At 45.8% G+C, this 144,179-nt stretch overlaps 3 protein-coding genes across 8 annotated transcripts; 1 reads left to right on the plus strand and 2 right to left on the minus strand.

Moving 5' to 3' along the window:
* Nucleotides 1-5,090: 5,090 nt before the first annotated feature.
* Sptlc1 (serine palmitoyltransferase long chain base subunit 1) lies at nucleotides 5,091-44,114 on the minus strand. Its single transcript, XM_005066297.4, has 15 exons — nucleotides 44,007-44,114; nucleotides 41,843-41,950; nucleotides 41,109-41,203; nucleotides 35,721-35,814; nucleotides 35,063-35,135; nucleotides 26,842-26,974; nucleotides 22,007-22,136; nucleotides 19,284-19,373; nucleotides 18,748-18,855; nucleotides 17,706-17,801; nucleotides 17,317-17,413; nucleotides 15,923-15,977; nucleotides 11,381-11,498; nucleotides 7,875-7,948; nucleotides 5,091-6,334 (listed from the first exon to the last, which is right to left on the minus strand). Exons 1-15 carry the CDS (start codon nucleotides 44,061-44,063, stop codon nucleotides 6,241-6,243), a joined length of 1,422 nt encoding a protein of 473 aa, XP_005066354.1. The 5' UTR covers nucleotides 44,064-44,114; the 3' UTR covers nucleotides 5,091-6,240.
* A 51-nt stretch (nucleotides 44,115-44,165) lies between these two features.
* LOC110340203 (spermatogenesis-associated protein 31A1) lies at nucleotides 44,166-71,776 on the plus strand. 6 transcript variants are annotated; one of them, XM_040755986.1, is made up of 5 exons: nucleotides 44,166-44,281; nucleotides 48,162-48,325; nucleotides 55,779-56,000; nucleotides 67,380-67,440; nucleotides 67,714-71,776. In XM_040755986.1, exons 3-5 carry the CDS (start codon nucleotides 55,991-55,993, stop codon nucleotides 71,756-71,758), a joined length of 4,116 nt encoding a protein of 1,371 aa, XP_040611920.1. In that variant the 5' UTR covers nucleotides 44,166-44,281; nucleotides 48,162-48,325; nucleotides 55,779-55,990; the 3' UTR covers nucleotides 71,759-71,776. The 6 variants fall into 6 exon arrangements, 4 of the variants coding, with proteins under 4 accessions (XP_040611920.1, XP_040611918.1, XP_040611917.1 ...); XM_040755984.1 differs by lacking the exon at nucleotides 48,162-48,325; XM_040755983.1 differs by lacking the exons at nucleotides 44,166-44,281; nucleotides 48,162-48,325 and adding an exon at nucleotides 55,190-55,281.
* Nucleotides 71,777-113,322: 41,546 nt separating this feature from the next.
* On the minus strand, nucleotides 113,323-118,986 carry LOC121143446 (spermatogenesis-associated protein 31A1-like). Its single transcript, XM_040755234.1, has 4 exons — nucleotides 118,801-118,986; nucleotides 118,196-118,247; nucleotides 117,603-117,663; nucleotides 113,323-117,330 (listed from the first exon to the last, which is right to left on the minus strand). The coding sequence occupies exons 1-4, from the start codon at nucleotides 118,984-118,986 to the stop codon at nucleotides 113,337-113,339; spliced, it is 4,293 nt and encodes a 1,430-aa protein (XP_040611168.1). The 3' UTR covers nucleotides 113,323-113,336.
* Nucleotides 118,987-144,179: the final 25,193 nt, after the last annotated feature.

Consider the following 144,179-nt stretch of genomic DNA (forward strand, 5'->3'; position numbering starts at 1 on the left):
AAGAAAACTAGTCAAAGAAATTGTACTGCAGGAAAACTACGGAAGGCTCTGCCAGGGGTCAGAGACTCTGTCTTACTGGTGAGATCAAATCCCTGTGTTAAGTCAGAAGAATGAAGTTACTCTTGGATGGTATTCCCAGCACCCTTGGAATGTGGGAAGAGATGTACGGACACATGAAATATTCTTGCAGGATGGCCAGTCTAGCTGTTCCCTGGGAGGGAAGTGAAACTGGGGGGAAATCAAGTTTTCTATTTTTATTTTTCATGTCTCATTATTATTTGGATGTTCATTATTTATTTATTTACTTACTTATTTATTTGGTTTTTCGAGACAGGGTTTCTCTGTATTGTTTTAGAGGTTGTCCAGGAACTCACTCTGTAGACCAGGCTGGCCTCGAACTCACAGAAATCCACCTGCCTCTGCATCCCGAGTTCTAGGATTAAAAGCATGGGCCATCAACGCCCGGCTATATTTAAAAATTACATGTGTGTATGGGTGTTTGTGGAAGGCAGAGGCCAACCTCAGATGTCTGCCCTGGTTTCCGTCTACCTTTGATTTTTCGTACAGGTCACTCACTGAACCTGAAGATGGCCCATGGGGCCAGACTGTTGGATAGACAACCATTGCCTGCCTTCCTCGTGCATGGGGTGATGGGGGAAGTCCTTCTGTGTATATGTTTATCTTATTGGTTGTTGAATAAAAGCACTGTTGGCCAATAGGGAAGCAAGATAGGTGGGATTAGGAGTCAAGGAGGATTCTGGGAAACAGAGGCATGGTCAGTCACAATATAGGATGCCAGAGGAGTAAGAGGTCTGGCCCCCTTCTCCGGTAAGAGAAGACCATGTATAAATACTCAGATTAGCAGTTATGGGTTAATAATTAAGTCAGAGCTAGCCGATAAGAAACCATAGCAAATGGCCAACAGCTTTGTAACTAATATAGTGTCTCATGTGTTATTTGGGGGCTGAGATAGCGGTGGGACCCAGGCAGCAGGCGGGAGAGAATACACGTTACAACGGGGCCTGGGGTTCAACTTAGTTGGTCACGATTGTGTAGTCAACCTTTTACCTCCTGACCTACTTCTCAGATAGTTGATGACAATACACTTGTATAATTTAAACGTGTAAACAGCAACAAAGCTGGGAGGGCCACCAGGCACCAGGTGACAAAGACAGAGGTGAAGAAATGATAGCACAAGCCTCTCAGCCCAAGTCGGCCCTAGGGTAGAAGAGAGGTTCATCTCCTGGGGAACAGCGGGGCTTTGAGAAGGCAAGCGGTGGCCGCCACACAGAGGCTCTGCACCCTGGAAGCTGGACTGAGTGAGGGCTGCTGTAACTCAAGGTTACTCAGCAGCGTTCCAGGAGGGGCAGCCAGGGTGGGCTTTTCTGTGCAGGCAGTAGAGACAGGCCCCACAAGTGCACCTGGCCTCAGATCTCACTGTTCGGCCTTGGGTGGGGCAACCAATGGCAGCCTGGGTTTTGGGAAGTTGGAGCAGAGTCTGCCTCCCACTGGCCTGGGGCAGGGGGGCACCCCTACAGGAGACTTGGAAATCCGCACAGAGCTCCTTCTCAGGCTACCTCCTTTGCTTGTGCCTAGAATCCTCAGTTCTCCGTCTCCATCTTATGGCTGGTTATCACACAAAGGTGAATTGTCACCATCAGATGGACGGGGGGGGATGGAGGCATGGGGCATGCTGTGATTGTCCAAGGCTGCACAGGTGAAGAGGAGAGATGCTGGGCTCTGGTTGGGGGTTAGAGGCGAGTGTGCAGTCCTGCGTCTCCTCGCCGATGGGCAATATGGTCAGCTGCCATCCGGGGACTTGCTCTGCCTGGCCTTTCTCTAGCCTGGCACTGTTGTGTGAGGCTGGGATGCTGTGTCCCTGCTGTTGAAGTAGACAGACTGCACATGAGCCCTTGTAGGAAAGGGACTAAGTTGTTTTTCTTTAAATTATGTTTGTCATGTTTTGGTGTAGTGTTTTATTCAGCAACAGATACTCAAAGCTAGATCCACCTGCTTGGCATGGCCTACAAACCTCAAATGATTTCGGCTATACCGTACAGCACCACACCACACTTCACTTACTCACTAAGCTCCAGCCAGCCTCCCCTGGGCCCCTACACACCTTACCTTTCCTGACTCACTGACTGCTCTTCACTGTCCACTCTGCCTGGGTCGGTCTTTTCCATCACGGCAGGCTTCCATCTCAGATCCATCTTAGACATCTCATCCTCCAGAGAATCGTGGGTCACCCCTAGTAAGTTGGTCACCCACCCTAGCTTTTATTTGTGTCCACTAAGGAGTTTTAAAGGACCAAACCTGTTTTCAAAAAAGTGTTTTTCTTCCTTACCCATGCCTTGTCAGTTTAAACTCACCACTTGTCCTTTCAAAATGGAGGAACGGTCAGACCCAGGAATAGCTTTACGATCTTCTGATTTTGGCCCCAACCTCTTTGAGACATCTTCTATTAACTAGAAACGGCAGGTTGTGTGGGTAGGACATCTTAGTACCGAACGGTGATGACAGAGGAAAAATCAAATAGTCTAAAAGGACATTTGGAATTTTCCAGTCTTAAAATGTTTGTGAGATAGAAACCGAGCGTGAGTGTCTCCAAAGCTCAAAGTCTAAGTGAATTTGTCTTTCTTTTCTACTCATCCACTAACACTTCACACCAGGGATGTCAGGATGCTGCTCAGAAAGTTGACTGCGCAGTCTGGGGAGGCTGGGCAGATGGGCAGAGGACCAGAGTTCCAGTCCTAGCTTGTAGCAGTCAGTGGAGCACTTGCAGAGGACCAGAGTTCCAGTCCTAGCTTGTAGCAGTCAGTGGAGCACTTGCAGAGGACCAGAGTTCCAGTCCTAGCTTGTAGCAGTCAGTGGAGCACTTGTAGAGGACCAGAGTTCCAGTCCTAGCTTGCACCCCAGAATACTCTTTACTGGCTTCAGCAGGTATGCCCACATGAGTGTGTGTGTGTCTCTGTGTGCACATGATTATTTTAAAGAAACCTACTGCTATGCATCTCAAGAACACAGGAAACCACTCTGAACCACTCTCTCCTGTCCCTGTTGATGTCACGTTCACACGTGCGTACTGTGATCCCATACCAGTAATTATGCTTTTTATACACGAGTGATGGAAATCCTGTAGAAAACAAAAGTCCTGATGGCTTTTACTCTATGGTGTCATAGCATATCGCAGCAATTATGTTATTGGTCTTCTTGGGTTGAGACAGGGTCTCATGGATCAGTCTGGCCTAGAGCTGGCAGTGTGCTTACGGGTGTGCGTGAGCTGCCTCCGCCTCGGAAGAGCAATCGGTCTGGTAGCCGTCACCGGCTTACCTTTACTGGGGACCTTCCTGACTTCTGCTGAAGGTCCAGCTGACCCTGAAGGACTCCCCTCAGCAGGGCACATCTGGAGGAAAACTTGTGCTTCAGGCTTGAGTGTGTCTCTCCAGATCCCTGTTGAAACTTCAACCCCCATGCAGCAGCATTGCTAGGTGCGGGGCTTTAGGAGATGCCGAGGCCTTGGGGTTCAGTGATGATGGAAGGCAATGCCTTTAGAAAATAGTTCTGAGGAATGGGTTTAGTTCTTCCGTTAGCCTCTGTTGACCGGAGACTGCCATGTCAGAGAGATGGCAGGTACCGCCCTCTTGGTACCTCGGTCTTGACCGGCCAAGCTCCTGCAGTGCAAGAGGAGGTCCATTCCTGTGGTTTATAAATGATGCAAACCAAGGTGTTTTGCTGGAGAGCAAGAAGAAAGCTGTTTCCCATGCCCATACAAAGGACCCCTCCTGGTTTCCAGGCTGTGGACTGAGACTGGTGATTCTTGATCATTTTAAATACAAGTCACTGGCTTTCAGAATGCCGGGTTTCTGAGTGACTGAGCAGGAAACTGACATGAAACCTCTCCTTCTGAGGCCCCAGATGTAACTAACACGCCCTGGGGTGTGCTGGAAATAGAGCATCTTGTTACAGTATCTCAGTGTCATGAGGTACCACATCCCTTAAACCCATGAACAGAACCAAATACCCTGGGTGCAGAGACGATGAGGTCTGTGAAAGCCAAATGTAGAATTTTAGGGCCTAAGTCACAAGGCTATTGAAGCATCCTATGCTAACTTCCTAACTAGTAAATGCCAGTGTATATAATGCAGAGAGCACCAAGTTTCCTGGGTCTATCGTTGTCATAGTTACTATTGCTCCTTATTCAATGGAAAAAAGTCTTTGTCATGGACAAATGTGCAGTGTCTTGTACTGTCTCATGTGTTCGAATCCTTGGTCTACTTGGGCAATACTATTTTGAGAAGCTGGGAAACCCACGGATGTGTGTCCTGGCTGGAGTCAGTGAAACCTTTGGAGGCCTGGGAGACAGTCATTGCAGTGAAACCAGCTGCCACACATTCTGCTCGCCAGTGCCACCAGCTGAGCCTTTCTCAAGGTGCTTCCTGTCAGGGACTTAGGAACAGCCATGAGAAAAGAACGAGAAAATCTCATTATCCGTTGTGACTGTGTGTGACCTCACCAGGAGACACTTGAAGAGGTGAAGACTCTGTACATAGAGAACATTGGCTGGGGTGTGGTCTTCTCCCCGCACTGCAGAGAAATCTGGAGCATGGCGGGAGAGCAATTGCTCAGACTTCAGTTCTGACAGACAGAGAGTATGCATCTAGAAGAGGTAGCCAGGAATTAAGTTGACCCATTGTTTCTGAACCTCTTCTTCTCAGCAAATAGAACTAACTGCTGTTTCTAAACTTCTTTAAAAGCTTTGTGTCCATGCCACTCAGCCAGACTTCCTTCCCTGGCTGAGGACCAAGCCCAGGACCTTATGCTTGCTAAGCAAGCACTTTCCCACCGAACTAAGTCTCCAACCCTTGCTCCAACATTTTTATAGATCTCCACAGGCAATGTTTAAACTAATAGGAACCTAAGAGTTTTAAGATAGTATATACCCCTTGTTTGGGCAGGGAGATAGAACTAAGAAATTAAATTCTTTTCTAAAACAAAAAAACAACACAGGCCTTAGGTTTTCAGAGAGCTTAGAGAGAGGCTGCTGAACTAAGCATGTTGCTATACAAACAGATCCATTTTCAAGAATGTGGGCTCCTGGAAGTTTATTTCATTAAAAACCAAAACAAAATAGACCCATCCCCAACAGGACCATATACCCCTTACAGCAGCAGCAATCACAAGGCACATATGAAATAGAAACATTAAAAATGTCACAGATCACTTCAAAAGATGCCGGTCACTGTTGGCATGAGCACACACATCATAAAACGACCTTTAGTGACCGGTTCCCTGCCTGTGCACAAGAGAAGGAACGATGGCCTTCCTTCCATGTACACGCTCCGTGGCACACCACAAGGCTTACACCAAGGAGAAGAGCAGCCAGTGTACGGCTCGGAGGTCACTTCCAGAGCATCCTGTTTCTCTGACGCATCTGCAATTCACAGGGTGAAAAAGGGTCTCCCTTTTCTCAGCTTAGAATAAGCCCACAGTTCTAAACTCCCGAACAAAACCACCATGAAAAAGGACACCTAACAAATTCAGAAACACCCAGGGCATGATCTGTATTTGGGGACCAGAATAATAACCCTCTTCACAAAACTGACTAGACAATATATAAAAATATAAAGTCAATTACATAAAAATAAAATAATGTTTGATTCATATTATTGCTTAGGAAGCACTATGGATATTTTCTATCAAGTGAAGCTCAGATTAGAAATGATAACATCAGTAACTAGTGCATGTAAGGCTCTAGGATTCAAATGTGAGTTTCCTAACTCTCAGAAAGTGCTCTCCGCACAGCAGCCACCATCGAGCTCTACCTGACGCATTGGGAAGATGCAGGTGACTCCCTCTGCCACAGTTATCTGTGGCACACGAGAGTTTCTCTTAGCTGCTAAGTCCTTTTCTACAAGGAGTGCTTACCGGGTCATTACCACGGATGGGAGAAGGAGACCCAAAGATCCAGTTTGAAACAGAAATGAATATAGCATGACAGACAGTAAAGCATCCAAACAGACCAAATGGCACAAGGGAAATAGTGGTTATATGTTGTCATCTGTCTTCTAAAAGTCAGCTCCTGCCTTTATATAAAAAAAACAATACCCCATCCATTAGTTATGTCTGTGAACTCAAGTCACAGCCGCACTGCCGGGCAGCGATCCACTCCCTTGGCAGCTGGAGGTGTCTGGGCAGTTCTGCCTGCAGGTGACGTGGCAGGAAGCACCGGGCGGCATCCTACAGCAGCACAGCCTGAGCAGCCTCCCTGATGGTGGACACGGCCCTCTCCAGCTCTTCCTCTGTCTGCTCCACTGTGACCACAATCCTGATGCTGAGAAAGACAAAGCGCAGTGAGGCGGAGTCACACAGCAGCACTGGGGACCGCTACAGCTCCTCAGGAAGGCCGCCGTTGGTCCCTCCTCCTGCAGCAGCAGCAGCAGGGAGCAGCTGGGAGAGGCATCTGCGGCCTATGGCCATCTAGTCCCAGTGCCTTGTCTTGGGGACTAAGTCCTCTCAACAACCTACCATTCTAACCAGTCCTGGCCCATAACAGGAGCTCAACGTTTCCCACAGCAGCGACTGCGGGCTTGTTCCTCCATACTAATTCAGTTGGAAATAGGAATGCCTACATCAGAACACAAAGCAGACATTCTCAAGTTCTTTGGGAAGCAAGAGGTGGATGAGGCAGCGCTCCTGTCCTCTGCCAACACTGGCTTTAAGCACTAGGCATGGTCACCAAGGACACGTGACAGGTATGCCCCTGTCTTAATCCTGTGCTGACAAGGAAGTACAGGAGCACAGGGAAAGTGGGCACAGGACGGGACACAGGCGGAACTCTAAGGCATTCTGAGCAGACTTCAGTGAGATCGGTTCTCTTCTGGCCTTCTGTATGCAAGAACCCCTCCATCCAGCAGGGAGTCTGTGCCCTAGTCCATGGCATCTTATATCTGTGCTCCAGGGTGTGCCTAGAGATGTTAACCATTAAGCAACCCAGCCATTTAGTGTCTCATCTGCTGAAGGTCATGATGCTGCCCACCAGGGCCTCTTGAGCAGATACTGCTTGGCCCAGGGTGGGACCACACCCCAGCAAACCCTTTACAAATCTAATTCAGCTATTCCACTTAGCCAGAACACTGTAACACCTATGCGCTCAGGACATTAGCCTACGGCGTGGAAAAGTCACGTACAACAACCTGGCTTTACGTGCCATGCTATTAGACCCTACTAAAATGAGCAATCCAATTCTCTCATGGGAGTGCTTTTCCTTCATGGTAAATCTGAGGGGAAGCCATCAGAAGGTAGGGTCTGTCTGCACTCGGCTCTATGAGGTCAGGGTGTCACCTGTTCTGGGAAGCCTCAGCATCATGCCAGTCTCTTCTGTAACCTCTGACCCAGGCTGCGGTGGCCAGGGTGTGCGCTTCCTCTGATCATCGTAGGCACTTTGAGGCCAGAGCTGTGTCCCAGCAGCCTAGTTGTGAGCCCCCGTCTCCCACTCTGCTTTGCAGTCCTGCAGTGGCTTTGGTGTCCATAGGGTGATGCACAGCTAGGAAGGTGACCACATCCAGGCTGCTGCTCCTCTCAAGAGGTCTCACAGCTCAAGTTACAGCTGGACTCCAGCTGTTATAGGCAGCGGAGAGTGTCATTAGTTCACTCATGCTACCAGGTGATCTTTGAGTCACCTAGGAGGACACTCAGTCCTGAGATGCTTTTCAGTTAAAATGAAAAAAAAAAATCTGGCTGAGAAGTGAACCCAAGTATGTGCTGTACTTTAAGGACATTCTTATCCTGCAAGAGTCTTTCAAGTTTCCCAACATGACATATTCAAAGAGTGTAAAGGGGGAAGGTGTCACTGTGCTTTGACGTTAACCAACCTTGGAGGAGGAAGGCACTTCTCTTCCTTGTCCAAGTAGCGTGCCTGAGTCAGAGCGATGCCCTTGTTCATGCACTGCAGGGAGAAGGGGACAGAAACAATTCAGACGTAGACCACAGTGGAGACGCTGCCACCTTCACAAGTACCTGCCATTCATATTTCTATTCAGAGTTCTAGGAGACAAAGCGTATGTGTCCCCACCGTACTCTCAAGGTGGATGTCTGGTGACTACAGAGCCTAAGTAATGTCCAAACACTCAGGAGAAATGGCTAGGCTCCCTTGAGACTGCAAATCTGATTCTACACACTTTGACGCAGTTTTCAGTCACACAGCCATAGGCAGCTAGAGCCCACCATATCAGACAGAGCAGAGTGAGGACACAGGGAGGCCAGGAGCAAAGCCCTCTGTGCAGACAGGGTTAGCAGGACTGCATCAGAGAGCAGCTGTAGGGCACAGGCACAGTGAGACTGTGCAGAGTTCCACCTTGGCAAGGTAGCCAGGCACCAAAGAGTCAGCACTGATGGTTGTTCTGAGCCGTTCCATGCATTAAGCACCCACTGATTACCTGTATAACTGAAAAGGTCTCCCCTGTAAACAGAACGTCCAGAATCTCGAGCGAGGCAATAGTTTGTGTACTCAGGCTTCCTTTTGGAATTAGATAGTAATAGCCGCAGAACCTTGTCACTATAGCAGAGGCCACTGAACCACAAACTTCCAAGGGTTGTATGAACTGTATTTACTGTGTGTGCATGTGCACACCCAAGTGCATACATGATGCATAGGGAAAGGCATGGGACATAAAAGAAGACAATGATGACCTCAAATGCCTAGAGCAAAAGCATCAGCCCAAAGAAAGGTGGCCGCAAGCTTTGAGGGAGAATGGGAGACCATACAGATGGCAGTAAAGCCTTGTGCTCACTTCAGAGCCAGGGAGGAAACTTGGAAGCCTGCCAGCCTCCTGACATCTGGTCTGGCTCTGTGTCTAACTTGGCTGGTTAAGAGACATCACAGAGCAGAGCTGTTTGTGAAAACAATGTCCTGTGAAGCAACTCAACGTAAACTTGGCGAAAGTTCTCAGGTCTGCAAAGTGCAGTAAAATGTACTATACCCTGATCCCCTTTCTCCAAGTACAGGGAAGAAGAGGGGTGTGGGGGAGGGGGTTGGGAAGAAGTAAGAGCGGAGGTTGTGGGGAAGCTGGGAGGCTCTGTGTCCACGCTGGACTTCTCAGGGTGGTTTCCCAAGACAGCCAGTGACCTACGAGAGCCTGCACACCAGACATGAGCTTGGGAACTGTGAACTGCTCATGGGCTTGCATCTTTATTATTGTTTGGCTCCTGTGTGTGCACACGTGTATGTGTGTATGTGTGTTCGTGAAGGCCAGAGGACAACCTGACTGTTGCTCTACCTTTTTGAGACAGGTCTCTCACTGGCCTGATGCTTACCAAGTGGGCCAATCTCTCCAAGGTTGAGATCACAAGTATGTGCTGCTTTGACTGGCTTAAAGAAACAAAAGCGATTGAAATCAGATCCATATGGCTTGACGTCAGCAAGCGCTTTACTGACTTAGTGTGGTACTTCCAATGAGAGCAGCCCATATAATTGACTATTTGGCACCCAGTTGGTGGAACTGTTTGGGAGGGATTAGGAGGTGTGGTCTTCATGGAGGAGGTGTGTCACTGGGTGCTGGCTTTCACTGTGCTCTCTGCCTCCTACCTGTGGATCAAGATGTGAGTTCTCAGTTGTTGTGGTCACTACACTTTTTGTCCACCATCATGGACTCTAACTCTCTAAAACAGTAAGCCCAAATTAAACACTTTTTTTAAACATAAGTTGTCTTGGTTGTGGTTTACCACAGCAACAGAAAAGTAACACAGTGAGTCACCTATCCAGTGCCTATCTTCAGGTTTTGTTCTGAGAAGTTTGTGCATGCAGTCTGCTCATGTGCATGGCTTGCACATGAGCCCCACGCCTCTGGGAAGCAGCTTCACTGTGCTAAGACAAAAGAGTAGAGTGGGGCTAATACAGAGCAGATTCACTGCATGAGGTCACCCCAGTGCACAGACCACAGTCCAGGGGAGACTGGAAACAACAGGCGCCTTTTATGGGCTCCAGCATAGGCACACGGCTTTTATACAGTCTCTGCTCTGTGTGCCCTGGTATGGACCTAGCAACAACAGCAGACTCAACAGCAACACGGACGTGACACAATCCACTTGAGCTGGACTGGCTTGTCCATTTAGTTGGCTCTAGATGCGGGCACCTGCTTTTACCTTCGTCTAAAAACTCCAGCCATAAACTTATTTTCATGTCTGTACATGCAAATGTAAGGCAAAGCACTGAGGCAGTACAAGGGTAGAGGGATGCTCTGTGTCTTTAAGGAAGTCTGTCTTTCCTCAGGCCTGCAGAGCTGAGCCTGAGAGGACATGTGTGATGTGTCCTTTTCCAGCCAGGCCAGCACTGCTAGCCTCAACATCACACACTGACATGTGTCCTTAAACATGAACCTTAGACCTGGTGTTTTTTTTGTTTTAAACAGTGGCTCCCCCGAGCCGGTGTACCATGTGCAGCCCTCCACAGACTCACTCCAGATCACACAAGTAAAACATAGTAGGATGAAGGATAGCTCAGGAAGCTTATATCCACAAGAGATCTTGACACACCAGCTGCACGCTGAGTATTATGTGACCAGCCAGTGCTCTCCAGGCATGCCACAGGGATGGAGGGGGACAGTGGGAGGCATTTCACTTTAAGGAGCCTGGTGGTGTTGTCTCAGGGCAGTAATAGAGTAGAATGAAGCATTTATTCTTCCTCAAAGACACAGAGGGCCTGTGCCAGGTTCCATAGGAAGGCTGCATGACCCTAGCTGTGTACATCCCCAGTATAGCAGCACACTGGATTTCTGCAAGGAGAGGGCAAGAGCCTGGAAGAAAGGCAGGAAGGCCTCAGGAGAGGGAGCTACTACTGGGAGGATGGGCCAACCAGATGCGCACTGCGCACATGGAGTCTACAACTTGGCAGGAATTAGAAAAAACAAAAAGTGAAACATTAGTACAATCTGTAAAGAGATTTAGTCAGGAATAGTGGCCCACATCTGCAATTCCAGCACTCTGGACGCTGAGGCGGGTGACCTATGAGTTGGAAGTCCAGCCTGGGCTACATAGCGAGTCTCAGGCCAGCCTGGTGACAGAGTGAGACTTTATCTCAAAAAAAGAAAGAAAATGCAAATGTGAATGGAGAGTGTCCTGCAAAGCTATTCAGGAGAGAAGCCGAGCACAGACAGACAAAGGCAGCAGCAAGTTCCCCACTTCAGGAACTGAGGGACCCAAGGGCAGAGACCTGCAGCCAGCACTTCAGGCACCCCGTGAGCTCGGCTGGCTGGGAGGGTCAGGGTATTAGACAGCCACCACCATGAGCGCGGTGAGCCGCTGCATCTGGCACACCCCACCTTTTGCAGCAGGGAGGTGTTCCTGAAAGTGAGGTGAGCTCACTGCATAACTGCACACTTACGTGAATTATGATTTCCTGGAGCTGCTGCACATCCTTCTCCCGGGACCCAGTGCTCTCTTCCAGCTGGAGGTGAAGTGCCGGGGAAAGGGACTCCCCCACCACTTTTAAACCAGAAATGCTGCAGAAACAAACACGCGTGACGTCAGACAGTGCAGTTACACCCATCCATCCCTCTCTCTCTCTCTCTCTCTCTCTCACACACACACACACACACACACACGCACACACGCACACACACGCACACGCAGAAACTTAGTGCAGGGGTCGGAGCTCAGAACACTATGCTTCCCTAGCAGGTGTGAGGCCTGGGTTCAGTCCTCAGGGCCATAGATGAAATACACAAATAAATAAATAGCCCTGCCAAGGCCCACTGGACTAACAACAGCAGACTAGGGATGTGGAAACATCAGCACTGCATGGTGGGACTCCATTGAGAAGCCATATATTGGGCAGTGCCTCCCAGACCAGGAAAGGTCTGGGACAAAGGCTCCTGCTCATTGGGACATTGTCACCCTTTTTCCCATCTCCCGTGGGAGTCTGTCTGGGTATCACTGCTACTTGCCCTACATGGTCATTCTTCTCACAGGCCCTCACCCCTGGGGTTGGCCCTCCCATATCTGCGTCAGATACACACTGAACTCTTGTTCCCAAGAAAGCTGTCCATAGTGAGGTCAGGGTCACATTGCCTTTCTGGAGGGACCTCCGTGTGCCACCATTCTCTATGACTTGTCCTGTTTGCTCCCATAGGGTCTATGTACCATCATGCCACCTTGCCTATTATCTAGGCTTCAAATGTCATAGAAAGGTGGTGCCATCACATTATATTTGGACTGTTCACAACAGGTTTAGGTGGCATGGTTCTCTTATTGTGTGATTTGCTTTACATCTTATATGGACTAAGATTTTCTTCTTAGACTAACACACAGGAATCTGCTATGTCAAGGAAGAAGACAGATTCCTGTGGGTGAAATTTTGTCTCTTATATGAGATGCAGGGCAACTCTATGAGTGGAACTCAGTCAGGTTCGCTTTCGCCTATGCTATCCGTCTCCTAGGACACAGCAGTGATGCATGCGTGTTTGAAACCGAGCTACCCATTTCAGATTGACTGCCTTTGCTCAGCAACTTGTTCTCAGGCCCAGGTTTCCCCTCAGGCTGAAAGGAAGCCCTGGGCAGCACTTGGAATGATCCCAACTTTGGACTCAATAAGCTTCTAGAAACTGCTGCTATGGCCGAGAAGACTGTCTCCACTGCTCAGGTCCCAGGGAGCAGCACTGGCGGGGGTCACCCACCTGCGGGAAGTCCTGAGGTCACGTGGGTGTACTTCCTAAAAGGCAATGTGGGCCCTAACTGCCTTTTTCTGTTCTTGCACCTGTTCAGAATCCCCAAAGAATTCTGGACTGGAATCCCCCAAATCGTGAACAAAACAACCTTTCCAATTCATCAGTTAGTTGCTTCAAGCATTTTATTACAGTGATGCGAAGCTTGTAACAGGAACTGTGAGGTGCTGGCAGCTAATCTTACTCAGGTTACAAGCCACCTCAAACAGTACTAGTGTCTCCTTTACTTGAACATAATTCCACACATTAGGTTTTTTCAACAGAACAAGACACAGGTCTGAGGTTAGACCCTGAGAACCGAAGGCATCTGAGGTGTCCGTAGACCTACATTAGTTTTCACCAAAGCAGAAACTATGTAACACACTTCCCAGACCTGCCAATTACTTAGGTTATGTCCCCTTGGGAAGAACCTTAAAAATTATGCTTTTTCTATAGCATCTCAAATGACCCAGCCTTCCTTCTGTACACAAGGCATCAGGGCCCGATCCAGCCTGTGCTCTAAGCGGATGTGCCACGCATGGGAGAGCAGGCTGCAGCAGGAAGGAAAGAGACAGAATGATGCCCACGTCTGTGCTGAGACCACACGGACAGGGTTGCAGTGCAAGTTCGGAAACTGAGGCGCTTTGCTTCCCAGCGTATCACACACTTTGCAAACACATCACTTCACCCAGACCAGTAAATGCCAAGCCCTGGGTTAGGTCCTAGTTTCAGAGCCATCACCAAGGAAGCCATGGTCTCCACCTGTAGTTCAGGAGACAGTCCACTGCGCACACTGTCTCCACACACAGTGGAGGTCTTAGAGCTCTGCCGGAGGAGGCAAACAGCGGGCAGATGACTTCCCTGAACCCAACCACAGAGATAAAGGAGGAGCCTCTTGCTCACTGGCCACGCCCCCTCCTCAGCCAGTTCTACCCTCCACACTGAGAAATGCTTTCTCTGCTACCCATGTGCTCATGACTCAAAACATGTCTGCAGGCCAGGACTTCCAAACATAAACGTGGGAACCCAAGGCTGCTCTCAGCGCATGTCTGATGGCAGGTGAAGCTTGCCATACACCTTGCAATGAACCTCCCCACCACACAGTTTGCACTGCGCCTCCTTCCATGGTTCTAGCCAGTCCCCAGATTAAAGCTTCAGATCAGTCATGATTCTGCCTCACTCAGCCAGCAGTCAAACTTGTGGCATTATATCCAGAGTCTAGGCACTTTCCCTGTAATTACCGAGTTGGTCGGCCACCTATTGTCCGTATGCACAGGCCGACAGCTCTAGGCTACATCTTCATTCAGCCCATGTCCTCACCCACTAGCTTTCCTCACTCCTTGTCTCCGTTCTGTTATGCTTCTGCTCCCTTCCACATTGCGTGCTGACAATGTGTATCGAGTCCCTGCAAGGGTCTTCCTAGTGCAGCTACTGAATGCACAGCTTGACCTGGAATACGGAGCCCTACAGCGGCTACATAAACATCTGTGAGTTGCTCACGTACAAGAATCATGAAATAATTTGAGGCTACACCTAAAGAGCAGGGTGCTGAAGAAAGCCTCCAAAGGAGACTAAGATGGAGAAATTTAAAGTCTTTAAAGGAAGCCACAAGTTTGTTGCAGCAGAATGCAAAGAAGACAGGGTGGTCCTTGAGCTGAAAACCATGAGACTTGGTCAGAAGTGAGCTCTGATGTGGGTCCTGTTGATTCTGCACCAGTCATCACTGGTGCCCCACAATCTGATCAACTGTAAAAGCAACAATCAGCTCTCAGTTTCTAGTGGACGGTCAACATGACCATGTGGAAAGAGCTTGCACAACTCTCGATATAACTAGCATCACGAGCAGGAAGATATGGAGTCTGGACAGAAGGGAGGGAGTCACACGGACAGGATTATAGAGGAAGGGGTGGAGCTACTGATACCCAAGAAAGGGGGGGACTGACAACGAAGTGGAGACAACAGCCCTTAAAAACAAAAATGGGTAAAGCACTTGCCTTGCAAGCACAAGGACCTATGTAAAAAATGCTGGGTGTGGTGGTGCATGCTGGGATCCAGTGCTGGGGAGTTGGGAGGAAGGTGTTAACTCTTAAATTTGCTGGCTGGCCAGATTAGCCTGCTGGGTAAGTTCTAGGCTAATGAGAGACTGTATCTCAAAAAACAAGATGGATGCCAACTAGAGCAAAGGTCAGTCATCCTCTCTCTATATAAGCATGCATGTATACACAGACAGACAGACATACACACACATACAGACATACATACAGACACACACACACAGACAGACACACACGCGCAGCTTGTAACAGGAACACTGACAGCTGTCCATGAGCATGCAGAGACTTCCTGAGTGACAGCATGAGGAGGAGGCCAGGCTATCCACTAGAGTGGGTGAGAGAGACAGATGGGAGGAGCAACAGACAGACGATGGACAGAGATGGAGGAGGTAGGACAGGACTTGGAAAAGCTGGAGCACAGGGCACCTCAGCCTGGTGCCAGGGGATGTGCAGTCCTCCAGCGTGTTTTGTTGTCCCAGAGAATTAACAGTGTACAGCGACACCAGTGATGCTGCCACCATAAATCATGCCAGAGGCACTCCCCTTTATCCAGCAGACACAGAACACTAACCAGTCTGCCTGTCCTACCCAACAGCTGCCCACTCACTCACCTGCCCTCTCTTCCACACAGTGCCTATTCTCACATCTTACAAAGGAGACAAAACTTTCACACTGCAAGAGGCACACGTCTCCTTAGGGAGCAAAAGGAAAGATCTAGAACAATGTGAGATCATTTCCTGTGGAACCAAAAGTCAGCCTGAAGATTTTTTCTTTAGAAAAAGAACACTCATGACCAACTTCTCTCTACTAAGAGCAGCATGGACAGTGTAGGACTCGGGACTCCAGTGCACAGCTCACACAGCGCTGTCCTCTCTCTGTGGAGATGAGATTAACCACGTGCACCTGGGTCATCCCTGGGTGAGCTGTGGCTTATTTTCCTCCTCTTTAGTACAGCATCCACCACACATCCCGGAACTTCTAGAACAAGGTCTTGTCTTTATGACAGTGGCAAATGGCTGGCCCAGTTGCATTTGAAGCAGCATGGACTGAGGTTCTGCTTTTGTGGCTGCAATGTGGGCGAAGGGCCCAGGGCCCATAAAACTCAGAATTGCAGTGCTGCTAAGTGTGGTGTGGAGGCGTGTCGTGCCGGCTGAAAACCACAATGCTTACCCTTGTAGAGATTTATGGATGTGTTGGCATTTTTTCTTTAAAACTGCAAAAATGCCTGCAGAGAAAAGAAAGTTTGATGGTATATTTAGGACACTTGATGGTACCAGCTTATGAACACCCCATACGCCCAGCTCCTCAGCCTGAAATGCTGTGAGTCTCCAGGTGTGAACAGACACCCAGCAATGCACACCTTGAGGGCCTGGGCTTCTGATGTCATCAACTGGCTCCTTCCCACTGCTGCCATTGGCTAGACCAGGGATGATGGCTTCTGAACCAAACATAGGCTCTTGTCTTTATGAAGAGCTCCACAGTCCAGCTAAGACCACAGGGTGGCACTTACTACTCAGTCTCAACTCGAAACCAGTGGGTAGCAAAGTAATTTTTGGGATGATTTACTTTTATTCAGGGACAGCTCAAAAGTGAATGCTATGTGACTGGGAGTCGAGACTTGGACATCTTCCTGAGTGTGCACGAGTGCACGAGACATGACACATCTGACCCTGTGAGCTGACATCTCTGCTGGAGACTCAGGGGTGCCAGCTAGGGAAGGCCTCATCTCCTTTCCTGTTTTAAATTTATTCATTATTAGTGTGCATTGGGGGCTGGGGCTCATGCACCACTGGCCATGTACGGAGGTCAGAGGACAACTTTATGGAGCTGGTTCTCTCCCACCACCTCTGTCGGGGTCTCAGGGGTCTAATCCAGGCTGCCAGGCTTGCACCGCATGTGCCTTTGCCTGCTGAGCCATCTTGCCAGCCCCCATTTGATTTTAAAGGTTGATTATAGTCAAAGGCCACCTGCTAAATTCTCAGTTGACTTTTTATTATGCCCACTGAGTTGTTTGTGACAATACAGGCTAGCAATGATTAATGAATCATTCAAAGGATAAAGGGGAAAGCAAGGAGGAATATGATATCCACCAAACCTCAGCACATTTCAACTAACTTCCCCAAAAACTGTACGCCAAATGGTCCCAGTCACTACACTTGGGGAAGCACCTAGGATTGGCAGGGACCCAGGTTTCCATCTTTGTGGCACTGCCACCTGGAGAAGCAGCCAACCACTCGGGCTCCATGGCCCCACTCAGAGCTAAAGCTCTGCGTGCTGTCCTGAGGCAGTGGTAGCTTCTCCACTGCCATCTTCCCACAATGCCAGGCACTGGTGAGCAAGGCCATTTAAATGCTGGGCGAGGCATGGTTCCGATCTTGGTGGCATTTTCATAGACTATTGATTTTCAAACACCTGTCCTCAACAAGTTTGGATATTGGTTTTTGTATCAGGGACATATGATTTCTAAAGGAATTCAGAGTCTGATAAATAATTCACTTAAGCTAATTCTTCAAGAAAGCAATGTGGTACCACAGTTAATAGAACCAGCCCTTACGAGGCTATACCTGGCTTCTCCTCCATGATGTTGAGGGCCTCAATGGCGGCAGCAGCTAGCAGGGGGGGTAACGAAGCTGAAAAGCAGTATCCTTGGCCAGAGAGCCGCTAAGGAGAAACAAAAGAAACATTCTTTCTCTAGAGAGCCATTTGGAAGGCACCCGTTCTCCACAGGCATCTCAACAGCAGGCACGATGAGCCCACCATGAGGACAGCTGAGGGACACTGAAACAAACCCAAGATGTTTTCTTAAGAGATAGTGGCTGTATGTGTCTGTAAATACTTTGAGCTACCCTTTCAAAACAGAAATTATAAGCTAAGGCTTGTCTTGGAAACTGCATTCTGAAGTGATGGTGGGGACAACCAGCTATGACCGTGTTTCATTTCTAAGAAGCATCACCTGATGGTCAACCACGAAAGACCTGCCGCAGCAGAAGCCCCCGACAGATGCGAGCGCGTTCTCCATGTTAGCACTGATCAGGTCGATGTCGTCTATCTGCCAGGAAACACAGAAAGCAAGTCACGGTCAAGCCCTGTGAGGACCGTGGTTTCCTCACTACGTTTTCATGCCACGCCCCACTGCGCTGCATCTGAACCCACACCCATTGCCGGTGCCAGCTGTTCAGCTGACGTCGTGCAGTGTCCTCCGTACTCTTCTGACTGTGGCAGTACAGTGCCAGAGTGCAGACAACTGCGGGGACTTTGCATTTTACCCACCAACTTGGTGATACACGTAGCAAAGCTCGTCACCCACACGTGGAGAAAAAGCACCCTTTAACTCTCCCCGTGTGGTCAGCAAGGAGGCTGTGACCAGCCTGAGGCACCAGGAGCACACCCCAGGGCACTTAGGCTCTCTGGCTCCATTTCCCTTTAGGAAGGGAAACTGTTTGGGACCCTTAGTAGCTTTGCTGAACCCATTCTCACCAGTGATTGTGACCGCATGTATGTGTGTGTGTGTCAAGATTACACATTAAATATGGACACACATACTACCAGCTACACAAACATATATGGCACAATTGTACATACGTACTTCCACAGATTATATATGGACATTTTATACTCAAAGTGTCTTTTAAAGGACTAGGAATCCTTTTTGTTGTTGTTTGTGTGGGCATCTTTCTAGGTAGCTCATGAAGGCCTGTTTTCCAACTGCTGTGATTACAGGCAGGTGCCACCATGCCCAACTCCCAAGGCAATTCTTAATGACCTTAATAATATCATACAAAACTAGCTGCATCTAGAAGAGACAGGAAAAGCCAAGTTCAACACCTTACCCCCATCTGTGGTAAACAAAAGTCCCATAGGGAAGACACAGTCCTTGAGTGGGCTGACCAGATTCCCCCAGACATCAAAGCCTCAGGAGCCTCTGATTGGCTGAAGGTTCTTTCCCATGCCTCTGATGGGCTTCCTTCAGGGGCACTTCCCCAGTGAGAACTCACACTGATCCCATAGTGCTCCGTGACTCCTCGCCCGTGCTCCCCAAGGACTCCAAATGAAAGGCTTTCCTCCAGAAAGATTCTTGCTTTATATTTGTATTTTAACTTAACCTAGGTGTTAAATAAAACTGAACTTAATACCATCACCATTAGCAACATGCAGAACAATTGATGTAGAAAAAATTAAACTTGTAAAAGTACTGACAGTTGATCTCAATATCTGTGACTTCTGTATTTGCAAATGTTACCTACTTGTTAAAATCTATGATTCTAAAATCAATATCCACCCATGCATGTGTGTCTGTGTGTGTGCATGCCACAGCTTGAGTGCAGAGTTGGAACACAGCGCTCATGGGTCAATTCTCTCATTCCACCCTGTGGGTTCTGGGGACCTAACTCAGGTCAGGCAAAACGCAAGCGCCTTCATCTGCTGTCTAACCTTGTGTCCCAGGTATCATGCTTTAAATGTGATTGTAAGTGAAAGGTCTAACTGTCAGATAATCAGCACACTAAAATAAAGACTCAACAGGGCTGCTCACCAGTTCTGGAAGAGGACAGACGGTTCCAGTGTTCATATACAATCCTTCCACGACAATGAATCGCCGAGTCACACGAGCCTTTCGAGGATTCTTTAAAACAACCAGACATCTTAACTGTCATAACTCCATATATAAACTGTTACTTCCAAGAACTTGGACCTCATAAAGGATTTATTTAAAAGGAAAAAAGGCCATAATGAATTAAAACTCAACTCTTGAGACCCTATTATTCAGACAGCAACACTAGTGAGAAGCAGCAGTTCCTTCCCTCAGGCGTTTGGTTTACAGTGGCAGCTAGATGACCTCACCCACCACTGCAGGTGACCTCACAACATTAAACAGTGTCCCAGCCCACCACTGCAGGTGACCTCACCCACCACTGCAGGTGACCTAACAACATTAAACAGTGTCCCAGCCCACTGCAGGTGACCTGACAACATTAAACAGTGTCCCAGCCCACCACTGCAGGTGACCTCACAACATTAAACAGTGTCCCAGCCCCAGAAGGGTTGGGGGAAAGTCCAGGCCACTGCAGGTGACCTAACAACATTAAACAGTGTCCCAGCCCCAGAAGGGTTGGGAGAAAGTCCAGAAACCTAATGATGAAGCACACACTCCAGAGTGATGACCAGGTAAAAACATCAAAGATTACACAGCTAGGATTTACACATTTCAGTGTAAAGGAGGAAAAAATGACAACGAAGGCCAGCATAGAAGCTCCTCTGCTCTGTAGAGTACATCCCAGTGGCTGCCAGTTTCCCACAGCTCACAGCATTTCTAGATGGCAGTGTGGACCTGCCAGTCACTGCCGGAAAGAAGACACCTGCATGGCAACACATAGCATCCCGATGTCTCTCTTTTACAAAAAGTCCTGTTTCCTTAGTTTTGGCAGGGCTTCCATACACACACTAGTTAAGTGCTCTCCCAATCCCCTTTCAAGTACCTGCTTAGGATTTCAAAATATTCAATGTAAGAGATGTAGGATGAACAAAAATATATACGAAAGAATTCGAATGATTAGTCATTCAACACATTGATAGCTTTTGCCTTTCTTTTAGATATTTATATATGCATCAGTCTTTCCAAAATCAGGATTTTGCTGTAGAAATTTTAGAATCTGATTTTTTAAAAATATTACATTTTGATCATTTAAGTTTTACTAAAAAAGTTTTACTTTGTTCCCTTAGAAGATTTATATTTACTTTAAGTGTATGAATGTTTTGCCTACATATATGCATGTGCATGTGTGTGCAATGCCCACAGGTCAGAACAAGTGGCATGAGATGCCTGGAACTGGAGTCACAATGCTGAAAAATGACCCCGAATCTTCTGCAACAGCACTGAGGCATGACTGGAGACATCCCCTCTCTGGGCACGTTGTCTCCTCACTGTTCTTAGTCTGGAAGAAAGCAGCTGTCTCTGTTTTGCTTTTTACATCATACTGTAAGTGCCAATCTTTGACATAATATCCACTTAAATTCTAGAGACAGCATCTCAAGTAAGAAGAACTATCTAAAATTATATGTGAAACTATTTAATAGCATACTCCTGGCAGAAAAATGAGGTATAAATTAATTAGTAAAAAAGTGAAATTAAATTTCTAAGATACATAATTTTCTGATTGTTCCCCACAAGAAACTCCACAGATTATAAATCATATGAAAAATACACATGAAAGTTGAGTATGACCGCTCCTGAATCTAGCCATGAAATCTCCAGCAAACTGACTCCTTAGTCATACTTTCCAAAGCAGTGTTTATTCTAGTGGCTGTGATCTAGCACTTAATCAGAATAAAGGCCATCTTTTTAGTCTATTGAAAGAGTTAAATCTGTGAGACCATCTCAATTTCAGAATTTCTCTACTTTTTCTTAATTGTGTAAATATGGAACATTGGCTGATAGTATATTGAGCACAAAATGGTGAGTTTATGCATAGTCAATATGACAATGTACATATTCATGAAATATCTATCACACAAACTGACTCCTAAACAAAGATGACAGAATCCTGAATGATTAACCTAAATGTTTAGGAAAATCTAAATGAACACAAAACCAAAGAAGGCAGTGAGCACTTTCATCAGATTCTCCAGTTATGAATGAGTTGTTTGGACAAGGTCCACTTGAAATGGGTGCTTGAAATGTGACCACTGGGCTTTCAGGACAGTCCACCATCTAATCTAGGGGGGCCGGCCTTTCCTACCCACACTGCCTGGAAGACAGTCATGGTCCCCCCACAATGCTCTGGACTGCTCTATCACCATGCCAGGGAGACACTTCCTAATCACCACCACTAGGGGCGCTCAAGGCTCCCAGGCATCCCCTCTTTAGAGAAGGAGAGGCTGTTCCCCACAGCAGTAGCTGCCTGGAGCTTCAGGAAGACTCGAGATTTGATGGAATACATAAGTATATTCTGGATTTAACCCATGCACTTCCTTACAGCCTTCGTGCGTTCCAGAGCTCCTACACAGAACTCAGAGCACTGTGTCTCCTCAAGGGCAAGCTCCTGCCCTCCCCTTGGCCCCCATAGAAAGTTGCCTCGACCGACCCTCCAAATGTGACAAGGCTCTGCAACCTGAAATACATTAATGAGCAGGAACACCCTTATTTAGCATCCAAATGTCATCCGCAGGCAAGTTTTCGGTGACAAGTCACCACCTCATCTATAATTTAGCTGCTTGGGAAGTGCACAGAGCTGCACACTGGTCCTCAAAGGGCCGTACCTTTTGATCTTCAATCTCCTGTTCTTTTAGCAGTCGCTCCAGGTCAGCTACATCATTGTGCTTAAATAACTTAATGTCACTGCGTGATGCCTGTAATCCTTTCTGGATAGCAAAGCAGGCGGCACTGTCCCTGCAAGGGGGAGAGGCACCAAATTGGGGTTAATGGGCCTTGGCAGCATTCTCAGAAGAAAGCCTGCTTTTGTAAGCTGACGGCCTCCAACTGTTACCTGAAACACAGCAAGTGGGGAGTTTGAGCACTGACACTCACTGCTTGCTCTTCACTCTGCAAGCCCTTCCCATAAGACTACTTCACTTGGTCTCTCCCAAGAAGCACAGCTGGCCGCAGCGTGACCTCTCTGACGTCAGGATGCATGCTGTGGGTGGCATCTGAGCTTGCTCACATGCCCCTCTTTCTAAGGAGAGCACTGGTGACCTCACGGTCAGTGGCATCTGTTTTCCCGACTCAACACTCTGCCACGAGGAAAACACTGGCAGTCAGCTGGGGCACAGGGAACCAGGCTAAGCTCACCCACACCAGCAGAGGCCGAGTAAAGAACTTAGCCGCTGGCCTTTGAAGGACACTGCAATGGAACCCTGCATCCCTTACCGGGAACACAAACTTCTGGTTGACGTGGTAACAATGAGGTACCCCCATTTTCCACTTGGGTGAGGAAACCCAGGGGAAATCAGGACTGCCACCAGCAGCCAGCAGCGATGAAGAAACTCTGAGCTTTGTGTCCTGGCTCAAGCGGGGACTGGGACTGAACGAGCCTGGCATTCACAATGACACAGTAGTCTCCCACCTCCCATTTCCCCAGTGTCAGAGAAAGCCGACCCTAACGGATGGCTCTGCAACAATGTCATCTGCAGCCCATGCTCCAGAAACAGAACGAGTTAGAAGGGGAAACATTTCACAATGTTTTACATTCAGAGATTTGTGTTGGGCCACATTTCTTTTGTGTGTTGGGGTACATGTGACCTATGGACAGCAGGTAGGACACGCTGGTATAGACTGGAGCCACATGAAAATGCCTGGGTTCCAACTGAGTATCACTTCTATCCAGTATCACTATGAAGATGACAGAGCCCATGATGACCTAGCAGTGAACTCAAAGCATAAAAAGGCTGCAGTGACAGTCACCAACACACGGGAAACAAGGGAACTAAGACAGGGAGCTGAGCACACAGAAGCTACAGAGAGTCCCATCCTAGAGAGGAAGCACCCGGAAAACACATCAGCCAATGAGGTACACATGGACAGAGGGAGAGGACCAGTGAACAGGAAGACGCACTGAAGCGACTCAGTGCACATCAGAGAGAAACAGTCTGGAGAGGACAGAGCAGGGCTCCAAGGACTTGGGGGCGGGGGAGGGTGGGGATGGTGTGACGGTGTAAAGCAAGCAATCTCACATCGTCATCACTGGAGTCAGCAGGAGAGAAAGACATTAGAACCGCTAACTGACACAAAGAAGCTGGCTAAAAGCCCTAATACAAAAAAACGACTTAAGCTGACAGGCTAAAGACAGTGAGCAACACCCAAACAGGTAAGGCCAAATGAAGAGTCACAAGGAGTACAGTGAGAGCCCGAGGCTCTGCAGGCTCTCAAGGCTGTCAAATGCATGCGCACCCAACCTGGTGTCAGCCACTTAGTATGTGTCTCGGTAGCCAAGGGAATGCCTTCATCCACAAGACTCCATTCACGGAGGTACAACAAGAGCACAGGGACACGACTTCAAAGTGTCAAATGGGAGAGACCCAGTACAGATAGGACACTAATTCCCTCCATCCACTGCCCATCTTCTGGTCTGAGGACAGAGCTTTCCCTGGTAACAGGGAATCTAAGTGTGTGAGGGACCTCTGTAAGGGTCAGGATCACCCATGCCAGTTGCACTGCTTATGGGCCATGAGTCCATGTCACCCTTAGTCCAGAGCAGGTGTGTTCTTGTGCATCCCCAGTGATGTGCAGGTTTGGGGCCTTGTGGCATCACATAGATGGCACTGCTGATGGCCACAGGAGGTAGAGTACATCTATCCACAATGACTCTGCCATGGTGGACAGAATCCTTTAGTGTGTCACTGTATGCCAATGACTACGAAGACAAGATGTCTGGGCCTATGGCAGGGGCTTCTGAAAACTCAACATCCTTTCTAGGTTCACTTGGTTCATCCCTAGACAACCTACCAACTAAGAACTTGAGATGAACTTGGGCTTGGATCGCCCTCTAATGTTCAAAGCGTGGTGATACAACAACCCACTTCTGGTAAGCCTGGTCTTGGGGAATCACAATGCTCATTCCAGAAAGACAAGCACCAGCAAAACCAGCTTGAAAAGACTCCTTCAGTGCACAGATGTTTCATTCCCAAACCATCAAAAGCCTTCAATAAACTAAGACATAGGGGTGGGAGCACAGGCTCAGCCATTAAGAACACTGCTGCTCTGCAGAGGACCTGGGTTCAATTCCTAACAGCACATGGTGCCTAGTGACCGCCCTTAACTCCAGTTCCAAGGGATATGATGTCCTCTTCTGACCTCTGTGGACACTGCACACACGTGGTGCATATATATATGCAGACAAAACACCCACACATTAAACAGAAATCTAAAAAAACACAACAAAAACCTCCTGACCTCACTACACCACAAGGTGACAGAAACTGATCATACTGTAATCAGTATTGGAGAACTCACAGGAGAACCCACAGGAGGACTCACAGGAGGAGTCACAGGAGGACTCAGAGAACAGTCAATTTAAGGAAACTCAATGAGCTCAGAAAAAGCATGGATAAGCTTTTCAGTACTCTAACATGAAACCTGATAAGAGGAAACAAACACACAGAACTCTTTGAGAAAACAATAATAATAACAACAAAACCCCAAAACAACAAAAAGCTCATACACTAAGTGAAAAGAAAAAACCACGGCAGGAGGTATAACTATCAGGAAAGGTCAAATATAAGACAGAATTACTGAGTTCAGAGACAGACTATTTGCAAATGGTTTTCTGGAGGGAAAAATGAAGTGTGATGAAGATTGCTCACAGGGGCTTTGGAGCAGCATTAAAAAGCAAAGAGCTAGGCTGATGGGGGTCAAAAAGAACCAGAGAACGCCATCAGGGTAGAAGATGTCCCGGAGAGACGGCTACCAGTACACAGGTCTAGGAAAGTCAACGGTCATGAGAGTCAGACAGATCGCATCAAGACTTCCTGGAACACATCACAATCAGGTTCTTAGAGGTAAAAGTGAGACTCTCAAGGTCTCCTAGTTAGTCTCCAACAGAATTTGCTACGGAAACTTTACACCCAGGACAGAGCAGTGCAAGTTTCCAATTAGAAGGAGAAACTAAAACACCCAGAAACGTCCAATAAGCAATACAGAATTCTCTAAACACCAAACGAAGGTGAGGAAGCTGGAGAGACGGCTCAGCAGTTAAGAGCACTAGATGGTCTTCCAGAGGACCTGGGTTCAATTCCCAGCACCCATGTGGCAGCTCACAACTGTCTGTAACACCAGTTCCAGGGTATATGGCACCCTCCCACAGACATACATGTAAGCAAAAACACAAATAGACATAAAATAAAAATAAATTAATTAAAAAGAAAAGAAATGAAAGTGAGGTTTCAAAAAAAAACAAATGAACAAACAAAAAAATTGAACTTCTCAGGACTGATCTTTCTTTTGCCAGGCAGTGGTGCTGCACACGTTTAATCCCAGAACTCTGGAGGCAGAGGCAGGAGGGTCTCTGTGAGTTCCAGGCTAACCTGGTCTGCAGAGCGAGTTTTAGGACAGCCAGGGTTACACAGGGAAACCTTGTCTTGAAAAACCAAAAAGAAAAAAAAAAAAAGAAAGAGGAAAAGAGAGGAGAGGAGAGGAGAGGAAGGAGAGGAGAGGAGGTGAAGATGAAGGTGAGGAAGATGATCCCAGACAAGCCAGACCAGGAAGAATCTATGTCCACCCAGATCTCCTGAAAGATTGTTAAAGGGAGGAGTTCCTCACAAAGACAGAGATGCTAACATTGTAAACAATGAGTACAAACCACTCATATCTTCAGTGCAATTTTAAAAACAGAACAAAGACCCTGGAATAACAACTATTTCAGCAGGCTGAGAGCGTCAACACAGAAAGATGTAAACATGATACTTTAACTAGGAGATGGTCCCCTAGTTAAAGTGCTTGCCTTCCAGAACCCATGTAAATCCACCTGTAAAGAGAGCGTCCCCGAGCAGGCTGGCTAGCAAGATTAGTTGTTCCAGTGAGATCTGGGTTTGATTGGGTGGCCCTGTCTCACGGAATAAAGTAGAACAATCCAGTCTAATTGCGAACAAACATCAACCTTGGCCCTCCACATCCGTGTCTACATACAAGCATACAAAAACTGGAAAAAAAGAACATTTACCTGGGAAGAAGAAAAACAAGGGCAGAGTTTCCTTACTAGCTTATTTTTGTTTCTGTCTTACGTTTATGGACACTAAGAAGGGAGAGTGATGAGAAAGAAGCGTGTGGCTTTGCCAAGCACAGCAAACGATGTGAGGTCGTGATCATGACTCAGGGCATGACAGGGCCACAGAGCTGACAGGGAAGGAGACGGCACACCTCATTCGGACATCAACAAAACAGCCACGGTGCCAGGAGAGTGACTACTGCACAGCCAGGCACCTTTTGGGTGAGGATCTCAGAGCTCTTGGCTGGGGAACCCAACAGTTAAAAACAAACAAAGAGCCGCAGAAGACCCCTTCTTCCTTTGGGCAGGTGATTTCCAATGTGGGACCTGCTGAGCGGGGCAGCACGGTGCTGTCTCAGAAGGAAACTGCTTAGAAGTGTAGGTGAAGGCACTTACACAAAAACAATGTCCCCTCTTTTAGAGTACGCTGGAATCGCACTGGCTATGGTGGAAAATCCATATGAGTAAATGATGGCTTCTTCAGTCCTCATAAATTTTGCCAGACGCTCTTCCAAATCCAGATGGACATCTATTTTATAGGAAAAGTTGAAATAGTTAAACAGCCTTATAATTCTTTTTCCTTTACTAACAAATGAAAAAAAGCGCATAGTAGTTTAATTACTGTCTCTTTCACCCTACAGATAACATTCAATTTTAAAAATATTTATTATTGCTCGTGTGTGTTTGTGCCACAGTCCATGTGTGGAGGTCAGAGGGCACCTGTTGAGAGCTGGTTGTCTTCATCGGTGTTTTAGTTCCGGGGATCAAATCAGGTCTTCAGGGTTGGCAGTCTACCTAAGCCCTTTTACCAGCCCCTGAAATGCAACTAAAAGCAGCAACAACAAAACCACAAAAAACTCTAGATTAAAGTAATTTTGAACCCAAAATTCTTCTGAGACATTCAAGCTGAAAGCAGCTCCCTGTCTCTAAGCATGGCAAATGGAGACTTCAATTTAGCTACAGGCTTCCTAAATGTTCCAGAAGCCGGGAGCTAAGTGCTGACCCCACTGCACTGGAGCAGTGACAGACCACACACAGGTCTTTGCCTCCTTCCCCTCTGTGTGAGAATCCCACTCCATCTCTCCTTGACCACTTTACTGGCTTTACACAAGCAGCCTTCCCACTTTAACAAAACGAGCTTCACACACTCTGTACCAGGACACACTAGAACTCAAGCGGCCCCCTTTCTCACAGTCCAGGTTAGGGCTCAGGTGTGGTGACCGCCACTCCCAAGTATACCAGGGAATTCAAATTCACATATGGACAGAATCAGGGTCTCCAGGAGAAGCAGCTTAAGAATACTGGTACAGCAGGATAAATTATAATACTGAAGTGACATATTTAGTCAATCATGGCTCTGTAAAGCCTTTCAATTCACAGTGTGAGCCATTAACACTGCTCAGGGGGAAGGACATCAGCCTCTGGAGACAGCCCGCCACCAGGTGACTCAGTCCTAGAGCTTCAAAGTCACCACAAATGAGGCGTTCTGAGGAGACGGCTGCAAGCGCAAACACCCGCTACCCTTCCCGCCTCAGTGCGGCTCAGGCCTGGAGGACCAGATCAGCTCCACCACATGCTCTGTGCAAGGCCTACTCTGGCACAGGGAGAGAAATTGGCTCTGGCTCCTGAACGCTAAGGGAGAGAGGAAGCAGGGGCAAGGAGAGGAGAGAGGAACCAGGGGCAAGGAGAGGAGTAGAGGCAGATCCCAAAGCAGTGGAGAAAGGAGTCAGGGTGTGTCCATGGGGCAATGGCCAGGGCAAGCCTTCTCCAAGTAAGGGATGGCAGGGTGTGGTAATGGCAGATGCCGGATTAGCTTGACTCCTTAAAAGGAGCTAGACTTGTGCAAATAAACAGCAGATGCCATTTCAAGCAAGCGTGACACATGCTTCCCCACACTTACTGCTCACACACCACTGTAAGGAACAAGAATATACAGCCAACTGCCACAGTCAAATCACAGGCTAAACCATTTACTTCCTCACATCGACATTAAACAATCGCGGCTTTCACAGGACTACGCTTAAGTTCACCAGTAAGTCATAGATCCATGACTTTAACCCCATGCAGAGCCAGGCAGGTGGCTGTCCAGCTGCTAGAGAAATGTCCCTGGGGAAAGGTGTCAGGAAAAGTGGCCAGAGGGAAGAAAGCTGTGAGGACTTAGCAGCTGGTCACCCCCGAGGTATGGAGCACAGGCTAGTTTGAGGCACGTCTTCCTTCCCTTCTCTTGGGCCCTCAGCACCATGTCCGGTGACTCTCAAGCAGGCAAAAGGCCCCTTCAAATACAGCCCTGCCTCTGGCTGGGAGCCTACCATAACCTTCAGTGTCTAGCTGGAGGGGGACAGCTCAGGCACCGGGCCAGGGTCGACAGCTCTCACTTGTGATCTCCATTTCAGAACACTATGCCGTCCATCACAACGCGCTTTGGAGGCAATGCATCATTTTTACTAACCCTGGAGGATCCTCATCGGTTATTATGTAGGCTTCTCCAGACTCCTGTCACTGGCGAGGGCTAACACTGAAAAGCTGGACATGCCAGGGCTTGGACTAGGGCCTTGGAGGAAGCCCCTCGGCCAGTGGAAAGAGTGTGTCAGAGCCTGCACATCACTGCGTACACTGAAGGCCATGAGCGTACAGGTGCAGCATACTGGGATGGAGAGTCAAGTGACAAATCAATGACTCGCCAAGTCCCCAAAGTTTCAGAACTTGTGGCCTTTCCTTCTATCTAACAACACAGAACTTTGGCTGGCATCAGTCTTGCAGAACAGGTTCTGTAATAGGTCAACAGGGCTAAGTGCAGAACTCGTTTCTCTTGATGCTAACTTGTGAGTGAACACCTCGCCACCCACAGAAGGGAGGCAGCAGGAAAAACCACCACGGGCTGTTCTGTGACTGCTCATGGCCCCATCTTCTGTGTGCAGATCCACCCAGGCCAGTGAGGCCCCAACTACACATGGATTAAAACTCAAGTACTACATTTTCTAACTCACGTCAGCAGAAACAAGGCCAGCGCTGAGAGGTTGTTGTCCCTAAAGCTTCGAGGCAATCCAGCCCGCTGAAGGTCTGACCAAGGAGCATCCCAGAGCTCAGGCTGCAGCCAGGCCTCCAGGAGTTCAGGCTGGGCATGCACATCGGGTGTACATTCACACAAGTCTGAGATTGTCCCGGGCCTGCAGTGTTTCCACTGACAAACGGGTAAAAGCCACACCATCCTCAAAGGGCTTCTGGGAGGACAATAATTTAACATGAATAAAACACTCAGAACAGTCCCCGGCTCTGAAAGACGATTCAATTAAACCACTATCTAGAAAACAAGGTTTTACTTCAAAAAAAGGAAGTATCCCCCGACAAAGTCATGTGAAGTCATATTAATGGAAGTTTATTTTCTGTAGGGCCACTTGCCTAGGCTCATTTACAGTAAGGAAACAGCAATTGCCCTTGGTTGTTTTACAAAGGAAAGACTAGAAAACAACCAAGTTCACAATAGTTTACATTCAATTTACCATATTTTCTATTAAGAACTTTCTAATTTTATGTAAATACTATTCTTTTCCCTGTTTTTTGGGGGAGGGGGGGTGGGTGGTTGAAAGAGTTTCTCTGTGTAGTCCTCGATGTCCTGGAACTGGCTCTATAGACCATGCTTGCTTCAAACTCACAGAGATCTGCCTGCCTCTGCTTCCTGAGTACTGGGATTAAAGGCGTGAGATGCTACTGTCCAGTCTAATAAATACTACTCTTAAAAAAGAATTCCTAGGCCACTGAGATAGCTCAGCAGGTAAAAGCACTCACTGCTGGGTCTAATGGCCTGAGTGTGAGCCCAGGGATGTTCAGGGTGGCAGAGCAGAACTGTCCCCTGCAAACTGCTTTCTAACATCCACAGCGGGTGTGCACATACCCCTTCCCAAACATAAGTAAATAAGTGAAAATTCCGGAGACACAGGAGACATTAGCTTGGCTACTCTGATGGCTGAGCAAGAGGATCCTACATTAAGGACAACCTGGACAACTTAGTGAGACCCTGCCTCAAAATAAAACTACAAAGGCTTGCTCAGCATGTGCAAGGTCCTGGGTTCAATTCCCAGTAACGTGCACGTATGCACACACGTACACACAATTTTTCATGAAGTAAAAACAATAGCACTTCTGTATCCAAAAGTCATGAAGAATGTTTCACATCCTGACACCGTGTGACTCTTACTGAAACACTCTGAGCCATGTGCCTGAGGGCTGCTCCCCACACCTACAAAACCACAGTCTTATGACCAAAGAAAATCTGCAGCCAATCTAGGAGTCTCACGCACTCATGCTCTTCCTGGGCCCCAGCAGCTGCCCAGTTAACTGCTCACACACAAAAAGAAGGCAGGCACAGGACATTCACTGCTGAGCCCACTGCATAGTGAAGTCTGATTCAGACTAAGACCAACGTGTAAGTTACAGCTTCCCTGTACCCAAACGGAAACACTGGAACAAACCGGCACAGCACGCCCTCCTGAGCACACAGGACCTGACTACTCTGGAGGGAGACGAGGTTCTCCGATTGAAACCACAAAGAGCATTAGAAAGCAAACATTCTGCATGTGTGTAGGGGTACAGGTGTGCCATGGTGCATGTGTCATGGTCAGCGATGACTTAGGAGAGTCAGTTCTCTCTTCCCACCACGTGTGTCACAGTGATCTACCTCAGGCCTTGGGGCTGTGCAGCCTGTGCTCTTACCTGTGAGCCATCTCACAAGCCTGGAAGGATACTTGAGGAAGGAAAGGTACTTCTATTGTAAGTACAGCAACTTGTTATGGAGTAATCTTTTTGTACACTGTGAAGCTGTGTCTTTGCCAAGGCCCCTTCTAATTGGTTTAATAAAAGAGCTTACTGGGCAGTAGCTGGGCCTTGCGGACAAACATGGGCACAGGGAAGAAGGGTGGAGTCGGGAGGAGTCACCAGCGAGAGACGCAGAGGAAGACGGAGATGAGCATGCCATGCTGAGAAAGGAACCGCCACACGGTAGAGTGTACACACAGAAATACCGTTAATTTAGGTTGAAAGAGCTAGTTAGTAACAAGCCTAAGCTATCGGGCAAACATTTATTGTAAGTCTCTGTGGGGTTAATTGGGAGCAGGCTGGCAGGGCAGAAAACACAGCCTATAGTAACTTGTTCATTCTCTACAAGTTAAGAGAAGATCTAAAAAGGAGAGAGCTTTGAAAACAGATGCCCAAATGTATACCAAGGAGGGGAAAGCATCAAATTAAATGCAATCTTTGTGGGCCTTGAGCTATAGTTCAAGTAGACATAAGTACAGAGAAGTGGAAGGTCCCCACATCTGCCCTAGGGCTTAGTGCAAAGGGTGTCTGCCACGTGTCTGAGCACTCAGGGTGATTCGACTGCAGGGCTGGTGCAGGGCTGAAGTTCAATCTGAGAGACTCCAGTAGTTCCCTCTGATTTTACTGAATGCTGAAATTCTAAAGCAGGTCACTATAATTATTCAAATAATTGCTTTCAGAATAAGGGGAGACCTCACTCATCTGTCATGTGGTGGCATGGGTGGGAGACAGATGCCCTCCCCCACCCATCAATGCCTGAGGCGGGGGGGGGGGGTAGCTGTCCCTGCTCTTCTTCAGCTGCAGCACTTGGGAGAGACGCCCCTGCACCTCGCCTGGACAGCACAGTAGAGCTGGCCCCGGTGTGGAGAGCCTGCCCTGAGGAAGTGAAAGCAGGGAACAGGCTCGCCCGCCCCTTACTCTTCGCTAAAGGGGTGAACCAGCCAGGGCCATGCAGGAGAGCTCACCCTGGTCGTGAGGACACAGGAGGCTAACCCAACTGCAACACTACCCAAGCCCAGAACCAGGACTGTGAGTTGGCCCATTCCAACATCCCCCTCGTCTGTGATCTGCTGGAGCACGTGAAGGGACCAGTCCTGAAGACCCAAAGCTGCAGGATGGCCACTACACAGGGCAACAGTAGAAAACCCGGAGGAGCTCCAGGGAGGGCCCAGCATTGACAGCGTAGCAGAAAGCAGCGGCCTCGAACCAAATCAATGACTCTTTGCAAGGAACATTTACAAGTAAAGATACATGAATAAAGGGTTTACTGTGACTCACTGGGTCACACTGCAGCTTCCATGACCAGACTGACTTTCCTTTTTTCTTCCTTTTTTTTCTTGAAGTTTATTTTATTTGTGTGTGTATGGGGGGGGGGGTTCAAGGAAGGCCAGAGGCAGATACAAAGGGACAGGAAATGAATGGGATGGAGATGCATGATGTCAAAGACACAAAGAATAATTTGAAAAGAAAGTTCAAAAAACAAGCACCAGAGTAATGGGAGAAAAACCAACCTAACAAAACAAAGATGGCATGTGTCTGTAGAAGAAACGAGCTGACCAAGGAAGGAACCAACCGCACAGCTGCCTGGCTGCCCATGAGCCTGCAGCTCTGGTCAACGGAGCCTTCAGCCATGGCGTTAGGACAGATGGGAGTCGCTTGCAAGTATTTAGAAACTGTATATTCGCTATCTGCCACTGGTGGCCATTCAGACACCTGAACAACCAAATCCAATTAAAATCTAAAACACACTCTTTAGGGGGCTGGGGTGCTGCTCAATGGAGAAGTGTGTGCCCAGAACAGAAGGCTGTGGTTTGTCCCTAATGTCACAAACCCAAACACACTCACATCTACATTAAAGTCCATGCTAACTACAAAGCTATTTGCAACTGACACCTGCTTGGCAAAGGGAAAATCCATTGTCTCCTATGGAGTGTCATTGGGTCTATCAACCGCACTCCAGGACAGGCTCCATGCCCAGGTGCTAACTGGCAAACACAAAACAAACTCAGTTTTTTGGGGGCGCTGAGGAGGGCTTCTTTATTTTGTTTTGTTTGGACATCTTTTTGTCTGACTTTTTCCCCCCCTTTTTTTGTGAGAAAATGAACATGAACTTGGACAGAATCTAGGAAGAGGTGGGGTAGGGAACATGATCAAAATGTACTGTATAAAATTTTTGAATAAAAAAATTGACAATAGGCAAACAAAAATTAGGGCACATAACAATGTGTAAAACAGCCTCTGTGTGTGTGAAATGTGTGTGCGTTCATCTGTGTATGCTTTCGAGAGTTTGTGGAAGGGTCAACCAGTGACTGACAGCTGCTGACTTTGTTTTTGGTGAGACGGTGGCTGGGAGGCTAGGGCAGTGGGTTAAGGCCAAAATCTGTACCGGGTCCTCGGTGAGGAGTGCTAACTGAACAGCGTCTAGTACTGACAAGTGACACAGAGGGAGCTGGGCCGTTTTAACTTCATTGTCACAGCTCTGGGGAAATAAGGCTTAAAGGTTCAACCCCTCATCTGACAGAGCAATAGACCTCATCTGCCCTCCCAGATGAACTCCTAAGCAGCAGTGAGGTGACACAAATAAAAGCTACTTCAGACTCTGAAGAAAGCAGCTCCTTTACTCTGGCAAACTCACAGAGCCAGCCTCAGACATCAGGTGACAGTCACCAAGCCCAGGAAAAAGCAGGGTTTGTTTCGTGTTTCCTAGTCCTGTGCGTGGGGCACTGGTCCCTACCAGGGAAAAGCAAGCACAGCACACAGCAGGGGGCTGGCCCTGAGCTCCGTCCTCTGACCCTGCCATGCGAGCCTGGGCTGGTGCGTGCGGCACTGGGCCTAATTTTAGCGTAGAAATTTATAAGCCGTGTGCCCTGGGAGAAGGTGTCACTACCTAGGCTTCCCTTCTCTTCTAAGCGGTCGGGATGATGGGAGGTAAGAGCTTTGAGTGCTAGCTATAGCACTCTGGGCACCAACTCTCCTCATCTGTCCCAGCATGAATAAGGCAACCAACAGACTGAGAAACAAAGGAAGGGTCTTTCATAGAAACATTTAACCAGTGGGGTTAGGGCGCACAAAATCCACGAATGGAAATGAGATGGCCTCCTCAACCAGAAGGCTAGTTCCAGGATTTAGCCCCTGGAAGACGTGGTGACATTCCAGAAACAGAGGGCAATGTGCACAGTGAAGTCTGAAGGCTGAGTCGGGAAGCTCCTGGTAGCTGTCACCTTGCACTACCTGAGGACTCAGTGAGCCTGTCCCAGGGTCTCCCACACAAAACCCTGGTGACCCCACCTTCATCACAGGAAGAAAAAGAAGCTGCAACCACAAGCCAGTCAATGTGTTCTGACCTTTCTCCGTGGTACTCCCTGCCCAGCACTCATTGCCAGCCCAGCCTGACCAGGTGTGGCCTGCTGTTGGTTCTGGCCAGTTGACACCAGGCCACGCAAGGCCACCCGTCCTGTGAGAAAGGTACTGTCACCTGCCCTTTCACTCCACAACAGGGTGACATCACACATGGGTGCCTGCGTGACAGTAAGTGCAAGCCTCCAGCAGCTGGGCCTTCCCCAGCAGCTGGCAAGCACAAACGAGACTCTTTCCCAGCACGGCCCTGTTAGGGCCGCTGCAGTGAGCCTGATCAGCACTGCCCAGGCACGGCAGCTCTTCCTGCACAGCTCCTACCCACACTCCCAGCACAAGCAAATGCAAAGAAGACAGTGCACACACTCAGCCTGAGGGTTAAGAATGCTTCAGTAGGAGCTTCAAGCTCAAACAGATCCTTCAAGGGAGTCTGAAAGAGAATGCGACTTACCAAACGTGCCATAAAACCCTCGCGGTCCACAGGTACCCACGCCGTACTTCTTTAGAGACGCTAGAGCTGCGGCCTTTATGGAAGCAAATGTGCTAGTGATTTCCTGGGCGTGGTCCTGTCCACCCTCCCTATTCTTCACCCACATGGCAGCCCCCTCCCCCACCCCCTATCCCTTCTTCCTCTGACTGGCAGCTCCAACAAGTCGGGCAACACATCCCATGCTAGGACCCATAAGGCTCCTCTTCCTCTCCCCCGCTTCCCCCTTTCTTATAACTACAGCAATTCTAACAGGATTTAGGAAACACGGACTCGTAAATGAGACGCACGGCTGAAGCAATGGAGAGGTGACATTCGACTCCTTCTAAAAGCCCAGTGACCACTAGGCTTTCCTGGGCATGTCTGCAAGTCCCAGTCCTAACAGGAGCTGGGCAACTTCTTAGATGTCCTCTTGCTACTACCCAGGCCTGGCGTCCTAGGTTCTCTGGCTGCCAGCCACACTGATCCCACCAGACACTCTGCCCTGCATGGTCCAAGCCCGGATTCTGATTCTGCCGGATACAGTGATGTGAAATTCTGTCCTCTTGATGGCCGCACCTGTCTTTTATATCACTCTGCAGTGGCAGTGTCTCTTCCCACGTCACCATTACATGCTACTCACCTTCACCCGAGGGTTGGCCAGCAACCCAAGAAAATTAAAGGAGGCAAAGTTTATGCATTCTTTCCCATTCACCACGATGTTGTGGGTTGGAGGCCTGGGGAGAGACAGAGTGGTTCACTTCAGCACCCATCTGGGCACACGAGAGCAGGCACAGCTCAACTATGCAGTCACCCCGCCCGATCTGCTCTCCACCCCTGTCCTTTGTGCTTTCTGATAAATCAGAAAATGGCAAATTAAAAGTCAAACATCTTCCCATTAGGCCTGATCTTTAACAAGCTCCCTGTACAACGTAAAAAAGAATAAGATAGTAGGGGTTGTGGGAAAGACAGCAGATGGCAGGGCTTTGGTTCTCAGCACACACATGGTGACTCACACTGCTTGTAGCTACAGCATCAGGAAATCTGATGCCCTCTCCTGGCCATCACAGGTACTGCACACATAGTGTTCACATACATACTGAACACATACATTCACTCAGGCAAAGAGTCAGACAAATAAAGAATATTTTTTTAAAAAAAGAGATAAAGGAATGATGAATCTTGGATATTGTAACTTGTTTAAGAAGAAAGTAGCTAAATAAAATGTCTAAAAACTGGAATAAGACAAGTAGGGAAGAAATATAAAATGATCAAGATCAAAGGCAAGAATAGGCAAAGTGAGTTATGATCTCAGTGAGTGTTTTTAAACATCGTCTACACAACCCACTGAAATCACAGCTCATTTCTGAGTTAACACTAAGATGCTCCTTGAAAGGATCCCCTATGTCCTCTTTTCACTCCCCCAAAAAAGTGTAAAGGAAGCAAGCTACACAGGAGCCAGATGTGCTGAGACGGGAGAGACTCTGAGACAAGAACTGAGCCCTTTGTATTCGTAAGGAAACAACACAGCATGACAGCATAGACAGACGCTATCAAACCTTTGTCCAAGTGGGGAAAGGGACTGTGCCCTGGAACCATGACTCCAGTTACACTGCGGGCTGGCTGTGTCTGTGCTGAGGCAGAAAGGACTAGGACACTGCTCCCAGAGACACTGCTTATTTATTTTTACACAGATCTGGTAACTCATGAGAAAAGAGGTACAGAATTCTGGAAAGCCAGAGAAGAGACAACCTGAAATCAACTCACAGTATTAACATGTAAAAATGCAAGAAGACACCTTGAAATAAAGCAAGTATTATAAAATACTAAAAATAAATGTCGTAATATTTAGTTCTATACCACACTGCTGTTTTCTTTCTATTTTGGAATAGGGCCTTACTGTGTTGCTCATAATGGTCTCAAAGTTACCATATATATATAGCTCAGGTTGCCCTTGAATCCCTGAACTAGTTCCTCCAGTCTCTGCCTTCCAAGTGCTATGATTGATCAGAGCTGTCAGCCACCACCCCTAGCAACATTGTATATCCTAATTACAATATGGGCAAAATATTTGCAGAAATCTAATAAAAGACAGGAAGGAAATCTCAGCAAGGACACAAGAACGGCTCAGAAAGGAACACTTTCCAACAATAAAGCAAGTATTAAGAGCTGGTGATGGTTGGGTGGTCAAGGTGCTCACCACAAAGCCTGATGATGAGTTCAATCCCTGGGACTGACTCCTGAAAGTTGTCCTCTGACCTCCACAGGCATGCCCTGGCATGCACGCAGTTACACACACACTTAAAATGTTAATAACAATATTGTTTAAAGGTGTCAGACTCTTTTTACAGCACACAGTAAAAGCAGGGGCCACAGCTGGACAGACCTTAGGAAGAACTTACACCCCTGAACCCATTATCTACACTTTATAAAGCTGTAAAGCTGTAAAGCAACCAAACTCTTTGGGTGCAAACCTATCCTAAGCAGAAAGGAAGAGGCAGCACTGGTGCCTTCCCAGGGCACAGCACAGGGCTCTCTTAGTGAGAAGGAAACACAGTGTCCTTCAGCATCTACAAAGTTCTCAGTGTCTGCTCCTAGGGAATCACAAAGAAGACTGCGTCCTCACCAGAGAAAGTAAACACGATAATTGCAGCCAACGAAATTAGTGAGCCTTAAAAATGCAAAAAAAAAAAAAAAAAAAAAAGGCAAACCTGAGTATGTCTCAATTTAAAAAAGAGAGACTCAGAAATTGACCCTGGATAAAGATTAGCATGGGCATACAAACTCTTAAAACCAAGACCAGAAGAAGACACAAATTGATAAGACTTTTATCTAAAATATGTAGATAACAAGGAGGACAATGAAGGCATTCTCTTTAATAAGAGAAAACAAAGCTGTTTCATAGTTTCTTATTGCCCAGGTTATCATAAAAGGTTACATTGTGCATTGTGGCCACTTACATAAACAAAAACAGTTACACCATCACCTGCAAGGCTCTGGATCACATCACAAAAGGGACTCCAGACACATGAAACTACTGGGACTGTCAGTGGGAATGACATACAATGTGTAATACAATACAGGCAAGCAGACATCAATGGCAATCTGGCATGCAGACAACCGTAAGTTAGAATATGTGACCACAGCTTTAAGGCATGTCAGGTTTCTCTAGTGACAAAGTTGAGAAACCATTTGCAAAGGTGAATTCCAGATTCTTTTTCTGTTTTGCTTTTTCAAGACAGAGTTTCTCTATGTAGTCCTGGCTGTCCTGGAACTCCCTCTATTGGCCAGGCTGGCCTCCAACTCATAGAGATCTGCCTGCCTCTGCCTCCCAGAGTTCTTGGATTAAAGACATGCGTGAGCCATCATCACCCAGAATTCCAGACTCTGAGGAACTTAAAACTCTAAAACAGACAGAAGCAAATAAAGATGAGTCTCAGTCACTTCAGGGAGGGAGGGACACACTGACAGTTGCTATAGCACAGATGGCCTGAAGGCACTGAGTGAAACACAAATCATCCAATTGTGCATGATTTCTTCCATATGCAATAACTAGAATAGCTGAGTTTGCACAGAGGGCAGATGGGTACTGTCAGGGCCTGGGCAGGGAGCAGGGCAGGAAGGAAAGGCTTGGGATTTACATGAGGAGGGAACAAAATGTTCTAGAATTAGATAATGGTGATGTGGCACACCTCTGTAAATACAATAAAACTTATTTAATTGAATATTTTAAAAGAATGAATGGCATACTATGCGGATGCTCAGTAAAACTTGATTTTAAAGAATAAAACTAAACACAAGGAACATTTTCATGTCATCACAGTACAGAAGCAAACAGGCATTATATCAACAGCTGGAAGACTCAGTTTTTCAACATCAAGAAAAACATCCTCAAGACAGGGTCATAGTTCAGTAGTATGCCTGTCTGGCACACAAGACCCAGGTTCCAATCCTAGCACAAAAATAGGTAAAACCACCAGTGTGTTAGGCTGGGGAGTTGGCTCGGCAGTGAAGAACGTGCCGCTCCACTGTGAAGACCAGAGTCCAGATCCCAGCATCCATGTTGGGTGGCTTACAAATGCCTGCCACTTTAGCTCTAAGAGACCCAAAAACCTCTTCTGGCTTCCACAGGCACCCACAAATACACACAAGTTTGCATAGTCTCTTACACATACACATACACACACAAAACTAATCAAACTGAAAAAATTTAAAACTGACTACGGTGTTGCGTCTTCCTAGTTCTCCACAGTTCATTTATTATTTTTTAAAATAATTTTTTGGGAGACAGGCTGCTTTGAACTCACTGCATAGCCCAGACAGGGCTTGGATTTGAGATGTACCTGACTCAGCCTCCTAAATAGCTGGAATTCCTAGGCCCCTGGCCTGGTCTCTTGTAGCTTTTTTTTTTTTTCTTTTTTTAAGATTTCACTTCTTTATTATATATTCAGTGTTCTGCCTGCATGTATACCACAAGAGGGTATCAGACTCCATTACAGATGGTTGTGAGCCACCATGTGGTTGCTGGGAATTGAACTTGGGACCTCTGGAAGAGCAGCCAGTGCTCTTAACCGCTGAGCCATCTCTCCAGCCCCCCATCTTGTAGCTTTTATAAACAATGTTTAGCCGGGCGTTGGTGGCGCATGCCTTTAATTCCAACACTCAGGAGGCAGAGGCAGGCAGATCTCTGTGAGTTCAAGGCCAGCCTGGTCTACAGAGCGAGTTCCAGGACAGCCTCCAAAGCTACGAGAAACCCGGTCTCAAGAAACAAACAAACAAACAAACAAACAAACTAAATTGTTGAAAAGAAAAAGAATGAATAGTGAGAATCAGCAGAGCATACAAAGCACAAGACATATTCCAGACTTTCAGGAGTCTGTCTCTATTGTAATAACATAAAGAAGACAATTAAAGGAAGATCTAGAATGGTCAAGTGCCTCTAACCCTAGAGCTGGGCTGGCCTCAGACAGGAAGATCACTGGGTCAGGCAGCCTAGTAAGAAAAACAAAAGTGACAGCAAAGGAGACACTGCTCAAGGGAATAAGGCAAAGAGCAGCAGGGAAAGACACTGGGCCACTGGGCTCCAAACATTTGCACATGTGAAACTGAACGTGTGTACCTTACCTGCTTTCCCACTCAGGGACAGAGAGAAGGGGGAGAAAGAGACACACACAATGAGAGAGGGGAAGGGGGGAGACCAATATTTTCAAGCCAACAGATAAGATTCTAAGGCTTCTCTCTGAGCAGCAGGAGGACAGAGGGTTCTAGAAGAAAAAAAAGAAAAGAAACCTAATGGCTAACATGACCGAATGATGAAGATATGCAGTCCTGGAGGAAGATACAAATGGACTGCAGACTGCCATAGAGACACAAAAAGGAAACCAAGGATGACGTTTAACTCTAGAAAAAAGAGAGGTGTATGAGAAAGAAAATGTAGGGGACACAGCAGGGGACTCTTTAATGGCAATACGGCCAGAGTCAGAAGCCTGAGGCAGCAGACAATCTGCAGACATGATATGCTGCAATAAACAGGGAAGGGACGCGCAAGGCTGGTGTCACACAGCTGAGCTGGGTACAGCTGTGCTGCAGGCTCTTGCTGCCGGTACCCGGTGCGGAGACAGCTGAGGGCCACAGCAGGTCACTGCACCTGCTCTAGACCACCTTTTCCTGATCTAAGCAGAGACTCAACAGGGGATGCAGCATCCTGGGGACTTCGAGCACAGTTGTGTTTATAGCCAGTCTTTGGTCCCACCACCAATCAAGAAATGAAGTCTCACAACAAGGGGCAATCAAGAAACAACAGAGTGCAAGTCGGGGGAAGAAAGACTTGTTTTTTTAAGGAAAAACAAAACGCCCAAATTAAAAGTTTAAAAGATTCCCAGACCACCCCTTGAAGAAAATTTTACATTGAAAAGAACGGCAGTTACTCAAAGCAATGCCTTCAGTTGACAAGGGATACCACTCTTCACACACTTGGCAATACAGCTAAAGCCAGGTGAAACCCTTCAAGCAGCAAGGCCAAGCAACTCACCCGGAAACGATGCTGTAGTTGAGAGCAGGATGGTTTTTCGAAACAGGAGGGACGAGAGGCTCTGGCTGCCACTCTTCAATCAGTTCCTCCTTTTCCTACACAAGAAAGGACATTAGAGTGTGGTGCAGCCGAGTCGCCTCCCGCTGTCTCTGGTGATAGCTGACTCTAACACTGCAACAGTGAGCAGCGCACTACAGAAACACCTCGGCCAGCTGTTGTGGAGAGCCAAGGGCAGCCTTGAGTTCAGGGCACTTACCACCCTCACCTCTTCCTTATTACAGCTCTCACATACACCCTTTTTCTCTTCATGCAGGTTCTGGGTAACCTGACAACTTAAAAATCTTATTTCTATGCCTGGGGTTTCTTCCATCTTACTACACATAACACATCAAAATTCTACTTGAGATGTAAGTATTTCCAACCCTGAATCCCCTTTCTGAAGACCACATGGAGGACTCTCCTCTAGGCCGCAGGGACAACTCCCATAACTTCTGTGTAGACACTGGCGTCCAGCTGCTGCGCATGCATCCCTCAAACGGCCTGCTAGCAGGCTGCTGTCTCCTCCAGGGTGGCTTTATCCCACTTTCCTCAAACTTTGCTTACTAGAAATTCCATACTCCCTGCTCTCCTCACATTCAACCTTTTCACATACACCGCAGAGCTGAGTTCTAGTCCACTATGGGAAGATGATGCAGCTGCCACATACCCTGAATAAAACAGGCACCATTTCTTACCTTGGCTGTAAGATCAGAACGCTCTTGCAACTTGTAGGTTTTAGAGAAAACCAGTCTGATTATCCAAAGTATTAGAATCCCCTCCAGAATAAGATGGTATGCTGGAGCCTGCAAGAGAGAAAAGCAAAAACAAAGGAAAGAAACCAAGGAAGTCACTTCGAAGCCCGCAGGGACATTCAGCCCATCACAGCGCTGCCTCTCTGACCACCACACTGTTTACCACATACACCTTACTGCCAGGACTTCCTCAACGGCCCTTCACGCCTTTCCACCTAAACAACAGGCAGTTACTCATCACATGAGAAACCCCTAATACTTCAGCTTTAAAACCTTTCAGTAATGAAAATGAAAGAGAGGTAAGACCTGACATACAATCCCAACACCTAAAAACAACTCTAGCACATTGTTCAGATAGTTTACATTCTTATTGGCAGAAAATGACTGTAAGATAACAGCACACAAAACTATGTGGAAAGCAGCTTCCACGATTACTGTATCTTCCGTATCCTGCTAAATCTCTTTAAATCTTAGACAATGCAGAGTGGAGTATGGATGGGGGTGGCAGTAATAAATGCTTAAAGAAAATCCCTTCTCTTTTCGATCATTTTACCCAAAGGATGCCAACCTGCTCCATGTTGATAGGTACAAAGATATCTTAATTTTTTCCCCTTCCCCCGATATCTTAATTTTTAATAAAATTTTGTTACTTTATTTTTATGTGTATCAGCATTCTCTCTACACGCATGACTGTCTACCACATGTGTGCCTGGCATTCCCAGAAACCAAAGGATTCCCTGGGACGTGTTACAAATGGCTGTGAGTCACCAGGTGGGTGCTGGGAATTGAACCCAGACGCTCTGGAAGAACTGTAAGTGCTCTTAAATGTTGAGCCATCTTAGTAAGATAAGGGTTCTTGGCTATTCTACTATTTTGTCCTCTACACAGTTCCAGGATAAAGGCATGATTGAGTTTTTGTAGAAGAATCTAGACACCAATAACTCTCCAGTCAGTTAGTGATTTGGATACTTTGTTCCAGTGGGTTATCACCAGAAAAATCATTTAAAACAGGCATGTTAAAGTGGGCGTGGTGGTGCCTTTATTTCTAGTACTTGGGAAGCACAGGCAGGCAGATCTTTTAAGGCCAGGATGGTCTACACAGTTGGAGTGTATCACAAACCTTCAGCAACAACAGCAACAAAACAGAAATCCAGGCCTTTTTTTTTTTTTTTTTTTTTTTTTAGACAGTTCTCACGATGTTGCCATGGCTGGCCTGGAACTTGTTATGTAGACCAGGAGTGCTGGGATTAAAGGGATGAGCCACCATACCTGGCAAACCAAGACTTTTAAAATTAAGGCATGGTGCTATATGCCTGAAATTCCAGGAGCATCTGGAGCTCAAGGCAAACCCAGGCTACACAGTGAGACTTTGTCTCAAAACACAGAACTCTCTATGCAACGTGATTTATCTGGTCGATCACACAGCTCTACCTCCAGGCTTCGGATCCGTGTGGTCCAACACATAGTCACTTGTCATATATCATCACCGACATGCACATTAAGGCGCAACTACAAATTCATTGCCAGTGCCTATTATCACGTGGCGTTAGTGGCTGCCGTGTTGAAGAGCCCCTGAGATATTAGACACGCACGTTCTATAGGACATAGCATGGAAGCTCAGTTGTTCAATAAATCACCATTCTCCCAAGAACTGGCATTTGTAATTCATATTTTCTTACACAGCTGCATGAAACCACCTTAGCCCTTCAACTATTCTTTAAAATATCCTTCAAAACGTTATGTTTATAACACAGAAATTGTGGGCTACTCCGTTTTCACAGATTCCCAATTATTCTGCTTTTCTAAACCACTCTTCCCCCGACCTGGGCAGAGCTTACAGTTTATGAAAAGGCATTCCTCACATCTAAGACCGCCCACACCCACAAACCCAGTCTCGCCATCAGTTCCAACTGTGGCTCCGAAGACTTGCGTGTCCTCAGCACCCCTCCCAAGGGCTGCTCTCCGGAGTCCTGCAGGACTCCAGGAGGCGAGAACAGCCGACACTCCGTCCCCTGTGCTCCCCGGGAGCAGGAAGCCCCGCGGATCTGGGGCTCAGGTCGCTAGAACCCGGCCGCGGGCTCACGGGAGGCTCCGGCGACGGACGCACCTCGTACAGCGCCTGCACCATCTCCACCAGCACCCACTGCTCCGCCGCCATCGCCATGGTCAGCTACCCGGCTTCCGGCAGGCGGGTCACAGACGCGTCAAGTAGTGCGCGGCGCGGACTAGTGGCGTCACGAAACCTCGGGGGCGGGACCGCCGGAAGTTGGGCGTTGCCTGGTCGCGCGAGTTGGTTGTTCGTGGACCCGGGCAGAGAAGACAGGGATTCGGAGCCCTGAGATTCGAATTGCGTTGCCCAGTGGACTTTTGTTGAGAGAATCAGTACGTGGCCCTTGTTCTTGACGGTCGGCTAAGCTCAGGGTTATTAAGATAAACGACATTAGGCCGGGCGAGGTGGAGCATGCCTTTAATCCCATTTGGGAGGCAGAGGAGAGCTGAGCTGTGAGTTCCAGTCTGGACGCTCTACAAGGCCTGTTCCAAGCCAGCCAGGGATACACAGTGAGACCCTGTCTCAAAACACACACACACACACACACACACACACACACACACACACACACACACAATTAAAACAACACGAAGGAAATATACCCTGCCTTTTAATAACAAGCAATACAGTCATGCAGCATTATTAAAATAACCCACACAAGTCTACGTAGGTTCTTCCTCAGGGCGAGCCGAGAGCCTCCTTTCATAATGTGGGGATGTGTGGCTATTCTCATCTGAAGTATGAGAAGCTGCTATGAACATTTAGACGCCAAGCTTCATGTGCACACCAATTTACGTTTCCAGAAACTTGGCCAGAAATGCCATTGGGACAGCGATTTTATTTTATTTATTTTTTAAAGGGGAGAGAAGTAAATTGGGGCTGGAGAGATAACTCAGTCAAGAAAGAGAGCCAGAGTTGAATTCCCAGCACCCACGAAAGAAAACAAACAAACAAACAAAAAAACCAAAACCCAGGGCTCTCTGAAGGGGATCCCCAGGTAGGGGCTTCCTCCAGACCCCACACACCCAAACCCCTGTTTTCCGGAGAGATCCTTTTTTAAGTGGGGGGAGAAAAGTTATTAAAGTGGCTGCTCTCTGACTCAGGAGAAAGCAGCAGCAGATGACCTTGCAGGTGTCATTTTTAAGAGGAGTTTTGTGTTAGAGTGAGCTAGGATGTGGTGGTAAGAAGATAAGAGGAAGGGGTATTTATTCCAGAGGGACAAAGGAGGGCCCCTGGATAGAGAGGAGACAGACATTAACAGCCACTCTCAGCTTTCTGGATGGAAAGCAGGTATTTTATCTCCTCCATTGAGGACACACCTCTTGAGTGTTTAACCATCCTGGTTTCCCTAGTGCTTATTTGTGAATACAAGGACCTCATTGTAGGTAAAAGGGTCCAGCCAAAGAAACATACCCTGAGCAGAGCCAAAGAAACACACTTTGTCCCTGCAACCAGACCTAAAGAATTGCACCCTGACCCTGAAACCAGTGCCAAAGAAATACACTTTGACCCTGGAATCAGAGCCAGTGAAAGAAATACACCCTGGCTCTAAAACCAGAGCCAAAAGACTAAAAAGGACCAGTCAGTGCAAGAAACACATTTTGGCCCTGAAATTAGAGCTAAGTTTGACCCTAGGCCTGTGCAGAAAACTAACCAATCCATGAGCAGGAGATCTAGTCAGGGATTGAAATCTGACCAATCCCCACCCTGAAGAGAACTTCCCCTCCCCCAAGAAGTCCTATATAAACCCTGTGTCTGTTCAGCTTGTGGCTGTTGGGGCTGCCTGGCTGTCCTCTGCCAATGTGACAGAGGGCAGCCACTCTACTGGGTTCTTCACTCCCAATAAACCCCTTGGATGAGCTTTGGGTGAAGACCTTCTTTTGCGGCAGAGCAGAGATGACCCTGGGCAGAGCAGAGGGAGAAGGGCCGGGGAAACCTTCCCCTGGAAGAGTGGAGTTGTTATGCTCTGCTCTCTACTCTCCCCGGAGCAGAGCTGAACTGTAGCAACTTCGCCTGTCTGGGAAACCCTCTCCTGTGGTAGCAAAACTGCAACACTGGGAAAATATCCCCAGCTAGGACACCCTTCCCTCCTGGTGGGACAGAGCTGATACACTAGGGAAACCTCTCCGTGACACAAGACTGTAAGCTGCTATGCTTACTGTGACCTGTGGTATTCCTTGGCTCCCGAGTGCCAGAATACCTTTCTATCCAAGCTGTAACACTCAGTATTCTTTGGCTCGCGAGAGCCGTAATCCATCCATGTTCATCACATCCGATCTGTCGAGATGCTTACACTCATGCCCTCCACAACAAGGCACAGCCTGAAAAGCCACTGTTTTACACATTATGGAGTAATTTAGAGTGGAACTTAGCATCAATACCTGTTCTGCCTTCCTCGTTACTGGTAGCTGCCTCCAGAATCCATCATGGCTGCAAGCCCTCGACCATTATTGTCCACTGCAGAAATTGCTATTTTCTCCCAAAGAGAATGGGGATAAATTCACTCTGACTTTTCTGTGTATTTTTGGAAATGAACAGCACTGTGTCTCATCCCTAGATAAATTCCTTTTGGAATTTCTATTCTTTGGCAACTTAGTAATTGCAGCAGTTGCCATTTTTGAATGCCACTGAAAACTAGAACAAATGGAGTGGGCACAATGTGGCATTTTCATTGCTGCATGCATTATGTAAATAGTCAAACTAAGGCCATCAGCACATCCATCCTAGGCCTTTACTCTGTGTCTAACCTCTGTGGTTTTATGGATTGTAGCTTGCTTATCAAAGACTTAACAGTGATTATTCCCTCCAAAAGCAAATACGTACCATATTTGTCTTTCTGGGTCTGGGTTACCTCATTCAGGATGTTTTTCTTTTTTTTAGCTACATCCATTAACCTGCAAATTTCATGATTAAATTTTAATGACTGAATAATATTCCCTTATGTAATTATACCACATTTCTTTACCTTTCATTGATTGGCAAACATGGAGGTTGTTTCTAATTTCTGACTGTTACGAATTGAGCAGCAATGAACATGGATGTTGAAGTATCTCTGTGGTAGGATGTAGAGTGTAGCTGGATTCTGAGGGAGATCTATTGCTAGCTTCTGGAGGAGCCACCTCACTGATTTCCATAGTGGTTATACAAGTTTGTACTCTCAGCAACAATGGATGAGTGTTTCTCTTAGCCCACATCCTCACCAGCATGAGCTGTCTGGCTTTATTGATCTTAGGCATTCTGACTGGTATAAGATGGAATCTCAAAGAAGTTTTGATTTGCATTTCCCTGATGACTAGAGATGATGAGCTTTCTTTAGGTGCTTCTGAGCTATGTGTGTTTCCTCATTTGTTTAGATCTGTACCCCATTTTTAAATTGGGTTATTAGTTTACTTGATTTGTGGTTTTTTTGTTATTTATATATTTTGAATATTAGACCTCTATTGGTTGTGCAGTTGGTAAAAATCTTTTTCCATTCTGTAGCATGCTCCTTTGTCCAAGTAACAGTGTCCTTTGCAATTCAGAAGCTTTTTAAGTCATGAGGTTCCCTTTGTTAATTGTTCTTAGAGCTGCAATAACAGTGCTCTGTTCAAAAAAGTATTTTCCTGTGCCATTGAGTTCAAGACTATCCTCCAGTTTTTCCTCTATCAGATTCAGTGTATCTGACTTTATGTTGATTTCTTTTATCCATTTGGAGTTGAGTTTTGTACAGGGTGATAGTTGTGAATCTATTTGCATTTTTCTACCTGCAACCACTCAGTTTAAGCAGTGCTATTTGTTGAAGATGCTGTCCTTTTTCCAGTGTGTATTTCTGGCATTTTAAAGTTGATTTTGGCTATGGGAGCTAGCTTTAAATTGCCTCTGTTATCTTGAGGTATATTCCTTGTATCCCTAGTCTCTTGAGGAATTTAATCATGAAAGAATGTTGGATTTTGTCAAAACCCTTTTCTGCATTTAATGAGATGATCATGTGGTTTTGTCTTTCAATTTATTTATATGGTGTATTGCATTTATCAATGTACACATGTTGAATCATTCTTGTATCTCTAGGATAAAGTCTACTTGATCATGGTGGATGACCTTTTATGTTTCTTGGGTAGAAATACATAGATTAATAGTCATGGGTTAATAATTGAGAGAGAGCTAGCCAGTAAGAAGCCCAAGCAATTGGCCAAACAGTTTATAATTAATATAAGCCTCTTTGTGTTTATTTAGGGCTAAGCTGCTGTGTCCTGATATTCTGCACAGGGTATATAAGAACAACTGCAAGACACTATTTGCTGCTGCTTTAACTCCAACTCCCCAAGAGAGTGAGAGAGTGTGTAACCCCTCTCCCTCAGCTCAAAGGGTCATGTATGAAGACAAGATCGTGCCCTCAGGTTTGCTGCCCCAAAAGATCATTGGCTAAATGGATTGGAATCCCATAACACTTGTCTTTTTATCTAAAGAAGGTTCTAATCCTAACACAAAACTATCAAGTATTGTGCGGAAGAAAGAAAAGGCTAGCTCAGTTGGTAGAGCACGAGACTCTTAATCTCAGGGTTATGGGTTCATGCCCCATGTTGGGCACAAAATGTAGCTGGAGTCTTTTCTCTGGCTGGTCTAGAACTCATAGAGATCCGCCTGCCTCTGCCTCCCAAGTACTGGGATTAAAGGCATGCGCCACCACCACCTGGCTGTCCCGTGAATCTTAATCTGTGCATCTACAGATATTAGCTGTAACTATCTAGTCTTCAACCTCACTAAAGACATGAGAAGGAAATAACATTACTAGGGTAAGCAGGAAGTGCAAGTGGGCAACTTCCTAAAGGCGCAAGAAATGACAGAAACAGCAGGCTCCCTGGACAGTCACCCAGCATCTCACAGTAATGTTGGGGTAACCAACTTTGGCTAAGGCCTAGATTATCTGACAGACCATCTCAGAAGCAAGAAAATTTGAAAGACTGTTCTACCCTTACTTGGCAAGGTTCAGCAGTCTCTTTACGTTTATCTCCTGCTAGCCCAGTTAGGACTGCATGTTCAATCTCAGTGGTTGAGGCAGGGGCAGTTCTTTGTCCAGAAGGCCAGTAGTGCCAAGAAGAAAACAAACTCCAAATGAAGTGTCATGGGCGCCCATCATACTCTCGGGAATAGCTTGGTGCTGTCAGGAGCAATTGTGTCTAATGTCAACGAAGTTCTAAATTATTAAAACATTTAAATGCCATATTCTGTAGGTCTTTCAAGTGTTTGAATTAAAATATCTGTGCTGGGTACCTCTCTGAGCATATAGGGAACCTGACTAATATCATTAGGTATAAGAAGCATGGATAACTATAATCTCTAATCCTCAGAAACATATTGCTTACTGACTGAAGCTTCTCATATATAATTTAAACAACCTTTAAACAGATGTACAGCATAAGGACAATGACCTCAAATTTGTAACTGTATACATTTATTATATGTAAATCTCTATATCAGAGGTAGAACTGAAATTCTTGACCAGATGAGAACTATGTAATGCAAATTGATAAAAATATCCTAAATTGTATCAATATACAAAATATCTTAAGCAAATGTAGAAACATACATACAATATGATAAAGATAATCTTTCATTTGTTCACAAAGACAAATGTAAACAGAAAGAGGAGCCTACACAGTATGACAAATATAATTTCAAGTTTGAAACTATATAAATTATCTAAGACAGGAATACAAAATTAATTTTACATAAATTTCAATATATAAGAATCTATAACAATTTAAGTTGTCTATAGATAATAGTTGCTAAAATAGTTCACAAGAAAATTAATACTAATCTACTTATATCCCATCCCATTCCTTCTCTTTACAGTGTACAAAAGATTATTGTACAACAGGGAAAGAACATATAGGTTACATAAGGTTATCTCATACACTACACCATTTTCTACAAGGGACTTGGGCAACTACAGGAATGAGTTAATCCTATATAGACCCAAATCTAAGCCTTGTAAACTAAAGCCCTTCTTATAGAATGGCAGAGGATTTGTAGATAACCTATGCACACATGGCCTGTTTCAAGCCACTTCAGATTATTTCTGAGACAGAGTAAGGGCTGTGTACATTATTGCTAAACTGTATTATTTAGGTGTTATTTATATGAAAAAAGGTTTGTACATATTCAATACAAATGCAAACTGTTTTACTAATATTTTGGTTCTGAAGTTGGTTGAATTCACAAATGTGGAACCTACAGGAGCCCAGGATAGACTGTGTTTTAAATATTTATGTATATTTCTAACTATATGCAGACATTATTGTGTTTATCTCTTCCCATGTTCTATTGGGAATCTAGTATGACTATCTCCAGGTAATGAAAAAATCCTCATGTATGTTTGTTTTAGCATTTTCCCTTTATCTCTCTTTTGTCCCCTTTTCCTCTCTTTTCATCTACTATGGTGCTTATCTGGAGTAGACACAGAAAACAACTGAGTCAACCCTCCCTAAGGAGGGTTCTAGATCCAGCCAGGGTTGAGTTGTGATGAGTGCATTGGTGTGCACTTCTCAAAGTATTAAACAGGAAGGAGGCCATAGGACAGGGAACAATTAAACTAGCTAGCCCCAGCTCCGAGGTTCTGCCTTCAATGTTTACTTTAAATCCCTCTGCACATAAAACAGAGAGCCTGGTGGTTTTGTTTTTCTCTTTTGTGCAACCAAGTTGGAGAACCGTGAAGATGAAATTATGTAACCTGAAGGACCCAACTAGCAGCAGGCAGTAGTAACCGACAGCATTGTTATCATTAGAAATTTCCCAGGATGATTGGGGTCAGAAGGACCTTAAAGCACCTCAGAGGATGATCCCAGAACACTTCTGGGGAGACTCCTTCCTGCTCACACAACACCATCCCCAGCAGCGTGGCTCACAGCTTGTCTTCGCTGACTTCCTTTGGGTCATTCAAGGTGAGGAAAGCATTCACACTTGACTTGAGCAAAGGAGTGTACCACTGATAAGACAAAAGGAGTGCAAAATAGGCTGAGGATTTCAGCTCCCTTCATCCTCCACAACAGCCCACGTTTAATGAAAAGACTTGCAAACTGTGGTACAGTTCACCTTGACACAGTGAATGTCCCAAGGCTGGCTTCTTTTAGACATGACCTCCTTACCTGCTTTCCTGCCCTTGGTGTTCCCGGGGGAGTCAAGTGACCTCTCTTGGCTTCTCTTTCCTGGGGTGTGCACCAAGGACCTCTGACAGGTGCTTCCTGAGGCAGCCTATTTCTGGCTCACCCTTCAGACATCACCATCTCTGGCAACTGGTGAGGTTTAGGATTGGTTATGAAGAAATGAACCTGCTGGGTAGTGGTGGCACACACCCTTAACCCTAACACGTAGTGGGCACAGGCAGGTGGATCTCTGAGTTCCAGAGCACCCTGACCTATAGAGTGAGTTCCAGGACACCCAGGGCTACACAGAGAAACCCCTGTACCAAAAATAAAACAACAAAATCCAAACAAAAAAGGAACCTGCCTGGAAAGACATGGTACAGGCAGTCAGTTACACAAAAGAAAGAGGGCAGCTAAGAGTGTATCATAAGCTGCCATATTGCTGGATCAGTGGGATGAGACCAGAAGGCTCAAAGAAGAGGAGCCAGGGCTGGGCGTTGGTGGCACATGCCTTTAATCCCAGCACTTGGGAAGCAGAGGCAGGGGCATCTCTGTGAGTTCGAGGCCAGCCTGGTCTTCAAAGAGATTTCCAGGACAGTCTCCAAACCTACAGAGAACCCTGTCTTGATAAACAAAATGAAACAAACAAACAAAAGAATAGGGGTCAGGTCTGAGCAGAGAGAGTTTCCTGGCTAAACTCACCACCCCTCTCCAGTGCTCACCCAGTACTGTATGCATGTGTTCTAGCCATGCCCAGATGGAGTCCAGACTGAACTGTAGTAAACTGGACGTTCTCTGTTTGGCATTTGCATGTGTGTGTGTACAAGAGCACTCACCCTAGTGGGGGTGTATGATGGCCATAGATAGATTCTGTGTAAAGCATATGGTGGGAAGCGTTTGAGGACAACATTCAGATAGGATGACTTCCTGGACAGCTATCATTTGCCAAAACTAAATCAAGAACAGATAAGCAATTTAAATAGACCTATAACCCCTATGGAAATAGAAGCTGTCATCAAAAGTCTCCCAACCAAAAAAAGTCCAGGTCCAGATGGCCTCAGTGCAGAATTCTACCACAAATTCAAAGAACAGCTTATACCAATTCTTCTCAAAGTGTTCCACACAATAGAAGCAGAAGGGTCTTTGCCAAACTCTTTCTATGAGGCTTCAATAACCTTGATCCCCAAGCCACACAAAGATACAACTAAGAAAGAGAACTTCAGACCAATATCCCTCATGAACATTGATGCAAAAATACTCAATAAAATACTGGCAAATCGGATCCAAGAACACATCAAAACAATCATTCACCACGATCAAGTAGGTTTCATCCCAGGGAAGCAGGGATGGTTCAACATACGAAAATCCATCAACGTAATCCACCATATAAACAAGCTGAAAAACAAAAATCACATGATCATCTCACTAGATGCTGAAAAAGCCTTTGACAAAATCCAACACCCCTTCATGATAAAGGTCTTGGAGAGATCTGGGATAACAGGGACATACTTAAACATAATAAAAGCTATATACAGTAAACCAACAGCTAACATCAAACTAAATGGACAGAAACTCAACGCAATTCCTCTAAAATCAGGAACAAAACAAGGCTGTCCACTCTCTCCATACCTTTTCAACATGGTACTTGAAGTTCTAGCTATTGCCATACGACAACAAAGGGGGATCAAGGGGATACAATTGGGAAGGAAGAGGTCAAACTTTCACTGTTTGCAGACGATATGATAGTTTACATCAATGACCCAAAGAACTCTACCAGGGAACTCTTACAGCTGATTAACACCTTCAGCAAAGTGGCAGGCTACAAGATCAACTCAAGAAAATCAGTAGCCCTACTATATACAGATGATAAAAGGGCTGAAAGAGAAATCAGAGAAACATCACCCTTTACAATTGCCACAAACAACATAAAATACCTTGGGGTAACGCTAACCAAACAAGTGAAAGACCTGTATCGTAAGAACTTTGAATCTTTAAAGAAAGAAATTAAAGAAGCCCTCAGAAAATGGAAAGATCTCCCATGCTCTTGGATAGGTAGGATCAATGTAGTAAAAATGGCAATCCTGCCAAAAAGCAATCTACAGATTCAATGCAATCCCCATTAAAATCCCAGCACAATTCTTCACAGACCTTGAAAGAACAATAATCAATTTTGTATGGAAAAACAAAAGACCCAGGATAGCCAAAACAACCCTGTTCAACAAGGCAACGTCCGGAGGCTTCACCATCCCTGACCTCAAGCTCTATTATAGAGCTATAGTCCTGAAAACAGCTTGGTATTGGCACAAAAATAGACAGGTAGACCAATGGAATCGAATTGAAAATCCGGGTATTAACCCACACACGTATGAACATCTGATCTTTGACAAAGAAGCTAAAAATATACAATGGAATAAAGAAAGCATCTTCAACAAATGGTGCTGGCATAATTGGAGGTTAGCCAGTCTAGCCATAATGGCAAGTTCAGTGAGAGATTCTGTGTATGGGACTAGGAAATTATTTTTCTTTGTGCCTACTAATATACTCCTGCTTTTGTTAGTGTGTGTGGTTTGTGGCAGTTCCTCAATAGTCATGTGTGAGAATTGAGGAAAAACAGGCAGACAAGAGACACAAATCCTTTATTTTTCTGTATCCTTCCCTTTTCTTTGACATCCAGTCTCATAAATCCTTCATCTTTTCTCTATGGGAGGTGTTGGTGGGATGGCTATTTCTGCCCAGGTCATAGAATCCTGGATGGAGATGGCAAGCATATCTGTGCCAGGAACTGCTCAGTCTCAAGTCTCTCTTAGTATGCAGAACACTATAGAACGTGTTGCCAGGAGCCCTGCAGGGATGAGAACCTCTCTAGTTTAGACACTGTTTGAATAAGTGGTGGTTTGAACCAGAATGTCCCCCATAGGCTCATATAGTTGATGGTTAATCACCAGGGAGTGGAACCCTTTGAAGGGATTAGAAAGATTGGGAGGTGTGGCCTTTTAGGAGGAAATGTGTCACTGGGTTAGGCTTTGAATTTCCAAAATATCCCATGCTAGCCGCAGTCTGTGTCTGTCTGTCTCTGTCTGTCTCTGTCTCTTTCTCTCCACATGTATGCATGCATACATACATACATACATACATACATACATACATACATACAGTCTATGCTGTCTGTCTGCCATGATAAGTATGGACTCAGCCCCTCAAACTGTGAGCAAGTCCCCAGTTAAATGCTTTGTTGTATCAGAACCTCAGTAACGGTGTCTCTTCACAGCAATAGAACAGTGACTAAGTTAAACAGTTTGCAGCACGTGGTGGCTCCTTTTTTAATGTGTGTGCTTTGTAGGATTCTCTGGAAGTGAAGTTACAGGTGCTTGTGAGCCACCGTGTGATTGCTGGGAACTGAACATAGGCTCTTTGCAAGAGCAGCAAGTGCTCTTAGTTGCTGAGCCATCTCTCCAGCCCCATAGCCTGGTTCTCAGTCTTAGCCACCATCCATCCACCATCGGCTGAGCTGTCTCTGAGACCTCACCCTCCTGTTCATTTGCTTGAGCTGCCTCGTGGTGGCTTCTGGGAGAAAACGTTCCTTCCATGTTATATTATTTATTAGTTACTTCAAATATTAAAATATATACTCATTATTGTTTATTCTTCCTGCAATCCAATTGATTTTAGAATGACAAATTTAAACAGCTATGCCCCACAGTCCTTATGCATCTTAGGGTCTTTGAATAACGAGAGGGTAAAATCCAAGAGTGTTGGCTAAGCTGGCATTGGGATTTTGAAGTCTGTAATGGATTTGAAAAGCTCATTGTGATCTTGCAGAAAGTGTCACTGCCCACCCTAAAGTTTGAGTCAGTTCCCCAATACTGGAAAACGATGATCAAAATGAGGCCATTAAATTCTAACCTGTTAGGCTTGTACATATATCCACTTTTTTTTTTTTTTTTGGCTGATAAAAGTTTGTATTCACATGGCCACCACACAGAGTCAACTGTAAACTGACTTACTGTGTAATCTGTAGCCAAATACTACAGGATAACCTTGCAGCCATCGATCCAGCCAATCACAGCAATGATTCTTCAGCCAATCAAAAGCTGCCAATAGATCTCCTGGTGCCTGGCATGAGCCTGTAGCCAATCGGGCTGTTTCTGAATGGTTTGCAGCCCTTTGGTGGTTTAACTGTCAAGTCTGCAGCACTGCTGAAGGTAGAACAGGTCAGGATTTGATTAATGTAACAGCTGTCAGCTATCCTGTAAGGATCCCCACCCAGACCCCAGCAGAAAACCAGTCTGTGTCCGCCATGGCAGTTATTGGGAATTCAGAGGAGCGAGAGCTGCTGGGACTTAAACACGAAGCTGAATTACCTGGCAGTATAGAAGCCACAGCATCTAGAGCCACTGACCTCCTGCATAGGAACACCTTGCTAACTGTACCTCTGCCTGAGAGCCTGGCAGCATCTGGCATGGGCAGCAGGGGAGGGTGCCGGTGTCGGGGGGGGGGGAGATGTTGACAGCAGAATTTAACACCAGGGAGGGGTGGAGGAGGCTGTGGGGCACCAGAAAGGGGAGGAGTTTGCTAGGGGAGTGCTGGAGCAGAGCCAGAAAAGGGCAGGGAAAGCTGAAAGGGCCCTGGGAACTCAGGCTCTACAGCGCCCCCTGTGGGCTCCGGGAAAGGTGCAGGCCTCCAATTTCTTTTGTGCTTTCATCCCAAGGTGGTGGGAGACCCAAGGTTGGGGAACCTGTCTGGAGGAAAAGCGAGCTACACCAACAGCAATGGAGTGGAGCAGAGTGCAGCTGCTGCCAGCCAGGCTGAGGCCTCAGGATTCACATCTCGACAGGGAAGACATTTTCCTTTCAGTGCCTCGGTGCCCTTCAGCCACTGTAGGAGCGGGCGTGGTGTTGTCACTGCAGCCAGATCCTGGACATGGCAGCAGGTAAGTCAGGGGAGCCCGACCCCACCCGAGGGGCATACGTGCACAGACTGGGTAGTGCAAGATGGTTTGGAAGGACGGAACCCCGTAAGGCACATGTTTCCAAGGTCAAAGCTGCAAGGGCTTTGGGATTGTAGACGAGACCTTTACCATCATAGGAAGTTACAGAAGCCCTCTGCTTGCCATGTGCCAGGAAGTGACGTGAAAAAAGTGACCTGAAAGATTATCCAGATCCTTTTATTATGTGTGTTGTGAGTTTCTAATAGATACAAATGCTAACTTTTGTGCTAAAAAGACATTGCTTGATTTTATTGGAAACAATTTATTGTCTATGGTTTAGCAAGTGAAAATCACATTAGTGACAATGCATAAAAAATAAAAGCCCTGATAGGAAAATGATCCAGATGGCTACCAGAGTGTTTCAGTCTTGCAACCCATTTCCCTGCATGCAATATTAACGCTCACCCTGCCCTGTTTTGTAGCTGAAGCAAGGGAAGTTTCAGACCACTAAAGTTTGCCTCACTCCAGGGACCACAGTGCACCAAACCTGAGCATGCTTCTCTCTGAGCTTTCCTCAACAGTGAAAATGGTGTGTAAAGTGTTCAGCATGTTACCACAGGAATATAAGGGTAGAGTGTGGGGTGCTTATTCCAAACCTTCAGAAGGATCCCCAAGTTGAGAGGCTTTCTGTGGTCATGTGACCATTGCTGAGAAATGGTAAAGATCATTAAGGCCTCAGTGAACAAGTAGTGGGGAGTCCGGGTCCTGAGCTAAGGGAGGGGGTGCATTGATGTCATCACCACAGATGAGAGCAAATGCCTGGAGCCAAGTGAAGTCAGAATCAAGAGGCCCCAAAGGCCACCTGTCCTAGAGGACATGTTAGCATATTCCAGTCCTCATGTAGTGTGGCTGGCATCTGTAAGGGCTTCTATGACATCTCTGTGGGTTCTGGAGCTCATGTGCTGTCCTGGGTGTTGTGGGTGTTTTTGCGTGGTGTTTCTGTGTTGGTCAACGGTCTCTACGGAGGGCTTTAGAAAATCTGTTGAAGAGAGGGTCTGAGAGAGAACTTTGGGGTTCTCTGTGTGGATGTTGCTACATGTCCTTGGGGGAGTGTTTAGGGGTGACATCAGGGGTCTCTATGTTGGGAATGTGAAGGTCTGGGGGCGTGTCTAAGGGGAACCTGGGTGGGCTCTATCAGAGTCTCTAAAGATAGAGGTGGAGGAGCTGGGGAGATGGCTCATCAGTTAGGAGCACCGCTGAGGACCTGGTTTCTTCCAGGTACTAACGTCTAGTGGTGCACAGCTGTCTGTATCTCCAGTTGCAGGGATCGGAAGCCTCCACAACACTGCAGGTGTGCGGTGCGCATATAGACAAAGAGGCACACGCATGCGCATAAGTTAGGAAAACGGTGGCTGTGGCCTTCTCAGGGTGGGAGGCTCTGTGGCTGCTCTTCTGTTTTCCCATCCTCGTGTCCCACCCGGGCCCTGGGACCTGAAGCCTGGCCGGAAGTGGAGGGAGGCCCAGGCTGCACCCGCATTTTGGACAAGTCCCTTCCCTGTATGAACCAGCCCTGTAGGATAGCCTGATCTCCTACTGGTGTCATGGGAAGACAAGGGCTGGAAGCCCAGAATGACTTGCTGTGTGATCCCAGGTCATGCTCTTTATTATGTCAGGGCCCCTCCTCTGCCCCGAGGGTGGCAGCAGTGCCATGGGTGCGTATGAAGGCCACCAAGGTATGAGTCCCATTCACAATTGCTAGGTCTGGCTCTCCCAGCAATGAGTGACACATCTTTCTGAAATTAAAAGAGCAAGAACATGCAGAGTAGTCAGCCCTGCTCTTAGGAAATAGTATCCCTGCTTGAATGCTCTGATTGCTCTCAGAAGTCTGTGATGGAAGTGAAGGGTCTCTCCAGGCTTGTGGTTGAGGCCAAGAGCAAGAGTCCCTGGGATGGAGTCAGAGAGAGGATGGCTCAGTGCCTGAGGTCTGGTCACTAGAGTTAGTGCTACCGTCTGTGAGGCCAGAGGCTTCCTTCCAAGGCAACCATGATTACACACGCAGAGCTGAGCACATGGAAGACAGGAGACCCCTGGACAGGGTGACACACCCCTCCAATGCCATCTTGTGGTCCCCACCCTGCAGGCCTTTAGGTTCAGTTTAGCACGAGACAGGGGAGGGAAGCAAATACGAGGAGGATGACACCACATTGTCAACCAGGCGGAGTTCAGGGACTGTGGGCCTTAGCTCTTACAGACTCAGCAGGGAGAGCGGGGGCTTCTCTCCTGGGGATTAATTTCCCCCAGGAAACAGAATGCAGGAGCTTTCTATCTTTCAGCTCAAGAGCGCTACACCCTAACATTCCCGAACCCTCCTTGTGACATGTGAGCTCCTGGGCCTTCTTGTGCCCTGCACACCCAGATCTTCACCGACACAAATGTAGGACAAAGCCAGAGGGGCAGGTTGAACGAGACCCAGAGGTGGGGTCACTGGCGGATTAGTGCATCTCCACATGTAGGATGCTTTCTCTGATGCTGGGATGGCAAGCCTTCAATGCAGCTAGGGATGTGGGGTGAGTGAGAGTCTCAGTGCCCCTGTCATGTCTCTGTGCTCCTCACTTCTAGAAGCTTCTTCAAGGATGACCAAATGCTGACCTTGCCTTGTGCCCACCTTAGTGTAGTCAGAAGCCACAAGGCTGAAACCTGAGAGAGAAACAAACTCAGGAAGCAGTCCCCAACCCTGGAAGAAGCAGCTATCAGCACACTGAGAGTTTTCTGGAACAGGAAGGAAAACTTTTCCTTTACCAGGATGAATGTTAACTGAAAACCCTTCCCTCTGCCAACATGCATGAGAAACATTGGGCTGATTGAATATGCCACTTTTTTGAATCACTGCCTGATGGACATGGTAAAGGTAGCCCAGAATCTGCCCCCTCTCCCCATGTGGGAAGAGTCTCCTGGTGACACAGACTCTCTGGTCATCAAGGTTTGATTGCTGTCCCTATCTGTGACCCACCTGTTCTTCACTGATTGGCTGTGGCCCCTGGGACTGGTATGATGGCCACAGCTCATACTATGCAACCCTCTGCTTTCTTCTAGGTCATAGTGACTTCTGCTGGTGATGGGAGTAGCTGCTCTTAGAGGGCTGGGGTTCCTCATCTTGACATCTTCAGTATATTAGGCCTCTGTGTCAGAGCCCATGTTTTGCAGCAGGCTGCCTCTAAGGATGTCATGAGCATCCTTCTGTCTCATGTATAGGAAGACATTCCTTTGGACTTAGGTCCAGCTCTGAAGTATAGTGACAGGGACTTCATGCTGCTCAGAGAGCATTCCTCTCCCCAGACCATGCCATGTTGTTTGCATACTGGAGAAGATTCCTAATCCTTCTCTTGAAATGATGTTCTGGGGGAGACTGTCACTTCTTTGACAGGCATAGGGAAAACTTGCTCCCGACAGTGTGTGCTTATTTTCCTGACCTAAGCAAGGGCTCAGCTCACAGGCCTGGCAGGCCCTCACCCCTGCAAGCCTTTCTTTTTCTTGCTGTCCTGCTCTGGGCCTCCCATGGCCGACTCTCTCTGAGGTTGTGGAAATATCCTGCTGGGACTCCTTCTGAAATCTTCTCTTCAGTGACCAGCCCCTGCTGCTCGTGGCTGTACCTACAGCTCATTCAGGGCACAGTAGTTCACCAAAGTGTCCATGTGGCTTCTATGTGCACTCTGGAAGATGCTCAGAGGGATGAGAGAGCAGGGTGGCTGTGGTGGGATCATGACGTGGCAGGAGGAGGCCAGGGGACTGTTTGTGAGACGATCTCGACAAGTGTGCACCTTTGTCACTATCGTGCTGTCAGGCCCAGACACCTACATTCTAGAGGGGAGGAAGGGCTTTTCCTTGTCTCTGTGGAACCTGACTTTATCAGATTCATTGATAATTCTGGCGGTGACCCCATGCTCTTGTGCATGGTTAATTTGCATTCAGCAGTGACATCTACTGCATCTCCAGTGATTCCAACGTCATGGTAGTCACTGATGTTTGGAACCCTATTTCTGTCTCCATGGTGGTCACTTACTTCAGTGTCCTCTGACATTTCTAGGACACAGTCTCATAGCAAACTCCCTGATCCAATGGTCATACAGTCATTCTACCAACCCTTTCGCAATATTCCCTGACCCCGAGGTGAGGGAGTTGTTTTGTACTTGTATCCTTTGGAACTGCAGTCCACACTGTGCACTTTGATTGGTTGTGGTTTTGTGAAATCCTCTCCAAATACCAAATACTGGCCTAAAAGCATGCATACAGGTAACATTATGCAAACTAAATCAGTGCTACTAGGAATCTATATGTATATATAAGTAGATATATTCATGCAACAACAACTTATGAGAAAAGAGTCATGAATTGGGAGTAATATCTGGGAGTGTTTGTAGGGAAGAAAGAAAGTCAAAATGATTTATTATAATCTCAAAAATGAAGAGAAACAAGAACACTGAGGTTCACAATTTCTTCTTTAATCTCAAATTTACTGCTTACTGAAAGGAAAAATGTCTCTTTCGTGCTTTTCTGGTGTGTGTGTGTGTGTGTGTGTGTGTGTGTGTGTGTGTGTGTGTGTGTGCAGGAGTATGGGTATGTGTGCATGCATTGTCCCAGGGGTTGACGCTGGATGGTCTCTTCAGTTCCTGTCCACTTTGTATTTTGAGACAGATGTCTCACTGTATGTGTTCTTATTGACTCTTTGATTGGATGGTTTGCAGTCCAAGTGATCTGCTTGTCTCTGCACCCAGAGCTGTTGGGTTGCATGTGTGTTCTTCTTTCCTATCATTTTATGTGGCTTCCTGGGATGATGTAGTCCACAGACTTATGCAGTAAATTACATCGGATATTTTTAAGATCCTTCAGAGATTAAATCGAAAAAAATTGCCGGAGCTCACCCCACCAGCTGACAACGGGCTTCACTTCCCAGCTTCGACCCAGAAGGCTATTAACATTTTGTATAAAATTTCACCTCAGGTTACTGATGAAAGATTTTAAGCCTAGGAAAGTAACTGTTTAAATTTTAGCCCTGAGAGCTGTGTGATTAACAGGAAAGGGCTGGTGTAGAGTGAAGTCTTTTCCTTGCCAGCCGCTTTGGTTTTTCCCCCTCCAGTTTCCTGGGCTCTGCCGAGTTGTAGTCCCCAAATAACACACAAGGTGCTGTATTAATTATGAAGCTGTTGGCCTTGCTTGTTTCTTACTGGCTAGCTGTGACTTAAGTATTTAACCCATCTAAGTATTTCTCTTACCGGATGGACATCTTATTTCTCTGGCAGGCTACATGATGACTCCCTGTGTTTCTGCTACCCAGAGTCCTCCTGGACTCCTAGTCCCACCTATCTTTCTTCCCTATTGGCCAACAGTGCTTTATTGACATATACACAGGACTTCCCCATCAGGCTAGTAACTGACTAACCATCTCCAGAGAGGAATATCTTGCTCCCACAGTTGCCAGAGCAGTTGGAAGATGCCCGTTTTCAGCATGTTTAATCTCAGAAGGGCTTTAATTCAAGAAATTCATACTTATTGTCATTTCCTCCTTGAGTATTATCTGTGAAATTCTCACTTGTGATCTACCTACAGGGACACCTCTTGTGGCCAAATTGTCCTGTCAGGAAGTGAATTATAGAGGACAGACTTCTAAGTGTTTTATTATAATGTGGACCAAATGCTTGACTATAAACTTATTTTATTCACTAGAATTACACAGTGTAGGTAGAAGTCATTCTTCTATCAGTACACAGGAATAATTGGGCCTGTTAAATGAGGAATACACTGCTAAGTTTGTGTGACAGTCCTATGGCTCTTATGGGTGTGGGGTGGGGGATGATATCACACGAGAGAATTACAGGTAGAAGCAGCCAGGTATTCAAAGGGCTGTATTTCCCATAGGCCCTGCTGTGTGACTTTCTGCTCTATCAGATAGGCATGTGACTGGCAGGTTGGCCCAAAATTATCACCCGTAATCTTCTGTAATCCTGTGGTCTCCATCACTGGGGGATTGAGTTTATGTAAGAAAGAAGCACTTTACTGCCCAAGTTATCACCCCTGCCTCCTAGCATTTCCTGAGAAGGGCAGACACACCCACAAGTCCGGTGGACTGCCGTGCCCACTCAGCAATGGCCCAAGATTCCTTCGGAGGACGTTGGGATTGAGTGCACCACACTGAAGTAGGTTAGCAAGAAGACCCTTTATTGAACTCCCAAAACAAGCTTTTATACCACAGCACCAGATCTGGGAGGAAGAGGGGAAGCGGGGGGGGGGGCAGTGTCCTGCCTCATCAGGGTTCCGGGATTGGTCAGGCTTGTTCCAGGGGGCCCTTACCCTTTTCTGGGTTGGAAGGAAAGGCCCATTCTTAGTAAACATGTTTTTCTCTGTGGTTACTGCTGCCGGATGGCTTCTTGCCACAGGGAAATAGGCTTTTTTCATCAGGGTCATGTTCCCACAATTACCCCTTTTTTATTTTATATGAGGGGCCCTGTCTTAGGTCATGCAGAGAACGCCTTCCCTTAGCCGTCATGGAGGCACCCTGAAACCCCTGTCTTAGGCGGGATATGTCTCCACGAGTTGCCCGTCATTGGTACCCCTCACTTCTGGAGCATCTGTAACCAGACCTCATGGCTTCCGGGAGTGCCATGGGCCAAACTGAGTAACTCTTGCCGATGGACTTGCTCCCTGCGGGAGAAGACTTGCCGGAGCCTGCACAAGGCGAGGACTCCCATCCCGGCCATAACCAGCCCCAAGATCCCCAGAGACAATGCGCCACCCCAACGCTGTACCCAACCCCCGATCTGGGTCATAGCATTCCACCAGGCTTCAGCAGAAACAGGGTCTACCCTAGTCTGACTTATTATTACAATTTGGTAAGCCAAAGTATTGGTGACATTTACAAAAGTATCATTCCAAGGTCCCACCAAGAACTTATTTAGGCAGGAAACTTCAGCAGAAACATTATGAACCTCAAGCAAGGTAACACAAGCAGAATGATAAAAATGAGAACAGGAGGCTTGCTGAACCAACCATAACATTAATCTGTTCTTGGAGTAGGGCAGTCTGTTGATTTAGATTAAGAATTCCAAATTGAATGTGAGAGTTCAGAGTATCTTGCATGGCCGCCCTCACTGACTCTGCCAGCGAGGAGATTGATGGTGTCTGCATTGGTGGCGGATTGAGCAACAGCAATTTCGGCAATGGTGGCAACGGTCACTGAGTTAGCAATAGCAGCAACAACCATTGCAGTAATGCCGTAGTCCCTCTGCTGTCTGTAGAGGATAAGTTCATGTCCCTCATGATGATCCTCAACCACTAGGGGCACAAGAGCCCGAATTCTGACCACCAGGGTGCTGGAATCCCTTGGGGCCAGCAGTTGGACTGGGAACAATTTCTAGAAGAACAATTGAGAGACCCATCCTCTCCCAAGCTCCCATTAAAGGTTACAAGCAAAAAGGGGGACAAAACGCAGGCCATACTCTTTATAGAAATTTTTTAACAGCAGTCCAATTAATTTTTTAAGGATTCCTCAAAGGTAGAGGACTCGTTCCAGTTTGCGGTGGCATTAAGCGCCAGTCCCCTCTGCATAACTAGGAGTTGAACATCAATGCAAGCCTGTGGCCCGCAAAGGAACATACCCGCAAAGGTAGTGAAAATGATCCATTGGTCATGGAGGCTACATTAGAAATCTTCTCAAAGCAAAGACCGCCCTTTGCAGAAAAGGTCATATTCTTTAAGGGGGCAATTTCCAATGGCATTTTGGCTGCCGACAGGCCCAAGGTATAATTTGTAGAATAAAAGGATGGAAACACAGAACTATCATAACTTAGTGGCATCAATATTGGGGGATTCCTCACCAGTGCCCATACCATCCGTCCCTCTGTGGATCGCAGTTGGAGAAGGGATATCAGCATCAGAGTCCACAGCACGAACATATCGCTCTGGTACCCAAATGGGTTTCTCTTTCCCTTGAGGGAAAACACAAACAGCCCCTCGAACCCTAGCTAACAGAGGGGTAGGGGGCTGCCATAATCCTGTAATTAAATCCTTCTATCTGACCCATCCCAACGTTTGGGAAGGTTTATTCCAATGCCTTTCCATGGCTGACAAATTATTTTTATCTACAATCAAAAAATTTAAAATGTATAATATGATGGATAATTGAGCATTAAGGGAGGGCCTATATTCCCCCTTTTTTATTTTATAAAAATATTGTTTAAGGGTAGAATGAGTTCACTCCACAAGGTTTATGTGGGATACCAAAGGAATGATTAATTTAATACTCTTTACAAAAGGCCACAAAGCGATGACTAGCATACGCAGGCCCATTATCTGTTTTTAAAATGTCAGGAACACCCATATAGGCAAAAGCCTGCAGGCAATGGGAAATAATATCCTTAATCCTCTCTCCCGAATGTAGGGATGCAAAAACCACCTTGGAATATGTATCCACTGAAACATGGATATATTTCAGTTTCCCTCCCTGATGCTGCAACGATAAACAGCACACTTACTGAAAGTAAAAATAAGTATTTATTGTAGAAATTACTTACAAGAGACAAACAAGTAACCCAGATGAGCCAAGTAGTTTTCCACCACCGAACTGGAAGCCGGAAAGCCAGAAAAAGAGAGCTAGACTTCCGCTGTTCAGTCTTTTATACCTTTCTCCGTAAGTGGACCTGGCTAGTGACATAGTTCACCGTCTACGTCCATATACATCTTTAGTCATGCCTAAAGTAGGTATGCTTAGTGGTGCAGTAAACTGCCCTTTTATTACCTCATCTGTTGCGCCTCTAATAAGTCACATGGTTAACGGCAGAACACAGTTTCCTCCTACAAGATTCAATGTAAAAAATTCCATTGCTGTGATGCTTAGAATAAGAATGGTCTCATAAGCACCTGTATTTGAAGCTTTGTCCCGAGTTGGAACAAGAGCTTGGGAAGCAGTAGGAGGTATGGATTTGTTGCAGGAGGTGAATCGTTGAGTGTAGGCTTGGGAGTTTCAAAAGGAATACAATTCTCAGGGTGCCACTTCCCTCTGCCTCTTGCTTGTCCATCAGATGTAAGCTCTCAGCTACTAATTCAGCACCGTGCTTGCTTGCCTGCTGCCCTACTCCCCGCTGTGATGGTCATGGAGCCACCATCCAAAAACGTAAGCCTCAATAAACTGTTTCCTCTGTAAAGTGCCTTGGTCATGGTGTCTCTTCACAGCAATACAAAAGTAACGAAGATAGAAGTTGGTGGGTACCACAGGTGGTGTTTTCTTGCCACTGGCCTGACCATGCTGGTGATTTTGAGGACTGTGGAAGACTTTGGGACTTTGGACTAGGAATGTGACTGAATGCTGTAAACAAGGCTTTAAGGGAAGTCCTACTATGAGCCTGGAATACATAAGTGCTGAGAGCAATGGGAATGTGTATTCTGTGACATTGAATGTTGAAACATGTATTTTGAGTGTTGCTTTTATGAGAGAGTACCTCAATACTCAGAAGTGATTTTGGCCTTTGAAATAGTGTAGTGACTTTGAAAGTCTATGGGGCTTTTGAAGTTTGACTGACTGAACCTTGCTTTATGAAACCACAACAAGCCTATGGAGGCCCAGAGAATGGAAAGGGTGGTTTAAATAAACCCCACAGCCTCATATATTTGAGTCCCTGATCTCCAGTTGGTGGAACTGTGTGGGAGGGATTAAGAGGTAAGAACTTTTGGAGAAGGCATGTCCCTGGAGGAGGCTTGGAGGTTTCAAAGTGAACAGAGCATGGACAAGCATCTCTCTGCAGTAGGGGAGGGACAGAACAGGGACAACACTATTTCTCACAGAGCGTGCAGGTGGAGGGAGAGACTCAAAAGGCTGTGGAGGATGGAGATCTGTGAAGGCTGGAGGATGGGGGTGATTGTTTCCTCACCCCTTCATACAACCCCGCCCCAACACACAGGAGCCCTTTGTGACAGGGAGATGGGAGCTCTGTGATGCTGGCCAGGCTCACCTGCCCTCTCCCACAGAAACCTCTCAGAGTTCAGTTGCCTGAGAGCAACAGTGCGATTCAGATGGAGAATTTTCTCTCTCTTCTGGAAAGCGTTGAATCTTCATCGCTGAGCCCCAGCTTCACCACTTGGACAATGGACGTGATCTTTGCCTTTGTGTGTGGGCTGGGGCTCTTCCACCTCTTATTACCCCTCCTGCCCCTTAACTCAGCCTCACCCCCACCAGCGGAAAACACCACCTCTAAAAAGGTAAGAATGCCTTGGCCTCGAACCAACGGAGATTAGTTCCCCCACTCTCCTTTCATAGGCTCCACTTTCCAAATCAAATAGGGAGGTGGCTGACTGGATCTCAGCTGAGAGCAGAACCCCAGTCTCTTGAGAAGCAGCAGGTAGGGCAGAGGCCTGTGCGGGCTCTAAGCTGTTTGCTCTCTCACCATGCATACCTGGGAGAAGCCCTTTGTCTCTGTGGTCAGGGCTGGTGATCCTGAGACAGTTAGGGACCTATGACAAAGGAAAAGTTCTGAGCACTGGTTCCTATGACCACTCTAACACATGCTAATAGGGTCATTGGATCTGATATGAGGGAGCCATGATCCAGGACATGAGTGACCTGTGAACTCAGGAATGACTGTTGATAGTTCAGAGTTAAGCATCTAATTCCTGAGCACAACAGTGACCAATAACAACATGGTGGCTATCACAGAGACAGTCCCCACTGGTGTTTTCCGTGAGGAAGAGAACCCACGTTTGCCCACATTGTGGATAAGTGAACGGGGCTGCAGGTGTTGTCTGTCTCTGTCAGGTGGTGAAGAGAGAACGCAGCAAGGTCAGGAAGAAAACCAGGACCGTGAGAGGTAGGCTACTTCCTTCCCTGCTAGGTGACTTCACCCCAATTCCCTCCCCCACCTCGCAGTGATGATATCAAATGAGTTGCAGAACCCTCTAGGATGCTGCTCCTTCAAAGGAACCAGGAATTGAAGACACTTCCCAGGTTCTGTGTTCGGAATGGATCTATGCTACAGCCAAGACTGGGAGCTGCCTGGGATGATGGTGCGAGAGGAAGTGGTACCATTTGCCTGGATTTGCAGGCAAAAGGGTTGTTAAGCTTCTCTGAGACATTTTCCTCTTTCAGAACACTGGTCCATCCCTCCCCTCCACAAGGAGATCATGAAACCCATGAAGGTTCTTAGAAGCTGAAGTGCCTGATCCATGCCAGGGTCCTGCCACACCTGTGCCTTGCTCTCGAGGCATTTGGGCATGCAGGCTGACCTAAGGTTGCCTGAGCTCCTGTTTAACTTTCCATTTCTCCTGAAGGGACATTTCATTCAGTTCTGGTAAGATACCAGGTGCCTCCTTTTCCCACTGTAACCCAGTCTCCATTTCCAGCTTACAGAGGCAGCAGGAAGAAACCCAAGGAGGACAAGGTACTGGTTTCACTCCTGCACAGGTGAGCCCTCTCCATTCCTTCTGGCCCCTCAGTCCTCTTTCCTGTTCTGTGATCACCCCCGGGTCGGAGCTTAAGGTTAACAAGGGAATAGTGACCTCTGGATGGGTGGGGCATGAGTACAGCCTGGAGTTTAAGATAACAGGAGTTATCTTGTAAAAAGCAGAGTGTGGGTCAGTGGTTGTGATGATCTGCCAGGGTCCCTCCTTACTTAGACTGCTCAGACTCGTGCCCCCATGGGCTCCTGGCTAAAATAATATCTCCTGTCTGCCACAGCATGCTAGGGAGGCTTGTCAATGCCATCAGCTTCTGCCAGCTCATAAGACAAGATGCCTCAGGAGAAGCGTCCAAGCCAGAAGCTGCCAAAGCCCATCTGTCACCTATACAGTCAACAGAGGAATCCGTGGCCACCAATTTGTCCCTAGTGGCTTCCTCAGCTCCTATCAAGGAATACCTGTTGCCCAAAGATTCTAAAACCTTGTCACCTTCTGCTTCCACCGAGTCACAAACATCTATGAGTGACTCTCGGCCACCAAAGACCTTGACACCTGGAAGACACCATTCACCACCATCACCACCACCACCACCACCACCACCACCACCACCACCACCACCACCACCACCACCACCCACACCTTCCCTCCCATCTCATCCTCCTGATCCTGTGGTTTGTCCTCCATCCCCCAGCATGACATCTCCTCAGTGTGAGTGGAAAGCACCATGGAACTCACAGAGCAAACCTCTCCCAGGTTTCCCTACTCCTGTCCCAACAACCTTAGGCCGTGACCAGTCAAGGAAGCCTTACTTAACCTTTCCAGCCTTTGATGACTCTAGCAGGCCTACCTCTACCTCTACCGGCCTTGACCACTCAAAGAGGTCTATCTCAACCAAACCAGGCCTTGAACAACCAAAAAAATATATGTCAACAATCCCAGGCCTTGACTATTCTGGCAGGGCTACACCAACCACCCCATGCTTTGACACCACACACAGTCATACATCAAGCACCCCAGACCTTGATCACTTAATTACTTCTACTTCAACCAAGCCAGGCCTTGACCAAACAAGCACACCTATGTTAGGCCCTACCTGGTATCAGGTAGCTGCCAAAACCTGGTGCAACTCCAACTCATCACATGGTGAATCCTTGCAAGACCATCTTTCCCTCATCCTCCAAGAGGCTTCGTTTTGGACAAGCCCGACATCCATGCCGATAGAGGCTAGGGAGCCCTCTTTCATCAACCCGCATATCCAAAACATGCTGGAACTTCAGATTACAAAGAGGGTAGAGCTCAGAGGGAAAGGAAAAGAAATATCTGACCATGCCTTGGGCTGCCAGGACAGAATGCTGCAGTCCTGGAGCAGCAGGCAGGCCACCACCACCTCACACCCCTTCTGGAGCAGAGACTGCAAATCAGAGCAGTTTTCCGGTTATCAGCAGTTATTCTGTCAGAAGGTCTCAGGCGACCATTCACAGATGAAATACAGCCAGCTTTTCTGGGGCCTCCCCTTTCTCCACAGTGAGTCCCTTGTGGCCACTGTCAACATGGCAGAGTCCCTGCAAGACCTCCCCTCCATCTTATTCAATGTACTTTCTACATACATTCCATTACAAGTCCCAACTAAAGTACCTCCACAGCTCTTCTCTCCAAAGCCCGTACATCATCACTCGGTCAAATCCCAACCTTTTACTTTGAAGATGTCCTCGTCCCAAGCTACACCAGTGGCCACAACCCAAAGCCAGGCCCGTGACTCATGCTCTCTACCAAATCTGCCACACCGTTCCCCTGTAATTAAGGATTATGGGGCTTCTTCTGCTACATTGTCAAGATCTCAATTCATTGTCCCACTTGCTGTTCAGCACCTAGAGCTCCATCTTTTGAAGAAGCACCAGGAAAGTAGGAGTGAATTACCATCCATTGTCAAAAGGTCCCAGAAAGCATGTAATCTGCTGACTTCAGACACCTGGGTGTCCAAGGGCCATGGGTCTGTTGTCCACCTCCCGGGGGAATTCATTAGGCCCAGCTTCCGTGAGCTGTTGGAAGAACAGTTAAAAAAGAGCTTCCTACAGCACCAGGGGAAATGGCCCTGCAAGGTCCAGAGACAGATGGATCTAAGGAAGTGTCAGGAGAGTCTTCCAGGGATGAGTCAGACAGAAGTTAATCATGGGACCCCATGTCCCTCGTCATTGGCAGATGAAAGCAGCCAGCATCCACAGAATGTCCCACCAAAGGATCCAGAGACGTTCCATCCATGGCGGGATCCAGGCAAGTGTTTGACAAACTTCCTGGGAAGAGCTGGGAAAGATCTACACAGGAGGCCAGAAGGTCCCCTAGACAAAGTTCCTCAGGAAACCTCAGAGACTGAGGAGGAAACTTACCACATGAGACCCCTAAGAAGAGATGCACCGAGTGTTTCCCCAGTGGACAGAGGAAAGGAGCAGCTAGCAGGAATCCTGAAAAACTACCAAAGTAGTAAATACAGACATACCAAAGTCCGTGAAGTGCCCATGGCCATTTGTGAAGGAGTAAGTATTGACCATGCATTGGCCCCTCCTGACAATTCAAACACAAACATGAGATCTTGGGAGAAATCACCCTTGAATGATGTGACCATCTGCAAGAAAACTAATGGGCCTTCCTTCCTAGACGCCAGCACTCAGAAGGTGCTGGAAACACATCTTACAAGACGCCTGGTGAAGCACAGATGGAGCCTGTCCCTCAGAGGCCTCAAGACCATACATGTTTTCAATGCGAACAAGGCTTCAGCTTTGCCGTCTGATGTCTCCTTGTCCTCCTGGGACTCTAGAGAAGCCAGCACTGACAAAACAGCCAGTGACCTGGGAGAACCTTTTCAGAAAGCCCCAGAGGAGAAAGTGATGAAAATACCCAACACTGTGGAATCACTTTCCACACAGATCCCTCCTTCTGCCCTCCAGCTTGAATTGCTGAGAGAGCCTCCACCTAGTGACAACCGTGGGCCCTCTGAGGCCACCAAATCTGCCCAGGAGGGCGATCTGACTTCTATATCCTCCCCTCAGAGTCTCGTGGGCAGAGCCTGGCACAGGGATAGAGTTCATGGACATTGGTCAGACAAGCCAGAGTCTACTCCAGGCCCAGTCAAGAGTGTGCATGAGTCACAGGAGAGTGGGGATGCGTCTTTTAGAGAAATGTGCGAAGGGGTATTAGTTCGGGAGATCAGTGTGGCATCCCAGTCACCAAGTGGTGTGGATACCAGGCATCTGGAAGAGGCAGAAGAGGAAGAGTCCTCTGACAGGGCACTCACCACAGAAGCTGTAGAGATGGCAAAGTCTCCAACCCACAGTGAATCATTGGAGACCAGTGAAAATCCATCCCATTCCACACCCATTTCACAGGGTCCAGAAGACTCGGGCCTGAGCACACCTCACTGCCTGGCCCCTGGTGTTGTCCTTCAGGACTGTCCCACTGAAACATTCCTTCAGGAGTGTGCCCCAGAGGTTCTGCTTGCTGCAGATATCCTGGCCTCCAGGGCCTCCCGGGCCTCCAAGTCCAGATTCAAGACTCAGTCCCCTCCAACTAAGTCAACCTCTCAGGACAGACACCGTTTCTATCCAAAAGAAAAGAGTCTCACCAAGATTTCTGAACTTCAGGAACCATTGACTAGTCATATCTTTGGTCCTAATAACAAAACGGACAATGGAAGTTCCCGGCACGATGTACAACATTCAGGGACAATACCTGTCCAAGCCTATTGGCCAAATAACCATGAAAAAAAGTTTGGTGACAAGATTAAAAGCTTCATTGTTTCAATTTTGAACCCAAAAGACAAAGGACCGGAGAACTTACCGCAAAAAGTCAAGGCCTTATCTGGCACCACCCAAAGCCCAGGGTCAGGCCAGAGCAGGTTGCTCATGCCCCAACAGGACACGGAAGCACAGGACCTCATGACCTCTGCTGGGTGGATTATGGAGGAGAAATTGGGTGTTCACCATAGGTGTGCTCCTTCAAAGAAAAGTGCACATCAAGACCTACCTGAAGCTCCAGTGAGTAGGCATGTCTGCCGCCACAGGATTCCTACTGCACAATCAAAAATAGCACAAGGAAACACTGCCTGTGTTCATCAAGCCAACCCCAAGGTTCACAGTCAACCTTCCACAAATGGAATGCCCTATGTTAGCAAGTGGGCCCAGGTCTCCAGAGAACCTGTGTCCCGAGCCAGTTACTTTCAGCACAGGGCACAGGCGCCACTTGTCCCAGAGACCCCCATCCACTGTCCTAGACACTGCCACTGTAGGAGTGTCCTTTTTGGAAAGGCCAGTGCTTTTCCATATTGGAAGTAATTAAAATATTAGCCATTACATCCTCTGTGTGTGTTTAATTTGGAGTTCGTGTCTCTAGTACTAGGCCACAGGAGATTAATGTCTGGTTTACTGCCCTGACCAGCAGGGCACAATGAGGGTTGAGTCCACGGGAACCTGGAATGAATGAGACAAGAGACAAGAGAAAGATGGACAGCAAGACAGACCTTCTGATCAAGCTGTGTTTAATGAGAATTCTGTAAGGCTTCAATAGGGGAATGTGGAATTGGCCATTGGGTAGAGGTTTTAGACAGGAGATGCTGGGAAGTGAGGTAGCGGGGAGCTGTTTAAATGATATCGGCATGCACACTCTGTCTATGATTCCCTGAGCATCCCGATGCTCTGTCATAGGAAATGTCTGAAATCCATGTACACTTCTCCTTTGTCCACCACTTCTCTAACACTAGCTTGCACTGGAGAGCACCTGAACCATTGTGATTATCTGCCATGACTCAAGGACTGTCTATACCTTAGGCTGATCTATGCTTGCTATTATCATAGACAAAAGGACATTTTTTTTGATCTGAGGAAACCTGTAAGTTTCTTATCTCCGTGAGAGCCATTTTATTAACTCTCTCAAGCCTCTTAGCTTCTGCTGAATTTTACCACTAGGTTTCTGCCTCTCTGTATTTTGAGTTAAAAATGAGGGACGTGAAGACTCTCTATCCTGATGCTTAGTAACTCACTCTTTACACTCATCCCAGTCTCTCTGTCGTGTTTATTTTTTCTCATCTAGCTGCTACTCAGTAGGCACCAAGGTCTCTATCACACTGCTAACCGGTTCAGGGGCAGATGTTTCCTGCTGTTCTGCATGGCATGTATGCGAGATGGCACCTTCACTTCCCCAAGCCCTGGCACAGCTCTCTTACAGCTGCAGCAGTGGCTTCTGCAAGAGGAAAGCTTTTAAAACTTTTAAACTCTAAAACATTCTGTAGTTGCTTATGCTTTACTTTAGCTCTCCTGGTTATTAAAATATACACAAGTAAACATACGATCATTTGACCAATACTTTTCTGCCTCATAGCTCTAAGCATATATTTTAAGATCCTTGGTTTTAACCCTTACTCCTCATGTCTTGAGAGACTTTTTTGAGTCCCTTAATGAACAAATGTTGGTTACTTAAATGCTTGTCCCGTGGCGTAAGCCTACTTTGCGCTGCTGTGTTATTCCTCTGGATCTGACTCACTGGTCAGGTAAAGTTGGGGCAATCAATGCAGGTTCTTCTCACAGCCTTGTGGAGCCATGGGGCAGAGGTTGTTAGACCAGAGACGCTGAGAAGTGAGGCAGCCGCAGTGTTTGATATGCGATGGGCAGGATATCTCACCGGGGGGTGCAGGTGTTAGGGAAGCATTGTTAAGTGATGGGTTATCTCTATGGAGCCAGGCCATCTGTGGGAAGGCAACTGAGTTTTGGGAAGTGCCTTGGGGTGAGAAATAGAGATTTACAGTGACCTGGTCCTCAACAGTCCACATTAGTGCTGTTTCTGGAGTATATGGCTCCTCAAAGAGGGGACAGTGACATTTTACATGTCACCACCTTCAAGTTCCATCTTTGTACTTAGTATTAATACTGTAGTTATGGAAACAGAAGCCTTTAGGATCTTTTAGGTTGGGTTGGCATGTGCTAAGTCAACCCTATACGACCCAAACAAACAGGAAGTTTATAGGATTAGGGGGTGCTAAGACAACTCTGTAAGACCCCACCCTAAGGGCCAGCTCACCTGGTCTTTCTGCTGATTTGCTGTATCCTGACCATTGTGCCAGCATTACTTCCCAGTGAGAGGACACCTGAGAAGGGTTGAGGAATACACTTTGCTCTCACAGCAAGTCATTCTAGGCCTCCAGCACTTGCCTACCCTTGAGACCAGCACAACAAGCCATCTCACAGGGCTGGTTTACACAGTGGAAGGGACTTGTCAAAGTACAGGTGCTCATTGGATCTCTGGGCAGGCCCAAAAGTGTCCCTTGATGAATCTCACTCAGCTTCCTCCCCAGGTCTCCTTGCCCCAGTCTCTGTTCTCTTAGGAAACAGGTGGGGCTCACTGCATACAAGAGCAGCCAATTACAAGAGTGTCCTGCAACTTCCTCACAGAAGGTAGCCAGTTAATAACTCCAGCGCATCACTTAATCTCTGATAGAAAAATTTGTTCCAGAAAGTCCTACCAATTTATAGGACCTCGTCATGCAGCCTGTTCTAGCCAATTCCTGAGACTCCACAGTGAACTCAGCAGCTCTTAAGGAGTGGATATGGAACACACAGGCCTCTTGTGAAGTGGCCGTGTATCAGTGACAGCAGCCTCCACAGTAGTCCCAGAGTGAAGCCAGGAACTTGAGGGTGGCACTACCGAGTCTTCTCAGGGACCTTAGAGGCACATTTGGGTCCATCGAGGACTTTGGAGTTGGTCCCAAGAGTCCTCTGGGTACAAATTGTAAAGTCTGTGTGCCAACAAACCAGGCAGCAAAACAATGGGGCTGCCACTGTTCACGCTGTCAAGTATAAAAGACATGTCATGGGCCAACAGTAACTCTCCATGATAGACACCCAAAGAGATCTCTACAGAATTTCTGATACAGATCCACACTGAGAAACATCCCAGAAGTGCAGAAACAACTACCAGAGAGCTTCATGATCAAAACACAAAGATCCCCAAACATCTCCATAGAGACTCCCCAGGGTACCCCACAGAAGGAGGTTGTTGCAGATTCCATGGCAGAAATCCACAGAGAGAAACCTCCAAAATCTTTTCCAGACATCCAACCAGCCACTTTCTCAGAATTCCCCAACAGAGAAACCAAACACACAATTTTCATGTCCCCAACAGATCCCCAGAGGAGCACCCAGCCCTCCACAGGCCTGCTCACAGAATGCCCTCTGCCCCATCTTCTATGAAGACCCTCACAGAGTGACATTACCCACACACTTTCAGAAACACTCACACAGAAATACCCCTAGAGATATCCACACTGAAGTCCTGACAAAGACCCTCTAAAAGACTTCTAAATGTTGATTGATCTTACAACATGCAAAAGTCACAAACTTAAGTAGCCACACAGAGATTCCAAAGAGATTTTTGACAGACACTAAGGGAGACCTCAGAAACTTCTCAGAGCCCTAAGATATAAATGTCACTTGGTGGCCTCAGTGTGCCACACAGTGTCCCATACGGTGATATCATCCAGACTCCAGACTTCATACAGCACCCTCAGAAAGATGACAATATAGACTTCCCCCACCCACAAAGACCTCTCACTATACAGGAAGAGCATGCCATCTCCCATAGACCTCAATCATACCTTGGAGTTCCACACAGAACACCTAGAGGTCTCACATAGAGATACCATGGAAAGACCCATTACAAAAGTCACGCATAGTCACTAGGTGAGATGTCAACAGGACCTCATCAGCATCACATGAAAACTCTCAGAAGATGACTCAAGAGGGACAGTGAAATGGATTCCTCAGAGTCTGGATTTTATTAAAATAGTGAGTCATGCCATTAGCAGGCAGACAGACAACAGCGTGATGGTGGCTCTGAGGAGTCTTAAGGGTCTGCACCAGAGATAAGACCATGGTGTTGGGGGGTCACTGAGGGGAGGGTTAGGATGCAGACAGAGGGGGCTGCTCTCATTCTGTTTTGAGATGACAGAGGTTTCACAATACAAGTCCACAGCCAGGTCGATTCTCAGGCAGGAGGCAGAAAAAGGGGCGTGTAGCAGGACGTGTCCATCAATACCCCTGTGCTGACTCACTTCTCGGTGAGAAGCCCTGACACATGGACTCCTTTAGCTGGGATTTCACAGGCTGTCAACAGAGACAGTGCAGACATCTCACAGAGACCTGACACAGATATAGGGCTACACACACACACACACACACAGAAGCTGTCCATTAGAGTTCCCACAGACACACAGACATTTCCCCTAGAGGCTTGCATCACCAGAGGGACCCTGACCTAAAAGCCCAACACACTCAGGTATGGCCACCAAACAGGGTTTCTCCTTAGGGTAAAGCTTGGGAATTTACTTTTCCCCTGCAATTCCATACCTTTTATTCATACTTATAGATTTAACGTGTATACCTACAAAATTGTGTTTTCCATGGTCTTGTCAATAACTCTAACCTCTGATCTGTGGTTATTGTACTGTAGTTTTCCCAGGATTGTCACATGCCCTCCAGGAGGGGGCTGAGTGGCTCAGGAGACTCAGGAAGCAAACAGACCTCTCATGTCTGGAAAATTCCCTCCCCAGCTTTCTTGAAGGACTAGTAAAGGACTGCTGGAGGAGGAGAGTTCCACCTGCTTAGCCCAGGAGAGGAAATACTCAGACCAGTCAGGCTGCTTGCAAGGTGTGTGAGTTCCAGGAATACAGTCCATGTGAACTGTCACCATATTGGGGTGGGATTTTCAGTGATACAGTTGCCTGTATTACTGTTCAGAAAGCAACCCCTCACCCCTCCTTCTGTTAGTAACTCCAAGAAAAATTCGTATGTTCCCCAAGCTGGCTTTGGTGCAACCATTATTTTGGTCTGTGCTTCTCTCCTTTCTTATGGAAGGTAAACTAACATGTATTGTGTCTCTTACAACTTGGTGTACAGTCCAAATTTTCAGACATAAAATGTGTTTTCACCCTGTAATGAGAGGCAGGGTCTTATTTGTCTAGTATAGTTGTGATCTGCTCATTTGATGTTAGTGACACCTTCTTTGTTTATTTCATTGGGGGTCAGATTTGAACTCATGATAGCAAAATACTCAGGAAACATAAATTAGCCCTAGGGATCCAGCAAACTACCAAAGATATGTGGCCACAGTTACCTACAGACATGCCTCATAGTCTTCTGGGGAAGACGGGGAACATGTTTCAGACCCCCATATCTGGTGCTAAGCACTGAGCTCATGGTTCTGCAGTTCTCACAAATACACCACGTACAGATGAGGTGACTTAATGAACTTGTGAGTCTAAAGTGAGAAGGGGCAAAAGAAATTTTTCTATTATAAAATGAGAGGAGAGAGAAAGCAGCTCAGAATTTGGGAATATGTTATTATTAGTCCTGGTGGAAAGGTCTTGTGGGTATGTCTGCCTATCTCAGAAAAATGCTAGGGGCCAGGGGTGATAACTTTGGCAGTGAAGTGCTTCTTTCCCACACAATCCTGAGGACCTCATTTCAAACTCCCAGAAGCCACATGAAAAGCTAGGGATGACAGAACACACCTGAAACCCAAGAGCTCAGAGGTCACTTTCAGGGCATCCTGTTTCTCTGACGCATCTGCAATTCACAGGGTGAAAAAGGGTCTCCCTTTTCTCAGCTTAGAAAAATCCCACAGTTCTAAACTCCCGAACAAAACCACCATGAAAAAGGACACCTGACAAATTCAGAAACACCCAGGGCATGATCTGTATTTGGGGACCAGAATAATAACCCTCTTCACAAAACTGACTAGACCATGTATAAAAATATAAATTCAATTACACAAAAATAAAACAGTTTGATTCATATTTTTACTTAGGAAGCACTGTGGATATTTTCTATCAAGTGAAGCTCAGATTAGAAATGATAACATCAATAATTAGTGCATGTGAGGTTCTAGGATTCAAATATGCTATGTGAATTTCCTAACTCTCAGAAAGTGCTCTCTGCACAGCAGCCACCATTGAGATCTACCTGAAGCATTGGGAAGATGCAGGTGACTCCCTCTGCCACAGTTAATGTGGTACACGAGAGTTCCTCTTAGCTTCCAAGTCCTTTTCTATGAAATACAAAGGAGTGCTTATTGGAATTACCACAGATGGGAGAAGGAAAACCGAAGGTCCAGTTTGATATGAAACAAATATAAGTGACAGACAGTAAAGCATCCAAACAGACCAAATAGCACAAGGGAAATAGCAGTTATACAGCAGTCAGCTTCTGCCTTATAAAAAAAATCCCTTGTTGACTATGACTGTGAACTCAAACCACAGGGGCTCAGCTGGGCATCAAACCACCCCATGGGCAGCTGGATGTCTCCAAGGAGTTCTGGCTACAGGTGACGTGGCAGGAAGCACCGGGTTGCTTCCTTCAGCAGCACTGCCTGAGTAGCCTCCCTGATAGTGGACACAGCCCTCCCCAACGTTTCCTCTGTCTGTTCCACTGTGCCCACTCAGCCAGAACACTGCCCTCTGCTGGAAGTGAGTCTGGGCTCTGCTGGTGCCCAACTCCCACTGTCCCCTTACCTTGGAACTTCCTGGGCCTGCTCAATATATAGTGGACTCACCCAAGGCAGGATGGACCACCTGGAGTCTGGATACACCTCAGTCTAGGCCCCACCCTCTGCCCTCTGCCCTCCACTTGAGTTTTGCCACCCCCACCTTCCACTTGAGTGAGAACACCAGAAGAGGCCGTACCATCCAGAGTCTTGGACCACCTATGTCACCAGGAGACTAGAGGAGAGGGGGAGACCCCACCTGCACCCACTCAAGAAGGGATGGGCAGATTACAGTATAAGAACACATTCAACAATAGAAAGACCAACATGACACCACAGAATCTAGGGACTCTACACTAGCAGACGAAGCAGAAGAGAAAGACATTAAGAACAACTTTATGAAGATGTTAAAAGACCCTCAAAAAGGAAATGAGAAAATCCCTTAAAGAAATGGAAGAAAAAAACAAACAAAAATACAGGAAATGGAGGAAAAGACAAACCAAAAAATTCAAGAAATAAACAAATCTCTTAAAGAATGCAAAGAAAGCCAAGAAAAAAAAACAACTGAACAAGTGAAGGAAACAGTTCAAGAATTGAAAGCTGAAAAAGAATAAAAAACACACACACAGAATGAGGGGATGCTGTAAATAGAAAAGCAGGGTAAATGATCAAGAAATACAACTGTAAATTTAACCAATAGAATATAAGAGATGGGAGAATCTCAGATGTTGAACTCACTAGAGGAAATACAGTCATTGACCAAAGAAAATCTCAAGTCCAACAAATCCCTAGCACAAAATATCCAGGAAATATGGGACACTGTGAAAAGGCCAAGCCTGAAAATAATAGGTATAGAAGAAGATGAAGAAATACAGCTCAAGGATACAGAAAACATATTCAACAAAATCACAGAAGAAAACTTCTCCAACCTCAAGTTGGATATGCCTATGAAAACACAGGAAGTTTACAGAACATCAAATAGACTGGACCACAAAGAGACGTTCCCTTTCCACATAATAATCAAAACACCAAACTTACAGAATAAAGAAAAATATTAAGTGCAACAAAAGAAATAGGCCAAGTATCATATAAAGTCAGACCTATCAGAATTACACCCAACTTCTCAATGGTAACACTGAAAGTCAGACGGTCCTGAATAGATGTTCTACAAACGCTAAGGGAACATGGATGCCAACTCAATCTACTATACCCAGCAACGCTTTCTATCACTATAGATGGAGAAAACAAGATATTCCATGACAAAACCAGATTTAAATAATACATATCCACAAATCCAGCCCTACAGAAAGTACTGCAAGAAAAACTCCAACCCACGGAAGATAACCACACTAACAAAAACATGGTTAATAGATAATCCCACTTTACCAAACACCAAAAGAAAAAAAGGGGGGGATGCACATGCAATACCACCACCACCACCAAATCCAAAACAAACAAGAATTAACAATCAATGGTCATTAATAGCTCTCAATATCAATGGTCATAACTTATCTATAAAAAAGACACAAGCTAACAGAATGGTAACAAAGACAGAATCCATCCTTCTGCTGCATGCAAGAAACGCACCTCAACTTCTAAGATACACACCTCAACTTCAAAACCCTTCAGAGTACAGGGTTGGAAAAACATTTTCCAATCAATTGGACCCAAGAAACAAGCTAGTATAGAAATCTAATATCTAACAAATTAGACTTCAAACTAAGATCAATCAAAAGAGATGATGAAGGTAATTTCATATTCATCACAGGAAAAGTCCATCAAGGTGAAGTCTCAATTGTGAACATCTATGCCATAAATGTGCAGGCACCCACATTTGTAGAAGAAACATTACTAAAGCTCAAATCACACATAAAACCTCACACACTTATACTGGGAGACTTTAACACCCCATTCTCACCATTAGACAGGACCATAGCACATTCTCAGAAATATAGCAAACCTCAACAGATACAAAAAATTGGAATAACCCCATGAATCCTATCAGATCACCAAATTTAAAATTAGAATTCAACACAACACAATTGCAGATACCATACAAACTCATGGAAATTGAACAATGCACAATTGCACCATTTCTGGGTCAAGGAAATAATAAAAAAATAAAAAACTTACTATAATTCAACGACAACCAATGCACAACATACCCAAACTTACAAGACACTTTGAAAGAAGCGCTAAGAGGAAAGTTCATAGCACTAAGTGTCCACATGAAGAAACTGGAGAATAGTCACACTAGAGAACTAACAGCACAATTGAAAGCTCTAGAGCAAAAAGAAGCAAAGTCACTCTGGAGGAGGAGACGCCAGGAAATAATCTAATTGAGGGCTAAAATCAATAAAGTAGAAACAAAGAATCAAGGAAACAAAGAGTTGATTCTTTGAGGAAATCCACAAGATAGACAAACCTTTATCCAAACTAACCAAAAAGCATGGAGAAAGCATGCTAATGAACAAAATCAGAAATGAAAACATGGACACAACAGACACTGAGGAAATGAATTACCAAACTGGTAATAATTATGACCGACATAATATCGATCCCAGCTATGTTGTTATTCTCCTCATTAATCTTTTCTATTTGCATCCCAAGCATACTATAACAGTAAACAGGGTCCTTATTACCTTCATTGTGAGAAATTTTAACATGAGAGGTGTTTTAAGTTGGCCTCTCCCCCTTTAAAATTTATTTTATTTTAATTAATTGCCTAGTTTGCCATTTAAAAGTTCCCAGGATCGTACCAGCTCTGAGGCAGATACTGGAAGGACTGGGTCATGCGGATGTAGTGACGCTATTTGATCAGCAGGAGGCGCAGGCAGGGCACCAAGGACGGAGGGGTGCAAGAGAAGTAGCACACTGGCTCCGTACAGAAGTGACTGATGGAGCTCGCGCTGAGGAGGGTGGCCAGGCACCTGTGCTTGCCTACACTGGCATTTGTGAGCACCAGCACCGAGAGAGGTGTCTGTGTTGCACAGTTCGGCTGAAGGCAACTACTGCTGTTTGGGAATTGACTTTACTGCCCACTGACAGCGGCTTGGTAATAGCAGTCACAAAGGTCCAAGAACCCAAAGAGCACTGAGATGCCGGCGTTGGAAGCCTGGAAAGAGGTTCGGAAAATCCCCAAAGCAGGAGAGCAGGTTAAAAGGGACTGGGGTAGGGTGTGTGCCCCTCCGCTGCACTGCAGTTGCATAGTTTAACAATGCCAGGCATTGAGCACAAGATGATTCGTTTTACCTTTTATTAATCATAAAAGTCGAGGAGAAATGTAAGAACCTGAGACAGTTACCATGGCAGCGGTGCACTGCTTTAGTCTTCCGGTTCCGCCCCACTTATTCTCCCTGGGGGCCATACTTTCTCTGGTCTTGAGTCCACCAAGGACTCATTGATCCATTTGGGCCAGCTGAATGTGAACTCTGCCCTTCAGACCAAAATGCTCTACTCACTTCGATAAAGGGCCACGACACAAACAGAATTCCTGTAACACTTATGTGTTATTGTGGGACCACTCTTGACAGCACACATTGTTTGCCATCGCCATCATTTCCCAGACATACAACGCAGTGTTTGTGTCTGTGTACACAGGACAGAGACAGCATGGCGAAGGAGGCACAGAGAGACTCATCCTTGTGGGATATTCCGAGATTCACGCCAGGAGGTACGTTTTTCTGTTCCGACAGTATCGATATTACTTACGTCACTTAGAACCAGCATTTGAGGTGACCTGTTGAGGCAAAGAAGAGCCATGGTAGCGCAGGTGGCACTGCTGCCATCAAAACCCAGTGTGCCCTCTGCAGTCAATGTTTTTACTCATAGAGGTCTGCTCAAAACAACACTTCTGTAGAGAATGTGGAACACCAGAAGGCTGAGAGAGCTGAAGTCTGTGCTCATGAGATTCCAGGAAAAGAAGAGGGCTTTATCAGAAAAACTAAAGGCTACACTCATTACATTCTGCTAGAAAATCTGGCTACATTGTGCGAATTCAAAAGTGATGGATAAATTTGTTTGGCGAATGAAACTTCAAAGCAACATAGCATTCAGTTGAGAAGTCTCCATTGTTGTCCTTCTTCAGCTCATTTTCAGGCAGTCAAGATTACGAATCTGCATGGGGGTAGCTTCTGACATTTCTAGGAGACAGTTTCATAGCAAACTCCCTGATCTTACAATCTTTCCACCCACTCTTTCGCAATGTTCCCCGACCCTGAGGTGAGGGAGTTGTTTTGTACTTGTATCCTTTGGAACTGCAGTCCACACTGTGCACTTTGATTGGTTGTGGTTTTGTGCAATCCTCTCCATTCCAAATGGTCAGCCCTAAACGCATGCATACAGGTAACATTATGCAAACTGAATCGGTGCTACTAGGAATCTATATGTATATACGTGTACATATATGTACATGCAACAACAACTTACAGAAAAGAGTCATGAATTTGGGAGAGCAAGGAGTAATATCTGGGAGTAATTGTAGGGAAGAAAGAAGGGCAAATGATATACTACAATCTGAAAAATGAAAAGAAATAACATTTAGGTTCATAATTTCTTCTTTAACCCTAAATTTACTGCTTACTCAAAGGGTAAATTTCTCTTTAGTTCTTTTCCGGAGTGTGTGTGTGTGTGTGTGTGTGTGTGTGTGTGTGTGTGTGTGTGTGACCATGTATATATGTACATGTGTATGTATGTGTATGTGCGTATGGGTGTGACCATGTGTATGGGTGTGTGACCATGTACATGTGTATGGGTGTGTATGTGTGTGTGTGACCATGTGTATGGGGGTGTATGCATGTGTGTGTGTGTGTGACCATGTGCATGTGTATGGATATGTATGTGTATGACCATGTGCATGTGTATGGGTGTGTGTGTGTGTGTGTATGTTGAGGCCAGAGGTTGATGATGGATGTCCTCTTCAGTCATTGTTCACATTGTGTTTTGAGACAGATGTCTCAGTGAACCTGGACTTGTTGACTGGTTTTGATTGGCTGGTCAGAATCCCCAGGGATCTGCCTGTCCCTGCTCCCCTAGATCTTGGGTTTTATGCGTGTTCTGCCATTCCTAGATTTTTATGTGACTTCTGGGGTGATGTAATCCACAGGACTATATCTTATTTTACATACCAATACTAGTTCCTTCTTCCTCCTGTCCTCCCACCCCCCCCCTAACATCTGCCCATCCCAACCCCCCTATCCACTCCTCAGAGAGGGTGAGGCCTCCCATGGGGGATCATCAAAGTCTGTCACATCATTTGGAGCAGGACTGAGGCCCTCCCTCCTGTATGTAGGCTGAGCAAGGTATCTCTCCACAGGGAACGGGCTCCAAAAAGTTAGTTCATGCATTAGGGATAAATAGTGGTTCCACTGCCAGAGGCCTCATGGACTACTCAAGTCCCTGGCTGACACCCACATTCAGGGGGCCTAATTGGTTTTAGACAAGTTCCCTAGCTGTCAGTCTGGAGTAAGTGAGCTCCCACTTGCTCAGATCAGCTGTTCCTGTGGGTTTCCCCAATATGGTCTTGACCCCTTTGCTCATCACTCCTCCCTCTCTACAACTGAACTTTAGGAGTTCAGTTCAGTGCTTAGCTGTGGGTCTCTGCTTCTGCTTCCATTAGCTACAGGATGAAGGCTCTATGATGGCATTTAAGGTAGTCATCAATCTTATTATAGGGAAAGGGCATTTAAGGTACCCTGTTCACTATTGCTTAGATTCTTAGTTGGGGTCATTCTTGTGGATTCCTGAGAATATCCCTAGTGCCAGGTTTCTTGATAACCCCCATAATGGCTATCCCTATCAAGGTATCTCGTTTCTTGCTCTCCCTCTATGTCCTTCCCCCAAAGTCGATCTTCCATATCCCTCATGTTCTCCTTCTTCCCCCACTTCTCCCTTCTTCTTGCCCCTCCTTCCCCTCTGCCCATTCTCCTAATTATCCCAGGAGATCTTATCCCTTTCCTTTTATGGGGTCCATGTATGTCTCTCTTAGGGTCCTCCTTGTTTCCTAGCTTCTCTGGGGTTGTGGGTTGTAGCCTGATTGTCCTTTGCTTTATGTCTAATATGCATTTATGAGTGAGTACATACCATGTTTGTCTTTCTGTGTCTGGGTTACCTTGCTCAGGATGGTTTCTTCTAGTTCCATCCATTTGCCTGCAAATTTCAAGATGTCATTGTTTTCTCCCATTGAGTAGTACTCCATTGTATATATGTACCACATTTTCTTTATCCATTCTTTGAAGGGACCTGTGTCTGTGTTACTGGTCTTATGTTCAGAAAGTAGTCTCCTGTGCCAAAATATTCAAGGATACTTCCCGCTTTCTATTCTATGAGGTTCAGTGTGGGTGGGTTTATGTTGAGGTCTTTGAGCCATTTGAACTTTAGTTTTGTTCATGGTGATAGATATATATGGATCTATCTACATCCTTCTACATGTCAGCATGCAGTTATGTCAGCCCCATTTGTTGGAGATACTTTCTTTTTCCATTTTCTAATTTTGGTTTCTTTGTCAAAAATCAGGTGTTCATAGGTGTGTGTGTCCATATCAGGGTTTTCAATTTGATCCCATTGGTCCACCTGACTATTTTTATGCCAATACCAAGCTGTTTTCATTACTATAGCTCTACAGTAGAACTTGAAGTCAGGGATGGTGATACCTCCAGAAGCTCCTTTATTGTACAGGGTCTTTTTTTTTGTCTATCCTGGATTTTTTGTTTTTCCATATAAAGCTGAGTGTTGTTCTTTCACAGTATGTGAAGAATTGTGCCAGTATTTTGATGGGGATAGCATTGAATCTCTAGATTGCTTGTGGCAAGATTGCCATTTTTACTATGTTGATCCTACCAATCCAAGAGCATGGGAGATCCTTCCATTTTCTGGTATTTTCTTTGATATCTTTCTTTAGAGACTCAAAGTTCTTGTCATACAAATCTTTCATTTGTTTGGTTAGCATTACCCCAATATATTCTATGTTGTTTCTCTGATTTCTTTCTCAGCCCATTTGTTATCTGTGTATAGTAGGGCTACTGATTTTTTTGAGTTAATCTTGGATCCTGCCACTTTGCTGAAGGTGTTTATCAGTTTTAGGAGTTCCCTGGTAGACTTTTTCGGGTCACTTATGTAAACTATAATACCACCTACAAATAGTGAAAGTTTAACTTCTACCATGCCAATTTGTTTCCTCTTGGTCTCTTTTTGTTGTCTTATTGCACTAGCTTAGAATACCAACTTCAGTAATGAATAGATAGAGTGGACAGACTTATCTTGTTCCTGATTTTAGAGAAATCACTTTCAGTTTCTCTCCATTTACCTTGATGTTGGCTGTTGACTTGGTGCATGTTGCCTTTTGGGTAGTTTGCATAAAGGTTTGTGTATCTTGTAGATTTTTCTCAATGAACCAACTCTTCATTTCATTGATTCTTTGTATTGTTTCTATTGTATTGATTTCAGTTCTCAATTTGATTATTTCCTTGAGTCTGTCAACTCCTCCTGGGTGAGTTTGCTTCTTTTGTTCTAGGGCTTTCAGGTGTGCTGTTCAGTCACTAGTGTGGGAGCTCTCCAGCTTCTTTATGTGCCATGAACTGCAGTGGCATCTAGCCTTGCTAATGAAAATTGCAGTAGTGGCTTTAACCTTTGGTCGTGGTTTCAGGTGCAGATGTAGAGAAGGTAGAGAAGCAGGGGCAAGGGGGGTGGGCACTCATGCTTGCGTGATTGAGAGCACCAGAACGGCAGAGACTACATCTACTGCAGCAGGAATGCCATGGTGGTTCTTTACTATTATCTGTGTAAGTTGTTCCCCAATAAAATACCCATTTATCATTTACCTTGGGTCTAGTGAACTCATTAATATCCTGTCTTCAATAAACTTTCCTCATAGCACTGATTTCAAAGTGTCCCATAAGTTTGGGTATGTTGTGCATTCTTTCTGTTGAATTCTAGGAAGTCTTTAATTTCTTATTTCTTCCTTGACCCAGGGGTGATGCGGGGTGATGCAATTGAGTTTTGTTCAATTTCCATGAGTTTGTAGGCTTTCTGCAGTTTGTGTTGTTGTTGAAGGCTATCTTTAAAACATGGTGATCTGATTAGATACAGGTGGCTATTCCAATTTTTTTTATCTGTTGAGGTTTGCATGTGGTCAATTTTAGAGAAGGTTCCATGACCTGAGAAGAAGGTATATTCTTTTGTCTTTGAATGGAATGATCTATAGATGTCTGTTAAAACCAATTGAGTTATAACTTCTGCTAGTTCCTTTAATTCTCTGTTAATGTCTGTCTGGTAGTCTTGTTCAGTGGTGAGAAGGGGGTGTTGAAGTCTCCCACTATTAGTGTGTGGAGTTTAGGAGTGATTTAAGCTTTAGTAATGTTTCTTTTACAATATGGGTGCCTTTGAATTTGGAGCATAGATGTTCAGGAATTGAGACTTCATCTTGAATTTTTCCTGTGATGAATATGAAATGTCCTTCTTCATCTCTTGATTAATCTTAGTTTGAAGTCTAATTATTTACATGTTAGGATAGCTACACCGCTTGTTACTTAGGGCCATTTGATTGGAAAATCTTTTCCAAACCCTTTACTCTGAGGTAATGTCTTTCTTTGAAATTGAGGTATGTTTCTTGTATGCAGAATAAGGGGGGATTCTGTCTTTGTATCTATTCTGTTAGTCAGTGTCTTTTTAAAGATGAATTGAGACCAATGATATTAAGATATACTAATGACCAGTGATTGTTAATTTCTATTATTTATGCATTTGTTGTTAGTGGTATCATGTGAGTGTGTTTCCTTTTTCTGGGTTTTGGTAATGTGGGATTATCTATTGCCTATGGTTTTGTGGGTGTAGCTAACTTCCTTGGGTTGGAGTTTTTCTTCCAGTACTTTCTGTAGTGCTGGATTTGTGGATATGTATTGTTTAAATCTGGTTTTATCATAGACTATCTGGTTTTCTCCATCTATAGTGATTGAAAGCTTTGCTGGATAGTCTGAGCTGGCATCCACAGTCTCTTAGTGTCTGTAGAACATCTATCCAGGATCTTCTGACTTTCAGAGTTTCCATTGAGAAGTCAGGTGTAATTCTGATAGGTCTGCCTTTATCTATTACTTGGCCTTTTTCCTTTGCAGATCTTAATATTCTTTCCTTATTTTGTATGTTTTGTGTTTGTTATGTGGTGAGGGGACATTTTTGGTGCAGTCTGTTTGGTGCTCTGTAAGATTCTTGTACTTTCATAGGCATGTCCTTCTTCAGGTTGGGAAAGTTTACTTCTATGATTTTGTTGAATATGTTCTCTGCACCTTTGAGCTGGGCTTCTTTACCTTCTTCTATGCATATTATTCCTAGATTTGGTCTTTTCACATGGATATTTCCTGGATATTTTGTGTTAAGAATTTGTTGGATTTAACATTTTCTTTGGTTGATGAATGTATTTCCTCTATTGTATTTTCAGCCCCTGAGATTCTCTTTTCCATCTCTTGCATTCTGTTGGTTATGCTTATGTCTGTAGTTCCTTATCATTTACCCAGATTTTCCATTTCCAGCATTCCCTTAGTTTTCTTTATTGCTTCTAATTCAGTTTTTAAGTTTTGAACTGTTTGAATTGTTCATTCACCTGTTTGTTTTTTCTTGGCTATCCTTGGTTTTTTTAAGGGGTTTGTTGATTGCTTCATTCTTTTGGTTTTTTTCCATTTATTCCATTTTTTGTTTGTCTTTTCCTCCATTTCTCTGAGTTTCTCATTTCTTCACTAAGGGCCTTTATAATCTTCATAAAGTTTTTTTAAGGTCATTTTCATCTGCTTCACCTGCATTGGGATGTTCAGGTCTTGCTGGTATAAAACCTTTTGTCTCTGGTGGTGTCATGTTGCTCTCTATGTTGTTGAATGCATTCTTTTAGTGACATCTACCCATCTCTTCCTCCAGTGGGTGTGGGTGGGACCTGTGATTCAGGGGTTCTATCTTCCTTCAATCGGTCTAGGTGGAGCCTGTGGTATAGATGGTCATTATTCTATAGGTGGAGGGATGTCCCTGCTTCTGCTTTATACTGATACATCTCTGGAGCTCTACCAAGTGAAGGTGGTGCCAAGGCTCCAGTAGTGACAGATGCCATGCAGGATGGTTTGCAGTGTTGGGAGGCTGTCCCCAGATCTCTGGGGCTTCATTGGATGGGGGTGGGGAGCATGATGTGCCCAAGTTGATTAGGGTTTAGAGGGTAGGGTCCTATAGCTGTGGTCCCAGGTACTCACCTCTCCTGGTGGAGGCTTGGCCAAGTCTCCAAGGACAGCAGATGCAGTGAGGGATGGTTTGGGGTGTGGGGAGGCTGCCCCCGGGTCTCTGGGGTTTTGTTGGTTGAGGATGGGGTGCCCCAGGCAGTCAGGCCCTACATGGTAGGTACTCACCTTTATAGCTGATATTTTTAAACCCTTCAGAGATGAGATGGAACAAAATTGCCCTGGCTCACTCCACCAGCTGACAACGGGCTGCACTTCCCTGTTAACATTCTGGATATACTATCACCTTGGTTTACTGATGTAAGATTTTACAAAGAGTCTTACAAACTTGACTTAGCACCCCCTAATCCTAAAGATTTCCTGTTTGTTTGTATATTACAGGGTTGACTTAGCACACCGCCATAATCCTAAAGGCTTTTGTTGTCATAATTACAGCATAATTAACAGTAACTACAATGACGGAACTAGGAGATTGTGAGTCCTCAAATGCCACTGTCCCCTCTTTGTGGAACTATATCCCCTTGAGAAGCAGTACTAAGGTGGACCAGATGCAGGCATTTCCCTGTGCATGCTTTATTTGGAGGTCATCTTTGCAGTGCTATTCCACAGCAAGCAATGCCTAGCTTGGAAAATAAACTCATCAGCCCTCAGAGACCATGTTCTTTTTGGGTGGGGGAAAAGATTACTTTTAAATGAGGGAATTTGGAAAATCACTTGCTTTTCCAGAATGCACACTTCTGCAGGGGCCATGCCTTGGACAGTGGACTAGGGTCCCTGCGACACATAGTACTTGTGCCCTGTGTGATAGGGGCTGGCTGAGGACACAGGTTCTCTGACACCTGGGTCCATTTGTCGGCACAGAGCGCCCATTTTTCTGTGGAAGGTTGGCTGTGCACCATGGGGTTGGCTTGATGAACACAGCAGTGTTTCCTTGTGCTGTTTTTGATTGTGCAGTAGGAATCCTGTAGTGGCAGACATGCCTGCTCACTGGACCTTGGGGTGGGTCTTTAAGGGAGCACACCTATGATGAACCTCCAATTTCTCCTCTAGAATTCATTCAGCAGAGGTCATGAGGTCCTGTGCTTCAGTGACCCAGCAAGGTATGGATACTCCGCTCATGACTGACCCTCAGCTTTGGGTCATGGCTGATGGCCTTGACTTGTTCTGGTGAGTTTCCTGCACTTTGCCTTTGGGGGTCAAAATTGACATAAACTTTTTACCTTCTTCTCTGTACTTGGGAAAGAATCACATTCCTTATTATTTGACATGTAGGCTTGGAGAGGCCTTGTCCCTGAAAGCCATTTGTCTTGACTGGAAGTTCTATAGTGTTCTTTTTTGTCACTTGGCCAAAAGATATGGCTAGTGCATGGATCCTGGAGTTTGGCAATCTTGTGGAATTTCCCTTTTCTTGACAAGAAATGGTATCTGTTATCGGAGGTTGACTTGCTTTTAGCAGACACAGTCTTGAAACTGGACTGGGAGGCCCTGGTGGCCAGGATATCTGCAGAAAGCAGACCCTGGGGTCACAGTCTTCATAGAGTGTTGCAGTGGCTCAGTCCTACAGGACAACACCAGGGGCCGAACACTGCAGTGTGCTCAAGCCCGAGTCTTCTGGATCCTGGGAAATGGTCCTAGCAGGGAATGTTCATTGTTGGTTAGAGACTTTGCTATCTCCCCAGCTTCCATGGTGAGTGCCTAGTCACAAGACTCATCCTTCTCTGCCCCCCTCCCCCAGCTCTCTGGTATCCTTGCTGCTTCGTGGCTAGGATGGATGTCACACTGATCTCGCTGACACTTCATGGTAGTTATCTCTAAAAGCCACACCTTCATTCTCCTGTGATTTATACATACTTTTGCTGGGCCTCGATTTGGCTCTGGGTTGTCTGCCCAAGGTCCAAGAACCATATCAAGTCATACCACTGTACTAGTCTTTGCCCACGAGACTCTGTGGGTTATACACAGAAGTCATATTGGCCTCCTCAACAGTTGTAGGGACCTCAGATTGCCCAGAGTTGTCAATAGGTGGAGCCTCTTTCAGGAATTCGAGCTGGAGGGCAGAAGGAGGGATCTGAGTGGAAAGAGATTCCACAGTGGTGGTTATTTTCATCACTTTCTCCTCTGGGGATTTTTGAAAAGGTTCTCCCAGGACACTGACTGTTTTGTCAATGGAGTCATTTCTCAACTCTCAAGAGGACAAAGAGGAATTGGCGTGCTGTGGAAAGGGCTGTAGCCTTGTTCATATTGAAAGCATGTATGCTCTTGAGGCTCAGGCTCCATCTGTGTCTCACCAGGCATCTTGTAAGATGAGTTTTTAGCACCTTCTAGGGGCTGGCATCTAGGAAGGAAGGATTCCCTTTAGAAGTTTTCTTGCAGGTGGTTGACTCATTCAAGGATGCTTTTTTCCCCAAGTTTCCATACTTGTCTTGGAGTTTAGGGAGCAACGTATGGTCCATATGTATTCCATGAAAAAATGCCACTGACACCTTACTGTCATTGGTATGCTGTTGGGGAAGTCCTGTGTATATGTCAATAAAGTACTGTTGGCCAATAGGGAAACAAGATAGGTGGGACTAGGAGTCGAGGAGGACTCTGGGTAGGAGAAACACAGGAAGTCAAGATGTAATCGCCATGGGGTAGGAAGCCCGGAAATTTCTCTGGCAAGAGAAATACTTAGATTAACAATTATGGGATAAATACTTAAGTCAGAGCTAGCCAGTAAGAAACAAGCAAGGCAAACAGCTTCATAATTAATATAGCCTCCTGTGTGTTTATTTGGGACTGATGCGGCTCTGGAATCAGGCTGGCAGGAAGGCTTCTCTCAAGGAAAAGGCTTCTCTTTACAGTATGCCTCTACTTGATTATTTTTTTAAGGGTGTCTTCTAGCTGCTTCTTTCCTGGTTCCACCAGGAAAACACTTTATGAGTCATGTCACTTCTTGGGTGTCTCATGTGGCAAGTTTCCTCCCCTGTGTCAGAGCTAGCCTCGAGAACTTTCCCTAGCAAAACCTCTGGGCTCCTGTCTAAATCTTTCAGAGCTCTTCCCACTTTGTCATGTCCCTGTGTGTGTCCCTGCATAGTTGGAGCATCTCTGGACCTTTGATGAGACACTCTGTGCTTGCTTGCTGCTTTCATCTGCCTGTGCTGAGGGACATGGAGTCCCATGATTCACATCTGCCTGACCCATCTTGGGAGTTCCTTTTGAGAGTCAATAAGTCCAGTGATAGCTGGACCTCACAGGTCCATTTGTCTTGGTGTTGTGTGGACCTCGTTTACAAGTGTCCTTCCATCTGCTCTCAGAGCTTGGGTTAAAGAGTTCCCGTGGATGGTGGACAACAGACTGCTGACCATGGGGTGCCCAACTCTTGGACATGAGTTGATTAAACAGTGTATGTTAATTTTTAACCATGGTTGGTAAATCAGTCTTACTTTCTAGGTGCTTGGCACTCTAGGTGTCCAACAGTAGGTGGGACAATCTTCAGGACAAGAAGTCCCATGATCCCTAATTGGAGGTGAATGTTGTGGTAGCTTCTGGATAGAGGACATGTCACAGACCTGATTTTGCATTGCAGCTACTGGTGGAGCTCGGGTCCAGGACAACTTCTGAGTCAAAGGTTGGGTTTTGACCAAGTGATGAAACAAGGCATTTGTAGGAAAGAGCTGTGGAGATACATTAGTCTGAACTTCTATTGGGATGTAAGTAGAGAGTCTATTGAAATTGATGGAGAGGAGATCTAGCTTGGACCCTGCCATGTTGACAATAGCCACAAGGGAATCACTGTGGAGAAAGGGTAGGCCCCAGAGAAGTTGACTATATTTCATCTGTGAATGGTCACCCGAGATCTTCTGACAGAATAACTGCTGATAACCGGAAAACTGCTCTGATTTGCAGTCTCTGCTCCAGAAGGGGTGTGAGGTGGTGGTGGCCTGCCTGCTGCTCCAGGACTGCAGCATTCTGTCCTGGCGGCCTAAGGCATGGTCACATCTTTCTTTTCCTTTCCCCTTCCAGATTAGTTCGACCCTCTGCTAATCTGAAGTTCTAGCATGTTCTGAATATCAGGGTTGATGAATGAGGGCTCCCCAGTATGCCTAGATGTGGGGTCTGTCCAGAACGAGGCCTCTTTGTCTCTGAGAGAAAAATTTTCTGGCAAGGACTCACCATGTGATGAGTTGGAGTGGCACAAGGTTTTGGCAGCTACCTGGTATCAGGTACAGCTTGAGATAGGCCTGTGTGAGTGGTCAAGGCCTGGGGTGGTTGACGTGGCCTGCTTGAATGGCCAAAGCCTGGCTTGGTTGAGGCAGGCCTGCTTGAGTGGTCAAGACCTGGGGTAGTTGACTTAAGCCTGCTTGAGTATTCAAGGCCTGACTTGGTTGAAGGAGGTCTGCTAGAATGGCTAAGGCCTGAGTTGGTTGAGGTAGGCCTGCTTGAGTTGTTCGTCAAGGCCTAGGTGGTTGGGATGGGAGAGTTGTGCTCTGTGAGGTTCACATGGCTTTCCAGTTACACTGAGGAGCCATTCTGCTGGAATCTGGCATGAACAGATGACAAGTGACAGGGCCAGGAGGATGAGATAGGTGGAAGGTGCCCGTGGCGGTTGTGGTGAATGGCGAATACTCCTAACAGTAACCTTTGAAGTCTGCAGACGATGATGAGTCCCCACGAGGACAATTCCTCCTGGATTGTGACTATGCCACTAAGCTGGCAGACACAAACCATCAGCTTTGACCACAGATTTCACAGGGTGATCTCAAGACGGCTTACATGGTCCAGCCTATTCAACTGCTCCAGTCAGGACTTCACATCGCCTTGCATGGTCCTTTCGGCTGTACAGCAGCTGGATTCCCCAGGAGTCGACCATTATCTCTACTTTCTCTAGGTCCCCTAAAGATGCCAGCACCCCAGGTTATCAGGAAACACCCTAGAAGACATGATGCCTACATTCCCAAGAGGAGGTGTGGATGGTATTTGGTTGTTCAATGGATTATAAATTTTTGTCGTTGTTCAGGGGTGGGGGGGCTGGTTGCCAGTTGTTGCTGGTCATTCAAAGGAAGTTAGATTTTAAGGATTGCTTTCTGAAAAGAAAAAAAATGGGGAACAGGAATGATGAAAAAAAGGATAGTTCATCGAATCTACTTTAATCCCCAAAGCAACTATTGATTTAAAAAAATTTACATTCATCAGAATTTTTGTATATCGATACAAATTTAAAGTTATTTTGGTTATACACACACTCTCTCTATATATATACATATACATATACATGTATATATATACACACACATATATATTTTTATATGTTTCTCCTTTGTTTAAGATATCTTTGTATACTGATACAAATTTTATGTTATTCTTGTTATACTGTATATATGTTTCTACTTTTGTTAATATATTTTTGTATACTGATACAAATATAAGTTTAATTTTGTTATACTGTGCATATGTTTCTATTTTCAGGTAAGGTATTACCTATGCAGCCCATATCTATACAGCTCATTTAATTGTGCGATATGAAGTTTTGGTCCTTGTGAGCTATTTAGGATAATAAAATACAGGTTAATAGTTACCCACAACTATCAAACTTATAGTCGTGTTATGTTTTCAAGGCCATACAGAGATATAATTTACTTAGGTGATCTTCAAACACTTCAAAGGCCTACAGAAATTGGCACTCAAAAATTTTTAATAACATAGGTTTTTCTTGACATGAGATAGGTCTGCTGCTGGCAAAATTGATCTGCTACAAAAAAGGGATGATAGGTACTGAAGGAACTCAATATGGAGTTTGCTTTCTTTGTGGCAAAGCTAGCCATTTGACAAGAAACTTCCCTTGCCTTGACTGCTGACACTATGCTGTCCAAACTGGAAAAGCAGAACACACAAAGTGATTGTCAAACTTTGAAATATAGGGTAGGACAGTTCTTTAAGTTTTCCTGCTTCAGAAAATGTCTGAGTTATTCTAGGTCTGTAGTCAAAGATGGATACCCCAACACTACAGAGGCAATTTGGGTGACTGTCCAGGCAGCCAGCTGTTCCTACCATTTCTCTTAGTTTTAGAAGTGGCTTGCTATACACTTCCTGCTTACTCAGGTAATATATCCCTCTCAGGTCTTTGAGGGGATTGAAGACTAGACAGTTACAGTTATAGTTCTCCTGAACCATGATAAAAAGTAAAGTAGCTACAAAACTTTGAACTCTACAGGAGAGGACAGCTAATGGAGTAGTCTCTCTAAATCTGTCAATTACATATGGACTAGACACTGAAAATATATTTCTCACTTGATAATCATTCTTGTTGCATATAGTTTCATTTTTGTTAAGGTTATTACTTACCCTTCACTTTTATTTGGAAAATACTTGATAATTGTTGTTATTATATGCAATTTTACTATGTTTGATTCTTTCCTTTTTAATTAGGCCAAAGGGGGAAATGTTACAGGAATTCTGTTTATGCCTTGATTCTTTATCAAATTGAATAGAGCATTTGGTCCAAGAGGCAGAGTTCACACTCAGCTGACTGGGATGGACCAATAAGTCCTTGGCAGACCCAAGAGGAGAGAAAGAGTGGCCCTGGGTGGGGCTGGAAGGTTGCCTGGTCCTTTTGTAGCCAGAAGGTTAATGGTGGCAGGTGCATTACAGCCATGGTACCTGTCTTAAATTCTTATATTTGTCCTCGAGTCTTATAATTATTAAACAGTAATGGAAATCCTTTCAGACGAGTTTCTCAATTGATTCTTGGTCCCTGAGATCTGCACTGTGACTTTGTACAAAGCCCTCCAAATATTTCATGTTATGGAAGAGACACAGGAATATAGCAAAATGAAACACAGACACACACTATGTCCTAGCTTTGATGGTGCTATGGATTCCTCCCTAATGTCTGTCATTGCTTTTATCTTTGTTTTCTCCACACAGATGTATCTGTAATAATGCACTATTTCATTCTGTAGCGTTCTGTACTTCACACAGGAGGAGGAATGGTATAGAATCTGGGCCACTTTGCTTTCCTTGACTCCACAGTGAGTACACTTGGCTACGCTGACTTCACCTTTCTGTGTCCCAGCAGGATGCAGTGCACTTGCTTCTTGGCTTGACACATTGTCTGCCGGTTTTGTTAGGACACAATGCAGAAGACTTGTCTGGCTGTCCGCACGATGCAGAAGACTTGTCAGGCTGTCCACACGATGCAGAAGACTTGTCTGGCTGTCTGTCCTGCAGTGGGATATCTACCAGACAGCTGCACTCAAGCAAGGGCAAGTGTTTGTCACGCTGAGACTGGCCCATAGCTCTGCCACATCTAGAGCTATAGTGGAGTCACACTGGTATGATTCCTCAGTATCCACTCACTGTTTACATGTTTGCTAATTACTAAATTAAAATCCATTCTCAACTTACTTTAAGTGCATGTGTGATGAGAGGGGAAGGAGAGCCGCCCACTCTACAGTCACTTCCTAGATTGTGTCTTTGAAATACCGAAATGTCCTTAACTCAACAGGGGGTCACATGACAAAGCCTGTCAAGGTTTACATTTCCTGATGCTGGAATGGGATGAACGGAGCTCTGAAGCATCACAGCTCAGAGCTGCCTGGCTTGTGTTAGAACACTCACTTAAACTAACTGCACTTAGCCATGCCACACAAAGCCTCGTTTGTAATGAAGTGCTCAGGATTGCAATTTACTGAATATGGAACTGAAAAAAAATAGAAATGTTGATAGTTGTGGACTTACCTCATCGAAAAGCTGAAAATATGTTCACAGGACCATACAAGCCAGTCTTCTGTAGTCCTTTCAAGTGAGGACAACTGTCTGGAATAGAACAGGTGACATGGACAGTGGAATCAGAGAGAAATTGAAATGTTGCTGACTATAGAAAGAGCTAGACAGACGCCTAGATGTGGTGACTATTTAACCTGCAATGTGGAGGCCTGCAACTTTTCTGGAGCCCACAGGGGGCGTTGTAGAGCCTGAATTCCCAGGGGCCCCTGTCTTTCCCAGTCCTTTCCTGGCACTGCTCCAGCACTCCCCTAGCAACCTCCTCCCCTTTCTGGTACCCACAGCCTCCTCCACCCCTCCCTGGTGTTGAACTCTTGTTGTCACCAACTCCCCTGAGGCCAGATGCTGCCAGGCTCTAAGGCAGGGCTACAGTTAGCAACATGACCCTAGGCAGAAGGTCAGTGGCCCCAGATGCTGTGGCTTCTATACTGCCAGGGAATTCAGATTCACGTTCAAGTCCCAGCAGCCACCGCTCCTCTGAATTCCCTGCAAATACAATGGAGGACACAGACAGGCTTTCTACTGGTGTCTGGGTGGGGACCCTTACAGAAAAGCTGACAGAAGTTGCACGGACAAGATGCTGACCTGTTCTACCTCCAGCAGAACCGCAGGCCCGGACAGTTAAACCGCCAAAGAGCTGTAAACAGTTCAGAAACAGCCGGATTGGCTTCAGTGGGCCATGTGATCCATTAGTAGCTTGTGATTAGCTGGATCAATGGCTACGGGGCTATCCTGTAGTTTAAAGCTACAGGTTACACCGTCAGGTTAGAGTTGACTCTGTGTGGTGGCCATGTGAATGAAAGACCTGAAGTGGTCAGGCTGTATGCCTCCTGACGTCCCGAGCTCAATAACCAGACAGTTGGATGCAATCCGCAAGAGGTTTTAATTTTACACAGGCATCTGTGGGCACTCCAGCTGCTTTAGCAAGCTAAGACCCCAAGCTTTAGGACAGTTTTCTTTTTATGTACATAATTTTGGCAAGCAAAGCAATGGGGGTATTGTAAAAAGCAGAGCCACTGCAGGTGCAGATCTGGACAAGCACAGGCATAACTCATCCTCCCTGGAGAAACCACAAGGTCAGATGTACACTTATCTCTACAGCCTGCCGGTTTCCTTCGTTAGCACTCTGGACCCGATGTTCTTTCTAATCAGACCTGGTTCCCTGCCTAGGGGAAAGGACCTTGGGGAATTTTTCACTGAGGCAACCTTCTGAGTCTCATAAAAGGGGGGTGTATTGAGGTTATTCATCCCCCCATTTCTTTTTGTGAAGTTTTAATCTTAAAACTTATGGTCCCTCTTGTTGTTTAAGAGCTTGGTACTGTTGCGTGAGAACCAGGGCCTGGGTGATAGATAGATAGGCGTTCCTTAATGAACATCATAAGGTGATTTAAAATACAGGGGCCAAAAGTAAGTATCAGCAACAAAATGACCAGAGGACCTAGTATGGTAGAAACCAGGGTTGTCAGCCAGGGGGACCCATTGAGCCAGCTCTCAAACCATCCCTGTTGAGATTCCCGTTCTCTCCGACGTTGGTTGAGTCTTTCCCTAAGTTTTGCCATGGAATCTCCTATGACCCCAGAATGATTAACATAGAAACAGTATTCTTCTTTTAGGGCAGCACAGAATCCACCCTCCTTAAGAAAAAGGAGGTCGAGGCCTCTTCGGTTTTGTAAGGCAACCTCAGCCAGGAAAGCAACAGACAATTCTAATTTAGTAATAGACCCCTCAACCACTTTGATGTCTTCCTCAATGGCTAGCTTTAATTCCGAGTATCCTTGGGACCCTCGTACCAGTGCAGCCGCTCTGGTGCCTATCCCAGCCGCCATCCCTGCCCCCAATAAGAGGGCTAGAGTAAGAGATATAGGCTCTCTCTTGTACCTTATTGGAATTCCCTCATAAACTTGCTCCAAAACTCCAGGAGGGTGATAATATACATGGGGAAGCAGGCGGACTAGGACACAGAAATCTTTGGAGGCATTTAGGACTTGGGTGTGCACACAGGGTGTCAGTCCAGTATTACATGCCCACCAGAGCCCCGATTCTGGGACCAGGTAATTTTGACTTCCTGGCTGCTGGACGATTTGGTTACAGAGGCCCGACTTGGAGGGTAGAGGTGTTCCTAGGCATAGACCCTAGGCCGGAAACTTGAATGAGTGTTAACCCATGGTTTGTCCTCCAGCTGCAGTCAGAACCGTTAGTAGTGTTGGTATAATTTCCTAATGTAGCAATCTCCTCATAGTAAGGAGGCACAGACGCCAAGCATAACCAACAAGTGGTGGTCAGTTTTGGCTGGGTTCTGTTGAGGGTCGAAAAGGCTCCTTGGACCAGGCTAAAAAGTCTCTGACCCGTTGGGGAAATCTCGGGGAGAGAACTAGGGTAGGTTGGTGTGTTACCAGATCTCCATGATACTGTGGTTGGGCCGGCAGACAGGACCAGTGGAACCTGAGGCCTTGAGGCCTTGAGTGGTCCCTGTTCCCCTAGGACTGAGTTGGGACCAATCGAGTAGACAAGGGTTTCTATGAGGAGTCTCCCCCCTAAAAATAAGTTGCCAATAAGTCCCTCATGATGCCCTCCAGGTTTATATAGTCTAAGTCCCCAACTTTTTTCTTTTATCCAATCAGTAATCGGCAGTGCTTTCCCTTCCGATGTAATAAAGGCTGTGCTAATATTGGATTCTCCCGGAGTTGTGGTATAGAAGCTCAGGGATCCTCCCCCGGCACCTGTCCAATATGCATTAGTGTAGGTTTCACATCCCCATTGTTTACAATAATAATACTCTGGTCCCCTGCACCTCTGGGTTCGCACTCCTCCTGGGCAGATATACTATTTTCTAAATCTACCTTCAGGATATGAGTCACCAAGGGATCGTTGAGTTTTTTCCCATGATCCCTCAGCCACCTGGCATAAATCAGAGGTGAGATTGGGGTACCAGGTACCTGGTGTGTTTGTGGATGAGCTGACATTTATCTGTTGGCCTGTCTCAGGGATTTCTATGAACCAAGTCGGCCTCTGGGGGGGCATGGGGGTTGCCCCAGAGGCTTCTGGGGAACATTCCTAGGATGGCTAGGAATAAAATTAGGGTTCTTTTAAGAGTCTTATCTTGAGAGGGTTTTGGGTGCATTGGAGCTTCCATGTCGTGGTGGTGGGCAGGTCCTTTGGGTCTTCTTGGGGAGCAGCCTTTACGTGTGACGCGTGTACCCAGGCCGCGATGCCGTCTAACTTTTAGAGCAGTCGGGGTGGTCAGCAGCATGGTGTATGGTCCTTTCCAGCATGGTTCCAAAGTTTTGGTGCCTCCTCACGTAGACCTGGTCACCAATCTGGTGGGGATGGGGTCTGGAAGGTGGTCCCTTCTCCCGGTATGCCACTGCCAAAGGTTTCCAAATCTGCTCCTGGACTATCTGTAAGGCTTGAAGGTGTGCCTGCAGGGTTGGAGTAGTAGCATAGGCAGAAATACCAGAATCAAAGAAGGTTACATCAGGGGGAGGTCCTCCATAGAGGATCTCATATGGGGTGAGGCCATGGGGGCCAGGGGTGTTCCTGGCCCGGTAGAGGGCCAGGGGCAGGAGTTGAACCCAGTCTCTAGTGCCAGTCTCCAATGGCAATTTAGTCAAGGTCTCCTTAATTGTTCTATTCATTCTTTCTATCTGACCTGAACTTTGGGGTCTATAAGCACAATGTAATTTCCAATCAAACCCCAGTAACTTGGCCACCAACTGACTTATCTGGGAGACAAAAGACGGCCCATTATCAGACCGGATTACCTTGGGTAGGCAAATCAGGGGAAGATTTCTTTCAGAATACTCTTAACTACCATCTGGGCAGTTTCTCTCTTTGTAGGGAAGGCCTCAACCCATCCTGAGAAGGTATCTATGAAATCTAGCAGGTATTTGTTACCGTACAGGCCAGGTTTAACTTCTGTAAAGTCCACTTCCCAATAGACACTGGGGCGGTGTCCTCTGGTCCTGGTCCCTTCTGGAAGTTTTAGTCTTCCTGCATTGACTTTTGCACAGGGAATACACTGATCAATAACCTGCTGAATGAGAATCTGCACGTGTGGTATGTAAAAGAAGAACTCTTCTCTTTCTAGTAGAGTGGATAGCTTTTTCCTACTAAGGTGGGTTAATTTGTGGAGGTCTGCTATTAAAGTTCTGGCGTCCTTCCGTGGCAGGACCAATTTCCCTTGAAACCTCCATCCTTGGACCTCCGGGTCATATCTGGCTCCTATTCTGTGTACTTCTGCCAGGTCTTCTGCTGTATAGGCGTAATTCAGATGGGGAGGGGCTGCTTGAGTCTTGTTAGTTTGTAGGGATAGAATCTGTGACCCAAATGCCGCCCTCCTTGCTGTTTCATCCTCCAGGCAGTTGCCTAAAGCGATGGGGCTATTCCCCTTTTGGTGTCCTGGGCAGTGGATGATGCTCAACTATTTAGGTAAGAACAGGGCTTGTAACAGGTCCAGTATCTCAGTCTTATTTTTAATTTCTTTACCTCCTGAGGTTAGTAGCCCCCTCCTCCGGTAGATTTCTCCATGCACATGTGCCGTTGCTGTCAGTATAAATGTTAGCCCTCTTTCCTTCTGCCTTTTTTAGTGCTTGGGTGAGTGCAATGAGCTCAGCCTGCTGTGCCGATGTTCCTGGGGGTAAGGCACTCACCCAGATGGTCTGGTGCTTATCCACCACCGCCGCCCCTGCCTTTCGCTCACCTTTATGGAGAAAGCTGCTCCCATCCGTGAACCATGTAACATCTGCATCCAGGAGAGATTGGTCAGTCCGGTCTGGGCGAGTGCCATGAGCCTCAGCTAGTATTTGTTGACAATCATGGGGCACCTCCTGACTGTCCTCTGAGTCCAGCAAAAGTGTAGCTGGGTTCAAGGTGGTGGCTGGCCCGAATCGTATCTTGTCGGGCACCAGGAGCAGTGTCTGGTAGTGACATCCACGCGTTTGACAGCCAGCGCTCGGGTGGCTGGCGGAGGATGGTTTCCACAGCGTGGGACGTAATGACAGTGAGGGGCTGCCCCAGAGTTAGCCTGTTTGCGTCCTTGACTAGGACCGCTATAGATGCCACCATGCGAAGGCATGGGGGCCATCCTGATGCCACATAGTCCAGTTTCTTGGATAAATAAGCTATGGGCCTCCTCCGTGGGCCCAACTTTTGGGTTAGGACCCCTTTGGCAATGCCTTTTCACCCATCGACAACCAAGTCAAATGATTTTGTGACATCTGGGAGTCCCAAGGCAGGGGCAGACAAGAGGGCCTGTTTGATTTTGTCAAATGCTACCAGTTGTTCTTCTCCCCATTCAAATTCAGCATCCTGTTTGGTCAGGTTATATAGTGGGGCAGCCATTTCCACAAATCCAAGCATCCAGAGTCTGTAGAAGCCTGCGGTTCCCAAAAATTCCCGCATTTGTCGTGGGGTTTGCAGTGGGGGAATAAGGGCTACTGCTTGTTTTCTGGCCTTTGTCAGCCATCGTTGGCCCCCTTCTAGGGTATAGCCTAGATAAGTTACTTTCTGTTTGCAGATCTGCGCCTTCTTGGCAGAGGCACAGTATCCCAAGGCTCCTAGCTGCTCTAGTAGGGCCCCAGTACCTCGTCTGCAGCTCTCCTCGGTTTGGGCTGCCAGGAGTAAATCATCCACATATTGCAGGAGGACGAGGTAGGGGTGTTGCCTTTGAAAGTCGGCCAGGTCCTGGTGTAGAGCCTTGTCAAAGAGGGTTGGAGAATTCTTGAAGCCTTGTGGCAGCCTGGTCCAAGTTAGTTGTCTGGATAGCCCGGAGGCGAAAAGGGGCTGACTCTGGGGGCTGAGCCTCAAGCAGAAAAAGGCATCCTTTAAATCTAGCACAGTATACCAGGAATGGGAGGGAGGCAAGGTGCTCAGATGAATGCCCTCAGTCCTTTGGTTAACCTCCCTTAAATCTTGTACAGGGCGATAGTCCCCAGTCCCTGGCTTCTGGACGGGGAGGAGGGGTGTATTCCAAGGGGAATGGCAAGGTTTTAATATGCCCAAATCTAGCAGTCGCTGTATGTGGGGTTGGATGCCCTTGTAGGCCTCCCTGGATAGTGGATACTGTTTAACAGATATGGGGGTGGCAGATGTCTTTAAGTTGATTATGATGGGTGGCTGGTTCACGGCTAGTCCCATTCCCCCGGTCTCTACCCAGGCCTTGGGGTATCCTTTGAGCCAGGCCTGGATGCTTTCCAGGGGGGGTTTGTGAGGCTGCTCCAGCAACTTGTATTCATCCTCCAACTTTAGGGTGAGGACATGGAGGGGGCTCCCACTTGGGCCAGTGACTGTGGCCCCCACATTTATTGAACTGAATTTGAGCTCCCACTTTAGACAGCAGGTCTCTCCCCAGAAGAGGGTAAGGGCAATTTGGGACATATAAGAAGGAATGGGTCACTTTACCTGTGGCCAGATGTACTTCTCGCTCGGTAGTCCATGGGTAGCTTTTCCCTCCCGTGGCGCCCTGTACCCATGAAGTTTTGTTGCTCAGTGGACCAGGTGCTTTGGTTAACACACAATGTTGAGCCCCAGTGTCGACTAGGAAGGTTACGGTTCCACCCCCACCCCCCCCCCCGATCTTGAGAGTTAGCCTGGGCTCAGGGGAGGGCTCCTGGCCTTGACTCCCCTAATCCTCAAGGGAGAGGACCTGGGGAGGGCACCTCCTGCGTTCTCCTGGCTTCCTTGAGCAGTCCTTAGCCCAGTGTCCCTTCTCTTTGCAGTAGGCACATTGGTCACTATCAAGCCATGGGTACCAGAAGCCTCCCTGGATCCTCATCTGCCTCCCTGGCTCTGATCTAGGCTGAACTATGGTGGCCAAGATTTTGCTTAACTCCCTAGTATGTTTCTTATCATGCCTGTCTTCCCTCTCCTCTTGTTCCTTCTCAACCTTTCCTCTTTCTCTTCCTGCAACTTGCTTAGTCACTCTTCCTTCTCTTCTGGGGTTTCTCTCTTATTATAAATCCTTTCTGCCTCTTTCATGAGATCCTGAAGAGTATAGTCCTGTAGCCCATCTAACCACTGTAACTTAGTCCGGATTTCTGAGGCTGACTGCCCTATAAAGGCCATGATAATTTCTCCCCGGTGTTCTGGACTGGTCGGGTTGAAGGATGCATATCTACGATATGCCTCCATTAACCTTTCTAAAAATGCCGCTGGAGTTTCCTCCCCTCCCTGAGTAACTGCTCTTACCTTGGCCAAATTAGTGGGGTGCCTCCCTGCACCCCGGAGACCCGCAAGGAGAATCTGGCGATAGAGATGGAGTTGTTCCCTACCAGCCGGGGTGGTGTGGTCCCAGTTTGGGTGCTCCAACGGTAAGGCTGCGTCGATCTCATTGGGGAGTTGGGAGGGGGCCCCATTGGGGCCAGGTACATTCTTCCGTGTCTCCAAAAAGACCTTTTGTTTTTCCTCCGTATTTAAGAGTGCCTGGAGAAGCTGTTGACAATCATCCCAAGTGGGCTGATGAGTCATTAGAATGGACTCAATGAGCCCAGTTAGTGCCTGGGGATCTTGGGAAAAGGAGAGGTTGTGGGTCTTCCAATTGTAGAGGTCGGATGTAGAGAACAGCCAGTACTGATATTGGCCCCTTACTGATCTTAAGGGAAAAAGCTGAGCTGACCATGGTCTATCTTCTCCCTCCTGACGTGGTCGCTCTCTGCAGAGACATAAGCAAGCCTGAATAGGAGTGGACCATGGATCAGATTCATCCTGGGTCGAGGAATCAGGAGAGGGCAAAGAGGGAGGACTGGGTCCTCCTGCCCTGACTGGATCCAAGAGAGGGGGATCCAGAGGGGGAGGTTCAAAGGAAAGTAGGTCAAGATTGAGGTCAGGAGGAAGGATGGGGGTTTAAGCTTCTCCCTCTTGGAGTCAGAATTGGCTAGAGGGTAGAGTAAGGAGGACGGAGGGGGGGCAGTTGGCGTGGTGGGGAGAGGGACAAGAGGGGTAGTGGAGGGGAGAGGGACAGGAGGGGTAGATGGAGGTAAAGGGGAGCTGGAAGTGCTGGGAGTGCTGGGTAGGGGTTCAGGGGCACGGGGGTGAGCAAATGGGCGGACCCATGGAGGTGGATTGTGGGCCAGGTCTTCCCAGGTGATGATGTAGGTGACCTGGTTGGGGTCTTGCATCAAAAACTTTGGTCTTTCACCTACAACATACATTTAGGTTAAATGTGCCTATCCAGGGCGAATTAACGTTGAATGTTGGCCACTCGGAACTGCAGAGAGTTTGCCATTTTTTCTTTTTAACATCCATAGATTGGTTGTGTGCTCGAGCTAAGACATCATTCCAATGGTCTAGAGTCAAACTTAAGGGGGTGGTTAGAGATTGTCCCATTTTTTAAAAAAAATTTTCAACAACAACAAAGGACAGACAATTATAACAGAGACAACAGACAAACAGCAGGCCAGATGCCACGTGGCACAGAACCGACCAGAGATCGGATTTACAGACAGAGGGATGGGCACTATCTCGTCCTCCAACAGGGTGGCCTAATCACCCCCCGATACAGAGCAGGCCCCGAAAATCCAGGACCCCAGACACCCTGGGACGTCTCCCAGGGTGGCGGCTCCAAGTGAGTATGGAATTTGTCAATTCCCTCACTGGACGCCCCTCAGATTCAGATGTGTGCACACCAGACCAGAACAGTGAGACAGAAGAACAAACAGACAAGGGGTACCCAATTTCTCATCTCCTGACGTCTTGGTTATTGAGTGGGGTCGCCAAATCTCGGTGGGACCTCCAAATGAAAGACCTGAAGTGGTCAGGCTGTAGGCCTCCTGACGCCCGGGCTCAATAACCAGACAGTTGGATGCAATCCGCAAGAGGTTTTAATTTTACACAGGCATCTGTGGGCACTCCAGCTGCTTTAGCAAGCTGAGAGCCCCAAGCTTTAGGACAGTTTTCTTTTTATGTACATAATTTTGGCAAGCAAAGCAATGGGGGTATTGTAAAAAGCAGAGCCACTGCAGGTGCAGATCTGGGCAAGCAATAGGGGATTGTGAGAAGCACAGGCATAACTCATCCTCCCTGGAGAAACTACAAGGTCAGATATACACTTATCTCTACAGCCTGCCGGTTTCCTTTGTTAGCACTCTGGACCCGATGTTCTTTCTAATCAGACCTGGTTCCCTGCCTAGGGGAAAGGACCTTGGGGAATTTTCCACTGAGGCAACCTTCTGAGTCTCATAAGAAGGGGGGGGTGTATTGAGGTTATTCAGTGAATGCAAACTTTATAAGTCAAAAAATGGACAAATGTACATGGCAAACAGATGAGAATTTAATTGCCCCATTTTGATCATCATTTACCAGTCTTGAGAGACTGACACAAAGGTGTGGGCAGTGACACCTCCTGCCAGGATCACAATGATCTGCTTCGTTCTATTACAGATTTCATGATTCCACAGTGCCAACTTAGCCAACACTCTTGGATTTTACCTTTTGTTATTCAGAGACCCCACAACAGACAACGACTGTGGGGTACAGCTGTTTAAATTGGGAAGGAACTGGAACAAAAGCGTTATTCTAAAATCAATTGCTTTTTAGGAAAAATAAACAATAGTGAAAAGTATATATATTATTAATCTTTGAGGTGATTACTAAATAATATAACATGGAAGGAACGTTTTCTCCCAGAAGCCACCACGAGGCAGCTCAAGCAAATGAACAGGAGGGTGAGGTCTCAGAGACAGCTCAGCCGATGGTGGATGGATGGTGGCTAAGACTGAGAACCAGGCTATGGGGCTGGAGAGATGGCTCAGCAACTAAGAGCACTTGCTGCTCTTGCAAAGAGCCTATGTTCAGTTCCCAGCAATCACACGGTGGCTCACAAGCACCTGTAACTTCACTTCCAGAGAATCCTACAAAGCACACACATTAAAAAAGGAGCCACCACATGCTGCAAACTGTTTAACTTAGTCACTGTTCTATTGCTGTGAAGAGACACCGTTACTGAGGTTCTGATACAACAAAGCATTTAACTGGGGACTTGCTCACAGTTTGAGGGGCTGAGTCCATACTTATCATGGCAGACAGACAGCATAGACTGTATGTATGTATGTATGCATGCATGCATGTGGAAATAAAGAGACAGAGACAGACAGAGACAGACAGACACAGACTGCGGCTAGCATGGGATATTTTGGAAATTCAAAGCCTAACCCAGTGACACATTTCCTCCTAAAAGGCCACACCTCCCAATCTTTCTAATCCCTTCAAAGGGTTCCACTCCCTGGTGACTAAGCATCAACTATATGAGCCTATGGGGGACATTCTGGTTCAAACCACCACTTATTCAAACAGTGTCTAAACTAGAGAGGTTCTCATCCCTGCAGGGCTCCTGGCAACACGTTCTATAGTGTTCTGCACACTAAGAGAGACTTGAGACTGAGCAGTTCCTGGCACAGATATGCTTGCCATCTCCATCCAGGATTCTGTGACCTGGGCAGAAATAGCCATCCCACCAACACCTCCCATAGAGAAAAGATGAAGGATTTATGAGACTGGATGTCAAAGAAAAAGGAAGGAGATAGAAAAATAAAGGATTTGTGTCTCTTGTCTGCCTGTTTTTCCTCAATTCTCACACATGACTATTGAGGAACTGCCACATACCACACACTCAAGCAAAAGCAGGAGTATATTAGTAGGCACAAAGAAAATGAATTTCCTACTCCCATGAAGTACTTAATCTAGGAACAAAACCAAAATTGCACCAATGGCCCAGAACAAAAATGACCATGCTCAGCAAAAATCTAATCAGAATCCAGGCCGAGACATCACTCTGCCTTCTCATCCCTCAGAATGCTGTGGAATGGGAAAGCCCTGAAGCACATCACATCACATGGGGAAGTGACAGAAATACCCAGGCCCCTGCATCTGCAACAAGCATTTTGGAAAATCAAGAATGAGGGAGTAGGACACATCACATAGGGTCTACAAGATAGCTTCTCCAACAACACAACATCCTCCTTCAATGCCCTCCCAATGTCAGTCAGAGTGAGCCTTCCCCCTGGCTACAATGACCCCATGTTGCCTGTGCTACAAAGCCCTGAGATGGTCTGGCCCTGGGGACCTCCTTTGGCCTCCTCTGTGCTCCTTCCTCAGTGCACCCCAGCCATGTTGGAGTTTTCCCTTGAACACTCAGAGTGCTTTCCTTCCCAGGAAGCCTGCTGCAATCCAGGAGTTCAGCTTAGTGCTTAGCTGTGGGTCTCTGCCTGTGCTTCCATCAGCTACCGGATGAAGACTCTAGGATGGCATATAAGGTAGTCATCAATCTCATCATCAGAGAAGGGCATTTAAGGTAGCCTCTCCACTATTGCTCAGATTGTTAGTTGGGGTCATTCTTGCAGATCTCTGGACATTTCTCCAGTGCCAGATTTCTCTTCAAAGTAATGATGGATCCCTCTATTATGGCATCTCCCTTCTTGGTCTCCTCTATTCTTCCCCTGACAGTATTTTCTCCAGTGAGTCTTTAACACCTGAGATTCTCTCTTCCCTCTCTTGTATTCTGTTGGTTAAACTTACCTGTGTAGTTCCAGATCGTTCACCCAGCTTTTCTATTTCCAGAATCCCCTCATTCTGTATTTTCTTGTTTCTACTTCAGCTTTCAAGCCTTAAACTCTTTGAATTGTTTCCTTCACTTGTTTGGCTGCTTTTTCTTGGCTTTCTTTGCATTCTTTAAGAGATTTGTTTGTTTCTTGAATTTTTTGGTTTGTCTTTTCTTCCATTTCCTGTAAATTTTGTTTGTTTTTTCTTCCATTTTTTAAGGGATTTTCCAATTTCCTCTTTGAGGGTCTCTAACATCTTCATAAAGTTGTTCTTAAGGTCCTTCGCTTACGCTTCTTCTGGGTTGAGATGTTCAGGTCTTGCTGGCGTAGAGTCCCTAGACTCCGGTGGTGACATATTGGTCTTTCTATTGTTGTGTGTGTTCTTATACTGTAATCTTCCCATCCCTTCTTGAATTGGTGCAGGTGGTGTCTCTCCCTCTCCTCTAGTCTCCTGGTGACATAGGTGGTCCAAGACATAGGTAACTCTGGATGGTACGGCCTCTTCTGGTGTTCTCACTCAAGTGGAGGGCATGGGAGTGGCAAGAATCAAGTCGAGTGTAGAGGGCAGATGGCATAGGGTGGGGCCAAGACTGAGGTGTGGCCAGAATCTGGGTGGTCCATCCTGCAGAGGTGAGTCTATCATACATAGAACAGACCCAGGAACTTCCAAGGGGAGGATGGTAGGAGTAGGGCCCCAGCAGAGCCCAGACTCACTTCCAGCAGAGGGCAGTGTTCTGGCTGAGTGGGCACAGTGGAACAGACAGAGGAAACGTTGGGGAGGGCTGTGTCCACTATCAGGGAGGCTACTCAGGCAGTGCTGCTGAAGGAAGCAACCCGGTGCTTCCTGCCACGTCACCTGTAGCCAGAACTCCTTGGAGACATCCAGCTGCCCATGGGGTGGTTTGATGCCCAGCTGAGCCCCTGTGGTTTGAGTTCACAGTCATAGTCAACAAGGGATTTTTTTTATAAGGCAGAAGCTGACTGCTATATAACTGCTATTTCCCTTGTGCCATTTGGTCTGTTTGGATGCTTTACTGTCTGTCACTTATATCCGTATCGTTTCAAACTGGACCTTCGGTTTTCCTTCTCCCATCTGTGGTAATTCCAATAAGCACTCCTCCCTATTTCATAGAAAAGGACTTGGCAGCTAAGAGGAACTCTCGTGTACCACATTAACTGTGGCAGAGGGAGTCACCTGCATCTTCCCAGTCCTTCAGGTAGATCTCAATGGTGGCTGCTGTGCAGAGAGCACTTTCTGAGAGTTAGGAAATTCACATAGCATATTTGAATCCTGGATCCTTACATGCACTAATTATTGATGTTATCGTTTCTAATCTGAGCTTCACTTGATAGAAAATATCCACAGTGCTTCCTAAGCAATAATATGAATCAAACATTGTTTTATTTTGTGTAGTTGACTTTGTAATTTTATATATGGTCTAGTCGGTTTTGTGAAGAAGGTTATTATTCTGCACCCAAATACAGACCATGCCCTGGGTGTTTCTAAATTTATCAGGTGTCCTTTTTCATGGTGGTTTTGTTCGGGAGCTTAGAACTGTGGGCTTATTCTAAGCTGAGAAAAGGGAGACCCTTTTTCACCCTGTGAATTGCAGATGCATAAGAGAAACAGGATGCTCTGAAAGTGACCTCTGAGCTCTTGGGTTTCAGGTGTGTTGTCATCCCTAGCTTTCCACGTGGATTCTGGGAGTTTGAAATGAGGTCCTCAGGCTTGTGTGGGAAAGAAGCACTTCACTGCCAAAGTTATCACCCCTGGCCCCTAGCATTTTTCTGAGATAGGAAGACACCAACAGGCCTTCAGACTAGAACTAACAATAACATATTTCCAAATTCTGAGCTGCTTTCCCTCTCCTCTCATTTTGTAATAGAATGGTTTTTCTTTCTGTCTTGTCAATTTAGGCTCACAAGTTCATGCAGTCACCTCATCTGTACATGGAGTGTTTGTGACAAGTGCAGAACCATGAGCTCTACACTTAAGATGAGACACGGGAAGTCTGAGACACAGTGCGCATCTTCCCCAAAAGACTAGGACACATGTCTGTAAGTGACTGGGTTCACATGTCTTTGGTAGTTTACTGGATCCCTATAGATAATTTATTATATTTCCAGAGTATTGTGCTATCATGAGTTCAGATCTAGTCCACAATGAAATAAACAAAAAAGCGTCATTGACACCAAATGAGTATATAACAGCTTTACTGGGCAAATAAGACACTGCCTCTCATTAGAAGGTGACAATGCATTTTATGTCTGAAATTTGGGACTGCATACCATGTTGTAGCAGAGATTTTTTTTCCCAAGGGGACACTATACATATCATCTACTTGCCCAAGAAAGGAAACAAACCATAGATCAAAATAATGGTTGCACCAAAGCCAGCTTGGGGAACAAATGAGTTTTTATTGGAGTTACTAGCAGAAGGAGGGGTGAGGGGTTGCTTTCTGGACAGGAGTAACTTAAAGGCAACTGCATAACTGAAAATCCCACCCCAATATGGTGACAGTTCACATGGACTGTATTCCTGGAACTCACACACCTTGCAAGCAGCCTGACTGGTCTGAGTATTTCCTCTCCTGGGCTGAGCAGGTGGAACTCTCCTCCCCCAGAAGTCCTTTACTAGTCCTTCAAGAAAGCTGGGGAGGGAATTTTCCAGACATGAGAGGTCTGTTTGCTTCCTGAGTCTCCTGAGCCACTCAGCCCCTTCCTGGAGGACATGTGACAATCTTGAGAAAACTACAATACAATAACCACAGATCAGAGGTTAGAGTTATTGACAAGTCCATGGAAAACACAATTTTGTAGGTGTACATGTTAAATCTATAAGTATGAATAAAAGGTATAGAATTGCAGGGGGGAAGTAAATTCCCAAGCTTTACCCTAAGGAGAAACCCTGTTTGGTGGCTATACCTGAGTGTGTTGGACTTCCAGGTTAGGGTCCCTCTGGTGGTGCAAGCCTCTAGGGGAAATGTCTGTAGGAACTCTGAGATGCCTATATGGAAGGCTTCTGTGTTTGTGTAGCCCTGGAGCGGTGTCAGGTCTCTGCAAGATCTCTGCACTGTCAGTGTAGGCAGAGACATGGCTGGGTGACTATGAGTTACTTTCAGGCTGGGGCACTGTGGCAAGTTTCTCTGACATTGTCCATGCAAGAACTCTGGAGTTGGGTAAGTTTCTGTATCTTCTGGGTTTTACAGTTCAGGACAGCATGTAAAATGTGTGAGGGTTTCTGTGATGTAAGAACATGACGTAAGAATTCATCTGCTGCTCAGGCCACAGCAGCCCCAGTAGCCCTTCCCCTCACAGGTAGTGAGAAGCACTCTGTTGACAGCCTGTGAAATTCCAGCTAAAGGAGTCCATGTGCCAGGGTTTCTCACCTGAGAAGTGAGTCAGCACAGGGGTATTGATGGACACGTCCTGCTACACGCCCCTTTTTCTGCCTCCTGACTGAGAATCTACCTGGCTGTGGACTTGTATTGTGAAACCTCTGTCATCTCAAAACAGAATGAGAGCAGCCCCCTCTGTCTGCATCCTAACCCTCCCCTCAGTGCCCCCCAACACCATGGTCTTATCTCTGCTGCAGACCCTTAAGACTCCTCAGAGCCACCATCACACTGTTGTCTGTCTGCCTGCTAATGGCATGACTCGCTATTTTAATAAAATACAGACTCTGAGGAATCTATTTCACTGTCCCTCTTGAGTCATCTTCTGAGAGTTTTTGCGTGGTGCTGATGAGGTCCTGTTGACATGTCCCTGCCATCTTGCCTGGTGACTGCATGTGACTTTTGTAATAGGTCTTTCCATGGTATCTCTATGTGAGGCTATTAAATGTTCTGTGTGGAACTCCAAGGGATGGTGTGAAATCTCTAAGAGTTGGCATGGTTTCCCTGTGTCATGAGAGGTCTTTGTGGGTGGGGGAAGTCTGTAGGGTCATCTTTCTGAGGGTGCTGTGTGAGGTCTGGAAGTTTGGATGATATCTCTGTGAGGGACTGCTGTGTGCCACCCTGAGGCCAATAAGTACATACGTGTCTTTGAGAACCTAAGAATTTTCTGAGGTCTCCCTTAGTGTCTCTAGCAAAAATCGCTGAAATCTCTATGTGGATGCTGAAGTGTGTGACTTGTTTGGTTTTGTTTTTCAAGACTATTTGGGAACTAGCTCTTGTAGACCAGGCTGGTTTCAAACTCACGTAGATACACCTGCCTTTGCCTCCAGAGTGTTGGGATTAAGAAGTTTGTGAGTTTTGCATGTCACAAGATCAATCAACATTCAGAAGTTATTTGGGGGGGATCTTTGTCAGGGCTTCAATGTGGATCTCTGTGTTTCTGAAAGTATGTCGGTGATGACACTCTGTTAGAGTCTTCTTAGAGGATTGTGGGGGGTGGGTTCTGTGTGCCGGCCTGTGGAGGTCTGGGTGCTCTTCTGGGAATCTGTCAGGGACACGAAAATTGTGTTTGATCTCTGTGTTGGGGAGGTCTGGGAAAGTGTCTGGTTGGATGTCTGGAAAGGATTTTGGAGGTTTCCCTCTGTGGATTTCTGCCATGGAATCTGCAACCTCCTCCTTCTGTGGGGTACCCTGGGGAGTCTCTATGGAGATGTTTGGGGATCTTTGTGTTTTGATCATGAAGCTCTCTGGTACTTGTTTCTGCACTTCTGGGATGTTTCTCGGTGTGGATCTGTATCAGGAATTCTGTAGAGATCTCTTTGGGTGTCTATCATGGAGAGTTACTGTTGGCCCATGACATGTCTTTTATACTTGACAGCGTGAACAGTGGCAGCCCCATTGTTTTGCTGCCTGGTTTGTTGGCACACAGACTTTACAATTTGTACCCAGAGGACTCTTGGGACCAACTCCAAAGTCCTCGATGGACCCAAATGTGCCTCTAAGGTCCCTGAGAAGACTCGGTAGTGCCACCCTCAAGTTCCTGGCTTCACTCTGGGACTACTGTGGAGGCTGCTGTCACTGATACACGGCCACTTCACAAGAGGCCTGTGTGTTCCATATCCACTCCTTAAGAGCTGCTGAGTTCACTGTGGAGTCTCAGGAATTGGCTAGAACAGGCTGCATGACGAGGTCCTATAAATTGGTAGGACTTTCTGGAACAAATTTTTCTATCAGAGATTAAGTGATGCGCTGGAGTTATTAACTGGCTACCTTCTGTGAGGAAGTTGCAGGACACTCTTGTAATTGGCTGCTCTTGTATGCAGTGAGCCCCACCTGTTTCCTAAGAGAACAGAGACTGGGGCAAGGAGACCTGGGGAGGAAGCTGAGTGAGATTCATCAAGGGACACTTTTGGGCCTGCCCAGAGATCCAAAGAGAACCTGCACTTTGACAAGTCCCTTCCACTGTGTGAACCAGCCCTGTGAGATGGCCTGTTGTGCTGGTCTCAAGGGTAGAAAAGTGCTGGAGGCCTAGAATGACTTTCTGTGAGACACAGTGAATTCCTCAACCCTTCTCAGGTGTCCTCTCACTGGGGAGCAATGCTGGCAATTTGGTCAGGATACAGCAAATCAGGAGAAAGACCAGGTGAGCTGGCCCTTAGGGTGGGGTCTTACAGAGTTGTCATAACACCCCCTAATCCTATAGATTTCCTGTTTGGGTCTTACAGAGTTGACTTAGCACATGCCAACCCAACCCAAAAAAATCCTAAAGGCTTCTGTTTCCATAATTACAGTATTATTAATAGTAACTACAAAGATGGAACTAGAAGATGGTGACATTTCAAATGTCACTGTCCCCTCTTTGTGGCACCATATATTCCAGAAGCAGTGCTAATGTGAACCAGACATACATCTCCTGGGGCATAGCACTAGAGACACGAACTCCAAATTAAACAGGAACAGAGGATGGAATGGCTAATATTTTAATTACTTCCAATATGGAAAAGCACTCGCCTTTCCATACGGTACACTCCTACAGCGACAATGCCTGGGACAGTGGATGGGGGTCCCTGGGACAAGTGGTGCCTGTGCCCTGTGCTGATAGTGACTAGTTACAGACAAAGTTTCTGTTGACACCGGGGCCCAGTTGTTAGCACAGGGCACCCATCTGTCTGTAGAAGGTTGGCTGTGAACCTTGGGGTTGGCTTGATGAACACAGGCAGTGTTTCTTTGTGCTATTTTTGATTGTGCAGTAGGAATCCTAAAGTGGCAGACGTGCCTGCTCACTGGACCTTTGGGTGGGTTTTGCTGTGCATTTTTCTTTGAGGGAGCACACCTATGGTGGACCCAAAATTTTTCCTCTACAATCCATCCAACCGAGGTCATGAGGTCCTGAGCCTCCGTGACTTGGTGGGGCATGAACAATTTACTCAGGCCTGGCCCTCGGCTTTCGGTGGTGCCAGATAAGACCTTGACTTTTTGCGGTAAGTTCTCCTGTCCTTTGTCTTTGGGGTTCAAAATTGAATCAATGAAACTTTTTATCTTTCCCCCAAACGTTTTTTCATGGTTACTTGACCCATAGTCTTGGACAGGTATTGTCCCTGAATGTTGTACGTCCTGCCGGGCACTTCCATCTTCCTTTTTGGTATTAGGACCAAAGACATGACTAATCCATGGTTCCTGAAGTTCAGAAATCTTGGTGAGACTCTTTTCTTTTGGATAGAAACGGTGTCTGTCCTGAGAGGTTGACTTAGTTGGAGGGGACTGAGTCTTGAATCTGGACTGGAAGGCCCGGGAGGCCCTGGAAGCCAGGATATCTGCAGCAAGCAGAACCTCTGGGGCACAGTCGTGAAGGAATGTTCCAGTGGCACAGTCCTGGAGGACAACACCAGGGGCCAGGCAGTGAGGTGTGCTCAGGCCCGAGTCTTCTGGATCCTGTGAAATGGGTGTGGAAGGGGATGGACTTTCACTGGCCTCCCATGATTCACTGTGGGTTGGAGACTTTGCCATCTCCCCAACTTTCCTGGTTAGTGCCCAGTCAGAGGACTCTTCCTCTTCTGCCTCTTCCAGATGCCTGGTATCCACACCACTTGGTGACTGGGATGCCACACTGATCTCCCGAACTAATACTCCTTCACACATTTCTCTAAAAGACGCATCCCCACTCTCCTGTGACTCATGCACACTCTTGACTGGGCCTGGAGTAGACTCTGGCTTGTCTGACCAATGTCCATGAACTCTATCCCTGTGCCAGGCTCTGCCCACGAGACTCTGAGGGGAGGATATAGAAGTCAGATCGCCCTCCTGGGCAGATTTGGTGGCCTCAGAGGGCCCACGGTTGTCACTAGGTGGAGGCTCTCTCAGCAATTCAAGCTGGAGGGCAGAAGGAGGGATCTGTGTGGAAAGTGATTCCACAGTGTTGGGTATTTTCATCACTTTCTCCTCTGGGGCTTTCTGAAAAGGTTCTCCCAGGTCACTGGCTGTTTTGTCAGTGCCAGCTTCTCTAGAGTCCCAGGAGGACAAGGAGACATCAGACGGCAAAGCTGAAGCCTTGTTCGCATTGAAAACATGTATGGTCTTGAGGCCTCTGAGGGACAGGCTCCATCTGTGCTTCACCAGGCGTCTTGTAAGATGTGTTTCCAGCACCTTCTGAGTGCTGGCGTCTAGGAAGGAAGGCCCATTAGTTTTCTTGCAGATGGTCACATCATTCAAGGGTGATTTCTCCCAAGATCTCATGTTTGTGTTTGAATTGTCAGGAGGGGCCAATGCATGGTCAATACTTACTCCTTCACAAATGGCCACAGGCACCTCACAGACTTGGGTATGTCTACATTTGCTGCTTGGGTAGTTTTTCAGGATTCCTGCTAGCTGCTTCTTTCCTCTGTCCATTGGGGAAACACTCGGTGCATCTCTTCTTGGGGGTCTCATGTGGTAAGTTTTCTCCTCGGTCTCTGAGGTTTCCTGAGGAACTTTGTCTAGGGGACCTTCTGGCCTTTTGTACAGATCTTTCCCAGCTCTTCCCAGGAAGTTTGTCAAACACTTGCCTGGATCCCGCCATGGATGGAACCTCTCTGGGTTCTTTGGTGGGACATTCTGTGGATGCTGGCTGCTTTCATCTGCCAATGACAAGGGACATGGAGTCCCATGATTAACTTCTGCCTGACTCATCCCTGGGAGTTTGTCCCGAGACTTCATGAGGTTCAGAGACAGCTGGACCTTGCAGGGCCATTTCCCCTGGTACTGTATGAAGCTCTTTTTTAAATGCTGTTCCAACAGCTCGCGGAAGCTGGGCTTAATGAATTCCCCCAGAAGATGGACAACAGACCCATGGCCCTTTGAAACCCAGCTGTTTGAAGTGAGCAGATTACATGCTTTCTGGGACTTTTTCACCATGGCTGGTAATTCACTCCTAATTTCCTGGTGCTTCTTCAAAAGATGGAGCTCTAGGTGTTGAACAGCAGAAGGGACCATGAATGGAGATCTTGACAATGTAGCAGAAGAAGCCCCATAATCCTTAATTACAGGGGAACGGTGTGGCAGATTTGGTAGAGAGTATGAGTCACAGGCCTGGTTTTGGGTTGTGGCCACTGGTGTAGCTCGGGTCGAGGACATCTTCAAAGTAAAAGGTTGGGATTTGACCGAGTGATGAAGTTCGGGCTTTGGAGAGAAGAGCTGTGGAGGTACTTTAGTTGGGACTTGTAATGGAATGTATGTAGAAAGTACATTGAATAAGATGGAGGGGAGGTCTTGCAGGGACTCTGCCATGTTGACAGTGGCCACAAGGGACTCACTGTGGAGAAAGGGGAGGCCCCAGAAAAGCTGGCTGTATTTCATCTGTGAATGGTCGCCTGAGACCTTCTGACAGAATAACTGCTGATAACCAGAAAACTGCTCTGATTTGCAGTCTCTGCTCCAGAAGGGGTGTGAGGTGGTGGTGGCCTGCCTGCTGCTCCAGGACTGCAGCATACTGTCCTGGCGGCCCAAGACATGGCCAGATATTTCTTTTCCTTTCCCTCTGAGCTCTACCCTCTTTGTAATCTGAAGTTCCAGCATGTTTTGGATATTAGGGTTGATGAAAGAGGGTTCCCTAGCTTCTATCAGTCTGGATGTCGGGCTTGTCCAGAAGGAGGCCTCTTGGAGGATGAGGGAAAGATGGTCTTGCAAGGATTCACCATGTGATGAGTTGGAGTCGCACCAGGTTTTGGCAGCTACCTGATACCAGGAAGGGCCTAACATAGGTGTGCTTGTTTTGACAAGGCCTCCTATGGTTGAATTAGAAGTACTAAAGGCATCCAGACCTGTAGTTCTTGACATAGGTCTACATGTGTTTTCAAGGCCGGGGTTGGTTTGTGCAGGACTGCAGGGATATTGAAAGCCTGGGATTGTTGAGATAAACTTTTTTGTTTGTTCAAAGCCTGGGATTGTTGAGATAAACTTTTTTGGTTGTTCAAAGCCTGGGTCAGTTTCATTAGGCCTCCTTGACTGGTCATGGCCTAAAGTTGTTGGGACAGGAGTAGGGAAACCTGGGAGAGGTTTGCTCTGTTTGTTCCATGGTGCTTTCCACTCACACTGAGGAGATGTCATGCTGGGGGATGGAGGAAAAACCACAGGATCAGGAGGATGAGATGGGAGAGAAGGTGTGGGTGGTGGTGGTGGTGGTGGTGGTGGTGGTGGTGGTGAATGGTGTCTTCCAGGTGTCAAGGTCTCTGGTGGCTGAAAGTCACTCATGGATGACTGTGACTCCTTACAAGGTGAGGATTTCATCAGGACAGGTGACACTATTTCAGAATCTTTGGGCAGCAGGCATTCCTTGAAAAGACCTGAGGAAGCCACTAGGGACAAATTGGTGGCCACGGATTCCTCTGTTGACTGCTTAGGTGGCAGATGAGCTTTGGCAACTTCTGGCTTGGACGCTTCACCTGAGGCATCTTGTCTTAAGAGCTGGCAGAAGCTGATGGCATCAACAAGCCTCCCTAGTATGCTGTGGCAGACAGGAATATTCTTTCAGCTAGGAGCACATGGAGTAAGGAGGCTGGGGAGTCTGAGTAGGGAGGGAGCCTGACAGATCATCACAACCACTGACCCACACTCTGCTTTTTACAAGATAACTCCTGTTATCTTAAACTCCAGGCTGTACTCATGTCACACCCATCCAGAGGTCACTATTCCCTTGTTAACCTTAAGCTCTGACCCGGGGGTGATCACAGAACAGGAAAGAGGACTGAGGGGCCAGAAGGAATGGAGAGGGCTCACCTGTGCAGGAGTGAAACCAGTACCTTGTCCTCCTTGGGTTTCTTCCTGCTGCCTCTGTAAGCTGGAAATGGAGACTGGGTTACAGTGGGAAAAGGAGGCACCTGGTATCTTACCAGAACTGAATGAAATGTCCCTTCAGGAGAAATGGAAAGTTAAACAGGAGCTCAGGCAACCTTAGGTCAGCCTGCATGCCCAAATGCCTCGAGAGCAAGGCACAGGTGTGGCAGGACCCTGGCATGGATCAGGCACTTCAGCTTCTAAGAACCTCCATGGGCTCCATCATGTCCCTGTGGAGGGGAGGGATGGACCAGTGTTCTGAAAGAGGAAAATGTCTCAGAGAAGCTTAACAACCCTTTTGCCTGCAAATCCAGGCAAATGGTACCACTTCCTCTCGCACCATCATCCCAGGCAGCTCCCAGTCTTGGCTGTAGCATAGATCCATTCCGAACACAGAACCTGGGAAGTGTCTTCAATTCCTGGTTCCTTTGACGGAGCAGCATCCTTGAGGGTTCTGCAACTCATTTGATATCATCACTGGGACTTGGGGGAGGGAATTGGGGTGAAGTCACCTAACAGGGAAGGAAGCAGCCTACCTCTCACGGTCCTGGTTTTCTTCCTGACCTTGCTGCGATCTCTCTTCACCACCTGACAGAGACAGACAACACCTGCAGCCCCGTTCACTTATTCACAATATGGGCAAACGTGGGTTCTCTTCCTCTCAGAAAACACCAGTGGGGACTCTCTCTGTGATAGCCTTCATGATGTTATTGGTCACTGTTATGCTCAGGAATTAGATGTTTAACTCTGAACTACCAACAGTCGTTCCTGTGTTCACAGGACACTCATGTCCTACATAATGGCCCCCTCATATCAGAACCAATGACCCTATTAGCATGTGTTAGAGTGGTCATAGGAACCAGTGCTCAGAACCTTTCCTTTGTCATAGGTCCCTAAATGTCTCAGGATCACCAGCCCTGACCACAGAGACACAGGGCTTCTCCCAGGTATGCATGGTGAAAGAGCAGACAGCTTAGAGCCCACGCAGGCCTCTGCCCTACCTGCTGCTTCTCAAGAGACTGGGGTTCTGCTCTCAGCTGAGATCCAGTCAGCCACCTCCCTATTTGATTTGGAAAGTGGAGCCTATGAAAGGAGAGAGGGGGAACTAATCTCCGTTGGTTCGAGGCCAAGGCATTCTTACCTTTTGAGAGGTGGTGTTTTCCGCTGGTGGGGGTGAGGCTGAGTTAAGGGGCAGGAGGGGTAATAAGAGGTGGAAGAGCCCCAGCCCACACACAAAGGCAAAGATCACGTCCATTGTCCAAGTGGTGAAGCTGGGGCTCAGCGATGAAGATTCAACGCTTTCCAGAAGAGAGAGAAAATTCTCCATCTGAATCGCACTGTTGCTCTCAGGCAACTGAACTCTGAGAGGTTTCTGTGGGAGAGGGCAGGTGAGCCTGGCCAGCATCACAGAGCTCCCATCTCCCTGTCACAAAGGGGTGCTGGGTGTTGGGGCGGGGTTGTATGAAGGGGTGAGGAAACAATCACCCCCATCCTCCAGCCTTCACAGATCTCCATCCTCCACAGCCTTTTGAGTCTCTCCCTCCACCTGCACGCTCTGTGAGAAATAGTGTTGTCCCTGTTCTGTCCCTCCCCTACTGCAGAGAGATGCTTGGCCATGCTCTGTTCACTTTGAAACCTCCAAGCCTCCTCCAGTGACACGCCTTCTCCAAAAGTCCTTACCTCTTAATCCCTCCCACACAGTTCCACCAACTGGAGATCAGGGACTCAAATATATGAGGCTGTGGGATTTATTTAAACCACCCTTTCCATTCTCTGGGCCTCCATAGGCTTGCTGTGGTTTCATAAAGCAAGGTTCAGTCAGTCAAACTTCAAAAGTCTCCATAGTCTTCCACAGTCTCAACACTGATCAAAGGCCAAAATCTCTTTTGAGTCTTGAGGCACTCTCTCATAAAAGCAACACTCAAACTACATGTTTCAACATTCAATGTCACAGAATACACATTCCCAACCCAAAAGGGAGAAAAGAGGTTATAGTGTGGAAACTGTTCCAAAGCAAGTGCAAACCCCAGCAGGGCCAACTCCAAACTCTGCATCTCCGAGACGCCTGATGTCAAAGGGCTCTTCAGCTCTCCCACCCCCTTCAACTCTGTTGATGGCCACAGACTCCTGTCTCGTGGGCTGCTCCACTCCCTGTTGGCAACTCTCATTCGCAGGTGTCCTGAGGCTCCGGCATCTCCAGCATCTTGGGTCTCCAGTGAAATCCAGGCTTCACCTTCACATCTTCACATAATGCCTCTCTAGGCCTCCTTGCAGGGGCACCCTGAAATACGCCTGGCCTCAGCAGCTTTCCTTCACCACAGAGCATGGGTTCAAAACCCCTCTACTCATGTTGTCTTCATGACTCTGATGCCAGAAACACATGGCCAGAGTTGCCAAGTTCTGCTGCCTGCTTAGCATGTAATCTGGATCCAGGACTTTTCTTGAATTGTACTGGCATGAGATTTGATTTCTTGTTGCTCTTTAGGGACACTTCATTCCTCAGGATTTTCTCTCAAGGTACAGAATTAGCTGGGTGTGGGCTTGTCCCTAGTGTACCATCCCTGTATTCCTTTCTTATTTATCTTTTTTAGCACCAACTAAGCCTCCAAGATTAAATTTCTTGTTCTCTTTTCCTCCTTAAATTCTACATTTGTATTTCTTTTTTCTCTCCTAGCCCTTTTTCATTATATTTCTGAATAACAGTGATCCCTAAGAACCACACAACAGAGTCAATATTAAACTGTCTTGAAATCTTCTCGGTCTGGTAAAATCTGTGATATTACTCCAAAGCGTTATCATTTAGCTTCACGAAGACGCTTGTACTCAGAAAGAAAGTACGCATGGTTTTGCCAAACATCACCAGAACCGTCTCTAGCCTGGAAGCTAAAGTCACTCCCCTCCAGAGTCTCTTGACCTGGACTTCTGTAGTCCACATGGCTCTCAACACTACTGTCTTCAAACCTCCTACTAGGACTTTCCTTAAAGCCTTTTTTACAGCTTTCAGCCACATTCCTAGTCCAAATTTCCAAAGTCTTCTACAGTCCATCAAAAAGAGCCCTTTCATGCCCCAAACCCCAGTGAGTCCAGCTTCAGGTGAGATTGGGTCTCAGGCGGGGACCCCCAGCCCACCACCCATACCCTTGATCTTCTGGGGCCGCTCCTGGCATCCAGAAGACCCGCCCACACTGGTAAGACATCAGCCCTTCCAAGACCCCAACCCCAGGGAGTCCAGCTTCAGAAGACCCGCCCACACAGGAAAGACATCAGCCATTCCAAGACCCCAACCCCATTGAGTCCAGCTTCAGGAAAGACATCAGCCCTTCCAGACCCCAAAGTCCGTGTCAGCATCCCCAGCTTCAGCTTCAGGAAGGAAGGAGACCAGTGGAGACGGAAAGACCCCACCAGCACCCACTGAAAGAAGAGTTCGGAAGAAGACAGAATAAGAGCTCACTCAGCAATAGAAAGACCAATATGACCCCACCAGAATCTAGTGATCCAACACCAGCAAGACCCAAAAAGCACTATATAGACGAAGAAGAGGAGACAGACCTTAAAAATTATTTCATGAAGATGATGGAGACCCTCAAAGAAGAAACGAGGAAATCCCTTAAAGAAATAGAAGAAAAAACAAAGAAAAAAATCCATGAAATGGGGGAAAATTCAAGAAATAAACAAATCTCCCAAAGAATCTAAAGAGCACCAAGAAAAAACAACCAAAAAAATGAAGGAAACAACTCAAACAGTTGAAGGATTGAAAGCTGAAATAGAAACGATAAAGAAAGCACAGAATGAAGCGATGCTGGAAATAGAAAAGCTGGGTAAACGATCAGGAACTACAGATGCAAGTATCACCAATAGAATACAAGAGATAGAAGAGAGAATCTCAGGTGTTGAAGACTCATTAGAGGATATAGAGTCGTCAACCAAAGAAAATCTCAAAACCAACAAATCCTTAACACAAAATATCCAGGAAATATGGGACACCATGAAGAAGCCAAACCTGAGAATAATAGGTATAGAAGAAGGTGAAGAAATACAACTCAAAGGTACAGAAAACATATTCAACAAAATCATAGAAGAAAACTTCCCTAACCTAAAGAAAGATATGCCTATGAAAATACAATAATCTTACAGAACACCAAATAGGCTGGACCAGAAAAAGAAGTCACCTCGCCATATAATAATCAAAACATCAAACCTACAGAGTAAAGAGAAAATATTAAGAGCAGCTAAAGAAAAAGGCCAAGTAACATACAAAGGCAGACCTATCCGAATTATACCTGACTTCTCAATGGAAACGATGAAAGCCAGAAGATCCTGGACAGATGTCCTACAAACGATAAGGGAACAAGGATGCCAGCCCAGACTACTATATCCAGCAAAGCTCTTAATGACCATAGATGGAGAAAACAAAATATTCCATGACAAAGCCAGATTTAAGCAATACGTATCCATGAATCCAGCTCTACAGAAAGTGCTAGAAGGAAAACCTAGATCCAAGGAAGATAACTACATTCACAAAGACACAGGCAATATATAATCCCACTTTACAAAACACCAAAAAAAAAAAGGGAGGAGAAACTACACAAGATAACTTCACTAACAATAAATGAAGCACAAACAAGAATCATCAATCAATCGTCATTAATATCCCTCAATGTCAACGGACTCAACTTGCCTATAAAAAGACACAGACTAGCAAAATGGATACGAGGACAAAACCCTTCCTTCTACTGCATACAAGAAACACATCTCAACATCAAAGACAGACATTATCTCAGAGTAAAGGGTTGGGAAAAGATCTTCCAATCAAACGGTCCCAAGAAACAAGCAGGTGTAGCAATCCTAATATCTAACAAATTAGACTTCAAATTAAAATCAATCAAAAGAGATGAAGAAGGACACTTCATATTCATCAAAGGAAAAGTACATCAAGATGAAGTCTCAATTTTAAACATCTATGCCCCAAATACAAAGGCACCTACATTCGTGAAAGAAACATTACTAAAGCTCAAAATGCACATAAAATCTCACACACTAATAGTAGGAGACTTAAACATTCCGGTCTCACCGCTAGACAGGACCTCCAGACAGAAACTTAACAAAGAAACAAAAGAACTAATAGAAGTTATGACCCAACTGGGTTTAACAGACATCTATAGAACATTCCACCCAAATACAAAGGGATATACCTTCTTCTCAGCACCACATGGAACCTTCTCTAAAATTGACCACATAATAGGAAACATAGCAAATCTCCACAGATACAAAAAAAATTGGAATAACCCCCTGCATCTTATCAGACCACCATGCATTAACATTAGAATTCAACAATAACACAAATTGCAGAAACCCTACAAACTCATGGAGATTGAACAATACACAATTGCACCATCCCTGGGTAAAGGAACAAATAAAAAAAAAGAAATTAAAGACTTCCTCGATTTCAATGAGAATGAAGACACAACATACACAAAATTATGGGACACTTTGAAAGCAGTGCTGAGAGGAAAGTTTATAGCACTAAGTGCCCACATGAAAAAACTGGAGAACAGTCATACTAGAGAATTAATAGCACAGCTGAATCTTCTAGAACAAAAAGAAGCAAACTCACCCAGGAGGAGCAGACGCCAGGAAATAATCAAATTGAGGGAGGAAATCAATCAAGTACAAACCAGGAAAACACTGAGAAGAATCAATGAAACAAAGAGTTGGTTCTTTGAGAAAATCAACAAAATAGACAAACCTCTGTCCAAACTAACCAAAAGACAGAGAGAGAGCATGCTAATTAACAAAATCAGGGATGAAAAAGGGGACATAACAACAGACTCTGGGGAAATCCAGAGAATCATCAGGGCATACTTTGAAAATCTGTACTCCACAAAATTTGAAAATTTATAGGAAATGGACAATTTCCTGGATAGATATCACTTGCCAAAACTAAATCAAGAACAGATAAACAATCTAAACAGACCTATAACCCCTAATGAAATGGAAGCAGTCATCAAAAGTCTCTCAACCAAAAAAAGCCCAGGCCCAGATGGCTTCAGTGCAGAATTCTACCAGAAATTCAAAGAAGAGCTAATTCCAATACTCCTCAAAGTATTCCACACAATAGAAGCAGGAGGCTCACTGCCAAACTCTTTTTACGAGGCTACAATTACCTTGATACTCAAGCCGCACAAAGACACAACTAAGAAAGAGAACTATAGACCAATTTCCCTCATGAACATCGATGCAAAAATACTCAATAAAATACTCTCAAACCGGATTCAAGAACACATCAGAAAAATCATCCACCATAATCAAGTAGGCTTCATCCCAGGAATGCAGGGATGGTTCAACATTAGAAAATCTATCAATGTAATCCACCATATTAACAAACTGTGAAAGAAAAACCACATGATCATCTCACTAGATGCTGAAAAAGCCTTTGACAAAATCAAGCACCCCTTCATGATAAAGGTCCTAGAGAGATCAGGGATAACAGGAACATACCTGAACATGATAAAAGCAATATACAGTAAACCAACAGCTAACATCAAACTAAATGGAGAGAAACTCAATGCAATTCCTCTAAAATCAGGAACAAGAGAAGGCTGTCCACTCTCTCCATATCTCTTTAATATTGTACTTGAAGTTCTAGCTACAGCAATAAGACAACAAAAGGAGATCAAGGGGATACAAATAGGAAAAGAAGAAGTCAAGCTTTCACTATTTGCAGATGATATGATAGTTTACATAAGTGACCCAAAAAACTCTGCAAGGTTACTCCTATAGCTGATAAACACCTTCAGCAATGTGGCAGGATACAAGGTAAACTCAAAAAAATCAGTGGCCCTATTATATACAGATGATGAAGTGACTGAGAAAGAAATCAGAGAAACATCACCGTTTACAATAGCCAAAAACAACATCAAATATCTGGGGATAATGTTAACCAAGGAAGTGAAAGACCTGTATATCAAGAACTTTGTGTCTTTAAAAAAAGAAATCAAAGAAGATACCAGAAAATGGAAAGATCTCCCATGCTCTTGGATTGGTAGGATCAACATAATAAAAATGGCAATGTTGCCAAAAGCAGTCTACAGATTCAATGCAATCCCTATCAAAATTCCATCACAATTCTTCAAGGACCTGGAAAGAACATTAATCAACTTTATATGGAAAAAACAAAAGGCCCAGGATAGCCAAAACAACCCTATAAAATAAAGGAGCTTCAGGAGGCATCACCATACCTGACTTCAAGCTCTATTATAGAGCTATAGTCCTGAAAACAGCTTGCTATTGGCACAAAAATAGGCAGGTAGACCAATGGAACCGAATTGAAAGCCCTAATTTTAACCCACACACCTATGAACACTTGATTTTTGACAAAGAAGCTAAAACTGTACAATGGAAAAAAGAAAGCATCTTCAACAAATGGTGCTGGCATAACTGGGTACTGGTATGCAGAAGACTGCAGATAGATCCATGTACAAAACTTAAGTCCAAATGGATCAAAGATCTCAACATAAATCCAGCCACACTGAAACTCTTAGAAGAGAAAGTGGGAGATACTCTTCAACGAGTTGGTACAGGAGACTACTTCCTAAACATAACACCAGTGGCACAGACTCTGAGATCGACAATTAACAAATGGGACTTTCTGAAACTAAAAAGCTTCTGTAAGGCAAAGGACACAGTCAACAAGACAAAAAGGCAGTCCACAGAATGGGAAAAGATATTCACTAACCCTACATCTGGCAGAGGGTTAATCTCCAAAATTTACAAAGAACTCAAGAAACAAGTCTCCAAAACACCAAAGGATCCAATTAAAAGGTGGGGTACAGAACTATATAGAGAATTCTCAATAAAGGAGGCTAAAATGGCCAAGAGACACTTAAGAAAGTGTTCAACATCCTTAGCCATCAGGGAAATGCAAATCAAAACAACTCTGAGATACCATCTTACTCCTGACAGAATGGCTAAAATAAAAAACACCGAAGACAATTTATGCTGGAGAGGATGTGGAGAGAGCGGAACACTCCTCCACTGCTGGTGAGAGTGCTGACTCGTACAGCCTCTTTGGAAATCAGTATGGAGATTCCTTAGGAAAATGGGAATTAATCTACCACAAGACCCAGCAATTCCACTCTTAGGCATATATCCAAATGAGGCAAATTCATACAACAAGGCCATCTGCTCCATTATGTTCATAGCAGCATTATTTGTAATAGCCATAACCTGGAAGCAACCTAGATGCCCCTCAACTGAAGAGTGGATAGAGAAAATGTGGTACATTTACACAATGGAATATAATTACTCAGCAGAAAAAAAACAATGAAAACTTGAAATTCGCAGGTAAATGGATAGCACTGGAAGAAACCATCCTGAGTGAGGTAACCCAGTTGCAAAAAGACAAACATGGTATGTACTCACTCATATATGGATTTTAGACATGGATCAGGATAGTGCCAGTCTGCACTTCTACTGATAGAGAGTCTGGGAAACAGGAAAGAACCTAAAAGATATGCATAGTACCCAAGAGAAGAGGATTGAGACAAGATCCTCTGAATAGATGGGGAACACGGTGAGGGGTGGGGGGGGAGTGGGAGCTGGGAAGAAGAGAGAGGGAGAAGAGGAAGAGAGAGTAGGTCATGGGGGAACAGGAAGTTGAATGGGTGGGGGTAGAATAGGGGGAAGCGGGAATCATAGGTTAGAAGACAGATCAGGCACCAGAGTGACCTCTAGTGATCTAAAGGGATGACACCAATTGGCAAGCTAAGCAATAGTGGAGAGACCACCTCCAATGCCCATTTCTGATAATGAACGTGATGTCTATAACCATCTGGGAGCCTTCATCCAGTGATTATTGGAAGCAGAGGCAAACACCCACAGTTAATCACTGAACTGAACCCAAGAACCCAGTGACAGAGAGAGGAGTGATGAGCAAATTGGCAAAGAATGGGCTGGCAAAACCAGCAGAGACAGCTGATCTGAACAGGGGAGAGCTCTTGGACCCCAGACCGACAGCAGGGAGGCCAGCATGGGACTGATCTGGACCCCCCCCAGATATGAGTGTCAGCAAGAAGGCCTGGGCAACCTATGGGGCCCTGAGCTGTGGATCAGTGTCTATCCCTGGAATACAAACAGTCATCGTGTGCCTATAGCACAAAGAGGGATGCTCTCTCAGCCTGGACTCTTAGGGGAGTGCCTGGACCCTACCTAGAGTGACATGACAGACTCTAGATATCCTCTATGTGGAAGCATTTGGCAATAGGGTGGGAGGGTGGGGGGGAAGGGAAGTGCAGGAGGAGGGGGAGGGAGAGTGAACTGGGATTGACATGTAAAACAAGCTATTTAAAATTAAAATAAAAAATGATAAAAGAAAAACAAAACAAAACAACAACAACAAAAACCCAGCATGGTCAGGTCTCTGGCAATAATACCACACTCCTGCGACCAACTTCTGTCTTAGTTACTTTTGTATTGCTGTGAAGAGACACCATGACCAAGGCAACTTACAGAGAAAACAGTTTATTGAGGCTTACATTTTTGGATGGTGGGTCCATGACCATCACAGTAGGGAGTAGGGCAGTAGGCAAGCAAGCACGGTGCTGAATTGATAGCTGAGAGCTTACATCTGATGGACAAGCAAGAGGCAGAGGGAAGTGGCACCCTGGGAATTGTATTCCTTTTGAAACTCCCAAGCCCACCCTCAATGGCTCACCTACTGCAGCAAGTCTATAGGTCCTACTGCTTCCCAAGCTCTTAAACCAACTCTGAACCAAGCATTCAAATACATGTGCTTATGGGGCCATTCTTATTCTAACCATCACAGCAGTGGAATTTTTTTTCTTGTGTCTCTACCTCCTCAGAGCTGGGAATGTAAGCATCTGCCTGGAGTAAACTTCTGTCTTCACACTTGAAAGGCAAGCACATTATTGATTAAGCTTTCTCCCTCAGCCTAGTATTTTTTTCTTTTTCTTTTTTTTTTAATTTTAAATAGCTTGTTTTACATGTCAATCCCAGTTCCCTCTCCCTCCCCTCCTCCTGCACCCTCAGCCTCCCACCCTATCCCCACTTCCTTCCACATAGGGGATATCTAGAGTCTGTCAATTCACTCAGGGCAGGGTCCAGGCACTCTCCCAAGAGTCCAGGCTGAGAGAGCATCCCTCTTTGTGTAATGGACACGCAAAGTCTGTTTGTATGCCAGGGATAAACACTGATCTACTGTCCAGGGCCCCATAGGTTGCCCAGGCCTCCTCACTGACTCTCACACTCATGGGGTCTGGATCAGTTCCATGCTGGCCTCCCAGCTGTTGGTCTGGGGTCCAAGAGCTCTCCCCCTGTTCAGATCAGCTGTCTTTGCTGGTTTTGCCAGCCCATTCTTTGCCAATTTGCTCATCACTCCTCTCTCTCTGTCGCTGGGTTCCATTGGTTCAGTTCAGTGATTAACTCTGGGTGTTTGCCTCTGCTTCCATCAGTTACTGGATGAAGGCTCCAGGATGGTTATGGACATCAAGTTCATTATCAGGAATGGGCATTGGAGGTGGTCTCTCCACTATTGCTTAGCTTGCCAATTGGTGTCATCCCTTTAGATCACTAGAGGTCACTCGGGTGCCTGATCTGTCTTCTAACCTATGATTCCCTCTTCCCCCTATTTTACCCCCCCCCACTCAACCTTCCTGTTCCCCCATGACCTACTCTCTCTTCCTCTTCTCCCCTTCTCTTCTTCCCACCTCCCACTCCCGCCACCCCTCACCGTGTTCCCCATCTGTTCAGAGGATCTTGCCTCATTCCTCTTCTCTGGGGTTCCATGCTTATCTCTTAGGTTCTATCCTGTTTCACAGATTATCTGTCAGTGGAAGTGCAGACTGACATTATCCTGATCCATGTCTAAAATCCATATATGAGTGAGTACATACCATGTTTGACTTTTTGTGACTGGGTTACCTCACTCAGGATGGTTTCTTCTAGTGCCATCCATTTACCTGCGAATTTCAAGATTCCATTGTTTTTTTCTGCTGAGTAATACTCCATTGTGTAAATGTACCACATTTTCTCTATCCACTCTTCAGCTGAGGGGCATCTAGGTTGCTTCCAGGTTATGGCTATTACTAATAATGCTGCTACGAACATAGTGGAGCAGATGGCCTTGTTGTATGAATTTACCTCTTTTGGATATATGCCTAAGAGTGGAATTGCTGGGTTTTGTGGTAGATTGATTCCCATTTTCCTGAGGAATCTCCATACTGATTTCCAAAGTGGCTGAACGAGTTGGCACTCCCACCAGTAGTGGAGGAGTGTCCCCCTCTCTCCACATCCTCTCCAGCATAAATTGTCTTCCGTGTTTTTGATTTTAGGAGTAAGATGGTATCTCAAAGTTGTTTTGAGTTGCCTTTCCCTGATGGTTAAGGATGTTGAGCACTTTCTTAAGTGTTTCTCGGCCATTTTAGCCTCCTCTATTGAGAATTCTCTATATAGTTCTGTACCCCACCTTTTAATTGGATTCTTTGGTGTTTTGGAGACTTGCTTCTTGAGTTCTTTGTAAATTTTGGAGATTAGCCCTCTATCAGATGTGGGGTTAGTGAGTATCTTTTCTCATTCTGTGGACTGCCTTTTTGTCTTGTTGACTGTGTTTTAGTTTCAGGATGTCCCATTTGTTAATTGTCGATCTCAGAGTCTGTGCCACTGGTGTTATGTTCAGGAAATGGTCTCCTGTACCAACTCGTTGAAGAGTATCTCCCACTTTCTCTTCTAAGAGTTTCAGTGTGGCTGGATTTATGTTGAGATCTTTGATCCATTTGGACTTAAGTTTTGTACAAGGGGATAAACATGGATCTATCTGCAGTCTTCTGCATACCAATACCCAGTTATGCCAGCACCATTTGGTGAAGATGCTTTCTTTTTTCCATTGTATAGTTTTAGCTTCTTTGTCAAAAATCAAGTGTTCATAGGTGTATGGGTTAAAATCAGGGTTTTCAATTCGGTTCCATTGGTCTACCTGTCTATTTTTGTGCCAATACCAAGCTGTTTTCAGGACTATAGCTCTATAATAGAGCTTGAAGTCAGGGATGATGATGTTCAGGGTTGTTTTGGCTATCCTTAGTCTTTTGTTTTTCCATATAAAGTTTATTGTTGTTCTTTCAAGGTGTGTGAAGAATTGTGCTGGTATTTTGATGGGGATTGTGTTGAATCTGTAGATTGCTTTTGCCAAGATTGCCATTTTTACTATGTTGATCAGTCCAATCCAAGAGCATGGGAGATCTTTCCATTTTCTGGTATCACCTTTAATTTCTTTCTTTAAAGACACAAAGTTCTTGCTATACAGGTCTTTCAGTTATTTGGTTAGCATTATCCCCAGATAGTTTATGTTGTTTGGTGCTTTTGTAAAGGATGATGTTTCTCCTATTTCTTTCTTAGCCCATTTATCATCTGTATATAATAGGGATACTGATTTTTTTTAGTTAATCTTGTATGGTGATGCCTCCTGAAGTTCCTTTATTTTATAGGATTGTTTTGGGCATCCTGGGCCTTTTGTTTTTTCATATAAAGTTGATTATTGTTCTTTCAAGGTCTGTGAAGAATTGTGCCGGAATTTTGATAGGGATTGCAATGAATCTGTAGACTGCTTTTGGCAACATTGCCATTTTTATTATGTTGATCCTACCAATCCAAGAGCATGGGAGATCTTTCCATTTTCTGGTATCCTCTTTGATTTCTTTCTTTAAAGACTCAAAGTTCTTGATACACAGGTCTTTCACTTCCTTGGTTAACATTATCCCCAGATATTTGATGCTGTTTATTGCTATTGTAAAGGGTGATGTTTGTCTGATTTCTTTCTCAGTCACTTCATCATCTGTATATAATAGGGCCACTGATTTTTTTGAGTTTACCTTGTATCCTGCCACTTTGCTGAAGATATTTATCAGTTCTAGGATTTCCCTTGCGGAGTTTTTCGGGTCACTTATGTAAACTATCATATCATCTGCAAATAGTGAAAGCTTGACTTCTTCTTTTCCTATTTGTATCCCCTTGATCTCCTTTTGTTGTCTTATTGCTGTAGCTAGAACTTCAAGTACAATATTAAAGAGATATGGAGAGAGTGGACAGCCTTCTCTTGTTCCTGATTTTAGAGGAATTGCATTGAGTTTCTCTCCATTTAGTTTGATGTTAGCTGTTGGTTTACTGTATATTGCTTTTATCATGTTCAGGTATGTTCCTGTTATCCCTGATCTCTCTAGGACCTTTATCATGAAGGGGTGCTTGATTTTGTCAAAGGCTTTTTCAGCATCTAGTGAGATGATCATGTGGTTTTTCTTTCACAGTTTGTTAATATGGTGGATTACATTGATAGATTTTCTAATGTTGAACCATCCCTGCATTCCTGGGATGAAACCTACTTGATTATGGTGGATGATTTTTCTGATGTATTCTTGAATCCAGTTTGCTAGTATTATATTGAGTATTTTTGCAACGATTATCATGAGGGAAATTGGTCTATAGTTCTCTTTCTTAGTTGTGTCTGTGTGGCTTGGGTATCAAGGTAATTGTAGCCTCGTAAAAAGAGTTTGGCAGTGAGCCTCCTGCTTCTATTGTGTGGAATACTTTCAGGAGTATTGGTGTTAGCTCTTCTTTGAATTTCTGGTAGAATTCTGCACTGAAGCCATCTGGGCCTGGGCTTTTTTTGGTTGGGAGTCTTTGGATGACTGCATCTATTTCATTAAGGGTTATAGGTCTGTTTAGATTGTTTATCTGTTCTTGATTTAGTTTTGGCAAGCGATATCTATCCAGGAAATTGTGCATTTCCTTTACATTTCCGAATTTTGTGGAGTACAGGTTTTCAAAGTATGACCTGATGATTCTCTGGATTTCCTCAATGTCCGTTGTTATGTGGCTTTTCATTTTTTCTTAATTTACATGTTCACACACTGCCATTTTGAGAGTTTGGATAATGGTTTGTCTATCTTGTTTTTTCTCAAAGAACCAACTCTTTGTTACATTGATTTTTTTGTATTGTTATCCTGGTTTCTACTTTATTGATTTGAGCTCTCAATTTGATTGTTTCCTGGCATCTACTCCTGGGTGAGTTTGCTTCTGTGTGTTCTAGAGCTTTGCTGTGCTGTTAATTCTCTAGTGTAACTATTATTCAGTTTTTTCTTGTGGGCACTTCCCTCTTAGCACTGCTTTTAAAGTGTCCTTTAAGTTTGGGTATGTTGTGTCTTCATTCTCATTGAATTCTAAGAAGTCTTTATTTTCGTTTTTTATTTCTTCTTTGTCCCAGGAATGGTGCAATTGTGCATTATTCAATTTTCATGAGTTTGTAGGGTTTCTGCAATTTGTGTTGTTGAATTCTAATTTTAATGCATGGTTGTCTGATAAGGTGCATGGAGTTATTCCAATACTTTTGTACCTGGTGAGGTTTGATATATTGCCACGTATGTGGTCGATTTTTGTGAAGGTTCAATGTCGTGCTGAGAAGAAGGTATATTCTTTTTTTATTTAAATGGAATGTTCTATAGATATCTGTTAATCCCAATTGGGTCATAACTTCTATTAGTTCCTTTGCTTCTTAAGTCTCTGTCTGGTAGTCCTGTCTAGTGGTGAGAGTGGGTGTTGCAGTCTCCCACTATAATTGTGTTGGGCTTTATATGTGATTTGAGTTTTAGTAATGTTTCTTTTATGAACGTGGATGGCTTTGTATTTGGGGCATAGATGTTCAGAATTGAAAATTCCTCTTGGTGGATTTCTCCTGTGATGAGTATGAAATAACCTACTTCATCTCTTTGATTTTATTTTAAAATCTAATTTGTTAGATATTAGGATTGTTACCCCTGCTTGTTTCTTTGGCCCATTTGATTGGAAAATCTTTTCCCAACCCTTAACTCTGAGGTAATGTCTGTCTTTGAGGCTTAGATGTGTTTCTTGTATGCAGCAGAAGAATGGGTTCTGTCTTTGAATCCATTATGTTAGCCTGTGTCTCTTTATGGGCACGCTAAGACCATTAATATTGAGGGATATTAATGACCATTGATTGCTCATTCTTGTTTACTTTGGAATGGTTGGTGGTGATGGAATTATCTATGGATTTCCACCCCTTTTTTCTTTTGGCTGTTAGTAAGATGGAATTATCTATTGCCTACGTTTTCCTGGTTGTAGTTAACTTCCTTGGGTTGGAGTTTTCGTTCCAGTTTTTTCTGTAGGGCTGGGTTAGTGGATATGTATTGTTTTGTCCTGGAATACCTTGTCTTCTCCATCTATAGTGATTGAAAGATTTGCTGGGTATAGTAGTCTGGGCTGGCATCCGTGGTCTCTTAGTGTTGGTAGAAAACTATCCAGGACCTTCAGGCTTTCAGAGTTTCCATGGAGAAGTCAGGTGTAATTCTGATAGGTTTGCCTTTATATGTTACTTGCTCTTTTTCCTTAGCTGCTGTTAATATTCTTTATTCTGTATATTTGGGGTCTTGATTATTTTGTGGCAAGGGGACATTTTTGTGGTCCATTCTATCTGGTATTCTGTAGGCCTCTTGCACCTCCATTGGCATGTCTTTCTTTAGGTTGGGAAAGTTTTCTTCTATGATTTTATTGAATATGTTTTCTGCCCCTTTACAGTGGGTTTCTTCACTTTCTTCTATGCCTATTATTCTTAGGTTTGGTCTTTCCATGGTGTCCCATATTTCCTGGATATTTTCTATTAAGGATTTGTTGGACTTAAGATTTTCTTTGGTCAATGAATTTATTTCTCCTAGTGTATCTTCAACACCTGAGATTCTGTCTTCCATTTCTGTTTGCTATGCTTGTGTCTCTAGTACCTGAACATTTGCCCAGCTTTTCTATTTCCAGCCTTCCTTCAGACTGTGTTTTCTTTATTGCCTCTATTTCAGTTCAACCCTTGCACTGTTTGAATTGTTTCTTGCAATTTTTGCTTTGTCTTTTCATCCATTTGTTGCATTTTTTGAATTTTTTGGTTTGTTTTTTTTCTTCCATTTCTGTAAGGGATTTGCCCATATCCTCTTTGAGGGCCTCTATCATTTTCATGAAGTTGTTCTTAAGGTCATTCTCTTCTGCTTCATTTGCATTGGAATGTTGGAGTCTTGCTGGTGTAGAGTCTCTAGAATCTGGCAGTGTCATATTTTTTTTTCTGTTGCTGAGTGTGTTTTTGTATTTTCTCCTTCCCATCCTTATTCTAGTGTGTACAGAAAGAGCCTCTTTCTGCCCTGGTGGTTAGGGGACCAGAGATCCCTTTTGGTGGGTGCAAGCAAGTCCAATACTCTGGTTGTTCTCCTCTTCCTGGTCCCGTGGGTGGAGAAGAAGACCAGGAATCTGAGGTGCATAGGCTCCTGCCAGGAGGGGAGGCTCAATGGCAGTTCCCAGGCACTGGTCCTGGTCTCTGGGGTGGAGAAGAAGACCAGGAAACTGGGGTGTGTAGGCTCCCGCCGGGAAGGGAGGCTCAATCCTGATCTTCTTTTTAAAAAGTGTCCTCCTCCAACTCTTTCATAGTCTTATGCTTTTCCTCATATTGTCTTGGGGGTATATTTAGATTTTTATCTGGATACTTAATATGGAGCCAACAGCATTTATGTTTTCAATTTTATTCTTACATGTGTCCACAGAAGGAGGGGACTGCTTTTTAGATATGAATCTTTAACTTTGTAGCTTTGGTATGGCCACTTATCTCTTTGAGATGCTTTCTTGTTGATTCTGTCAGAGTTTCTGGCCAGAGAAACTTATCGGCAAAAGAGAAAACTTTTTCTCCATTCCAAATCTGAGTGCTTTGTACAACATCTTCTCATCCCTACACAAACAGCTGCTGTTCCCTTTCATTTCCTTAATTTGTATGTCCACACTCGGCCATTTTGTGAGTTTGGAAAATGTTTGTCTATCTGGTTGATTTTCTCAACCAACTCTCTGTTACATTCATTTTTTGGTATTATTTTCCTAGTTTCTACTTTATTGATTTCAGCTCTCAATTTGATTATTTCCTGGCATCGGCTCCCAAGCCCTCTGAGGGAGTCTGGGAATTTTCTGGTGGAGCTTCTCTACAGCAAACACCACAGATGCTTGGGTTCCAAACACTGCCAGACTTAGCTGCTTTGACACATTACCCTATGCAGATGGCAGGCTCTTCAGTTTCTTCTCCCCTATGGGTCGTGGGCTGTTCCTGGACACCTCCTCAGGCTTGTGACACAAGATAAGTGACAGCTGTCCCAACCAGGTTGTCCCCTGCCTGTGTGCTCTGCTCAGATGTGCTTTGTGTCACATTTCTCTGTCATCTTTACCATATTGGAGAGACATTTGGGAATTCTTGAAGGGGGTGTTACTTAAAAAAATGTCCCAGGTTGAAAATGGAAAACATGATGGAGAGAGTTAGTTCTCTGATTACATAATCGATGATTTTAAAATGAAAAAAATAAGGAACTATTAATTCAGCTGGGATTTACATAAAGTCAATTTTAAAATCCATTGGATTGATAATTCTTGCTTTATCCCTAAAAATTTGGTTGAAGTGCCAAGATGAAGGCCTTAGGAAAAGGTAGAGAAAATTATGCCATTTTGACTCTTAAGAACAAGCCTTAAGAGATATTTAGATAAAGACAGAGGAATTTAATGGAGAACAAAACAAAGCTCTGCATTATAAAATTAAAGAGAAGCAGCCCAAGGTTTTCACTTATTACAGAAGTAGCAATGAATATTCTAGATATCAACCCACCAGAATTAACTTCTGATGGAGAACATATACTGGGTTCTTTATCTTCTCAAAAGTCCCCAGAGAAAGGAAGTGGGTTTCCTCAGGTGTCTCAGCTGTAAGACACCACTGCTTCCCCTGAGGCTGGAAGCAGCAGCCTCTGTATCTCACACCACACCGCCTTAGTTCTTCCCTTTGCTAAGGCGCTGAGGAGCCCCCCTTTAATCAGTTAACAGGGTGTTTTACAAGTCACATCCCCTCTGAGACTTACTTAAGTTTGCCTGAACATTTCACAAGTTATGTCTCCCTGCTTTTGTCAAGACCTTATCTGCCTTCCTGGCTCTGAGAGACATGTATGCCTGGTATCTTTGCTATTGTCAGGGAATTGCTAATTGTGTCTGTGGATATATGAACTGGACACCTTGTAGGATCTAGGAGAGAATTTTTAAGAAGTATTAGAGAATATTGACTTTAAGAGAGAAATTTTGTTTTGGTTTTTAGAGACAGTGTTTCTCTGTGGATTTGGAGGCTGTCTGGAACTAGCTCTTGTAGACCAGTCTGGTCTCAAACTCACAGAGATCCACCTGCCTCTGCCTCCCAAGAGCTGGGATTAAAGGAGTGTGCCACCACGACCCAAAAGTGGTTTTAGAGGGAAAATTTTTGGAGAGAACTTTTGAGAAATGTTAAAGACAGCTTTTTGAGAGAGAACTTTTGAAGAGAACCTAAGGGGAAGAACACTTTGAAGAATAAAGAGCCAAGAGAAAAATGAGAAACTGTGGACTGGTATGTTTTCACCCTAGACCTTTGAGGTCAGCCCAACCTGCCTGCTGTGGGCCTCCTTCTGAACCCTCCTTATTTCCTTATCATGACCAGGGATCTATCACAGCTGCTTATGCACACTGGGCCTGCACTAGCCCTTCCCCCAGCCCTATTCATCACAACTTAGCCCAATGCTCCCTCTGCTGAAGCTGCCAAAACAAAGCACTGGCCACAGGGCATCTACACAGGCACTGGATAGAAGCCAAGGTGAGAAGGGAGATGTCAGAGTCACAGGGTGGCCTCTTCCAGTGCCCATGAGAGCCACAGTTGAGTCCACTCCTTCATCCTAAGCCAAGTGCTGCTCCCTGGTCAGCACTTTCTCCACCGTTTCCTTCTGTGTCTCCTCTAAACCTCCCTTCTGTTGTTTTTGTGTTTTGTTTCAAAACAGGGCTTCTCTGTGTAGCCTTAGCTATCCTGGAATGTACTCTGTCGAGGAGGCTGGCCTCAAGCGCACAGAGACCGGACTGCCTCTGCCTCCTCAGTGCTGGAATTACAGGTGTGGGCTACCACCACCTAGCTAACCCTCTGTTTGTACAGACACTTTTCCTCAGGAATGAGACCCGCCCCAAAGACCTCATTGCATCACCTCCTAAAAGCCACTCTCCAAAGGAAGGTCCCAATCCGAGAGCCAATACCACAGTATATCTTTCTTTTTTGCAGAGGGAACCACTATTCAACCCTACTAGTATAATATTCATGTAGTAGAAAAGTCAAGAGGACCCTAATTCACCTAAAACTGGAAATTGGGCATGGGAGATGGTTCTATGGGTAAAGAGCCTGCTTACAACATATGAAGCCCTAACTTTGAATGTCTGGCACCAACCTAAAACTAAGTTAACATAGATGAGTGACTGACTGTTGTATTAATATTAAGATACTGGAGTAAATTGAGGGTTGTGCTAGCTCCAGGGCTAAGGACTGGTCCCTTGGAACCTGTTGGTGTCTGAGGGCTGTGCTTCACTGGGGCCATGATAATGTGGGTGGCCTTCAACACCACTAGGGGCCATGGTGACATCTAGACCCGGACTGCTGCCACGTCTGGGTCCATGGTTCTGCCACAGATGGTGTCTTTGTTGAGATCACTGGCCCATGTTGCTACCAAATCCACATGGAGGCCTGGTGTCTTGGCCACAGCCTGTGATCTTCTTGGTGTCCTAGGCCCATGGCATAGATGTGGCCATACAATCTGGGAGGCCTGTGTGCCATCCAGGGTCATGGTATTATGGAGGCTTTGGTTGTTGCAAAGGGCCATGTCTGTATACCTGGTCTGACTGTAACTGGGATCTGTGTTGATTTCTGTGGCCTGTGTTGATATGTGACCTTAGGGGGCCATAGGTCACACCAAATCTCAACACTTTGGAGTTTCCACTAAGGGTACTTGGGGGGAAGAATCCATGCAGGAACTCCCCGTCAGCCTAGGAAACACCACCAAGGGACTCCATCATCATACCTCTCCTGCCTTGGGAATCCCAGTAACTAGAGAGGACTCACTTGGTTCTAGGATGGGAGACTATCACTGAGACCCCACCCAGTCACCAGGAGGCTGACCCCACCTCCATGGTCACAGGGAGTGGGGATCCACTCTTCTTTCTCCAAGTTCATTCATCTCTTCCTTATTGCCCCACCACTGCCCAGTGAGGGCATAGAAGCTTCCAGATCCATCTAGGATTAGGGATACTCATTTTGTTTCATAATAACTTTGTAAACTCTCCCTCCATTAGTCTGTCTGCCATTGACTGATAGACCCCATGCTGGAACTTTCAGAGCAAGGAGGTGACTCTTCTGTACCCTGCAGTTTCATGTGTGAAACACGTGGTATCACAATGTTCACAAGCTCCTGGTTGAAATGGCCAGCAGCAGCATGCACTTTTCCTCCTTCCCAAATGTAACAAGATTCTTCCTGCTAGTTGCCTGGGTCCTGCCACTGTGTCAGCCCCAAAATAATGCACGACACACTATATTAATTATGAAGCTGTTGGTTGTTTGTTATGGTTTCTTAATGGCTACCTCTGACTTAATTATTAACCCATAATTCCTAATATATGTTTTTATATGGCCTTATCTTTCCAAGGATGCCATCCTGACTCATCATTTCCTCTTGGGATCATCTGGCAACCCTCCACACTTGAATACATCTCCCAGAATCCTCCTTGACTCCTAGTCCCACCTATCTTGCTTCCCTGTTGGCCAACAGTGCTTTATTTATCAACCAATAAGACAACATATACACAGAAGGACTTCCCCCCATGACCCAAACCCTGAACAAACTGACCAACAAGATAAACAGTAAGATCTGGGCATGGTCCCAGTGCAACACTCAGGAAGTAGAGATAGGAGGATCAGAAGATCAAAGTCATCCTTAGCTACAGAGTGAGTTGAGGATAACCTGGGCTCCTTGAGACCCACTTTGTCTAGTGTTGGGACAGAATTCGGGGCCACAGGCATTTCTGACAATCACTCTACAATCTGAGCTACACCCCAGCCTCCACTTTCTGAGGTTTATTTTCCTTCCTCATCCCCCTAGCTCCACCCAGTCTATCCAGCAGATCTGAGGTTAGTGGAGGAATAGGCAGTTATCTCCTGGACAACTTGTTATTTCTAAAGTGTATCCAGGGCTGTGATGCCATGGAATTCACCCAACACATGTGGGAAATGCTTTCCCTTCCCTCGCATAGGCAGAGTGAGGGCAGAGAACTCCACACCATGGCTAAAGGCTGGAGCACACTGGCCAGCATCTGCCGTCTTTGCATTAGGACCATTCTGAGCCACAGGCAACTATGAAAGGGTGGACACAGGGAAATGCTTTGTCTTCATCCCGTTCCTCAAGGCAGGACTTGGATGGGTAAAGGTACCCACCCACACACCCATACAAGAGGAAACAAATAGAAAAGTATTTTCATTGCCTCGTTCCTCTGAGTGGGAACCACAGAGCTGGTACTAATCTCCAACACACCCGTGGTCCTGGGGAGGCCCCAGGGTCCTATGTGACAGCCAACAAGTCCTCTCCTTTTCCACTCTCCCATCCATCTACCTCTCACAACCTGCTGCTGTCTCTTGAAACCTCTGTCTGGTGGTTGCTCTATAATCTACTAGTTTGGATTATGATGAGAAACAAGCCCCAGTTCTAAACTGTCTGCAAGATTCTCTGGCTCGGTGCCTCCCAAAAACCCATGTATGTGCAACACAAACTCTAATTAGCTGGTTTTCTCTTATTGTGTGCTTTACTGACAGCTTAATTTACAGGACCATAACCCATGAGCCTAAGCGAAAGAAGGGCAAATATTTCTTTCCTGATGAATTCATCTCAGTTTAACCCACTGCTGAAAGTCTAGAAAAGTAGGCTGGAAGGATGGCTCAGTGGTTAAGAGCAGTGGCTGCTCTTCCAGTAGACCTGGACCAGACTCCATACTTTCTTATGAAGGTGTTCACAACTGCCTGACTAGGAAGGTTTGATGCCTTTGGCCTCCAAGAGCATTTGCACTCACACACTCACTCACAACCACACACTCACCCAGACATGACCTAAAAGTGATATTTGGAACAATCTGCCAGAGTGTGAGGTCAGAGTGTCTGAGGGTACATCCTGTAATCCCAGCATGCGGGACACTGAGAAAGGAGCTATAAAAACAGACCCTTAAGTCACCTCCACAGGGACATGATGGAGCCCATGGAGGTTCTTAGAAGCTGAAACGCCTGATCCATGCCAGGGTCCTGCCACACCTGTGCCTGAGCTCCTGTTTAACTTTTCATTTCTCCTGAAGGGACATTTTAACCAGTCTCTGGTAAGATACCAGGTCCCTCCTTTTCCCACAATAACCCAGTCTCCATTTCCAGCTTACAGAGGCAGCAGGAAGAAACCCAAGGAGGACAAGGTACTGGTTTCACTCTTGCACAGGTGAGCCCTCTCCATTCCTTCTGGCCCCTCAGTCCTCTTTCCTGTTCTGTGATCACCCCCGGGTCAGAGCTTAAGGTTAACAAGGGAATAGTGACCTCTGGATGGGTGGGACATGAGTACAGCCTGGAGTTTAAGGTAACAGGGTCTTGTAAAAAGCAGAGTGTGGGACAATGGTTGTGATGATCTGCGAGGGTCCCTCCCTACTCCTGGCACCATGGGCTCCTGGATGCAATCATATCTCCTGTCTGCCACAGAACACTAGGGAGGCTTGTTGATGCCATCAGCTTTTGCCAGCTCTTAAGACAAGATGCCTCAGGTGAAGCATCCAAGCCAGAAGCTGCCAGAGCCCATCTGTCACCTAGGCAGCCGATAGAGGAATCTGTGGCCACCAATTTGTCCTTAGTGGCTTCCTCAGCACCTCTCAAGGAACACCTGCTGTCCAAAATTTCTAACAAGATAGAAAGCTGATTCCCCAGCTTCTTTGAGGTAAAGTCATTCATTAGTGCCTCTCAGCCGGCAGAGAACTTGACTCCAGGAAGACACCATTCACCACCACCATGGGCACCTTCCCTCCCATCTCATCCTCCTGATCCTGTGGCTTGTCCTCCATCCAGGCCAGATCCCATCATGATGTCTCCTCAGTGTGAGACAGTGTGCCACTCACAGAACATACCTCTACCAGGTTTGCCTACTCCCAGCCAAACAGCTCTGGGTCTTGAGTAGTCAAGCAGGCCCAACTCAACCATTCCAGGACTTAGCCACTCTGGCAGGCCTCTGTCAACAACATCAGGCTGCAGTGTGATCCTAATTAGTCTTCAATAACCCTGAGTCAGAAATTAGAGTGAAGATGAAAGATCAAAGAATCAGATGAGTCAGTCATTAGAGACTTCTGACCTCTAGGAATCTCAGACTGAAAAAGGGCAGAGCTCCTGTCTAAGACCTGCATTATCACTACCTCCCTCTGCCCAGCCATATCACTTCCTGTCTCCTGTTTACAAACCTCTAGACCTCTATGGTTAATTAGTGACTAGCTCCATCCTCTGATCATCAGGGAAGGTTTATTTGTCTAAATACAAACAAAAGATCACATTTCCCCCATTTTGTCTCAACTAAAAAGAGGTTATACCTAACATAGAAAAATGATATAAAAGTAGCTAAATAATTATATACAAATTTATATAGGCAAAAATTATATTAACAATGTCTAGTCCATTAGAAGAGACAAATATAGAGAAAGCACTCCATTATCTATTCTATTCTGGTGAGTCCAAGGTGGTGTAGCTAATTCATTTCTACCCTAACTTATATTACCAACCCAAAACCATCTTTTTATGTCTTTCAACATTATATTTTTTACAGCTCTTTTGTGAGGTTCTTTTGTGAATGGGTTAACAAGGAAAATTATAACTATGTAGTCTTCAGTTTCCTAAGAGTCCCAAGAAGTAACTAATCTTACCTAAGAAAGTAGTAAATGCAACTTCCAAGAAAGTTAAAAAATGACAGGAGCAGCTGTCCTGGACAGTCACCCAATGTTCCTCTGTAACGCTGAGGCATCCATCTTCCGTCTACAGGCCTAGAATATCTGACAGAATTTTCTCTGAAGCAGGATTATAGAAGTACTGCCACCCTGTCTTAGCAAGGTTCATCAGTCATTTTCCTTTTGCCCTGCTTGTCCAGTTTGAACAGCATACTTGTCACCCGTCGAGGCAAGGGTACTTTCTTGCCCAGTGGCTAACTTTTGCCACAAAGAAAGTAAATTCCATGAGGACTTTCTTCAATGCCCATCATCTTCTCTGAAATAGTTTGGTACTGCCAGGAGCAGACATGTTTCCTTGTCATAAGAAAGAACCAAGTTATTATAACATCTTAAATGTCATATTCTGTAGATCTCTGAAATGTTGGAAAGTTACCTGTCTTTCTAAATCATATCTGTGTTTGACCTTGAAAACATACCTAACATGACTACTAGTTTAATTGTAACAGTTGACTCTTAACCTGAATTTCTTTATTAGCCTAAATAGTTTGCAATCATAACTTTCAAGAACTAGAAATTTGTATTACATTGTTAAATGAGCTAGGTACAATACCATGGAACAAAAGTAGAAAGGTATATACAGTATGGTATAACAAAAGTGACCTTAAAATTATATCAATATACAAAAATTCATATCAATGTAAGATATTTAAGACCATTAATCCTATTTTGGTTTAAAAGTAGATTCAATAATCTATCCTTTTATTCTATCATTTCTATAACATATGTATAGTATAACAAAAATAACCTCAATTTTATATCAATATACAAAAATCTAAGCCAATGTAAACTATTTAAAACTAATAGTTGTTTTTTATTTAAAAGTACATTGACTAATGGCTAGCACCAACCTCTGATCTTCTGGCAAGTGCTATTTGTCAGAACACAAACAAAATACCAAAACATTCTAGGAGATCTACCTCAGCCTTCCCAGGCCTTGACAACTCAGGCAGCCTTTCCTCAACCAAACCAGGCCTTAATCACTGAAGCAGACCTACATCAACCAACCAGGCCTTAACTATTCTAGGAGGCTTCCCTCGACCACCCCAGGTCATGACCACTCAGGCAGACTTACAACCACCAAACTAGGCCATAATCACTCAAGCAGGCCTACCTAAATGTTCCCTGGACTTCAGCATTGTAGGAGATCTCCCTCAGTCACCCCAAATCTTCACTACGCAAGCAGGCCCACATCAACTACTCCAGGCTTTGACCACTCAAAAAGGCCTAAATCAAACCCTTCCTGGTTAACAGGTTGCTGCCAAAACCTAGTGCCATTCCAACTCATCACATGGTGATTCCTTGCAAACGCATCTTTCTCTCAACCTCCAAGAGGCATCATTCTGGATAGGCCCCACAACCAGGCAGATAGAGACTCGGGAACCCTCTTTCATCACCCTGATATCCAGGAAATACTGGAATTTCAGTTCAGCTAAAGGGTTGTAATAAAGGTTTGGAAGGAAAAGAAAGATCTGACCATGTCTTGGGCCACAAGGGAATCAATCCACTGCTGTCCTGAAGCAGGAAGTAAACCATCATCAGCTCATGGCCTGCTAGAAACTGAAAATCAGGGCAGTTATTAGGACATTAGCAGAAGGTCTCAGAGAAAAATTTACAGCAGAAACGTGGCCAGTATTTCTGGCCCCCTACTACCCTTCTCCATAATGAGTGACTCCCTTGTGCCTATTGTCAACATGGAAGGGTCCCCACTATATTCTCCCCTCTTATTCAATATATGTCCTACTTACATCCCAGTACAAGTTCAGACTAATGTAGCTCCACAGCTCTTTCCTACAAAGGGATTGATTCATCAGGTCATCAAATTCCAACCTTTGACTCAAAAGTTGTCCTCAACCTGAGCTCCACCAGTGGCTGCACTACAAAATCAGACCCATGACCCAACCTTTCTCCAGAAGCTACCACACCATTCACCTCCAATTAGGGATTTATTGTCCCACCTGTTGTTGGGCTCCTAGAGTGCCACATTTTGAAGAAGCACCTAGAGAGTAAGACTGATTAATCAAACATGGTTAATAAGTAACATACAATGTCTAATCAACTCACTTCCAAGTGGTGGGTACCACATGGCCAGCAGTCTGTTGTCTACTACCCAAGGGAACTCATTAACCCCAAGCTCTGAGCTGGAAGACACTTAAAAATGAGGTCCACAAAAACACCATGGCCAATGGGCATGTGAGGTCCAGCTGTCACTGAACCTAAGTAAATCATAGGACTCCATGTCCCTCAGCGCGGGCAGATGGAAGCAGCAAGCAAGCACAGAGTGTCTCATCAAAGGTCCAGAGATGCTCCAACTATGCAGGGACACACACAGGGACATGACAAAGTGGGAAGAGCTCTGAAAGATTTAGACGGGAGCCAGTGGTTTTGCTAACTCTGACACATGGGAGGAAACTTGCCACATGAGATACCCAAGAAGTGACATGACTCATGAAGTGTTTCCCTGGTGGGACCAGGAAAGAAGCAGCTAGAAGACACCCTTAAAAATCACTCAAGAAGCAAGTGGAGGCATACCAATGACAGGAAGGTGTCAGTGGCATTTTTTCATGGAATACGTATGGACCATATGTTGCTACCTACTAA

This window comes from Mesocricetus auratus, unplaced genomic scaffold, assembly GCF_017639785.1.
Source record: "Mesocricetus auratus isolate SY011 unplaced genomic scaffold, BCM_Maur_2.0 Super-Scaffold_100013, whole genome shotgun sequence".
NCBI classification, from domain to species: domain Eukaryota; kingdom Metazoa; phylum Chordata; class Mammalia; order Rodentia; family Cricetidae; genus Mesocricetus; species Mesocricetus auratus.

Coding starts and splice junctions, on each gene's coding strand:
- Sptlc1 (XM_005066297.4), bottom strand. CDS start 44,063: ATGGCGATGGCGGCGGAGCAGTGGGTGCTGGTGGAGATGGTGCAGGCG. Junction 35,136..35,720: donor TGGCCAACCCTCGGGTGAAG/GTGAGTAGCATG, acceptor GCTTCCATAAAG/GCCGCAGCTCTAGCGTCTCT. Junction 26,975..35,062: donor AGGGTTTTATGGCACGTTTG/GTAAGTCGCATT, acceptor CCTATAAAATAG/ATGTCCATCTGGATTTGGAA.
- LOC110340203 (XM_040755986.1), top strand. Junction 67,441..67,713: donor CTGGTTTCACTCCTGCACAG/GTGAGCCCTCTC, acceptor TGTCTGCCACAG/CATGCTAGGGAGGCTTGTCA.
- LOC121143446 (XM_040755234.1), bottom strand. CDS start 118,986: ATGGAGAATTTTCTCTCTCTTCTGGAAAGCGTTGAATCTTCATCGCTG. Junction 118,248..118,800: donor AAAACACCACCTCTCAAAAG/GTAAGAATGCCT, acceptor TGTCTCTGTCAG/GTGGTGAAGAGAGATCGCAG. Junction 117,664..118,195: donor GAAAACCAGGACCGTGAGAG/GTAGGCTGCTTC, acceptor CTCCATTTCCAG/CTTACAGAGGCAGCAGGAAG.